Raw genomic sequence first — 112,695 nt, forward strand, 5'->3', positions numbered from 1 at the left:
GCCATAAACTCTAGAAATACCTACCTAACATTGTTCAGGAGGCAGACACACTCTTGCAGTTTAAGTCTAGATTAAAGACCCATCTCTTTAACCTGGCTTACACATAACATACTAATATGCTTTTAATATCCAAATCCATTAAAGGATTTTTAGGCTGCATTAATTATGTAAACCAGGAACACTTCCCATAACACCCAATGTACTTGCAACATCATTAGAAGAATGGCATCTACGCTAATATTTGTCTGTTTCTCTCTTATTCCGAGGTCACCGTAGCCACCAGATCCAGTCTGTATCCAGATCAGAAGGTCACTGCAGTCACCCAGATCCAGTACGTATCCAGACCAGATGGTGGATCAGCACCTAGAAAGGACCTCTACTGCCCTGAAAGACAGCGGAGACCAGGACAACTAGAGCCCCAGATACAGATCCCCTGTAAAGACCTTGTCTCAGACGACCATCAGGACAAGACCACAGGAAACAGATGATTCTTCTGCACAATCTGACTTTGCTGCAGCCTGGAATTGAACTACTGGTTTCGTCTGGTCAGAGGAGAACTGGCCCCCCACATGAGCCTGGTTTCTCCCAAGGTTTCTTTCTCCATTCTGTCACCGATGGAGTTTTGGTTCCTTGCTGCTGTCGCCTCTGGTTTGCTTAGTTGGGGACACTTCATTTACAGCGATATCATTGACTTGATTGCAAATGATTGCACAGACACTATTTAAACTGAGCTGGATGGTGACACAACTGAATTTAATGATGAACTGCCTTTAGCTGTCATTTTGCATTATTGACACACTGTTTTCCTAATTAATGTTGTTCGGTTGCTTTGACGCAATCTTTTTTTTTGTTTAAAGTGCTATATAAATAAAGGAGACTTGAATTGACTTGCATCACATATATTTTGTGTCCACAAAAACATTTACATTTATGTTGCTTACATATTATCGTAGCCCAGTAGTTAGTGCTGAATACAGTGTTATAAGACTTAAGCCATTAATATGTTCATAAGATACTGAATAAAAAAGAAATGTCAGGGCATGTAAACAGTTCTCCAGGGTCCCAAAACCCTCTCAGACCCCAGAGATTTAAATTAATTAGATTCTAAATTAATTTAGATCCAGTGGGCACAACAGTGCAATCCCATTCAATGTATAGATGACAGCAGACATCCGATCTACACTTCCTCTCCTTTACTTAGTAGAATGGTTTACATAGTTACCATGGCTAGCATGGAGCATTATCAATCAATAACACCAGACCCACCTTTTGCCCTCGCTCAAATCTAATGCTGCTTTGCCGGAGCTGTTCTTACCCATTCAAGCGCAGCCAACAGTGCATTTTTGGTCTGGGGTGAAGTCAAAGCCAATGATGTACAAGACAAGAAAACAGCCTTCTCAGACTGTCCAGTGTGTTAAAGGCACAGCAAACCCACTGGTTCGAATGAAGGACAGCGATGAATGCCTAAACATGCAAATAAGGAAAATGAAACCACCTCAGTATAACAGCAAGACTCAGTGCCAACGGTCAAGACCTCTCAAGTCAAGACTGTTTATTTGACTTTTGGGAGTTTAAAAATGTGTTAAGAATTAGTTCAGATGCTCTAGAAATAAATTTTGCCTGACATCACACAAAAAAGATGACTACGAACCTTCATAAGCATTCACAAAAGCAGACAGGAAATCCAATGTTGGGAGCTGTCGAGTGAGATACAATGAAGTAATTTAGTATCGAACATTAATGCTTTAGAGGACAGGAGGTAGAACAAATATAAAAAGAAAATCTCTAGGACAATTTAGATTTCAACAATGGGCCCTACTCAATATCTTCTGAACAAAACTTAACAGAGGAAACATAGGAAATAAAGCTTAAATCAAACACTTTACAAATTAAAGTTTCAAATATCAGTATTTGTGTAATTGACAAAGACAGAAAAATACAGCATTAATAAATAGTTGCATGAGAGAACTTCAAAGTTCAAAGTTGTCTGTATATAAACAATGATCTTCCACTATTCTAATAGTCTTCAGAAGATGAACCTCATAGGCTATGAGTCACAGCTAATAGCGCCTATAAGAAACATTCTCTTCAAACAGACCAGATGAAAGGGGAAGATTATGTGTATAACTTACAATTTCAGAACGAAAATTATATGGACTATATAAAAAAAAAAAAAAAAAAAAAAGGACTAAAAGAACTCCATGAGGACTTTTCAAAACATTTCCATTTGTGTTTTCCAGAAGAAAGACAGAGGTTTGAAATGACAAGAAAGTAAATAAATGACCAACTTTCATTTTTGATCAAGCTATCACTTAAAGCAATTTTTCTCACCCAGGAGAATTCAGTACTTAAGAACTCATTAGTATATTATATGTGTATTAAAATATTCTGAATTAAAATGGTTAATAATAATAATAATAATAATAAAAAACAAGGTTAATATTGAAATTTCTATTTTATCTTTTTAAAAAGTTAAATAATATATAAGTTTAATAATAATAATAATAAAAAAAAGACAAGCATTTCCCAGGGATTCTCGTCAGATTTGGGATAAACCGAAATCTCAAGTCAACAATGTTATACTTTTTTATTTATTTATTGAGAAATATATTTTTTGTTTGTTTGCCATTAAGAACTAGAGTGAGTCAGTCATTGAATAACAAAACAAATATATACATTGCCTCTTAAAAAAAAAAAAAAAATACAAAAAAAATAGAGAGATGGTAAAAGCACATAAAATTTCACACAGCTAAAAAATAAAATAACAAAAAATTTTAAAAAGAAAAACATCCAGTTATTAATATACAAAAATTAACTAAAGTAAAACATGAAATTCTTTTTGAAATCTGTCTATAAATGTGGCTCTGTATAGCTCTCTCACTCTGAGTGACACCACCTCTCGCACACACCAACTGCTTCCTTTCTCAGAAAACACTTATCTGCCCACATTGTGAATAAAGAGCATTTGTACTAAAGGATCTACTACAATCATGTCAGAGCTGGTCAGTTCTGTCAATATCGGCATAATGAGTGCATTCTGACGAGAAGAAGAAGAAAATGCAAGTTCAGGAAACTGAGATGGATATTGGCATTCCTCACTGTTTTTGGGCAGGAAAGAGCAAGTGAGGAATGAGTTAATACAGTGTGGATATCAGTTATCAGGGCCTTTGAAATTCCTCTAACCAGACAAGAAATCTTTAAGGTAGGCTGCTCACAGCCAAGCCACAGACTGATAGCCTGTTAGGTCTGTTCCCTCTAGTGGTCACTTCTGGAGCCCAGAATAATGCAGTGCAGCCTTGAACCCATCCATCAAACTTTTCCTTTAGCCTGTGGATCAACATTATGCTTTACCACAGAGAGAAAAGTTCACTCATTTTAGGTTCCCCACTGTTGTTGGCATAACTCTGACAGGCAGGCGGGGATGGGGGGGGGGGGGGGGGGGGGGGCAACAGACGTCTGGAGACAATGTGACAAAAAAAGCCTATGGGACGGCAATGGTTTAAAAGGTGAGTCTAAAACTGGAGTTTCTGTCACAGTCATAACTGACAGGTTCTTGGCTCTTTCATAAGAGTCCTTCCGATTAATTGCTATAAAATAATTATCATCAAATGTATAAAAAGTGTACCATTGCTGGTTTGGCCATTGTGCAGTCTCAAGTTTGTACTAAAGAAAATATTTAATTCCTAGTGCTCTCATCCTATCAGCAGTCAGGATGTGTAGAGGAAAAAAATTTTTTTGGATTGGGCCATCAGTGCTCTATTCCTGAGAATAATAAGTGTATTGCTCCCAAGGAGGAATATGGAGCACTCAACTAGAGTGGCTCAATCCTCAGAGTGCATATAAACAGGTTCTTCATCTCTCGTTAAGCAATGTGCATATCCACATTGTGTCCCAAAGCATAATATATGAAGTCGGTTGAAGTAGATTTGGGCAGGGTCACAGTGGTGCAAAGGGGGACTTGTTTAATCCATCTCCAGGTCCACAAGATTTTTGCGGGGACGGGGTACGTGCATGGGGTTCCTGGAGAAACAGCAGTGGGCGACAGCAAGACCCAGCAGCACTGAGAGAATACCAGCGATCACAGCAGCAGTCAAACCATATCCCACCGGCATCTTCAAAGATTCCCACACTGTAGAGTAACAAACAGGATCATTACTGTCAATCACAACATTTCATAACAACACCACATATGAGAAAAATAAAAGCTATGGAAGCAGAGTTTGGGAGGAGCAATTGAGGATGTTTTTGTCTTTGCTAACAACAAGTCATTAGTTCCTCACATGCAAAAGCAAAAAAACTGCAGGAACTCTTTAGAAATCTCCATCCCCAGATAGTCCTCCCAAGTTTGTTTATTGGTAGATACTGTGGAAACCTTTATGAAATGTTTTAGTGGCCGATCTTTCTCCTGATCTTGAAGACCTTGACCTTGATCTTGATCTTTCTAGTGATCTTGAAGACCTTGATTATCTGGTTCAGGTGTGTTTAATTACAACTTAGGCTAAAGTCTGCTGAAGGTGGCCCTCCAGAAGCAGGACTGGACACTCTTGGTCTATACACTATTGCCCTGTCCAAATACCACCAAATACACCATTAGATATTACATATAATTTGGTAGCAAAACAAAGTGTTGCATGTTTTATTGGTGTAAAGTATATTCATTTAGTACAACATTTGCCACTTATTTGTATCACTTAATTAGAAGCAGCACAATTACTAAACAGTGTAATCTGTAACAGGGACTACTGAACAGGCATTTAGTATGGAGGAATTATTGAGTCAGATTATAAACTAAAAGTCTTAAACCAAAACTAAAAATCTAAATTTGAAACTTAATGTCCAAGTCGAAAATTAATTTGGTATTTAGGATAGGGCATTTGGTATTTAGGATTGGGCATTTTCTATTTAGGGTTGGGCATGTGGTCATTTAGCCATTTAGGATTTAGGATTGGGCATTTAATCATTTAGCCATTTAGGATTGAGGATTGGGCATTTGAAGAATACTGGAGGCTGGGTTTGAAATGGCTGGGCAGAGGCAACTTATGGACAGCAGAGGGAGCTCCCAGTGTTAAGGAGTGCACTGTAATGAAAGTAATGTAATTGTAATGTAATTCTGTTTCTGTAATGAAACAGAGCGAGTGAGCAGCTTGAGCGAGGACTGTGTGATAACTTCAATTTAACGACAGCTTTGTAACATTTGTGGCCTCAAACACAAAGTCACCAGTGAAAGAAGGGCTATCTGTCTGACGATGAGAAAGCAGCAGACAGTGCAGCAGGTAAGATGCTAACATTAGCTACTAGTTATATAAGCTGATATTGCTAACATGCTTTAGGAGGGTATTATTATATTGGGACATGCTGTTTTGTTTTTTAAACTGTGGTTAACCCCTCTGACATTAGTAGATACACTCCTTTCACATTGCCACTAGATGGTCTTGTATGTATCTGGTTTTTTTTGTTGTTGTTGCTATATAGCCTATATATATTTTATAAAGATTGTAAGAGAAAATAAATTAGGCTTGTTCAAAGTACTGTGAGAGCGATTCAAAAGCATAAGGAGCGTCTACTCTCTTTGATGTCATATGTTGTGTGTGTATGTATATACTCAGACCGGCCCGTCTGGCACCAACAACCATGCCACGCTCAAAATTGCTTAAATCACCTTTCTTTCCCATTCTGACATTCAGTTTGGAGTTCAGGAGATTGTCTTGACCAGGACCACACACCTAAATGCATTGAAGCAACTGCCATGTGATTGGTTGATTAGATAATTGCATTAATGTGAAATTGAACAGGTGTTCCTAATAATCCTTTAGGTGAGTATATATATATATATATATATATATATATATATATATATATATATATATATATATATACATACATACACACACAACATATGACATCAAAGAGAGTAGACACTCCTTATGCATATGAATCGCTCTCGCAGTACTTTAATGTCATAAACCGATCAGTCTTTCAGTGTGCAGCGCCGGTTCAAGTCAAACAAGTGTAATTTATTTTCTCTTATAATCTTTATAAAGTATATATAGGCTATATAGCAAAAAAACAAACAAAAAAAAAAAACAAAAAAAAAAACAACCAAACAAAAAAAAAAACAAACAAGACCATCTAGTGGCAATGTGAAAGGAGTGTATCTACTAATGTCAGAGGGGTTAACCACAGTTTAAAAAACAAAACAGCATGTCCCAATATAATAATACCCTCCTAAAGCATGTTAGCAATATCAGCTTATATAACTAGTAGCTAATGTTAGCATCTTACCTGCTGCACTGTCTGCTGCTTTCTCGTCGTCAGACAGATAGCCCTTCTTTCACTGGTGACTTTGTGTTTGAGGCCACAAATGTTACAAAGCTGTCGTTAAGTTGAAGTTATCACACAGTCCTCGCTCAAGCCGCTCACTCGCTCGGTTTCATTACAGAAACAGAATTACATTACAATTACATTACTTTCATTACAGTGTGCTCCTTAGCACTGGGAGCTCCCTCTGCTGTCCATAAGTTGCCTCTGCCCAGCCATTTCAAACCCAGCCTCCAGTATTTGGGCCACGCCTCCTAATTTGCATACACTCCTCAATCCTCAAATGCTCAATCCTCAATCCCCAAGTGCCCAATCCTAAATCCTAAATGGCTAAATGCCCAAATGCCCAATCCTAAATACCAAATTAATTTTCGACCTGGACTTTACGTTTCAAATTTAGATTTTTGGTTTTGGTTTAAGACTTTTAGTTTTAGACTTTTAGTTTATAATCTGACCCAATAAACCCTACATAATTTAGAAGTTAATTTTAAATTCAAAATATTGAAAATAAAAACAAAGCTCAGCAAACATTTGCACACACTTGTGGTCTTGATGCTCACTTGAACACAAGAAATACATCATAGAAGTGGTCAAGTACAAAAACTGCATAGGTGGGCATTTGGACAGGGCACATATTAGACTTGTGCCGGTATTCGGTAATGCGATATATTGCAGTGATTAATATGCACGATATTGTTATTGTGGGCACTTCTAAATACCGTGAATAAATATACATTACCGATTATTTAGAATTTGGAATGCATTTTAAGAATACTATTCCCATCAGCTGCTTAAAATGCACAACAACGCTGTATGCTGCTTGAAAGAGCGCGTGTGCTCTGATGTGAACAAACGCGCATGAGAAGCACATGGAGAAACACGTCGGAGTCGCGCTGAATGAAAGCACATTCACTCTCTGACAGAAGATGGCGCTAAATGCAGCCCTTACCCTGTCCTGTACACAAAAAAATTATCTTAAATAACCATTCAGATTGGTGTTTTCCCTATGGTGTTTATTACAGAGCCACCTACTGAACTATTTAGACTTAATCGGCTATTTATCTTCAAACATTCATTCTTTTCTTTTTTTTTTATCTGGAATACAAATGCCCTAGATATTCTCTGAAAGTGTTTTGATCCATTATTTTATCATTCACACTTTACATTATGGCTTCATTAGTTAACTTAAACTGCCAATGAATAAATTATTAACATTCATTAATCTTAGGTATTCCAATATTGAATAACACTGTCAAAATTGAAAGTTGCAACTGTGTTATTTAATGAGCTAACATGAACTAAGACTTGTATTTTTTAACAAAGATTAATAACATCTATAGTAAATGTAGCTATTGCTCATTGTTTAGCTGTGCATTTATTGAATGAGCACTATGCGATGTCCAAACTGATTACACTATATTTTATATATTGCACTGATTTTTATGTAAAATCATTTTCTATTTTTAAACTGTCTTATATTCATTTTAAGTCAATTTTTAAATAATTTTCATTTTCAAGTTCTTAAATTGCTTTTTATTTTTGTGATTATTTTTCTTCATGACTTTTTTTTTTATTTCTTTTTGAATTACCATTGTGTTTGAAATGTGCTATATAAATAAACTTGCCTTGCCTTGAATGTTAATGCATCAACTAAGGTTAACTAATGAGGTCTTATTGTAAAGTGATACCTATTGGTTTTTATAGTTCTTTTGCACTTTAATGTGTAAAATATTTAACTTTTCTATATTTTTCTGTATTGCTTTGTTTTAAATGTTTAGTTTTTTTGTTATAAGAAAAAAAGTTATTTAACCTGTTATACTGTATTATGGTATTATGACCACTTTTTTTAAAACAAAATTGCAATATCGTGATAATACTGTAAACCGTGATAAAAGCATTATCAATTAACCGCAACAGGAAAATTTTATACATATACATAATTTGAGATATATATATGTATATATATGTAGATATATATATATATATATATATATATATATATATATATATATATATATATATATATGTATATATATATATATATAGATAGAGAGAGAGAGAGAGAGAGAGAGAGAGAGAGAGAGAGAGAGAGAGACTCTAATAGAGATCAAGGTGGATAAAGTGGGAATGTCTCAATTAGAGCGGATGCAACAGGCCAGTGGGTCTAAAGCAGGGGTCTCCAATCCTGCCACCATCATGCAGACTTAAGTACCAACCCTGCTCTAACACACCTGCCTGTAATTATCAAGCCCTGAACACATGGTTTAGGGGGTTCAGGTGTGTTTAAATGGGGTTGGAGCTGACATTTACAGGACAGTTGCTCTCCAGAAGCAGGCTTGGAAGCCCCTGTTGTAACAAGTTTTTCCAGGCTTGCTATCTTTTTCAAGTGTATTTGGAACTGAAACAATTCCCATCTGTAGACACAACCCGGATTCTTACATTCTAGTTTGATGGATAGAAATGATGAAGTGGAGGTGAGGTCCTTCTCTTTGTTCCAGGCTCCAGTAGCACGGGACAGGAGCCAGGGTGTGGCAGAGCAGTAGTATTCTCCCACATCTCGATCCTGAATCTTGTGCAAGCTGAGGATAAACGTGTTCTGGTCGATGCGCTCCAGACTGGTGTCATTGGAGCCGGTTTTCTTTACCACTCCCCAGCGGTCCATACTGATGAGAGGTTGGACTCCGTTATCTACAGCCCAGGCTGTTTTCTGGAACCAGCGCACTTCAAACATCATCTCACCTGTGAGACAGACAGAGTAAAGCTAATTATTTAAGTCAACATGGAATCAAAATTGACATTTTAAACCTATTCTGTTTCACAAGCTAGTTTTATCCTCTTCTGTTTCACAAGTGTGATCAAAGTGTTGCTCTACACTATATGTAACTATATATCTGGTTTCACTTACAAATATGTCAGATTATAGAAGGAAAATGGGTGGTATTCTACACTGACTTTATTCGTGAGAGCTAACTCCAGGTGAAAGCATAGGTGGAGTCAATACGATTGTTCATAGGTGTCCTGTTGCAATGCTCCAAACAGCCATGCTGTTGCTGCAGCTTTTTCAAGCAAGTGTGTGCTATAACCACAAGGGTATTCAAGTAGTGTATGGAAAGAAAACAAAGCTAAACAGTGTCTTTCAAGTGGTTCAATACCATATACACTCCCTGATGATCCAGAGTGAGGCAGCAGCAGTCAGACAGACTCAAGCAGGCCTCTACACGCCGTCCTCTCTGCTATGTGTGGAATCTCAATGAAGGCCATTGGGTAATCAGAAACTGACAACCATGAGCGCAGCACAAACCCACCACAGTATACCACAGCATTCTGCTACTCATCAAGTAAAAACCAAGCCTAGATATGACAGAATCCCACGTGAACAGCAAACAACTTATGATTATTGATCCTATAATTGATCCTCAAATTTACTCACGAGTTTGAGACATTTTAATTGTTCACATTTGCAGAATTGTTTTAATTATATTTAGAAAATTCTACACTATATATAGATATGATCTGACATAGCTTAAGTTTTTTTTTCCTCATAATTTCAAACAATTAAAATATAACTATTACTTTTTAATATATATGTATATATAAACATTTAAGTATACATACACATACCTTTTAAAAGTCTGGGGTGCTTAAGATTTTATACATGTAAATTAAAAATTAAGTGTCTTAGGCTCATCAATGCTGCATTTATTTGAGCAAAAATAGTTATTGTGAAATATTACTACAATTTCAAATAACAGTTTTCTGTGTTATATATATATATATATATATATATATATATATATATATATATATATATATATATATATATATATATATACACACACACATACATATATATATAACGTTTCTGCCTGCTCTATTATACAGTAATCAATTACCTTACAAATAGATCTTTAAATTAGATTTAAGATCTATTCCAACCATGATGATTACTAATGGGAAATTAAGGAAAGGCTTTGACACTGTGGACCTGATTACATTTACATACATATATCCTTTCATCAGTGGATGAGGAATGACAGGTCCTGACTAGCACACACTTCCGAACGCCACCCATAAAGGATGAGTTTACTGTTCCTCACATTTGCTGGATGGTTGTCTTTTCTACATTTAAGCTGTCTGTAGTGACTAATAACTGAACTGTACTGCCTAATGATGACATCTACAGCTGCAGGACAACATGAACTATGAGAGAGAAATGCATCAAAGCCTAATAAAGGGGTCCACAAACTACCCAAATGTATATTTTAGGGGACCAATTAGAGGACTACGAAATAAAAGCCTTGATATGATAGTCATGATGTTCGATGCTGAACAACCACAGCTATTAATATTATCATCTAATTCATAAAATAAAAATAAAGAATAAAAGATTAAGTAAAAAATCAAAGATGGGCCAGATTTGGTTGATCTTTGTTTCGTAGCATGCTCACACAAAATTACTATTATGGTGGTATTTACCATACATCAAAATACATTTCCCCAGTGAAAAAAGCTATTATTATTATTATTAGTGAAAATATATTTTACAATGTTTGTTTAAAATGGTCTCCCAAAGGAATGCCTAATATACTTTTTGTTTTTAGCTATTTTAAGAGATTTTCTTTCTTTTTTTTTTTCTTTTTTTTTTCCTTCATAGCATCCAAAATGGTTTTTGTAGGACAGTATGTATTGGATGCTGTTAAATTTCACAGGAGTTTGGGAGCTGTTTTCTATGAACCTGAGTTCAAATTGAGCTTAAGGGAGCAACACTACTCTTATTCTCAACCATTTTGAACAACAACTAAGCCAAAATTAGCCACAAAACAAGTAAATGTTCATTCTGCTCTAACCGAGCGCAGAATAAAAGAAGAAACCCTCTCAGAACTCCTGAGCTTTGGGCTCTCACTGTACTCATGGGTACTTTCATCTTCCGGCCTTCCGCTACCTTTCTTTCAGCTGAAGAACATGTTCTTGGCTGCATTACTTCAGTACATTAGTCAGCCTGTGTGCAAGAACAAGCAATGCAGACATTAAGATTTATGAATTTAATTAAAAATTAAACATTGTAATGTGATTTCACAATACAATTCTGTAAAGGAGCAGTTCACCCAAATGTAGGTGAACATCTCATTCCAAACTCATGTTATACTTTTTTTGTAGTTTTTTCTTCAGTGGAACACAAAAGTAATTCTTTGCATGGCTCGTGGGAGATTATTCACCCAAAAGTGAATATTCTGCCATCATTCACTCACTCCCATGTTGTTTCAAAACTGTAAATCTTTATTTATTCTGCGAGACATAAAGGATGATAAACAGTGTTCAATGTTCCATTGACAGGGGAAGTCAATGGGCTTGTTTGCTTCCCAATGCTTTGGAACAACATGAGCGTGAGTAAATGATGACAGACTTTTCATTTACGGGTGAGACTGTCTCTTCTACTTCCTTTTTGTTTCTCAATCAAAACGTATTGTGTGACCTTAGAAGCTTTGGAATACAGTGAATGAGCTGTGTGGAAAATATGACATCAAACAGGATTAGAAAGACATGGGGGTGAGTAAATGATGACTGAATTTTCATTCTTAGGTTAACTATGCTTTTAATAGACTAATCCTCAGAGACCGTATTAGTGTGTAGTATCAGTCTACTGCCGCTTGACTCCCTGAGGATTAGGGTGATAATCTTTTAAAAACCTAACAATAAAACCAGTACAAAAACTGCTCTCGTTTCTCTATAGGGTATATTGAAAAGAGCAGCGGGAACATTGTGCTGATATGTATCTATGAATACAGCATGTGTGTGCTTGCCTGTGGCTACAGACCGATGAGGAAGGAACGTTGTACATGTTTTATTCTGAGTTTTGCCCAACATTCAACCACAGTATTGCAACATTTCTGACTGATACGATCACAGCAGGCTGAGCAGGCAACCCGCAGCTCTGTATCAGGAACAAAAGTAAACATCCAACAACTCCTGTAGGCAGCAAAATTACAGTTTCATTTTGTGACGTGACAATACTCAACCGCCAAGAAATAAGTCTGCCCACACCAAATCATATTTTTACATCCATTCTACAGATTTTCACCAAAAAAATTTTACTTTGTTGACTACTGACTGTTTCGAATGCAATGTTAATGCACTTTTATAAGAGTGCTAAAGGCTCTTTATGAAGACGATTCAATTTCCTACTTCACATAACTGGGCAAACAGTAATTATGAGTAACTATCAAGCAACAGGAATGCAAGGAAAAGACGCTTTGTCACTCCAATGCAGGATGTGACTCAGGGGGTAAAGTTCAGGTGATAATTTCCAACCGCCTCTGATTAGTTTATAATATCAACTGTGAATAACTTTTAAAACACACCTACAAAACATGAAGAACAGCATGTGACTGAAGAAAAAGGGAGGAGGATAAAGAAAGGGGGGTAATTAGGTGCTGGTAATCAAACTGAATGTAGATGCCTTAAGTTATATATGGATATTGATATTGATATTAAAACATGCCATCCAGAGAGCTTACAAGGTCAGGGTGGATTAAGGCAAAAAAAAAAAAAAAAAAGACACTAAAATAACTGGTGAAAAGCTAGTGTTTTACAAAAAACCTTTAAATAATTAAAATACCTAAGAAAGCACTCAGTTACTTCTGAGATTCTGTTCCTTTTATACATCAAAGCTTTAAGACATACAATGAACTGGGGGATATAAGTTCACTGTGGATAAGTTCACACAGTCTGTCAGGAACAGGTCCAATATTTATCTCAAAATACAAATCTGTACAGTAAAATCGAATTCTCATTACTTCAATGTGTCCAAAAATAAAGATACAGTGATACTAAAAAAAAGTATTTGGACATAAACCCCAATTAAAATGAATGAATTTCAGTGGATTAAACACCAAACTAAATCATATTTGATGTAAAACAGACAGGCAAAAGGTTTCACAAGAAGAAGTTTGAGAGGTTTGAAATGATAAATGCCATTTACTTTGATCTTTTTTGTTCATTTTAAACTTTCTAAAAACTCTATATTCTATAAATTGTATTTATACAAAATATATAGACAAAACAGTACTTGCCAGTGTTATGAGAAGTGTCCAGGATGGATATGACACACTTCATGTGAACTTTGTCCCCCGGTAACACATTGTTTGCTTCCGAATGAAGGGATATGTTGAAAACTGGACCTGCGTGACAAATAGACATTTAATGTTTAAAAAAAATAAAAATAAAATAATAATTCTTCTTCCTTTCGTTTTAATTTATACACTAACAGTAAGAAAGAGTGTCTATGTGTGAGAGAGAGAGGGGGGGGGGGGAGACAGAGAGAGAGAGAGAGAGAGAGAGAGAGAGAGAGAGAGGGACTCCCAAAACCTATTGATCTTGCCTTGCTATCTTCGGCCTAAATAGGCAGGTTTCTTTTAACCTGATAACTGTCACTCACGTTTTTGAAGATAGACTTGAATGTGCATGATACAAACCTAAATTTTTATATTTCATGACTGAAAACATTTTGTAACATGATTTTGATGTACCATTTACATGGTAATGCAATGTCTGATTTTAAAATGGGTTTTGAAGGATGAATTTTGAGATTTTATGTTTTCAAGTGATATATAACTTCTGATGATTTCTAAAATGTGATAGAGAAAAAGGCAACGAGGAAGTCTTTTTTTTAAACAAAGGTCAAAGCTCCTTTTGTAATGTAGATTTCTGAGGGTGCACTCTTGTCATAAATTAATCTATTACTTTTCCTACATAATTTTTGACAAAAAATATTGGTAAAATATATATTTGGGAGTCTTAGACCTTTCCAACTATATATAGTTTGTCAAGATTAGATTAGATTTAATTGTAATATAGTATAGTCAACGTAGGTGTCCCGTATACGGAACGGGGTAACATTTAACAGGTTAAGGCAGCATCCTAACAGAAATTGAACCTCAATAGTGACCGATGTGTATAACTCTACACAGTGAACAACTCTATATGCTACAAAATTGAGAATGCTTCTTGAATTGATTACAAAAGTTTGCCGTTAGCATATTACTAAGCTAGTGCATATTATTGCACTAATAATAGTGCAATATTGCACATTTAAATGTAGCACACACAAATGTTGGGTACAATGGTCAATTTAAAATATTCTGATATATGGGACTGCAGGGGTTGTTGAGGACATTAAACATTATCTTGCCAAACTGGTAAAAATCTTCTCACTAGTCCACAACCTTATTGTGTTTATAATCTTGCTTTTGCAAACAATTCTAGCTCAAACTTTCAGAAATGAAAAAAGAGGGAACTACAGAATTAAGAGTGCGTCAGAGGTAGGCTTTAAACATACCTAGAGGCATCATTGTTTTGAGTAGTAAAGCTCAATGTTTTATGAGTCTAGTGTAGTTAGCATGGTAATACCTGTGTGTTCAAAAGCGATCTCAGTCTTGTTGGACACTGCACTGATGGCTTTGATCCAGTCTTGGGTCTGATCCCGTGTCCAGGCCGTGACGTCGCAATAATAAAACCCCCGATCTGTGACCTGGGCCCCATACAAACGGAAGCGGTACTCGAGCTGCCCAGTCTTCTCCAGAACCACGTTGTCAATGCGGCTCGGCTCGCTCCACTCCTCGAGCTGCATGACTGAGTCCTGGCTAAGAGACAACACCTTACGGGACGTGCCTCCCAAGGTCTCCTCAAAGCGGATGAGCACAGAGTAGCCAGGATTCTTCAGGTTCTGTCCAGTCACCTCACAGCTCATCTCAAATGTGGATCCACCAGTCGAGGCTTCTCTCACACGATGGGCTACAACTTTCAAAACTGGTACTAAAGAGATCACATAAATACTCATTAAACTATTGCAAAATACAGTTTGTCACAGAGTTTTACCAACGTAATATAATTTTGAGTGACTTTTAATATATTTTTACATTTATAGATTGCATGAGCTGCAAAAATATAGATTTTTTCTTTTTTACATCACATCAGTCTGTGCTGCAGACCTCATGTTTGGAGGCTCTGTAGTTGACTTTGAAAGAGATCTCTTTGATTTATTTGATAGAGTCCCTCAAACAATTATGAGGCTTCATCTGAACATCTTCTGATCAAATTTGGTAAGATAATTTACCATTTTAAGAAGCAGCTTCAAAACAATTATAGTAAATCAAGTAACTAGATAACACTTGGGGGTGGGGGGGGGTATACTGTTGGTAAAGCGACCAAAAAAAAAAAAAAAAAAAAGAGCAAAATCATCAGGAATCTTTAGACACTCCTCAATTACTGTGCCAAATTTCACATTTCTCTTCCAGAAATGGAAAAAAAAGAATACTAACAGGTTTAAAAAGATGCAATCACTCCTTATTAGGAGCTTGTCCCCATGTCAGTTTTGTCAGTATCAGTTATAGCTTCGAAAAATGGAGAGCGTACAGACCAAGACAGAGTGGCCATTGTGAGCTAAATATGCCTTCACAGAGAAGACGCCATCACAAACACAATTAAAGCCATTTACTCTAACCCCTTCTTGAGAGCTGAAAAATGAGAGACATTGGAGACTTCCAAACATCAAGCTTTGATGCATGCTTTTTAAAAACAGCGCACTTAGTGAAACAACTGTCAGAGTTGCTGGGAGCTCTAAGCTCATGGGGAACAAATGAAATATCAGAAGAGTGAGCATATACTATACAAATATACAAATACTAAAAGCAGTCTGGGGACAGTTAAGTTGTTGCTAAAGGCTCGAAACAAAGTATTCAAAAGTTTAAGAGGGCAAACGATTTTAAATACACAAACTGTGTGGTTGATTTCTGAATGCAACACAAAATACGAGTTGCATTTTTAACATTGCTGCAATGAGCAGACATTAGCATTAGCAGTCTTGTCTTCAATTTTCTCCTTGAGATCAACTACGGTCAAGGTGGAGCAACAGTTTGAAGAGAATCTTTCTAATGATTCTTGCTAATTAACAGTTATTTAAAGTAATTATCTCCTCTTCAAGTATAGTGTTCTATAAGCCTAAAGAGCAGTAATGCAGAACTAGAACATACGTACTCTTAAAAGGACCAAACACTTCAAAATGTGTTGGCAAAGCAGTCAGTTTTGCATGCTTGCTTCTGGCTAAAATCTTCAGCCACATTTTGAAAGTGTTTCATGGCCAGCTTTACCAAATTATATCTATATATAACAAACCTAAAGGGAAGCTTCAGATAAAAAAAAGACACAAAATTTAGCGCTTACTCTTTGGTGTCCATTGAACAGTGACAGGTGCTGACTGGACCTCCTTTGCTTTTTCCCATCCACTTCGCTGAGTGGGCTTCCATGCTGTTACAGCACAGGAATAAGAGCCCATGTCTGCATCTCGAGTCTGAAGCATTCGCAGAGTGAAGACATTAGACTCTCTCCTGGTCACTGCTATGTCCCCACTGTCCAGCCTCTGCTGGTACTCAATGCTTGCCATCAGAACTCCTTGCTCATTCACAGAGGCTATAGTGGTTTTCTTCTGAGACACATCTCCAGGTGTGTTTGTGGAGTAGGACCAGGTCACGCCCAGGCGGCCATCTTGGAGGTGAAGTAGGTCGACCACCTCACAGCGCAGTTCAGTGGGCTCACTGGTGGACTGAGGGTTCAGAGACGCTGTAAGGGTCACCTTGAATTGCAGTTCTGTGAGAGAGGAAGGGAAAATAAAGACAATCAGTCATACATATTGTAACATTTAACATAAGCAACTTACGAAAAACATTTGCCTAAATGTTTTCATGAGTTTTCAAATGTATTTCCCACCCCATTGGTCAACCAAACAGATAGTCCCAACCTCAAGCCCACACAACTGTTCAACATTCAAAATCAATGTTTTCATAACACCACAGAATCACAGCATTTACACTTTTGGGGGAAATCAACTCACAAATGACTTAATTAAAAAAGTTCCTGCACTCTGTGTTGAGATATATTGCGATACAGCATTACAACAGAAAAAAGTCCATCACCTTCTCATTAGATTCATTTCACAGATCTGAGTCTCTGATTCAGTGCCAAATTCAATACAGATTCTATGATTCATTTGATTTATCACTCAAGAGTCATTAATGATGCCCCCGCATTGCATTATTAGGATGCATTAAACTGATCAAAAGTGACATAAAAGTATATAATATATATTTTAAATGAATTGCGTTCTATTTACCAAAACATAATAAAATGTATCATGGTTTCCACAAAAATCTAGCACAACCGTTTTCAACATTGACAAAAAAATAAATAAAAAAATAAAAAATCTCCTTTTTTTCTGAAGGATCTTGTGACACTGACGAATGGCTGCTCAAAATTAAACTTTGCAATCAAAGGAAGAAATTGCATTTTTACATATGTATCAAATATTCGAAGAAAACCATATTCATGTTTTCACTGTCTTTTTACAAGTAAATACAGCCTTTGTGTGCATAAAATAATGATCAAAAACACACACAAAAAACCTTTGAACGGTAGCCAAACTAGTTTTGTACTTTGTCCCTATCTCTCTCTGTCTGTGGGTAGGAAGGGAAGGGCAAGGGTGCACATTTTCTCAGGTTTCAGCTGTCATTGTTCAGGTAAGCTGACACACACAGGTCTGTCTGGCTTTGTGTACTTTGAGAAAAAGACACCTGCTTGAATGGTAAGAAAACAATGTTTTAGCACTCGTTTGTTTGTGTTTTAATCCTAATGACAAAGAACCTGCAGTGATCAAATTAGTCATTGCAGATGCTTAACCAGTTCCTCTACTCCATATCTAAACTGACTCATATCACACTATATAACATGCATGAACTTCCTCTAGCACTGCTGTGTCCTCAAACAGACAAACATTTTACACTGACAACTGTCTTTGGAATATAAAAGGGGGTAAACAGAGAGGTCTTAGCCTTTTGCACATTGCATTTAGTAGCGTTATGTAGCTTAGCATTTAATATCCTGCTACATGGAGATTCCCCAAGCTTAATTCACAGTGAAGTTAGAATATGCAAAACACTGATTAACATTTAATGTTGAGGGACAAGAATTAAAAAAATAAAGCAGCATGTTGCACTTGACATAATTCTATTAACAGCGGCAAAAAAGGTAAGAAAAGAAAAGAAAGAAAGAAAGGCAGCAAGGAGGCACAATATGTTTCACAATTAGCCATCAGAATGAGAGACAGAGGAATGCCTCAAAATGAGGCCTCAAGAGACTTTAAAATCACTTTAAAAGAAGCACATTCTCTTATAACGAAGCCAAATTAACTCTCAAGATGTGTTCTTTCCCCAGTTACACTCCATGCATACAAAACATTATATAAAAGAATAAGACATTTTACGCCACTGTAATGTCTTAACGTTGATAAATAAAATGTGTTAGTTATCCTGTGGTGAGACTGACATCTTAAATGTACATGAAATGTAACATTAGCAAAATTAGGTGATGTTTCAATAATCTTGTTGCGTTTGCTGTCCATAACTATTTTATGTTTTGGAGAACTGGCTCATTGGAATGAATTTGTGCGATCTCATTCATATGTTTTCTAACTATTCACATCAGTAACTCGTATAAAAATGCCACCTTTGAAAATAGTTATGTTTACCTGTAAGACCGGGTTGTATGTTTTTGGTCGCCGTGATTTTGCCAAGTACGACATGTTCCTGGATCAACATTATTATTACAAATATAGATTTAACCCAATCCCTGCCCCTAAACCTAACCCTACCCATAATGTATTACTAAAATCAGTGGGAAATGATAGCTGATTAACAAGATGAACCCTGACTTTAAGCCTAAAACAGATATTTCCTGAAACGTTATATCTGAATTCTGATTGGTTGATTGGAATGTCGTTCCAGGATCAACAAGGATGTTGATCCAGGAACATGTTGTACTTGATGAAATCACGCTCACCGTATGTTTTTAGCAATGAACCATTAATAATTAAAGGAACGCACCACTTTTTTGAAAATAGGCTAATTTTCCAACCCCCCTATAATTCGCCAAGTTAAGCTAAAAGAGCACACCCGGAGATCCGCTGAATGGATTCGAAAACGGTAAAATTCAACTGTTCAACTCAAGGAGAGTTGGAAAATGAGCTTATTTTCAAAAATAATTGAGTGCTCCTTTAATTATCAGTGAGTCCTAACTGATGTGAAGTGACTTACTTTAAAATTACTGTTTGATTCATTGTTCAGTAATTGAACAATCTGCTGGAATGCCTCAAAATTTTGTTAATCAGGACTGGAGACCAGAGAAATTAAAATATATTTCGAAACTTAGGGGAAAAACACTATTTATTAATTACAATCATTATTTCATGGGCTGTGACACCACCACATAACTGAAAGAAAGGTCCATAGCAAAATATGCTTATTAAATTTAAAAGTTTTCTCTATAAAAGCAGATAAAACGTATATCTTTCTTAAGCTTAAAAACACACCTCTTTTGCATGCATTTAACTAATCCACAAGCACAAACAAACATATTTCAACGTTACCTATCAAATTTTATCCGCTCTAGCTTGTATACTAGCTTATACTGCATTGTTGGCTCTTTTGCTTTTCCACATTTGTAAGTAGCTTTGGATAAAAGGTGTCTGTTAAAAGAATGACTGTAAAGGGATCTGTTAGAAACAAAATAGCTTTTCAAAATAGCTTTGAAACATCCTCCAGTGTGACATGCAAAACTATTCAAATAACATTTTCATGACCTCGTGTTGTACTTTCGTAGACTGAAAAATGTGTCACAACACAAGACCATTTGAAATGCTAGAAAACAGTTTGTCAGTTACCTTCCTGCGATCATAGCTACCGTAACTGTCAAATACATACACCAGGAAAATAACTGGGTCAATCATTTATAGACGAACAACAGGTAAGAGGTTATTTCCCACCGCCACTGAATGCACAGACACACAGTTAACTCACTCCTACACTGGACTGAACAAAAGAAAACAGATTCATAAGTGCCATGGTGATATGTGAGATACGGACGAGTCTTTAAATAAAGTATACCTTATTAAAACACTAAGCTTTCCATTTATAAAGGGAGAAATGTAGTGCACTTAGGGCAGCCAGTGACTGTTTGCTTGGTAAACTTCAAACATCTCTCACACATTGCAGCACTGCAGACTGGAGGTCGGAAGGAGGGTCATAGATAACATCAGACCCAACGGCAAACGAAACTCACTTACTTACCAACAAACACACCGCTGTTAAAACTTTGTCCAGAGCTTTCTGTGGTACTTTTGACAGCTGGCATCCAGTAATATTACATAGTTTAAAGGTGAAGGAAGGGCAGGGTAGTTCACTCTGTGAGAGAAAGTATGTTTGGACGTCTGAAAGTGTTTGGGACTTTCTATTACCTGAGGGAATTTCTGATGTTGTGAGTTTTAAAAGATAGAAACCAAACCAAGTGAATGCCAGCAACTGTCATGCAAACTTATCTCTCAATTTTCCATGCATTTTGAGTTGCCAGTAAACTATATCTAACAAAATCTAAGATGGTGTGATCTGCACTCCAGAAGGAATGTGGCCATCCTCGTTATCTTGACAGAAAATGGGAGGACGGGGTGAAATACATCAGAGAAGAAGGACGGGTACAGACCAAAACGTTCACATTTATGGTGTATCGTAAGAACTCAGAAGACTCAGAATGGCAAGTTTGGATGATGGACTGCTTTTAATTATCCTTTTAGTCCTTTTGTAGCTATACATTGTGCATCCTTAGACATTCCAACTATGAACAGAACAGTCATTGCCAATATTTATAATCCCTCAGGGCCTCTTTACTACTTCAAGTCAAGCTGAGATAAAATTAACACACTTACTGAAGTGAGAATCATATGAAAGAACTTGGACAGGCAGGACTGCTTTTAATAAAATACTATAAAAAGCTCACAGCTGCGGACTAAAAATCCCTTAGAGTCTGCTATCATTGTTCGTGATGCTTCATAATAACAGGGCCTTAGAAAGCAGCATTGTCTTGTGTCTGGTGTCTACAGGCAGTAACTTATCTTACAAATCCCCCAGCAGAAATTAAAAAGAGTTAAAGAAATGGGTTATGTAACCTTGACAACCATGCTCACCTCAGGCTCAGATGGCAAACCTAAAGTACATTTAAAGACTTTCGAATGCATATTGCTCACAAAATGCACAGAGTTAAAAAAGAATGGTTTTAATAAGAAATAAAAACATTTAAATGTACCAGGCTGATAATGAGTGATGTTTTATCAGTCAGACAAATTCTGTGTCTACACCGCACGCGAGATTAGCAAATAAAGCAAACAAAATCAACTTTTAGGTAATTTATGTGCAAAGAGTAATTTAAAATAGCGAGAGCTTATAATGTCAAGTTTGATGTTGAAGGTAGAACTGAGTCTACATGTGCAGTTTGATCACTGATTCTTAGTTCTGCAAAACCTTTTGAGGCAGAATAATTCACCTTTTTTATAACTGCCATTATGGCTATTACACGCTTTGCAGCCTTTTCTTTTGATTTGAGGATTAATATTTTTATATTCAACATGGAATGGATTAATGAAATGTAAAAGCTAAAAAAGCAAAGCTTGAACCTCATATTGTTACTGAGCACGGCCATTGGCAAACCATACATAAATGTAATGTTTTGAGTTAAAACATGGGGTATTATAACTTTTGCTTTAAATTCAAGTCTAAAACATCTATTTACTGTTTTTTAAGAGTGAGTTGTGTTTCTTTTGGTTAGGTTTGTTCAATCATCTAAATGTACTTCACTATTGCTAAACAATTTAGAGTTTTGTAAACTTCTTTAAGTTAAATTAAAGTTTACTTAACATTCTATTTAACTCAGTGTCTTAATATACTTGAGGAAGGTTAGTTTAACGTAAAACATTTTAATAAAATTGTTGGCACAACTGCAAATGCTGAAGTTGAAAAAAAAAGTTCTCAAATTATTTTTTCTGTACTACACCATTATTTCTGCTGGAGAACTACATTATTCATAATCCAGAAGAACAATCAACTAATGACAGTTGCCATTGCCATTGAAATGGAAATTGTGCCAAAAGTATTCAGCTGTGTTTGCCTACTCCCATGAAATTTTGCGAGTATGTATCCCTAGAGTCTCAAACTAATAAGCCTTTTGCTAAAGTTTTTTTTTTTTTTTTCACCAGCTTATATGTATTTAAAAGTGGAAGGTTGAAAAGAGGCAAGGTCACTTATTAAAAGGGGACATCACTACTGCGCTCTATATCATCTTACTGGAAATGTCATCACATCTTCTTCACAGTCCAAAGTCATCAAAAATGGAGAATAATCATATCTCATAAGATCTCGCACATTATAACAGAAGGCTACCACTCAGGAGTCCAACATGATACCAGCTATTTTTTAAAGCACAACCTCATAATCTTGTTGCTGGTAATGGAGTCATCAGTGTCCCTATGTTTTGTGAATCAAGAGCCATAATTGCAGTCACAGTCTACAGACTTGCATAATAAGGAATTGAAGAGAGAAAGAGATGTGACTCACCTGTGAGTGTAACAACAACCTTTCCCATATCCTCAGACTTCTCCAGAATCTTACGCCAGTTTCTTCCTTCTTCACCCTGTCTCACCCACTCCTGGGCTGTACACACATACTCCCCTTGGTCTGACGGCTTTGCTTTCTTCAGGACCAATCCATAAAAACCACCTCCACGAAGGTCCAACTGAAGTCCACCATCTGTGTAACGCTGACTGTAGTTGCCTCCTACTTTGATCTTATTATCCGGCCCAAATGTCAAGATTTCCTCCAGCGGGCTGCTCCCTTTCCTGATCGACCAGATAACAGAGAGGAAGGTGTGCTCTGTGAAGCCCTTTGTCGTGTTGCATTGGAGTTCCACTGATTCTCCCTCAGACACCGTTGACTTGGGAATGACTGGAGCCACCTTCAGACTGTCCCCAATCACTAGACATAACAAATGACACTTTAAAGCAGGCAGAAGAGGGGCTGAAAGATTTCATGTGTGTCTTGGCTTAGATCATATTGCTATATTCAACAATGTCCAACCGCTAAGAATAAAAATAAATTAATTAAATAAAAAATAAAATAAAAGATAAGATAAGATAATTTCATTTGTTACCACTAGTTTTACAAAAAGTACACACTTAAACTTTAAAAAGAGAGCCGGAGTCAATACACCATTAATAGGATATGATGAAGGCATTATACTGTATACATCTGATATTAAATCTAATATTTTTTAAAGGGATATATATCATGCTTTTTTAAAGATCATTATTTAATGTATTAGGTGTAACAAAACATGTTGACATGCTTTATTCTTCAAAAAACACATAATTTTTCAAATACTGTACATTATTGTAAGTCCTCAATGCCCCGCCTCTCTCAAAGACATTGTTTTCTACAAAGGCCCTCCTTCTGACAAGCGTGGTCTCCTCTGATTGGCCAACTGACCCAGTGCATTGTGATTGGCTTAACGCCAAAAGCACTCTACAGAAATGTAACGCCCCTTTCCATGATCACAAGACCGTCGATCGTTAATGCGCATCTCGTCAGTAAAGCCGGTTTTCTAATCAGCGATAAATTCCCTCAGGTGCGTGATTTCACATAGAGCAGCTGTTACTACAAGGAGCCATAACTGAGAAGATGCGCAAATCCACTTCATTTTCAGCGTTTATTTGCGCATCTTCTCAGTTAACAAACGGCTCTGTGTAGTAACAGCTGCTCTATGTGAAATCACGCACCTGAGGGAATTTACCGCTGATTAGAAAACCGGCTTTACTGATGAGATGCGCATTAACGATCGGCCGATCGTGATCGGAGCAGCCCTACTTTTAATTAAATAAAAGCAAAATTTGCTTTAAGCTGTCTGCTGTTTGTACTTATTGCTTTCCTTAAGTAGGGGGGGAAATCGGAAAAAAACGGAAAACTAATAAAAATAAATAAAATCGGAGATTTTATTTTTAGGCCATATCGCCCAGCCCTAGTGTGTACCTGAACACTGATTACAGATATAATTTATTGTTCCTTTAATATGTGAATGCAGAACTGCAGACAGATAATAAGTTCCTAAACTCATCACATGAACCACTGAAAGAACATTTCTCTCATCAAACTCTTGTGTGATCATCACTCTCATTTCCTCAAAACTTCTACTAGTGAAGTTTTGCTTCGGTTAACCGTGTGGTTATTAGTACATCACAGCATCAGCGAAAAGAACCACTAAGAGCAATTTGCATTTTACCCTTGACTTTTCCCACACTCTTTGTCTCTCAGTTTCATAGTGAAGAATGCTCTCCTTTGGCTAAAGCTTTAGGTGAATTCCTAATGGTGACTGCTTCCTTAATGGTCCACTATAAGACCTGAAACAATTCCCAGAGAGAAAACAAATCTACAAATAAAAGTAAAAGTTCACCAGGACATGAACATTTTCTCATTTACTGACCAAGAAAATCTACAGATAGAGCTGGATCAGTCAGATGCTATTATTTGTCTCTGTTGAGAGTTCATTTAGTCCATCACCAAAAGTGGAGTGAAGTGATACACTCAAAAAAACAACAACAACAACAACAAAACCTTTAGAGTTCATCCTTTAAGCTCCACAGGCTTTTACTCTAGTCAACAAAACATATAACAAGTCTTTGTATTTTTTTGCCCTTTCACAAAAAAAAAAAAAAAGGCTTTGATAAGAAAACTTTTAAATATCATTTTAATAAAACATTGGTGAATATAAAGTGACAACTGTAGTATTCTGTCATACTGTTATAAAGATCTTACTGATTTAAATTACAAGCTGATTACAATCAATTTCATCTTATTTTTGGTCGTATAAATATCAGCAATTGCATCAAATTGGACACTTTCACTCAGTTTGGACCTCTAAATAAAAATTAGATGTGTCTATATCCTTGAGTATGAGCTCCATTAGTCCTACTATAATAACCATAAAATGACTGAGACATTGTTTTTTTTTTTTTTTTTTTTTTATAATTTAATATGTCTGGCTTTACAGGGTTATGAAGTTGGAGTGGCCTGCTTTTTATTTTGACCAACTCAGTTTAGTTTAGTTTGTATTAGGCATAACAGGCCTCTGCTGTTTTATTTTATTTGTATTAGATAAGTTATCATTTCTTTGGGACTGGGGTTTTTTGCTCCAATTAGTCAACCAGTAAGGGTTTGTAAGTGCCAACACAGATTTCTAGAGTGCAGGGTAACTGATACAATGTCAACATGTATAACTCACCTTAATTATAACCAATAATATGTATGAATTTAAAATTATTTCAAACAAAAAATCTGAACAAACCCTTGTGATACACAATATTCGCCCAGTTTTGGAACGTGCAGTATATTTTAATCAACAATGTCAGAAAAAAAAAGAAAAAGTGCAAAAATTTTACTTTTAGGGGCCCAACAGCGTGTCACTGGGGTAGTTTACCCTTAAAGGATGCATATTAGTACCCTGAAGCAATCATTTTACCTTTAAGGTAGTAATATGTACTCTTCTGGTACAGTGAAAAGGTGCACTCTTTTGTTTTCTAAAGGCGGGCATACACGGTGCGAATTCGGATGGTCGGAAGATCGTATGTCCACGCACACGGCACGAGTGAGTTTACCTGAAAATCGTACGGACGAGATGATATACGACACGATTTTACAATCTGCGAATTCCAGAAGCAATAGCACGAAGTTGATAGACGCGTTAGACTTGAAGCACCGCTGCACGCACAGAAGGATCACTGTATGACATTAAAGTACCGCGAGAGCGATAAGAGAGCACACATATCCAATGCATTCGAATCGCTCTCGCGGTACTTTGATGTCATACAGGTGATCATTCTGTGCGTGCAGCGGTGCTTCTAGTGGAACGCGCCTAATATAGCTGCTCTCCCTCTCAAAATATTGATACAAGCCGTGACTGTTTCCTAGACGTACAGGTTATTTTTCAGCAATAGGAAACCGGGACGTTTGGTTACCCTGTGTGTGTGTTCTTGTATATATGGTTTATAAATATCTGAAATAGGTATTAAAATGTAAACATGGTTTGTGAGGACAATTACTGTGCCCTCGTAAACCAAATGGCTTTAAAAAATACTATACGGTGTTTAATAGAAATTTTAAACATGCATTTTCCGTGATCGATAGAGGTAGTGTATGGGGATATACAGTATAGAATACCGTTACGTTTATGGAGAGTCCCTGTAAACTACACATGCGTGTGTGAGAGAGAACTAAAAAGGCATTGGAATACGTTGCTAGTAACATCATACTGCGCTCGCTGTTCCTGACAGACTTAAGCGAGTATATCCTCCTGGTAAATATTCCACATTCGCCGTGGCGCTGCAGTCTTCATCTTTCTTCTTCGGTTGTTTTCCTAGTTCGTGATTGGTCAACTTCAGATATATCAACAAATCGGCTCGTTCAACCGCACAAATGGCACGAATTCAAACTGATAGCTCACTAACTTTTTAGACATGTTTAAAAATGATCGGGAGGTCGGGAAGTGCTCGTAAGCCACTCTGCTCGGCTCGTAATTCATCGCAAATGATACGAGCCGCGGCCATACGAGAATACGCGATTTCCACACGATTGAAAAAAAAACGCATGAGAACTCGTACGACAGGAAAAATTGCACCGTGTACGCCCGCCTTAAGAGTGAAGTTAAAGACTTAGCAGGCTTGACTCACCTTTGAGCTCCACATCGGCGTAGTAGTTCCCGCTGACGACTGAATCAGTGCTCGGGGTACTGCAGCGATACAGGCCACTGTCGGTCACTCTGACCTTCTTGAATTTGAGTTCAACAGCAGCATCTCCCAGTTTATTATAACTGATGTCACCACTGTTAACCCGGTCCTTCACTGACTTGTCCACGATATTACTGTCAAAGGTGGAGATGATCAAGAGTGTATCCTCTGGAAGGATGAAAGACCACTCAAATTCCTGATCTCGGGGTCCCTGGTAGTCAGACACATCACAGCGAATGGAGACAGCTTGCCCCTCTACATGTACCAGAGGACCAACTGGAACCTTCACCACACGGCCCTCACAGACCAACACTGAGAGAAGAAGAGAAGATATCTCAGGTACACAGTATGTATTAATCAAATACAGGAGCTTGAGTTCTGTAATGGACTACTACTGTAGGAAAAAAATACTGTTATAGTAACAGTATCAGTACATATGACTCATCAATATATTTAGTTTTTTTTTTTTCCTGGAGATAGGCTGAAAACACTAAATGTGTCGTTTCTTTTTTTTTCTTTTTTTTTCTTTTTTTATAGAGGTATGCTAGCACAAGTCAGTGTCAATGCTGCTTCTGTCATTGTGCGTCATTTCCCTCTGTCATTACTATGTGTACGGTGTACATTTTAGAACATCCTCAGACCACAGTCTAAATGAAAAGGCATCATGCCTCAGACTAAAAGGCTTCATTCATTGAACAAAACGGCATCGCGCCTCGGACTGAAAAGCTTCAGGTCTCAGGAAAAACGACGTCAGGTCTCATACAATTAGGCATCAGACAAAACGAACTCCGGTGGAGTATCGCATTGCCCCGCCCAATGTGACGTCACACGTACGCCGTTCAGAGGAAGTGGTGAATAATGGTTGATTGATGGCAAAAGGAGGTAAGCAGTGTCTGATATATATTATAACAGATTTAATCAAATGTTACACTAATTATGAACATGCATTTCGAGAGTCATTTATGCACTTTTGAAAAGTTAGTTAGCCATATTGCAACCAGCGAGCTTTTATTTTGGCAAAGTAGTAAATTTACCATCTGAGGATGACCTAAAATGTACACCGTACTCATAGTAACGACAGATGGAAACCGTGCATAGCAACGACATGGAAGACGACACATAGTAACGACAGAGTGAAACGACGCATAGTCATGACACAAGCAGCATTGACATGAAAGACAACACAGTCAAACAACAAGAACAGATGACAGGAGTAGGTTGAGACGACACATAGCATAGACAGACAACATGTAGACATAATTTTGGCACAAATGGAACCTCATACTATTTATGGAAATGTTAATTGTAAATAACCATATTAGGTCATGGATGAGTTCAAAGCACACACCATCTCAATCTAATAATGAATATTAACATTGTATTGGGTTGGGAATTAAGTGCTCTGAGACAAATCATATCAGTATGTCAGCTGAAGAGAGAAAAAAAAAATCGCTAACACAGAACAAGCCAAAGAATGAGCTGGAACATTACACTGGGGGAAAGAAGATGAAGAGAAGAGCAGAGGGACAGAAACCAAAACTGAGAGAAGGTGACATGTAACAGCTTGCCTCTTCATGAGGGAATGGCTGTTTCATAAGGTGGAAGACCTAATTCAAGGAACAGAATAATAACGTAGTAGAAACCAAAATACTATGGTAAAATAACCCTGCTGTGATAGGGTCATGGAACTGAGTTTAATATCCACAGTGTTAAAACATGACACAATGAAAGTTGGGAAGTGAGAGCAGATAAGAGCTGATTATATAAATGATAAGGAATGGGAACATGTCAGGGAACATGCTGAAGCACATCACACACACACACACACACACACACACACACACAGTCTGGTCAGCTATCCTTGTGGGGACTCTCCATAGGTGTAATGGTTTTTATACTGTACAGACCGTATTTTCTATCGCCCTTCACCAACCCTACCCCTAAACCTAACCCTCACAGGAAACTTTCTGCATTTTTAGATTTTCAAGAAACTTCATTCTGTGTAATTTATTAGCTTGTTTACCCGTGGGGACCTCAATTTAGGTCCCCACCGTGACACGAGTCCCCATGAGTCTGTGTGTATTCAGGTTTAAGTCCCCACCAGAATAGAAAAACAAGTACACACACACACACACACACACACACACACACACAAAACGCAATTAAGTCATGCATTATGACAGAAAATTATCTTTTAAAAGGAAGAAAATGCTTCTGGTCGCTTTTGTTGTTGACATCAAAAGTAATGCCTCCCATCAAACTCTACAGAATGTTTTAGTCAAATGCCAACACAGACATGCTATGGCATTCCCTCATCCTCAAAAAATCAAGCATGCATTTAGGTTTCAAAGGGACCATATGTAGTTTTTTTTTATTTTTTATGTAAACCTCATTGTGATAAAAATACAAATAAATGAATGAATAAATAAAATAAAGAAATAATTGGTGCATTATTAGCTCTTGAGTGAATGCAAAACTACTCATGAACCACTAATATGTACGTTACACATGATTCTTGAAAAACAGGTTTGGGCTATCTGCTTGCAGTAAACACATTTACACCCGAACTAGCCCCTGGATCACTTCACAGCCCTACATTGAGATAAACTCCAGAGGTGAGCATGTACTGAGACCTGAACATTCACACTGTACATCACACACATACAGTAACTGCGCTCTGAAGGTTGGGTTTTACAGCAGGGAGGGAATAAGGCATTGAAACTCAGTCTCATTAACAGAATATTGTTGTAATCACCTCTCGTTTGACATAAGAATTTGAGTGAATCATATGAGGTCGATCTGAAATAGGCTAACGTTACAAGCTGATATGTGACATAAAATAATACAATAAACAAGAATATTACGAGTTTAGAAAAAATACGCAATATTGTAAGTCTAAAGTTTTTCTTGTTGTCTAAATTAATCACACAGTTAATAGCTTAATTTTCACACACGCGTTTTATAAAGCAAATCTCCATGTCACCTTGAAACAGGCGTTTCTTGATCAAGATCTAGTCAACTTACCAAGAGCAATAATCAAAATCGCTGGACGGAGTCCCGTCTCTTTATCCATTTTGTTGAGGCGTGTAATTGTCCCACGGGATCGCCTTTGTCATTCAAACCGGGCAGAGATTGTGAAATCCTCCCGTGAGAGCTGCGAACAAACCTCTCCTGGGAATAAAAGTTGAATTAAGTTTTGCGAGCGTCGCGCTGTTTAGTCCTTTAGCGTTGTCAGTGGTGGTAGATCTGCGCATGCTGATTATAAAACTCAGGGCAGAGGGTTTGACTGGCACAGCCGTGTCCGGAAGTGGATGTGTGTGTGAGTGTGGATATTTCCCTCTATCGGTTAAGGGAGGGGACACGGCCGTGCTGTTCGCCGCAGGTGAAGTACCGCCGCACCCGTTATTCAGCAGCGCTAAGTCGTGTCAGTGCATGGGAAATTACGGGCACTAATTATCTCCCAGAATAACTCAAAACATCCAGAGAGACCCCTAACACCTGCTTCTAATCCTCACATGTTCCCAGAACTGTGCAGAAATAATTTATGGCAAGAAATCTTCCTTTCACCTCAGAAAGTCATTGCATGTCTGCTCTTCTCATCATACAATGCATGCATATACATTTATGCATAAATACAGTGAAACCCAAAGATTGAAACTTTGAATGAATTAAATGTTTTAGGATTTTGATTTTTTTTTTTTAACAGAAAGGTAATTTATGCTGTAAAATGGTTATGGAATATTTTTTTATTCTGCACTATTTCTAGATCACTTAACATCTAGCCTATCATGTGAACGCTTTGCACCAATATCAGATTTTATTGATTCCAGTAAGGCACAGATGCAATTTCTTCTCAAATCACACAGCATGACGTAATCAACATGTTTACATGTGTTAAACAAAACAAATCATACCAAATTCTAAAATTCCTTAAAAGATTTTTAAATTCTTAAGTTAGTCACTTTCCAGAACCTTCACTCTTTCCGTTCCTGTGGTGGAGCAAGCGTTGAAGCTGATCCGCTGAGAACATTACCAGCAATGTTTAAGAAATACTTGAGGGCACACCTCTGTTTGTGTACTTAAGTAAACTAAAAAGATAAAACATAATAAGTATTCTTGTTTATTTATTTATTTGTTTGTTTATTCATTTTTTTTTTACCAGTATGCATTTGATTTCTGCTGTATAGTTTTTATCCAACAACTTGTTCTTGGAACTCAGCATTGCAATGCTGTGAATATTGTATGAAAAACGACAGACTTGTAAGTTGTTTCAGTTAAAATCTACTAAATATACTTAAAATCTACTAGATTATTTAATGTTAATAATAATATAATTTGTAATTAATAAAGTTATATTAAAATAGAAAAAAAAATCCAAAATGTAAGCGTTATAATGAATGAGGCTCTTGGATCCCATTATGTATGTATATAACCACTGTATATACACAGACAGACAAAAATATATGAAAATATTAAAACATTTGTTTATATGAATATGTTAAATGTTTCAAATACTCAGAATATTCTGGAGAGAGGTCAGGTGATGTAATAAGCATGTGTTAAAGTTCAAAGGTCAGTGTGGTTTTGGTAAGCCACTGTAAGTAACACTTGTGGTCAAGTTATTGTGCTACTATTTGTACGTGTTGATGCAAAGCATATGGCTGTTGGCTCAGGACCTCAGTTATACTGCAGTGACCTACTGCAACACACACACACACACACACACACACACACACGCACACACACACACACACACACACACACACACACAGCATGACCATAAAGCCAGAAATAATTCGTTAATCACACTCCTTTTCACAGTTCCTACAGACCTTCATTGAGAACAGCTCCTCCCATGTATTAGCGCTTTTAGAACAATCACGGCACACCCTACAGACATGCCTACATAACAAAAGACCAGCTAGCAGGCTCTGTGCTGGATTCACAGCACAGTACTACCCAGATTAACATATGCCAACAAGAATACTACTGTGACAATGACTAATGGCAATGGACTGTACAGTAAATCAAACTCATGATCTCATCATCACCAGTAGAGTTTGGTCTATCTTACTCATTTAGGAAATTGACCAATACTAATCAACTCCCTGCATTCAGTCAGTTCCTGTTAGTACATAACAGAGTAGACAGAGTTGAGCAGAACAAAGTAGAGCTGTGCTGTTCTGCCTCATCTTGCAGAAACAAATAAATCAAAAAGTGAGCATGGATAAGCTTGCTCAGCAGGCCAGATATGTGATATCTTTGTTGTGACCTAATGTTATCTTACAATGGAGATGTCACACCGATACACACTGATGTTGCTGAGGAAGGAAGAGAGATAAAGTAGAGAAACTTTTGTGATGTCTGTATCAAATACAGGCTAAAATAGCGTGAATCCAACATAGATTGACCAAAACCTCCATCTAGTGGTGATAATCTGCAGTATTTTTGGAGGTGGAAGTTGAGTGTGAGAATCTGTCCAGTGTTGAAGGCGTTTGTTAAACTCAATATTTTAGCAGTTACAGTAAATCTGTACCCTAGCAAGAATTTGTTTCTTTTTTAATAAATGTTTATTTAAGCATAGATATGTTCTTAAGCACCAAATCGGCATATCAGAATGATTTCTAAAAGATTGTGTGACTTTAGTCTACGATGACACAAATTCAGCTCTGACATACAATACTGTGCAAAAGTTAGTATTTTCACCAAAATCATCTTTTGCTGTAGTGTGTCAGTAGGAAATGTCAATTTACATTTCCAAACATTATTTTTGCCATTGATTAAGTAATAAAGACTAAATCCAGAAGAACTGTGGGTCTCCTAGATGCTTCAAAAACCTACATGCAAGGCTACCTGAAAAAAAAAAAAAACAATGCACAAGGGCACCTAGGCCAAAGGTGTTTTTTTTGTTGTTTTTTTTAAAGCATAGTGTGGTCACACCAAATGCTGATTTAATTGAGTTAAGTTAATAGAAGTTAATTAATAAAATCTATTTATGGCATTATTTTTACTGCATCCAAGTGCCTAAAACTTTGCCATAGTACTGTAGCTTTGCAGGTTTCTTGAATCATTTTGGAGACATTGCCATAGTTCTTCTGAATTGAGTCTTGTCTTTGAGTGTGTTCTGTTTCTTCATGTTATTGCAGATAGACTGATGAGGGTGAGATCCGATCTCTGTGTGGAGCACTGGCTGCTGCCAGACTTCTTGTCCAAACAAAAATCTCACTGAATTATTACATGTAATGGCAAAAATAATGTTTGGAAATGTAAACTGATATTTCCTAATAACAGCAAAATATAGACATAATTGACTTAAAACCATTTTTTTTTTTGTTGATGAAAATACTAGTGGCCTAAGACTTTTGCACAGTACTGTTTAGGCTATATACTGTGTGTATACACACACACACAGGTGCATCGAAAAAAAATTGAATATCATGGAAAAGGTCTTCATTTTTTTGTAATTTAGTTGAAAAAAAGCAAATTTCTTATATTTTAGATTCATTACACATAAATTGAAATGTTTGTTATTATTATTATTATTATTATTGTGATGGTTACTACTTACAGCTTAGGAAAATGTTAAATTCAGTATCTCAAAGAAAAAAAAATAGAATATTCCATTTTAACCTTGATTAGTTAGATCGATTTTTAATTACTGGGTACCTTTTGAGCTAGTTTAGAACATGCAACCTCAATTATGGGAAAGAGTACTGACTTGACAGTTGTCCAGAAGACAATCATCAACACCCTCCACAAGGGTAAGCCACAGAAGGTCATTACTGAAAGGACTGACTGTTCACAGAGTGCTCTATCACAATATATTCATAGAAATTTAACTGGAAGAAAAAAGTGTGGTAGGAAAAGGTGCACAAGCAACAGGGATGACCACAGCCCTGTGAATATTGTCAGGGAAAGCTGATTCAAGAACTTGGGAGAGCTTTACAAGGAGTGGACTGACACCGGAGTAAGCGCACCAAGAGTCACCACACTCAGACGTCTTCAGGAAAAGGGCTACAGCTGTCACATTCCTAGAACCAAGCCACTCCTGAACCTGAAAAAACAAACAAACAAAAACAAAAAAACATCAGTAGCATCTCACCTGGGGTAGACTGGAGCAAGACTGTAGAGGCTGTAAGTCCAGTGTGAAGTTTCTGAAGTCAGAGATGATTTGGGGTGCTGTGACATCTGCTGGTGTTACTCCATTGTGCTTTATCAAGTCCAAAGTCAATGCAACCGTCTACCAGGAGATTTTGTAGCACTTTATGCTTCCAACTGCTGACAAGCTTTATGGAGATGCTGATTTCATTTTGCAACAGGACTTTAGCACCTTCCCACAGCACTAAAATCACTTCCAAGTGGTTTGCTGACAATGATTTTACTGTGCTTGATTAGCTAGCCAACTCACCTGCCCTGAACCTCACAGATAATCTATGGGGTATTGTGAAGAGGAAGATAAGTGACATCTGACAAACGATACAGAGGAGCTGAAGGCAGCTATCAAAGCAACCTGGGCTTTAATAACACATCAGCAGTGCCACAGGCTGATTGCCTGCGTGCCATGCCACACTGAAGCAGTAATTCATGAAAGAGGAGCCCCAACAAAGTATTGAGTGCATAATTAAACCTGCTTTGGAGATCTTGAACATTTTTCTATTTCAAATCTTTTTTTGATTGATAATAATATTGATAATATTCACATTTTTTAAGATACTGATTTTTTTTTATTTTCCTAAGCTTTCCTAATCAGATACTAGTACTTAATTATTAGATACTATTACTTATTCATCAGATACTATTACTTATTCATTAGATACTATTACTTATTTATTAGATACTAGTACTTATTCATTAGATACTTATTAATGAGGTACTAGTAATTATTCATTAGATATTACTTATTAATTAAATACTAGTACTTATTTGATACTAGTACTTATTTATTAAATGCTATTATTTATTTATTAGATACTAGTACTTGTTCAATAGATACTAGAACTTATTTCAATAGTGACTAGTAACTATTATTTTGTTAAAAAATTTTTGTAACACTTTCGCCATTGACTTCTAAGGGGATCCGTCATTAAGATATCAATTATTCCGTTTTGACTAGTATATTACCTGTGGTATTGCAGCTGGGCCGCCAATTACTATTAAAATAAATTATAATATTGTTAATAAAATCAATAATATAAATCATAACATAATATCATCATTTCATATAAATATTTAAATAACAAAATAAATATTAAACTGTTACTATGCTTCAATTATTCAAGCTCGCTGATTGATTTAAGAATATAAACTACCAATTTATAAAAAATATTTTGGAAACGGCCTGCAAACAGTTAAATCTGATTTCACTTTCAGATAATAAAATGGAGAGAAGAATAAATTAAATGGTTAAAAACATTTGAGAGAGTCCCTTTTATGCCCTACAGTTGGATGAATTGACCGATATAGCAAACCTTTCCAACCTCATTGCTAATATTTACATAACAGAGAATTACAAGAGGATTTCCTTTTCTGTAAGTCACTGCCGACTCAATCAACTCAATCAACTGCCGAAGTCATATTTGATATTTTTAATGCATTTATTGTTTCAAATGGAATAGATAGGTCTAAATGTGTGGGTCTGAGCACAGACAGAACAAGAGTGATGTTGTGGGATCATAACTTCTGAGTACTCAGTTATTTACCTAACAAATAGTGGGGACAGTTAAAATTTTTGTAGTGGGACACGGAAACATATGTGTTTGGTGGTGTGGGCTGCAAATTGAAAAAGGTTGGGAACTATTGACCTAGTAGTTACTCATCAGATACTAGTACATATAAATAAATAAATAAATAAATAAATAAATAAATAAATAAATAAATAGACACTAGTACTTATTCATTAATTACTAGTACTTATTCAATAGTTACTAGTGCTTACCGTAATTCCTAAAATAAAAACCGGTAGTCAAATAAATGCCAGGCCTCTGATAGTATCTGGGGGTGTGGTCAACACGGACAGATAAAGGCCAGTCTTAAATAAAGGCCGGGGGAAAATTTGTGTGGATAATATCTTAAGTGCCTTTCATATTATGTCCATTCAAGTTCGTCGTAGTGTACAGGTGTCAATAGATGGCAGTAGCAACATTGGATTTACTGTACGGGTCTCATTTAGTGCCATTGATGGACTTTTCAACAACTTTGAAGGACGAACTTGAGGAGCATGGTACCTCATTATTAAACCGTTTCATTTATCAAGTTAAGCTGGGACGATGTTATTTGTAAGCAATTTTGTTCGAATTTTGCTTGAAGCTGAATGTTATTGGATACCAGCAGTTGACTGTGCTGTCAGTACTTCTGTCTTTTGACTTTAATCAAAGTTACGGTATCCAGAGTAGCATTACTTCATATATGTTGTTGTTGTTTTCATACCGTTTTTTTTCATCAAACATCGATTTTTTTACGTCTTAATTAACGTCTGTAACGTTAATCAGATACTGGTGTGCTGCAAACCAGCAATGTGTTTTACATAGCTACCGTTTGCTCTTATTGTGATATACCAGCAATACTGTAGTACCTGTATTTGAAATAAACACTCTGTACATTTACAGGGTTCAAACTGACACAATGGTGGTGTTTGATTACTGTAATTCTGACCCTGTCAGCATTCGACCTCCTGTAGTTTTTTCTCCATGCCTCTAGAGGTCCCCTATGTTCCCTTCTGCCTTAATTATTCCTAGTTTACCCTTGTTAGCATTATCCAGGTCACCTGTGCCTTGTTTCTCTTAGAGTATTTTAGCTGAGTTTTTCCCACAGTGCTAAAAGTAATTTTGTAATTACAAAAGATACTAGTGTCTAATAAATAAGTACTAGTACCTAATCAGTAACTACTAGTATATAGGTACTGGTAAGAATAAGTGCTAGTATCTAATGAATGCTTACTAGTAAAACTCCTCTAAGGAATGGATTCCAGACGTTCCACTGGACCCCAACCCAGGGGAGAGGCCGTGCGGGGAGGGGGGATGATGGGGTTCCAGGTCCATGTGCTGGAGGGGGACCTGGGGACTGAGGCAGAGCCGGTGGGGTGGGAACCCAGGGCAGGACCAGGATCCTGAGCGGACACCGCCACCTCTGGTGCTTTCTGAGCATCCACTGCCGCCTCTGCGACTCGTGAGCGGCACCAGCCGCCTCCTCGGAGGACTCGACAGAGGCACCCGCCGCCTCCTCGGGGGACTCGACAGCAGCACCCGTGGACTCTTGAGCAGGGAACTCATGAGCATGATAATTTCACTTGTTCCCACACTCCTCATACCACTGGGAGGGGTGGAGGCACTGGTCTCCTTATATCAAAATAATTGAAATTTGATCTTCAGCCATCACCTACAGGTAATGGTTCATTTAAATTGCATGCCATTACTGTAACCCACCCTGTTAAAATCCACTATGTGGTCGTTTATCGTCCCCCGGGTCAATTGGAAAACTTCTTGGAGGAGTTGGATGTGCTGTTAAAAAAAACTTTCCTGAAGATGTTACTCCTCTGGTACTGCTTGGTGACTTCAACATCCACCTAGATAAACCACAGGCTGCTGACTTCAAAACTCTGCTTGCCTCATTTGATCTCAAGCGAGTGTCTACTACAGCGACTCACAAATCAGGCAACCAACTGGACCTCATCTACACGCGCTGTTGCTCTGTGGACAACTGTTCAGTTGCTCCACTGCACACCTCAGACCACTTCCTCATTACTGCTAACCTAGCACTTACTCCTGTAGCAGCACACGCTCCAACGCAGGTCACCTTTTGACAGAACCTACGCTCACTCTCTCCATCTCGCCTATCTTCAGTGGTTTCATCCTTGCTTCCTGCACTCTTTCAGTTTTCAGCTCTGGACACGAACAGTGCTACTGACACTCTTTGCACCACTTTAGCCTCTTGCTTGGACAACTTTTGCCCATTGTTGTCTAGACCAGCACGCACCAACCCATCTGCCCCTGGCTGTCTGAGGTTCTCTGTGAACATCGCTCTAAACTCAGGGCTGCAGAAAGGAAATGGCATAAATCAAGAAACTCTACTGACCTCAGTGTGTATCAGTCTCTCCTCTCTTCCTTCTCTGCAAATGTCTTCACTGCTAAGACATCCTACTACCACAACAAAATTAACAGCTGTTGTGATTCTCAGACACTCTTCAAAACTTTCTCTTCTCTTCTAAACCCGCCTCCACCACCTCCTCCATCGACTCTCACAGATGATGACTTTGCAGTTTTCTTCACAAATAAAACAAGATCCATCAGTAACCAATTCTCTACACCACAGACTGAGGATAACTTCACAATGAATGATGCACACTCTGTCTCCTCCTTCTCTCTACTCTCAGAGATGGACGTTTCCAAACTTATCCTGTCCAATCATCCTACTACTTGTCCACTTGATCCGATCCCCACTCACCTCCTTCAAGCGATATCTTCTTCAGTCATACCTTCACTTACTCACATTATTAACTCCTCTCTTCACTCTGGAACATTTCCCTCAGCATTTAAGCAGGCTCGGGTAAGCCCACTGCTTAAGAAACCATCTCTAAATCCAGCACTTCTAGAAAACTACAGTCCGGTGTCCCTTCTGCCATTCATTGCAAAGACACTTGAGTGAGCTGTGTTCAACCAGCTTTCTATGTGCCTTGTACAGAACAACCTCCTGGACAGCAACAAATCTGTCTTCAAAAGTGGCAACTCAACTGAGACTGCCATGCTCTCAGTTACTGAAGCCCTGCGACTGGCAAGGGCAGCTTCAAAAACCTCAGTACTCAACTTACTGGACCTGTCCGCTGCTTTTGACACTGTTAATCACCAGATTCTCCTGTCCACCCTCAGAAAGATGGGCATCTCTGGAACCACACTCCTGTGGTTTAAGTCCTACCTCTCCAATAGATCCTTCAGCGTGTCTTGGAGGGGTGATGTTTCGAAGTCAAAACAACTTTTTACTGGGGTTCCTCAAGGCTCAGTACTTGGACCACTTCTCTTCTCCATCTACATGATGTCATTAGGATCTGTCATTCAGAAGCATGGCTTTTATTTTCACTGCTTTTGCTGATGACACCCAATTCCACTTCTCATTCCGACCAGATGACCCGACGGTAGCTGCTCGCATTTCAGCCTGTCAGCTTGTCTGAGTGGCATTTCTAGCTGGATGAATGACCTTCACCTTCAGCTCAACCTTACGAATAACTCCTGCTGATTCCAACTAAACCATTGTTTCATCACAACTTCTCTATAGAGCTGGGTTCGTCAACCATAACTCCTTCCAGGACAGCAAGAAATCTAGGAGTTGCAATGGATCATCAATTAAGCTTCACCGACCACATTGCTACAACGACCTGGTCCTGCATATTTGCTCTGTACAACATTAGGAAGATTAGACCCTTCCTGTCATAGCAAGCCACCCATTTTCTTGTCCAAGCTCTTGTTCTCTCCAGACTAGATTATTGTAATGCTCTGCTGGCGGGCCTTCCTGCATGTACTATCAAGCCTCTGCAATTGATCCAGAATACAGCAGCGAGGGTTGTCTTCAATGAGCCAAAAAAAGCTCACATTACTCCTTTCCTCATCAGGTTACACTGGCTACCAGTAGGCGCTTGCATCAAATTCAAGTTACTAATGCTTGCCTACAAGACGATCACTGGCACGGCACCAACATACCTAAACTCACTGGTTAAATCTTATGTGCCCTCCGGAAGTTTGCGCTCAGCAAGTGAACGACGCCTTGTGGTGCCAACCCAAAAAAGTTCTAAATCCCTCCCACAGACCATTTCCTGGACTGTGCCCCGCTGGTGGAATGACCTCCCAATCTCAATTCGTGCAGCCGAGTCTTTACTCATTTTCAAGAAACATCTGAAGATTCATCTTTTTTGCCAGCACTTAACCAAACCTTATATTCAATTATGAAGGCTATATCGATTAGCAGAGCATTTTAAACTTAATTCTTATAAAAATAGCCGAGATTGTCACACCACCATGTCTGTCCAGCAGAGGAAAACAGCGAGCACAAGGCCTTCCACAACATCCTCCTGATTTCCTGCTTATAATTAGCTCAATGCTATCAGCTGTGTCTGGCTTATTAGAGTGACGTGCATTCTTAATGGGATATATCGCCCTCCAAAGGGCACTTTGGTGTGAAAACAATCATGTCCAGCATATTGAAGGGTCATTCCAAACTGAAGTGCTCAAAACTGGTCACTTTAAAGGGCCCTACGGAATGAAGGATTTCAAAGGGTACAACTGATGGATAATTTGGTCCTCCCATGATACTTTGCGCAGATTCTTTGCATGATGACAGCACCTTTGTGTGGGCACATGATGATGACGCATAAGGAAACTTCAAGAAACAGTTGTTTGGTCCCCTTCACCCTTCAACCCTTCAAAGCTCTCACTCCGGATTATGGCACAGAGATCAGCCCTTCTGAGTCGAATGCAGGGTGAGTGTGTGTATGTGTGTAACTTTGCTCAGTCTTGAAGTTCTTTTGTCTAAGCAAATTTTGATAAATGCATCTCTTGGGACGTGGGACCCATGCTTGGAATATTTAGAAGGAGTTTTCCCAGATCTTTTTGACCTTGATATTTGGCAAATATTCTTCGTTTTTGGACTTTTTGCCGGCAAGTCACTGAGGATCTGTTCCTTTCTCAGTCCAGCTTTTGATGCTTGATTTGTTGTGCTTTTTCAACAAGTATTTTAAGTAAAGACTCTCCGTTTTCCTCAAATTGCAAATTTCAGTACACAGTGCCCCATAGCGTAGTGGTTAGTGCTCTGATCTTCCAGCTATGCACTCTGGGTTCAAGGCCCTGTTGTGACAAAGATGAGTAGTCTATGGGTGCTTCTCAATATCCCTCCTCATCTCCTTGTTCCTCCATCCTATGACCCGGAAACTGATCGAGCACAGCCTTGAAGGACATCTCAATTGTCTAATTGCACCGCAAGGATCGAGGAGGCTTCATGAGGAGCAATGAGTGAGGATACCAGGTGTATCCTATGTGCAAGTCTTTTATCGACTTAACGTAAAAATTCTTCTCCTCCTTCACATCTGTTGTATTAAGTTTGATTTATATTTTACCTTTTTACTTCAAATACACCATGCATGTCATGAATTTCAAACAGGGCATCTTGCTTTATTAACATTTATTTTGAATGTCTTAATTAACAAACTTTAACAACATAAGAGCAGAACCCTTAAATCACATCTGATGACACTTTGAAGTAATGCTGAAGGAAGCGAGGATAAATCATTTCACTTGATTCAAGTCCTCCATCCTTATGTCTTTTCCTTGCGTCATTCCCTCGCATCCTGAAGAGGTAGAGCTAAGACACGAGGAAAGGAAGCGAGGAAAGGAAATGAGGATGCACAAATAAGAATTGGGAAGCACCCTATATCTGCCAGCAAGTGACAAAATGATGGATGACTGTGACCTTTGACTTAATAATTATTTACATGTGCCCTTTGACATTATAATAATTTCCATATGCGAAACCCGGTGCACGTGAAATTCTTCCGTCACCCTTTGAGCTCTGGGGGATGAAATGTGTTGTTTGTTCAGTGACCAAGTGATGAATGAGATCCCTGAAGAATGTGATTGTAGATTTTATGGACTGTTCCCATATCCGGACTCATCTGTGGACACATCTGTGTGATACGTGACTGTCGTATTAGTTTGGAGTCTTTAATGCTTGCATTATCTCTCTGTACTGGTCTGCTCATCTCTAATGATTGTACATTTAATCATTTACCATCTTTGGGTATCAACAGCTCCTTTGAGTCTCATTCAGTTACTGTTACCTACCCTCTTAAAATACATTTTGTTGTTGAAACATCACTTACCCCTCGACATGTCATCTTTCAACGTAACCTATGCACACTTTCACCCTCCCGCCTATTTGCAATCGTTTCATCTTCACTTCCTTCCCCTAAACTGTTTGCATCTTTGGTTGGTAACAGTACTATTCATACTTTCCGCTCCACTCTTACATCTTGTTTAGACACTGTTTGCCCCTTATCTTCCAGGCCAGCCCATAACACGCCTTCTGCCCCTTGGTTATCTGATGTTCTACGCGAACACCATTCTAAGCTTAGAGCTGCTGAAAGGGTGTGGTGCAAATCCAAAAATACAACTGACCTTTATGTGTATCAGTCACTACTATAATCCTTCTCCGCTAATGTGTCCACTGCTAAAATGACATACTACCATAACAAAATTTACAATTAGTCTAACTCTTGCATGCTTTTTAAAACATTTTCCTCACTTAGTCCTCCTCCTCCCCCTCCTGCTTCATCTCTAATAGCTGACGACTTTGCCACATCAGTGCACAATTTTCAACACCACAATCAGTCAAGCTCATATCACCAGCAAACATACACTCATTTACATCCTTCCCTTCACTCTCTGAGGCAGAAGTCTCAAAACTCATCCTTTCTAATCACCCTACTACTTGCCCGCTTGATCCTATTCCATCTCATCTCCTTCAAGCCATTTCTCCTGCAGTTGTACCTGCACTCACTCACATCATCAACACATCCCTCCACACTGGTAATTTTACTTCATCATTTAGACAGGCTCGTATAGCTCCACTACTTAAGAAACCCACCCTCAACCCATCTCTTTTTAGAGAACTACAGTCCAGTTTCCCTTCTTCCTTTCATTGCAAAAACACTTGAACGAGCTGTGTTCAACCAAGTCTCTACATTTCTCACACACAGCAACCTCCTTGACAGCAACCAATCTGGCTTCAGAAGTGGACATTCAACTGAGACTGCCTCGCTCTCAGTTGTTGAAGCTCTAAGACTGGCAAGAGCGGAATCCAAATCTTCAGTAATTATCCTGCTTGATCTGTCCGCTGATTTTGACACGGTGTGGCTGGGGAGGCGTGGTTCAGGGAGGTCTGCGACGGGAGAGAGAGTGAAGAGATGAGCAGTGGTAAGTGGTACAAGTGACAAAAAACAAGTAACACCTGTTTCTTGTTATAGTGATTGCCGTGGGGAAGCGCTATTTAAGCTGCCCGAGGATCGGCAGAGAGAGAGAGAGACCTGAGGACTCGGGGAAGGACGCAGCAGCAGCATTGAAGCACAAGAGTGAATCCTTAGTGGCGAGTGAACGTGAATGTTTATGCGCATGTGGCAGGACTTTGTTTTCTGGTTCATTTTCCTTTTAAGTAATAAAATCTTTCTCGAGCCTCAGTATGCCAACCCTGGTCTGCTTCCTTCACATGCGAAGAAAACGTGAACCAATGAAAACTATCAACCCTACTGGCAAAAGGCATCTCAGGAACCACACTTTAATGGTTTTAGTCTTACCTATCAGATAGGTTCTTTAAAGTATCTTGGAGAGGTGAGGTGTCCAAGTCACAACATCTAACTACTGGGGTGCATCAGGGCTCAGTTCTTGGACCACTTCTCTTCTCGGTCTTCATGGCATCATTAGGTTCTGTCATTCAGAAACATGGCTTTTCATACCACTGCTATGCTGATGACACTCAACTCTACCTCTCATTCCATCCTGGTGGTCCGACGGTAGCTATTCGCATCTCAGCTTGTCTAACAGACATTTCTTGCTGGATGATGGACCATCAACTTCAACTCAACATTGCAAAGACAGAACTGCTTGAGTCTCCAGCAAACCCATCGTTTCATCACAGTTTCACCATCAAGTTAGGCACATCAACCATAACTCCTTCAAAAACAGCTAGAAGCTGTAACGGAAACAGGTCAATTTAGCTCAAAGAGAATCATTTAAGATTTTAAAGGGAATTTGAACAGAATCACTGTTTCACGGCTGGTCACTGAGACGCCCTGCGATTCACTGAACGAGCCGTTTAACATCAAATCTGCGCTGGATATTATTTTCCAAACTATAGTGAAAACACTATCAATTAGCACAGTAACAAGATCGGCAGTTTAAGACATTAACTTGTAAGCACAAAACACAAGATACTTCTCTTTTCAATATGAATAAGGCTTTATTAGATAAATCTACGACATTTAAATTAATCTAAAACATAAACGCACTCAATAACACATTCACACAAGTTGCAGGAAGATCGAAAGTTAGGGAAAGATGAGTTTAAGAGAATGGAAATATGGAATCCCAAGTTTACAGCAATACGTTAAATTGCATAGACATGAACAACCATCAATCACGTAATTAGCCCTTGCATTGAGTTCCTCAATGAGGTTAAAATTATATTAGATACACCAGTAAAGGTCACAGTCTGGAGGTTACTTGCGTCTCCTGTGAAAAGTTGTCGCTGATTGGCTGGAAGTTCAGTAGTAGTTGAAGTGACGTCTTGGGAAGCCCGTGGTTGTTGGTCGTTGGCTGAAGATGGAGTTGTGTGGCTAGTTGAAGTTGAAACGGGTACCCGAGGTCAGGCGTCGGAGGCTCAACGTTACAAAACTTAACTCAGAACACGAAACTCTCAAACGGAAAAGAAAAGAAATAAAGTTTGACGAGACAAGGTGGTGTTTCTTCTCGTCGTGACTAAGAAGCACGCTGGAACCACGCTTAAAGAACAGTGATAACAAACAGCATGGCTAAAAGCTAAAGCTAGGTAGCAATGCTACAAGCTAAAAGCTAAGAGCAGGCATGACTAGTAGCAGAAGCAAAGCTAACAACTAAAAGCAGGATTTTATGGTGTCCTAAGTATTTAAACTGGCCTGTTGGCCACACCTCAAATGTTGTCTTGACCAATCAGATATTGTCTTGGCTCGGGGTATCATAAATCATATGTTTATCTTACCAAGCATGTGGTCCGAATTTTCCCACTCTTGCAGGGTCTAATTTTGGGCATGATTTCTATAACCAGGTTACGATATATTTGACAAATAAATGATTGTCTGGTCTAATTCAAGCAAGCAGATTCAATCACACACATACCAAACATAATTATGAATCCTTAAGCTATCCCCTAGTTATTAAAAGACATACACAATAAGTGATTATAACATGATAGTCAAATGTGTGGGTTACATATAAATGAATATGTAGTGAAGCGATGGACTGATTCATCTATAAGTCTTTTTGAGTTCATTCTGGTCCATATATATGTACAAAAGACAGTTTCTTTGTCATTCTCTTGACAAAAACTTCTGTGGAGACCAGAGGTTCAAAGCCCTTCCCCCTTAGTAATTTCAGTCTGGTTCTGCTGGGTGGGGGAAGTCAATGGAACTTGTCCAGTACTCTCATGGGTTTTCATGTGATGTCCAGCGTTGGATTTCAATTATGAACAACAAATTTAACAATCTTTTCTGCAAATTAAAATTGTCAATAATTGTTCTAGTGTTGTTAATGTTGAAAGCTGTTTTGTGAAAGAGTTGGTTGGTCATCTTGCTTGGTTCTTGTGGCACTAGAACTGATTTATGACTTCCTGAGGAATTTGGCTCCGTGTTTCAAACACAGCTTTGATAGACTCTTTAATTTGTCTGGTTCGACTCATTTCTGTTACAAAGCCTTGGAGTTATGATTGGTGATCAGCTGACTTTCTCAGACCACATTGATAAAACTGTCCGATCCTGCAGATTTGTTTTATTCAACATCAAGAAGATCAAGCCCTTTCTTTCGGAACATGCTACACAACTCCTTGTTCAAGCTCTTGTTCTGTCCAGGCTGGACTATTGCAATGCCCTCTTGGCAGGTCTTCCAGACAGTTCTATCAAACCTTTACAATTAATCCAGAACGCGGCAGCAAAATGAATTTTTAATGAGCCAAAAAGAATACACATCACACCTCTGTTTATTAATTTGCACTGGCTTCCAATAGCTGCTCGCATAAAATTCAAGGCATTAATTTTTGCCTACAAATCTACCACTGGCTCTGCACCCATTTACTTAAATTTGTTTAGGTGATAAAACCAAACCTCTCCAATCCGGCTTTGTTTGTACCATGATGTTGTTCATCATGCATCAGTGCAGTTATAATGAAAATTTATAGTGACAGAGACTCAAACATGTAAGTTCAGATTTTTATTTTTTTAAATCGTGCAATCTTTTGATACTACAGCTTATTTATATTTCATTATCTGTATACATTAATATTTATTTAAAATAAACGATTTACAATAACTGTTAAACTAAACTTGCTTGTTTGTTAAAGATAAATAATAATAATATGAATCACAACAATTATATAAATCATAAAAAGACTCAGTAATTATAATTTAAAGCCAGAATTTATCTTTTTTTTTTTTTAGCATTAGTGACCTATAATTAAGTAGTGTTCCTGTGGCTCAATTGGTAGAGCATTGCATTAGCAGCACAATGTTGTGGGTTCTATTCCCAAGGAGCACATGTTGGGTAACAAATTTTAGCCTGAATGCACTGTAAGTATATTTGGATAAAAGTGTCTGCTTAATGCAAAAATAAAAATTATAATAAAAAAAATATTTTGGAGCAAGATAAACTGGAGTGACTTTGTGTCAAACATGTGTCACTTCTCTCACATCTGATTGGTCCAACTTCAGTTTGAGATATCTAATCCAGAACATTACCTGCCGTGGAGTGTAAGTTACTATGGCAATGAATGCCGCTGAAAGCCAAGCCTCTTAAGTGGTACTTAAAACCCAGGTTTGGTGCAAATTTACCTGGCTAGCTTGCTGATCTAGCTTCATGGTACTAGGCCCCTGGTTATTTTCACAGACTTCAGTATTTGTTTGATAACAGAATGCTATGTATTCCCAGGTGGAAGTAATCACATTGAAATTTTTATGATGTCTCATACAAACTTTTTACAAATATAAATTGGTGTGATTTACAGCAGAGTGGCCCAGCGGAAGCATGCTGGGCCCATAACACAGAGGTCGATGGATCGACACCATCCTCTGCTAAGACTCTTTTAACTTCTAGACATGCCTCAATTCCCAGAAATGGGGCAAGAACCACAGGTTGGCCATGAAAAGTTTAGCCCTATCATAGTCATTCATCCACAAGACTCTCTGTGTGTATTTTAAAGAGGTCCTGAATAAAATTGATAATTTACAGGGCATGTTAGCTATTGGATAACAGCTTCAGTGGCCTAGTGAATAAGGAACTAACCTAAGCCAGGGATTGTTTGTTATAGTCCAAATTAATTCCAAGTTCAAGTTCATTTTATTTATATAGCACATTTTATTTCAGCCACTGACTGACCAAAGTGCTTTACAGAACCACAAGATGACAGACAGAAATGGCAGAACAGTATCAGACTCATCAACATATATGAAAAAAAATGTCAGTATCAGACTTAGATAAAAGGAAAAACAGCATCAGACTCAATAGAGAAATAGTAAAACTAACCAACCTTAGTTAAAGGCCAAGGAAAATGTGTGTTTTTAAAAGTGACCTAAAAGACATCACAGAAGGGGCTATTCTAACTTCTAGGGGCAAATTGTTCCATAACCGAGGCCCGACCACAGCGAATGCTCGATTTCCCTCTGCATTTGAGTCTGGAATCTGGGACTAATAGCAAGTTCTTGTCGCTTGATCTCAGATTTCTTAATGGAGTATATGGTTGTAGCAATTCAGATAGGTAGCTTAGTGCATGGCTACATAGAGATTTATATACAAATGAAAGGATTTTAAAATCATTTCTGAAATTAATGGGTAACCAATGAAGAGACCTCAGAATTGGGGTGATAAGGTCACTTTTTCGACTATTTGAGAGGAATCTAGCCGCAGCATTTTGCACTAATTGGAGACGAGCAATTAGAGTTTTTCGAAAGTAAAGTGAATTGCAGTAGCCCTTTCACACTGCACGTCGGACCCGGCAAATTGCCGGAACATTGCCGGGTCGCAATGAAAGCAATGACGTCCCAGGATTGATTCCGGCATTGAACCCGGGTCGGGGACCTAGTAACATTTCCGGGTTCAATCTCGGGATGAGCGCTGTGTGAACAAAAGCCAGATCTAATGCCTTATAGTAGTGATGACGCACGTGACTCTTTTACCAGCTGTTTTGAAAAAAGATCAACGTTCGCGTTTGTAATGAAGCAGAGATCAGTTATTTCCTCACTTTCTGCGCTTACGCTGAGATCGTTTGCCAGCTTCAGTGAAAGTATAACATGCCTAACGTTTTTAGGCCTAGGTCGAAGGTGGCAGCCTGAGGATTAACAGTGGGCCCAAAAACGATGATCTCTGTCTTGTTTTCATTTAAAAATAAAACATTTTGGTCCAGCCAAACTCTAACTTCATCTAAAAAACTTAATGATGAAAGGGCATAAGGATAATTTCTCTTGATTGATACATACATGTGTGTGTTGTCTGAGTAACAGTGAAAGGATACACTATGTCTCTTAGAATGTTGCTCATTGGTAACATAGAGAGAGAGAAAAGAGACGGTGCTAAGATAGATCCTTGAGGAAGACCACAGGTTAAATGCGCAACGGAAGAGGAACAATTTCCTAACTTTACTCTGAAAGTTCAATCCAAGAGATAAGACTGGGACCACTGGAGGACGATACCGTTTAGCCCCACACTACACTCTAGTCTGGATATCAGGATAGATTTACTGACAGTATCTGTGACGATGTGTGTTAGGGAAAACACAAGGAGAGGGTAGATCCAATTGCAAGTATGATTTTAATTACAAAAAGGGTAATACAAAATAAACAGTCTTGGGAGGCAAACAAAACAAAACAAAAGAGGAAACTGGATGAAACGGAATGTAAAACTCGGAGGAACGAGAAAGCAGGGGTAAGTCTCGGGAGACAAGAACATATCACACAAAGGGTAAGGACTCCATACAAACAGCAGGGAAGGACAGCTATTTATAAGGAGACTAATGACAATAGATGGCTTGCACCTGTGCGATTAACTGGAGTGCAATTACTGTGAAGACAGGACCAGACTAGAGAAATTATAGTGCCTATGGTGAAGTGCCTAAGGAGAAGTGAGCTCACTAGGGAACACCCAGGAAAACAGAGACTGACAGCGTGACATTACTCCCTCCCCTACGGAGCAGCTGCCAGATGCTCCACCTGAAACCCAGGAAAACCCAACAGATAAGGAAGTAGGAGGGAGGTGGAGCGGCGGCGGAGTAGGGGGAGGGACGGAGGGTCAGAAAACAGAGACAGGAGAAGCAGATAGAATGAAAAGACAAAGACAGGACAACCAGGTAAAATGGAAAAACAAAGACAGGACAACCAGGTAAAAATGGAAAGACAAAAGACAGGAGAACCAGGTAAAATGGAAAGACAGAGACAGGACAGCCAGGTAAAATGGAAAGACAGAGACAGGAGAACCAGATAGAATGGGAAGACAAAGACAGGGCAACCAGGTAAAATGGAAAGACAAAGACAGGAGAAGTGTAACACAAAACAAGGAGTCCAGGAGGGTGGTGGACCAGCAGAGGATCAGGGGGAGGGACGGAGGGCCAGGTCCAAAGAAGGAGACAGACAGAAAAGCAAAAGAAAACAAAAACACAAAAACATGGGTCCATAAAGGACATCACGTGATGCCCCCCCGTGCGGAGCCGAGGACCACCACACCCATGTGGTCAAGGCAGAAACCCCTCCAGGGCGGAGCGGAAGACCACCACGTCCTCGTGGTCGAGGCCGGAGTCCCCCAGGGCGGAGCGGAAGACCCCCACCTCCTCGTGGTCGAGGCCGGAGTCCCCCAGGGCGGAGCAGAAGACCACCACGTCCCCGCGGTCAATGCCAGAGTCCCCCAGGGCTGAGCGGAAGACCACCACGTCCTTGTGGTCGGCCCAACGGGAGGACGAAGATCACCGGTGACTTGACTCAGTCCTTGAGAATCCCTGGTGACTTGACTCAGTCCTCGAAGATCACCGGTGACTAGCCTTGTCTCTGGAAAGTCCATGGTACCTAGTCCTGACTCTGGAAAGTCATCAGTGACTAGCCCCGACTCTGGAGAGTTCGCTGGAACCTGACTCGACTCTGGAGAGTTCACTGGAACCTGACTCGACTCAGGAAGGTCAATATGAACTAGCCCTGACTCTGGAGGGTCAACGGTAACTAACCCTGACTCTGGAAGGTCAACGGTGACTAACCCTGACTCTGGAGGGTCTATGAACACCTGCCTCGACTCTGGAGGGTCAACCGGAAACTGACTCAACTCTGGAAAGTTGACGGGCACCTGACTCGACTCTGGAAGGTCAACAGGAGCCTGACTTGACTCTGGACAGTCAACTGGAATTTGACTCAAATCTGGAAGGTCAACAGGAACTAGCCCTGACTCTGGAGGGTCAACGGTAACTAACCCTGACTCTGGAAGGTCGAAGGTGACTAACCCTGACTCTGGAGGGTCTATGAACATCTGACTCGACTCTGGAGGGTCAACAGGGAACTGACTCAACTCTGGAAAGTCAATGGGCATCTGACTCGACTCGAGAAGGTCCACAGGAATCTAGCTTGATTCTGGACAGTCCACTGGAATTTGACCCGCCTCTGGAAGGTCAACAGGAACTAGCCCTGACTCTGCAGGGTCAACGGTAACTAACCCTGACTCTGGAAGGTCGAAGGTGACTAACCCTGACTCTGGAGGGTCTATGAACATCTGACTCGACTCTGGAGGGTCAACAGGGAACTGACTCAACTCTGGAAAGTCAATGGGCATCTGACTCGACTCGAGAAGGTCCACAGGAATCTGGCTTGATTCTGGACAGTCCACTGGAATTTGACCCGCCTCTGGAAGGTCAACAGGAACTAGCACTGACTCTAGAGGGTCAACGGTAACTAACCCTGACTCTGGAAGGTCGAAGGTGACTAACCCTGACTCTGGAGGGTCCATGAACATCTGACTCGACTCTGGCGGGTCAACCGGGAACTGACTCAACTCTGGAAAGTCAATGGGCATCTGACTCGACTCGAGAAGGTCCACAGGAATCTGACTTGATTCTGGACAGTCCACTGGAATTTGACCCGCCTCTGGAAGGTCAACAGGAACTAGCACTGATTCTGGAGGGTCAACGGTAACTAACCCTGACTCTGGAAGGTCGCCAGTGACTAACCCTAATTCTGGAGGGTCCATGAACACCTGACTCGACTCAGGGGGGTCAACCGGGAACTGACTCAACTCTGGAAAGTCAACGGGCACCTGACTTGACTCGGGAAGGTCAACAGGAATCTGACTTGATTCTGGACAGTCCACTGGATTTGCCTTCCTCTGCAGTGGCTCCGGACTGGCGGCCATCTTGTGCAGTGGTGCTGGCTCCACAGACGTGACGTGACCAGTCTTGGGAATCTCTAGAATTCTTGACAGCCTGGCGAAATAATCCAAAAAGGTCACCGTTGCCTTCTTGGGCATAGGCGCTGAGCTGGCAGCCATATTGCACTGTGGCACTGGACTGGTGGCACCCTTGTGCTGTGGCGCTATGCTAGCCTTGGTCTATCGTCCTAGCACAGGGATGGCAGCCATATGGTGCTGTGGTGCTGGACTGGCGGCCATCTTGGGCGTAGGCGCAGAGCTGGCGGCCATCCTGCACGGTGGCGCTGGACTGGTGGCCACTTTGTGCATTGGCGCTGTGCTGGTGTCCATCTTGCCCCTTGGTGCTGGTTTGGCAGCCATCTTGTGCTGTGGCTCTGAATTGGCGGCCATCTTGTGTGTTGGCGCTGAGCTGTCGGCCATTCTGCACTGTGGCGCTGGACTGGTGGCCACTTTGTGCTTTGGAGCTGAGGTGGCAGCCATCTTGCCTCGTGGTGCTATGTTGGCGGCCATTTTGTGCACTGGCGACTGGCGGTCATCTCATACAGCGGCGCTGACTCAGCCGCTTTGCATCTCCTTTCCCCCCTATGGTCATCATGGAAACATGGCGGCTCCCAACTGAATCCCGTGTAAACGGGAGCCCACAGTGGAGATCGCTGTCGGAACTCCTCTCGACCGCTTGCTCCGGAGCGACCTCCCCTGGTCCCCCGGAACACCACTAGGCGGGAGCTCTCAAAACCATTTCTCTCCCGCTTGCTGGCTGGGGAGGAAATGGTAGTAGACATACTGCTGGATCTTTGGTGATGGAGTCCTTCTGTGATGATGTGTGATAGGGAAAACACAAGGAGAGGGTAGATCCAATTGCAAGTATGATTTTAATAACAAAAAGGGTAATACAAAATAAACAGTCTTGGGAGACAAACAAAACAAAACAAAAGAGGAAACCAGATGAAACGGAATGTAAAACTCGGAGGAACGAGAAGGCAGGGTAAGTCTCGGGAGACGAGAACATATCACACAAAGGGTAAGGACTCCATACAAAAAACAGGGAAGGACAGCTATTTATAAGGAGACTAACAACAATAGATTTCCTGCATCTGTGCGATTAACTGGAGTGCAATTACTGTGAAGATAGGACCAGACTAGAGGAATTATAGTGCCTATGGTGAAGTGCCTAAGGAGAAGTGAGCTCACTAGGGAACACCCAGGAAAACAGAGACTGACAGCGTGACAGTATCAAAAGCTGCTGATAGATCTAAAAGCACAAGAGCCACAGAGTCACCAGTATCAATGTATAAATATATTTAATTTAAAACTCCCAACAAGGCAGATTCAGTATCCTTGAGCAGACTTAAATCCAGATTTAAATTTTTCAGAAATATTATTACACTTTAGAAAAACTGAAGCTGGTCAAGAACAACTTTTTCCAACACCTTCAAAACAAAAGGTAATGCAGAGATAGGACAGAAGTTATTTAGCATGGCAGGATCCAGTGAAGGCTTCCCGGGACACCTTAAGGGCAGCAGGGATGGAGCCAATGATGAGGCACTTATTTATAAATGACACCAATCCTGGCCCTACTGAATCAACAATCAATTTTAGAAACTTAGTAGAAATTATGTCTAGAGAGTAGGACGAAGGTTTCATATTTGCTATAATTTCTTTGAGGTGATTCAGAGTGATTGGCTGAAAAATATCCCAGGTAACAGAATTCAGCAACTGACTAGAGTGTTCAGTATGAGATGGGCTAGCTTCACATCTCAGATTAGATATTTTGTCAATGAAAAATCTCAAGAAGCTTTCACATAGCTCATCAGAAGCATCAGACATTGTATTTACTGGAGGGTTTATCATAGAGAATAGAGTGGTCTAGAGAGGTTTGCCATAATCATTTCAGAGAAGTTCTGGTAAGTTCTGGTTCATTCTGGTAAGTCGACAAACTGGCTTTAAACAGTTGAAGTGAAATTTATAGCTTGTCCTTTTTCCATTTGCACTCAGCCTTTTTGCTAACTTGTCTTAGTCGACGAATATCCACATTGAGCCATGGTTCTCATTTGGGCTTAGGTTTATAAGCAGATTCATTTAAGTTTCATTTAAGGCATTCAGCCAAGCAGAGCTTAATTCAAGTTTATTTATGTAGTGCTTTTTACGAACAACTTTACAGGAAATACAATACAATAGCTTATACAGTAGGTGGCCAGCCTATCTGGGGCTTACCGCCGCGGCACTGTAATTCAGTCGCATGTTAAAATCATTCGCAAAACTACCGCCAGGTGGAGCAAAGGGACGGATTGCGAAATGAATATAATTGTAAAATGAGATAAACGAAGGAAGTAAAACAACAATAACATTACGATATAACATTGTAACATATATGTTGTAAACATATATATTTTTTTTTTTTACAATTTGTTAATTTTTAAAATGTAGGATAGTCTTATACTACAGTCTACTAAACAAAAATTAAAAGACGACCTTAACACAAAGGATCATATACATGCTATTTTTATTAAACAGTAAATAAATATAAGGCCTATATATAAGCTAAATGTTTTAATTTAATTTTCATTTTGGTTCATTCTTGGTTTAAAAAAATCTTCAGGTTCCATATGCGGAGCGAAATGGAAACGGTCCAGCATTTAGCAATAATTATGACTAGATTATTAAATCTACTAGATTATTTAATGATATAATTTGTAATGAATAAATTTATATTAAAATAGAAAATAATACAGCATAGAGGCATTATCATGAGTGAGGCTTTTGGAACCCATAATGTATCTGCGTATCTAACCACTCTATCTACACAGACAGACAAATATTTATTATAAATATTAAAACATTTGTTCTCATGTATATGTACAAACAATTTAAATACTCAGGATATTCTGGAGAGAGGTCAGGTAATGTGGTGAGCGTGGGTTAAAGCTCAAAGGTCAGTGTGGCTTTTGGTAAGCCATTGTAAGTAACACTTGTGGTCAAGTTGTTGTATGTGCTACTATTACTTGTTGATGCAGAGGATATGGCTGTTGGCTCAGGACCTCAGTTATACTGCAGTGACCTACTGCGACACACACACAAAGAAGATGTCACACCGATACACAATGATTTTACAGAGGAAGGAAGAGAAACTTTTGTAATGTCTGTATCAAATGCAGTCTTAAATATGGTGAATCCAACATAGATTGACCAAATGCTATATCTAGTGGTGCTAATCTGCATAGTTTTTGCAGGTGGAAGTTGAGTGTGGTCCTCTATCCAGTGTTGAGGGCGTTTGTCAAACTCAATATTTAAGAAGTTACAGTAAAGCTATACCCTAGCAAGAATTTGTTTCTTTTTGTGTGTGTGTTTGAAAATTATCAAGCCAAGGTTTCAACAAAAAATATTGTGTGTAAATGTACTGTGTTCAGCATTGATTATAATAAGGAATAATACATGATGGGCCTAAATGAATAATAATAATAGATAATAAAAAATGTTCTTAAGGTCCAGATCAGAAGATCAGAATGATTTCTAAAGGATCATGTGACACTGAAGATTGTGATTCTGAAAATTCAGCTCTGACATAAGTATAAAGTAAAATTTTAAATTTAAATTTTAAATCCATATACATATAAAATAAAAAATAAATATCATGTATAGTGAACATACAATTACAAATAAAATGCAATTATAATAAATTGTACATTTACTTGAGGATAAAAATTCTACCTCAGCTAATGTTGTAAACATTACTATGATATTAAAGGTTACAGTTAACAACTTTAAAATTTAATTGCTATCAATTTTTTTTATATATATAATAATCAACACTCAAAAAAGTACACAAAAATGTAAATTGCACTTTTAAATAAATCCTATTTGTTATTGAAATATAATAATTTACACAGTGGCCGTCATAACTTTTTATGACAGATTAATTTAAAAATAAAGATTTGAGACAGCACTAACAGGTTAAGGAAAATATCATGAATAGACTAATATTTAGTGAAAGGTTCTTCTCTAAATGTTCCTCTAGCAAACAAATTTGCTTTGTAAACACTGAATGACTTGCTCGAGGTAAATGTAATGCCAAGTGACCTTTTGTTTAATGCCTAACTACATAAAATACGCAAGTTGCGTATAGGGCCCCCAAAACACCTGGGTCCCCCTTGCTCTCTGTCAAATCATGTAAAGTGCCAATGTTTCATAATATACAGTCAGCATATTGCAAGGATATTGAGCTGTGAAAGACACACTGATTGAAACAAAGACAAGTATAGCATAGGCCACTTTGGCTGCATAAATGGACAAATGCACAGAAAAAAATATTTCACGATTGAACAATAAATAAAACTGGAAGTTTCAAACTAAGTTCAATATTTGATTAACTAGTGGCTCATTGTTGTGCTCTCTGTAGACAATTACAAGCCACCCTTGACAGCTTATCTTCACATTAATCTCATCACATCCTCTCTGTCAAACAGGCATGTTTTAAAAACCTTCCACAAACTGCAACAAAGATAACATAACCAACATGCTTTGATCTCTTGAGAAGAACACAGATCTGTTTTTAATGAATAGATTGGGTGTTAAATTGAGAGAGCACATTTGTGAGTTTCACTTCAGACATCAAAAGCGAGGAAATCAATATGCAATCAGGTCAACACACTTTTACTGTTTAGAATGTTTGTAATGTGTGCACACTTAAAAAGTGTGCTCAACTACCCATGCTATTCTTATTAATTATAATATTATTATTAAGTTGGCTTTAAAAAGCCAATTTACTGAAATCTTATTTAAACTTCTTCTTCTTCTTCTTCTCACAAATTTTTAAATGTATCTCCTTATAGACTTTTAAAGTTACTACCACCAAACTCCGTTCAGACCTTCAGACTGGTCTGACTCGGGTTGTTATATCTTCTCTTACTGATCTGGCTTACCCTTTTCGTAAACTGGACTTCACCTAAAATCTCATAGAAAACTTTTATACAATAAGACTTATGATGTATTTTAGCTGTCTACTGCCATAGCAAAGCTTAAAACTCCCTACTGAGAATACAGCTAAATGGTCACTTATGGTCACAATTTTCATAATTGTGTTTAATGACTATAATTGTACCTTTTAAATGATTTTGCTAAATTACATTTTTGAGGCTATAGAAGAGTAAGTGTAGTAAGTCAGGTGTCATAATTCTAAAGAACTGAGTAACTGTGTGTTTGTGAAATCATTATTTTAATAAAATAAAAATAAAAAATCATAATTATTTTATTATTATTATTTATTTATTTATTTCTGGAGCACATCTCACAACCACAATTCAATAACATCAGGTAAAACCGGAAAAGTGCAAGAACAAGTCTGTTGTGCTTGCATGTACAAAGGTGGGGTCGCAGAGCCCAATCACAAAACATCATGTAGAACTGCACATACTCTACGGAAGTGACCTAGATTCAGTGGAATGATTTCTATTTGCAAAGGAGTTTAAATCAATAGCAAAAAATTTGCAATCATCAAGCATACTATGTAAAAGTATGAGAAAAAGTGTTGAACCCCCCCTTCAAAAAAATAAAATAAAGCAAAAAATAATATAAAGATTATCAATTATCATAAAAATATCAAGAGTTAAAATAAAAACATGATCAGATGCTTCTGAATCTTTTACATACAATTTTCTTATATTTCTTTTTTTTGTGCATCGTTTAGTGAGCTTAAGAGACCCCCCCAAAAAAATTATTTTATTTATTCGTTTTTATCATTTAATTATTACTTAATTATTCCTAATTTTTGTGACCAATAGTTTATATGATCAATTTTATACAATATACAATATTACATTCAGCAATGGTTATTTATTTATTTAGTTTCAAAAGAGAGACAATGTATATTAATCAAAATTTATGAATGTGAATGTACCCATATTAGCTCGACGGCTAGTTTTCATTGGTAGTCCCTTTGTGTCTTGGTTTTAGTCTCAATGTCTTTTGAAGTCTGTTTACTCTTAAAAATAAGGGTGCTTCAAAAGGTTCTTCAAGCGATGTCATAGAAGAACCATTTATGGTTCCACAAAGAACCATCTCTTTCTCACTTTTTTTTTAACGTTCTTTCTCCACAAAGAACCGTTTGTGAAACAGAAAGTTTCTTCCGATGTTAAAGGTTCTTTCTGAAACCATTTAGACAAAAGGTTATTCTGTGCCATAGTGAAGCACCTTTATTTTTAAGAGTGTTGTTCTCTCATGGGGGTCCAACACAAGGAGGACCTCGGGGGTTGGGTAAGGGTGGAAGAGGACGCTGGCTTCTGGAAGGCCTCGGCAATGTGGTTTTCTGCATGTACTGCTCATCAGGCAGAAAATTGTGATAGGGCATTAGAGATGTAAGCCGGTACTCTTCTTCCTCTGCCCAACAAAGAGATAAATATTTGGTATTGAATTACTGAGAATTGACGAGAATTATTCAATATTTCAGAATTTGTGAATATTCCAGTGAAGATTCAATTTTATTATTATCATTTTTTTTCATATAGCATTTTTGCCTCTTCTATTCTCATTTGTGTCATTGTGGAACACACCCACACTGATTGACATCAGTAACACCTACAAATACACAATCTCACCTGTTCTAACTGTGAATACAAAATAGTTCACTGGAAACACACCTTTTGCTTTCCTCTTCTTTCGTCTGCAGTAGCGGCAGACACAGACTAGGCAGATGATGAAGAGTATGAGGAGGACACTTCCTCCCCCTGTAAGGATCACCAGCATCCACCATAAATCTAAGCCTAGAAATTTACAAACAAAGTATATTATAAAAATTTCCATCACCATTATTTATCATTTCAGCAATTGTAAAATGATGCAAAAACACAATTTCACTTTCTACAGTATAACATAAATAGATAATATACTGATATTTGCTACAAACTGATTCCATTTTATATAAACATTCAAAGTTAATAAAAGTAGCTTTGTGATGACAACTCTATGGTATGAAACATGATTTAGTGTAATAAACAATAAACAGCAGTTTTATATAGACCTTTAAATGGGTTATAAACTAAATTTAAGAGTCAAGTTTTTCATAGAAAAATTTTCATGTCATGCATGAGAATTCATATGTCAAATGATTTTGATACACTGGACCTGTGTCAGAGCACACTGGCTTAACCTCTTTTGCTGACTTGTGTCTTCCCATGTGGCTGACTGTGCATGAGAAATTATTTCCAGATTGTAGCTCAGATGAGCTGATGTGTAAAACAGTGTGTGTCACATTAGCCTTCATGCCATTTTTCATCCAGGACACAACAACTTCACTGTAGTTCACTGCACAAGTCAGATTTACTCCTTTTTCTATGCACTCCACCAAAACTGTGGGTTCAGGTAATGGCTCTGAAATGCACACAACAACAGCAAGTCGTATTGTTAAAACACACTTAGTCTTGCATGACTTCAACGGGCAAATATAGAGGAGAGAAGTGACATCTGACCGAAATGCATGTTTGAATAGCAAAAGAACACAAGCTAGTACGTACCCAGTACACAGAGCTGTTGTACAGTTTGCTTTTTTAAGGTTCCATTTGTATTATAGATGATGCCCTTGTACTCCCCAGAACTGTTTTTCTGTACGTTCTCCAGTATCACAGATCCATTTTGGGTAACATTGAACACATTGATCTTAACTTGTGAATGTTTTTTAAAATAAACTTTCCTTTCATTATGTGCCCATCTTAGTTCATCATCTTCAAGTAATTTTGCACCTTCAAATGGAATAATAACTGTATCACCCACAGCTGTGTAGATGCATGAAGATGCAAATTTACCTAAAAAACATTGATATAAAAATGTTTGAGCAAAATGATTACATTAATTTATTAATTAATTAATTTATTACATTAATACAGTGAGAAAAGGCTGCTGTTTGTTGAGTTTCAAACACACTGTCACCTTGACCTTTATATTCTAATGAAATGATTTGATTGAACACAATTGTGGGAAAACGACAATGAAAACGTTTTTTCTCAAAAGAACGGATCTCACATGACAGGAATATGACTGAGCAGTTAAATGTGATTGATTTCTACTTGCAAAAAAATAAATAAATTGTTTATAAACAAATTATCTGTAAAAATCAGAAAAAAGGTGTATGTTTCTGTCACACATTTTTTGAGGACAGATAAAATAAACCAAAATTTGACCAAAAACCATGCAAAATATTTTTTATTTGGTTTACTAATAATGGACTAAGTAGATGACGAAGAGAACATTTGTGACATTTAAGAAAATATATAATTTAACAACAACAACAACCTACCAGGGGAGAACATGAAGATTAAATTGATGAGGAGAGTTAATGTCAGCTTTTGCAGCATTTTTCGCGCAGATTTCTTAGTGAGTTGTTCTGTTTTAAGATGACGGGCTCACAATGGTACAGTTTCCTGTGTGGGCATGTCTGGGAGCGTGTGTGCGTGCGTGTGAGTGTGTGTGTGGGGTGAGTGCCAGTCAGAACACTGCCAGTAATTCAGTGTACTAACTGAGTATTCAGAGTTTTGTGTAGATTCCTGTAAATGTATCAATTTGTTCTTCAGTCATTATTAGATTATTATAAAGGCCGACTTGTTTTTTAAACATTAATTAAATAAAACACTTCATTTAAAAATAATGTCTATGTGTTTTAATCGACATATTATGTATGTTATGTTTTAAGTGGTACTTGTAGTTCTTATTATGAACACAAGATTACATACAAACAAACGTTTAGACACAAACAAATGCTGATAATAAATTTTGTGAATAGGTCATAGCCTTTTAAGAAATGTAACACATTACAATATAGTTATCACTGAGCAGAGACCAAAGAGTCCCCAGCCTTAGTCCCGAGATGCTGGGCTTGACTCAAGCCCTCCCGTGAATGTCTAGAGGATGAATGGATGGACCATAGATAGGCTTTGTTTACATTTTAACACATATTTCATTCCCTGAACTCATCATGTTGTGTTTTCCCTCCATGTGTTCTGTGTCCCATGTTGATTGTCTCATTCCATGCACCTATGTTTACTAATTACCATCATCATCATCATCATCAATCGGCCTCCGATCAAGGTAGGTTGACAGTCGGTCACTAATTTTTTTCCATTTTTTGCGGTTGCTGGCAGCTTCTCGTAGTTCGCTCACTGTTGCTGGTACTTATTCCTTACTGATGAGTTCGCCAATATATTAGTGGTATAACTTTCGCGCTATGCCTCGACGTCATTTGCCATGCCGCTGTTGTGGCGGATACAAGACATACTTGTTGATCAAGTCGCTCTTATGTCTTAGGCAGTGTCCTACAAATCTTAGCTGCCTCTGTTGTACTTGAAGAACGAGTTGGTTGCGGCCGACTATTTCATAAATCTCTTTATTGCTCTTCTTGTCCAGACGCTTTATGCCAAGCATGATTCAGTAGCAGTTGGTGGCAAAACTGTTGAGTTGGTCCCCCTAGTATTTAAATTCCTGTCTTTGTGTCTTTCTTCTGTCTGGTCTACTTCGTGTAGACCGTGTATGTACTGTTTTTCTTTTGCAACAGATAAGCTATCATTGTAAATCTTTTAGTATAAAAAGAATACTATAAAAAATGTATTACACTCTGGGTTTAGTGGCCAGGTTATTTCCATCAAATATTTTTTCCCTCCCAATTAGGTTCCCAATAGCAGTTCAGTGGAACAGGATGTGTAGTCACTGTCTCAGTGCAAGTCTCAGTGCAATGCTGCCATCTGGAGGAGATGTGAAGTGTGTCGAATGCAAAGAAATCTTGTAATCCTTAGGTTTAAAGTACTTATTGTTAACAGATACTATAGCAGATGTACAGGTAAATGTGAAGCATGGGGAAACCAATCTTAATATGGAGCATTCATATCAAATGACCAGTAGGGGGCGCCAAATTCTATCAAAAAGCAAAAAGCATGCAAATAAAGTTTTATGTGGTGTTCATATAATTGACTAAAAGGAAAAAAAATGTCTGTTAACAGACAAGTGGTATTATGAACGATATACCTTAACAAAAACTTGCCAGGGAGGAACATGATAAATAAACTAAAGATAATTAATGAAAGCTGTGTGTGGGGATGAGTGAACATGATTTCACCAAGTTAAACATGTTGCTTAATCAACACCCTTGCTGATACTGGAGCAAAATTCCAACCAACTAATCCGATTTCAGAAATCTGAGAGAAATGTTCAATTAATGTCAAATTATGGCTTACAACAAGGCTTCTTATTATTAACATATCAGTTCCCTGTGGTTTTAGGGATAGGTTATGGGTTATGTTAAGGGATAGAAATGTATTTAGAGGTGATTTTATAATTAGATCAAAATAAAGGTCCTTCTCAAAAAATTTGCATATTGTGATAAAAGTTCATTATTTTCCATAATGTAATGATAAAAATTAAACTTTCATATATTTTAGATTTATTGCACACCAACTGAAATATTTCATGTCTTTTATTGTTTTAATACTGATGATTTTGGCATACAGCTCATGAAAACCCCAAATTCCTGTCTCATTTTTTTTTTTTTTTTTTTTATACAAAAAAAGTAAACCTTCAAATAATTATGTTCAGTTATGCACTCAATACTTGGTCGGGAATCCTTTTGCAGAAATGACTGCTTCAATGCGGCGTGGCATGGAGGCAATCAGCCTGTGGCACTGCTGAGGTGTTATGGAGGCCCAGGATGCTTCGATAGTGGCCTTAAACTCATCCAGAGTGTTGGGTCTTGCGTCTCTCAACATTCTCTTCACAATATCACACAGATTCTCTATGGGGTTCAGGTCAGGAGAGTTGGCAGGCCAATTGAGCACATTAATACCATGGTCAGTAAACCATTAACCAGTGGTTTTGGCACTGTGAGCAGGTGCCAGGTCGTGCTGAAAAACGAAATCTTCATCTCCATAAAGCTTTTCAGCAGATGGAAGCATGAAGTGCTCCAAAATCTCCTGATAGCTAGCTGCATTGACCCTGCCCTTGATAAAACACAGTGGACCAACACCAGCACCTGACATGGCACCCCAGACCATCACTGACTGTGGGTACTTGACACTGGACTTCAGGCATTTTGGCATTTCCTTCTCCCCAGTCTTCCTCCAGACTCTGGCACCTTGATTTCCGAATAACAAGCAAAATTTGCTTTCATCCGAAAAAAGTACTTTGGACCAGTGAGCAACAGTCCAGTGCTGCTCCTCTGTAGCCCATTTCCTGCACATGCCTGTGCACGGTGGCTCTGGATGTTTCTACTCCAAACTCAGTCCACAATCTTCCTCAGGGTCAGGTCACCTCTTCTCGCTGTGCAGTGTTTTTCAGCCTATTTGTTCAGAAATGTCTTTCTGTGTCTTATCCTCTCGCTTGAGGGTGTCAATGGTGGCCTTCTGGACAGCAGTCAGGTCAGCAGTCTTACCCATGATTGCAGTTTTGAGTAATGATCCAGGCTGGGAGTTTTTAAAAGCCTCAGGAATCTTTTGCAGGTGTTTAGAGTTAATTAGTTGATTCAGATGATTAGGTTAATAGCTCGTTTAGAGAACCTTTCCATTATATGCTAATTTTTTGAGATAGGAATTTGGGGTTTTCATGAGCTGTATGCCAAAATCATCGGTATTAAAACAATAAAAGACCTGAAATATTTCAACTGGTGTGCAATGAATCTAAAATATATGAAAGTTTAATTTTTATCATTACATTATGGAAAATAATGAACTTTTATCACAATATGCTATTTTTTGAGAAGGAGCTGTATAACATTTATTGTTTTTGCTAAGGGAAAATATATAAATGGAAAAATAAATATGTTCTCTTCTTTTACAAGGTGTGTGTCTGGGGGTGGGGGGGGGTTGTTATTGTTTGGAAACTTCCTTGTAGATTCCATGCCATGATTTTAAATATTGAATAAAACAATTTTGTAACACTTTACTTTAAAGGGACACTAAGTAGGAATTACTCCCATCTAGTGGTGAAATTGTATTTTGCATTCAAACTAATTTTGCTCTCCAGCGCCTCGCTTTTTCAAATGCGCGTTGCATCTACGGTAGGCGATATGTACCAAAAAGCTTTGACGGGATGTCTTCTAATAGCACTTCGTCGAGTTTTCCTTCAGGTGAACAGGTGTGTTATTTCAAACAAACTGCAACATGACAACTAACAAACGAATGTTACAGTATGAATTACTGACTGCGGAAAACAGGAAATATTGTAATTAGTAGTTATGTCTTCTTTATTCGTTATATTTTCTGAATAATGTGCATTGTTAGATATAAAAAAAATATTATAATATAGACTGTAACACTGACTTACCTGTCGAGAAGAAAACTGGCCACTTCAGCGTCTCTTTTGAAATCTTTATCCAGCATTAGCTCTTTCCACCTAGAAAAAGCTTCCCCGACATTAACTCTTGTTTTCTGTAATCTACGGTCACGTTTCCTTTTACGTTCTATTTTTGACTGTTTTGGCGACGATGTTTTCTTCTCCTGTGGCGCGGCATATGTATGGTCCATAATAAGAATGCAATCCAGACTTTTAAACTTGCCGGTGCAGTTTCAAGTGCCTCTCACTGCTCTGCACCTGCGTTTCTGGCTCTGACCGAAAACGCGTTGTGGAAACGCGTTGGCTTAGTACTTTTTGTCCCTCTCTGCTATTATAGTTTTGCAAGATGGCGGAACTACATGGAAGCCTCCGTCAACCTACCCGTCCCATGTATATAAAGATAATAAATTCTTCATTTACAAGGATTAGTTTAAACATTGGCATAGGTATTTGTACACCATTGAGGGCATATTTATGAATAAAAATATTGATTTTAGATAATAAAATACCTAAAAAGTTACTTATTGTCCCTTTAAGGTGTCCTTGTTACATATGTTACATGCACTTAATATTATAATAACAATTAATTATGCACAATTACATGCAAGTAACCCTAAGATAAACTCAAATCATACAGGACGAGAGAGGACCAGGGGCCCATTTCACAAAGGAGATTAAGTGAAAGCTCTGAGTATGTTAACCCTGAAATGAGGGAAAGTCTAGGTTTTCTGTTTCAGAATGGGAGGTTTGTCAAACCCTTGAAAGCAGGGTAAGTCAAGCCTGTTTCTGAAAACTTATACTCAGAGTCAGTTACCATGGTAACTTACTCTATGAAACTAACCTGGTCATGAGCAGGTTTTCTTCAGTAAACCCAGAGTTTCTTTCGGGCTCCTCCCCCTTTTTAAACACTTCATTAATGCACGCTGGAAAAAATGCTCTTCTTACAAAGTGTTTTCTTTTTTTCTTTTCTTTTATTCCAAGTACAAATGTTAAAAAAAAATAATAAAATAAAGACTGCATTTCTATATAAGAAAACAATATACTGTAAGATACTTAGTCTTGTTTCCTGGGGGGATCTAAATTAAGCACACGTTACTTAAGCAAAATGATATGCCAGTGTGGTAATAAAAATAATCTTAATGCAATGGAAAACAAGATTATTCTGAGTGTCCATTGCTAAGTGCAAATCTACTGTAGCTCCGCCCTCCATCAACACATAAGGTTAAATACGACACATGTGAATAACGCCTTCAATGGTGTAGGCATTAATGTTTTGGGCATGGAAAACTAGCTTGTAACGCGATTGATTGGGTTAGAGTCCAGCTATAAATATGTTAATTCCACTTAGGGTAAATAGCCACTGACATATTTTTCTTACTCTATTGGAAGATCATTTGTAAAATAAGAAAAATGCACTTAAAAGATTATTATTAATATTATTATTTTTTATATATATTTTTGACCATGAGATACCATAAAATGATTAGCTTTTAGTTCATTAATCTAACGTTCTGCCAGTTTTCACCTGTGATATTATAACTAATAAAAATTACATTTGTATCCAGTCTGAAGTATGCAGACGGCTTTTTGGCGGGAGCTGTTGCCATGGTTAATCGTAATATCGGCGCTCCCTTGATAATGGCTTTTTATAGTTGTGGTGCACATGCTTAACTCAGAGTCAGTCAATTTAGAGTTGATTAAACCAACTCATTTCAGCTGTTCTGTATCCGAAAACTCAGAGTTTCCCATCTCAGGGTAAGTCAACTCAGAGTTTAAGTTAAAACTCAGAGTTGGTTGAACCTCCTTAGTGAAACGGCCACGGACTTACTGCTCCTAAATAATCTATTGCTGATAAAAATTGGGATCAGGACAGTGGATTTGAGAGTACGGGTGAAGCTCATGAAGGACAAAAACTTTTGAAGGAAGGTCAGAAGTGTGTTATAACAGAAAAAATAAAGAGGACACAAGAAATTCAAATGAAGTTGAACTAGACAAAAATGAAAAGAAAAATAAATAAATAATGAAAATGCAGATGTAACAGTAACAGCATACCTGATTAAACAGACAGAGAGACCAAATCCAAATCCAAGAAGAAATGGAATAAGAGAAAAGTCATATATAGTCCTCAGAGGAGCAGATTGAGAAACAAGATGCAGATAAAAATGAGGAAGACCAGACACTTGGAGAGAAAAAAAGAGGAGGAAGAGGAAGACGAAGTGATAGACAGACTGAACACCGCTAAAAAAGGAATATATCAGATAACCTGTAGAAGCCACCCATAAACATCAGTGTCCCATCTTCAAATCAGACTGGCCTAAGTAATGTCAGGGTCAAGATATAAAAGATACCCAAAAATGTATGACGAAAATTACATAATGCGGACGGTGCACGGATGCGGATGGTCATATTATACTTTGGCCTTTATCAGTGGCACACAAGATGTAATGACAATATAAAAGTGTCATTGCATTAGAATGTTTTTGGTAACATATACAGATGAAGCAACTAGATACAGCGCTGCTGCGATGTTCAATAAAAATATTGCGGAAAAAGAGAATGTGGAGAAGATCTTGTTTACGTCAAAACTAAAACCAAACCATACACCCAGAGTGCATATTTCATGCATTTTCTAAAAAGGGACGTCTTCTATTACCATTGCACTCACGTCTCACAAGAGAGCCGCATGTTAAGAAAGCCATGTAAAATTAAGGTGGATTAAATTTTTTTTAAAAAACATATCTTGAGACTTTATGGTTGGTTTTCCCCGTCCTTTTGCATCTCATGTTTAAATGAAAAATGTATTGGCTTATTGTGTTATTGGCTTTCATCCCTTTGTATTAAACTATGCATGTACACTTGATGCTGTTGATGCTACTTAATTATAATTGGTTTATAAACATTATTTTTCTCTTTTCCTTCTTTCTATTTTTCTGATATCTTATCTAGAGCCCTGACAATTGTTCAGCTAGTTCTTTAAAGTGTGGAAAGGGCTCACTGTTATTGAAAGGTATTCAAAGTGTCATTGCCTCCGTTGGAGTTGCAACTCAGTTAAGTTTTTGGTCATACATACTTAAAACTACTTATCCTATTTAAATCCATTATTAGTATTATTATTATTATTTATACAGTTGATGCAAATTCCCACCCTGGGGAAAGCGTTCTTCTTCTCAACTATGGACATAGGTGTATGGGTATTTGTATATGTATGGGTGTGTCGTGTGAACCTGTGTATACGTTTATATGTGTGTGTGTGTGTGTGCACCCATGGATAATAATATTATTATGGCACTTTAACTGGTTATATTTTCTTCTCTTTACTAATCTACCTAAATATTTTGTGTAAGTTACCAAGCTATGTGATCATTGATAGGAGTTAGCATCAGGCCACCAGAAGGTGTGGGGAAGCTACTGGTTTGTTTGTACTTCCTTAAGAAGGCTCGTGCCACATTCACTTTGAATTGGCTAGAGTAGTTTTGTTTACATTTGTTAATATGGGGACTGGGCTGACCTTGATAACAGTTATGGGGTGGACTGGGGTAGAAGGGAGGGGTGGGATAGGAAGACCATTCACTCAAATCCTACACATTGACAACTGTACTGCTGCAGATACTGTACTGATCACATACTCCAGATGCAGGATAGTTTAAATAATCACACCAGAGGGTTGAAAGGTCTCACATTTTCTAGCTGGAATGTACGTGGAGTTAATAATCCAGTCAAGAGGGGTAAAATTCTGACCCACCTAAAGTCACTGACCTCAGACATTATGTTCCTACAGGAAACTCACCTGAAGAATGCCTCGCATGGCAGGTTAAAAGCAAATTGGATAGGGGAAGTTTACCACTCAAACTTTTTATCCAAAGCAAGAGGTGCGGCCATTCTACTGAGAAAAGGTGTGCCTTTTTTGCATAAAAAAACAATCACTGATAAAGAGGGCCGCTATATAATAGTGATTGGTGAAATCCATAACACTTCCCTTACTTTAGTAAATATATATGCTCCTAACATAGATAACCCCATATTCTTTCAGAAGGTTTTTTCACTGATACCAGACATCTCACAAACACACTTGATAATAGGGGGTGATTTTAATACTGTCCTCGACACATATCTTGATAGGTCCTCCACGAAGAGACTTCCAAGAAATGCCTCTAGTGAATTTTTAAATATGTTCATTAATAACACAAATATACTGGATATATGGAGAGCGATGAACCCTACAGGCAGGGACTACTCATTTTATTCACCTGTACATAACTCCTACAGTAGGATAGACTACTTCCTGGTGGACGCCAAACTTGTACCGCACACGTTAAATGCTAAATATCACAGTATAGTGATTTCAGATCATAGCCCACTCACCTTTTCGGTGTGTTTAGATCATGTAGACAAGCCACACGCCTCTTGGAAACTGAATTCACATCTACTCACTGAAAATAAATTTTGTGAATACTTAAAAGACCAGATTTCTTTATACTTTGAAATAAACGACAACCCTGATACCTCTCCCTCCATCCTCTGGGAAGCATTCAAGGCTTATATAAGAGGCTGTATCATCTCGTTTGAAGTTTCTAGGCGAAAAGTGAATAAGATTATATTAAAAGAATTAGAAGATCAAATTAAATTACTTGACATAGAAAATGCACATTCCCCCTCTATTTTATTGCACAGGAAAATAGCAACACTTAAGTATGAATATAACAAAATTATCTCTGCAAAACTAAGTAAAGCATTCCTCTATACTAGGCAGAAATATTTTGAATTTGGTGACAAACCACACAAACTACTAGCTAGACAACTTAGAAAAATGGAAAACGATAGAACGATACATAGGATAAAAGCCCACAATAACACAATACTTACTAAGCCTAAAGATATCAATGACAGGTTTCTGGAATTTTATACTGATTTGTACACCTCAAAGACTACTTCAAACTCTGTAACTATTAATGCATTTTTAGATAAATGTGAACTTCCCAGATTGAGCGAGGAAGATTGTGCTTCCTTGAACTCCGACCTCCCAATTGCAGAAGTTCGGAGCGCTATTGCCTCCCTAAAAAGTAATAAGACACCCGGTCCTGATGGACTTCCAGGGGAAATATACAAAACATTCAATGAGAATCTATCCCCATACCTGCTGAAATTATATGAACATGCTCAGATACAGGGTAATTTACCTTCCACCTTAACTGAGGCTGTGATCACATTAATTCATAAAAAAGGGAAGGACTCACAGGAAGTAGGCGCTTATCGTCCTATCTCCCTCCTTAATGTCGATGGGAAATTATTTGCCAAGATATTAGCTAACAGGCTGAATCCTCTATTGGGAAAGCTAGTTCATACGGACCAGACGGGTTTCATACCAAATCGGAGTGCTACTTTTAATCTTAGACGTCTTTTCAATATTATATACACAAAGAGAGGTCCACCCTCTGATCTTGTCATACTTGCACTTGACGCCGAGAAGGCATTTGACCAGATCGAGTGGTGTTATTTATTTGAAGTTCTTAACAGGTTCAATTTCGGAAGTAAGTTCCTGTCACTTATCAAACTCATTTACAAGAATCCTACGGCTCAAATCCTAACAAACCGGACAATGTCCTCCCCGTTTAGTTTACATAGAGGGACAAGGCAGGGGTGTCCACTATCCCCTTTAATTTTTGCGTTGGCTATCGAACCTCTAGCCCAATGTATTAGAATGGAACCCCAGATTCATGGATACTCCACCAAAGACACAAATAATAAGATATCATTATACGCAGATGACATCCTTTTATATATAACGAGGCCTCAAATTACCATCCCTAATCTTCTTGACAAAATCAACCTGTTTGGGACATTTTCGGGTTATCGGATCGGATTAATTGGTCTAAAAGTGTTTTAATGCCGGTCCAAATGAGTGACTTAACACACCTAGATCACTTTCCATTTACAATCTCTCCAGAGAAATTTACCTATTTGGGGATAGAAGTGACAAAGCAGTACTCCTCTCTTTTCCAGGCAAACTTCCCCCCTCTAATAGAGCGATTACAGACTAGAATATCATTTTGGGACACGCTCCCAATTTCTTTAATTGGGAGAATTAATGCTATAAAGATGATCTTTCTCCCGCAATTGTTATACCTATTTCAAAACATCCCAATGTTTCTAAAAAAATCTTTTTTTAAAAACTTAGATTCTTTGATAGTTCCTTTTCTGTGGGGACACAAAGTTCACAGAATAGGTAAAAAACATCTCTGTAGGCCAAAGCCAGAGGGGGGATTGGCACTCCCAGATTTTTTTGCTATATTACTGGGCCTCAGCGATTAAGATGTTTACCTTTTGGTTGGACACTTCAATACCAATGTCTGATTGGCTAATGCTGGAGCGGGAAGACTGTCACCCGTATTCTATGGCCGCAGTCCTACTAGCTCCAGCTGCGGTTAATAAGTCCCTGTATAATAACAATCCCATCATTCATAGCATGATCTGTACCTGGAAACAAATCAAGACCACCTTTAATCTTAAACCAATCTCTCTTCTCTTACCCATCACTAGAAATCCCACATTTGCCCCCTCCAGTCTGGATGGAGCCTTTTCTACATGGTGTGAAAGGGGTGTCCAATGTATTGGTGATCTATACGTGGGAGGCATCTTTGCTTCATTCACGCAATTACAGAAGAAATATGAACTGGGGAAAAATAATTTCTTTCGTTACCTGCAAGTTAGGGACTACGTTCGGAAATACTTAAGAGAATTTGAGACTGAACCACAATCTAAAATAGACGACTGTCTGAAATTGTCTCCTAACGAAAGTAAACTGATATCACGTGTCTATAACAGCCTTTTACTAATAAGCTCCCCATTGACTGAAAACTATAAAAGAAAGTGGGAAGAGGAACTTGGTGAATCTATTTCAGATGATTTATGGAAAGATAGTCTTGAAAACATACATAATTGTTCAGACAATGCAAGACATTGTCTTGTCCAATTTAAAATTATGCATAGGCTTCATTATTCAAAAGAGAAACTACATCACATATACCCAGAAGTGTCACCCATGTGTGATAAGTGCCACTCTTCCGTAGCAACACTTCTCCATAGTTTTGCTCTATGCCCAAGGGTTCAATTGTTCTGGGTTGATATATTCAACATTATGTCTGAGGTCATAAATACTTCAATCGAACCTGAGCCCATGTTTATCATTCTTGGAATATCGGAGACCTTCAGAGAACTGAGCGTGGCACAACAGCGTTTTCTCTCTTATTGCTTAATAATAGCAAAGAGATTAATCCTCATCTTATGGAAGAGCGCAACTGTACCTACCTCTAAGATGTGGTTAGAGGATTTAACTAACACACTTCATTTAGAAAGGATAAGATATACAATGAGAGACAGGCTCAACTTATTCAATAAAACATGGAAACCCCTCATATCATACCTAAAAACTACAAATTCGGTGCAACAGTCCGCATCCTAGCACACGATATGTGACAATGTTAATAGTTTTAGAGTGAAGGTCTCTATGAGGAAGGGTGAAGATAAATGGGAAGGGGTTAGATGGTTGAATAGGGGGTTGGGATATTGTGGGGGATTGTGGTCAGTCTGGTGGGTTTTTTTTTTTTTTTTTTTTTTTTTTGTCTTTATATGTGTGTGTTCTTGTTTTGTTTTTGCCTTTTTAATGTTGTACCATTTTAAGTTGTAAATTACCTTTTGTATTTTATTTTATCTTTTTTTTTTTTGAATTGGTTATAAAAAAAAGAGCTATCAGAATGTACAAGTGAATTGTATGTCAAATTACCTGCTTTAATAAAAAGACGTTTGATAAAAAATAAACATTATTTTAAATATACACTTTTTTCACAGTCATATTTTCTTATGCTTTGAGTAAACGTGCATTAGTAATATTTTGCCCAATGCGCCCTCTTGTGGCCTCAGAAGAAAAGCCAAAAGCTTTTCTTCACCCTAACTAAAATTATACATTTTAAATTCGAATATAATCATATTTAATTGCAAATTCAAATTTAGTTTTTCAGTCATTTTGACAGCCCTACTAAAAGCCCAACAAAAAGTAGAAGAGGGGATGGGGGAGATATGATGAAGATACCTAGTGTAAAAATATTGTGGCATCCCCTTATCATTTTTATTTTATCACTTTAATTCAGAACCAGAGCATAGGGCAGGTGGGAGGGTAGAGATAAGTATGTCACTTTGCTGCATAGAATATGGATTAATTATGTCTTAGTTTATTCAATCTTAACATTAACTATTTTCTTGACTGATTCTTCAGTTTGCCTTAAATTTTTTAAATACAGGACTGTTACACTTACAGTATATGTCTAGATGCCTATATTTAACTTTAACCCTATATACATGTTTCCAGGATCGTTCTTTTGTTTTTCAAAGTAAAGAGAGTTATACAAGTTTGGAACAACACAGGTATAAGCAAATTATGACATCAGGTGAACGACATATTATCAGATTCCCACAAATTATTTCTTTATATATACTTTATATATATATACTTCGACAAAACGAAGTGAAGCGACCATGTCCTGTCACATGCACTGTAAAATTAGTCATCAAATTATATATAAAAAAAAAAAAACACATTCTAGTCACATTCTAATCATTCTAGTGGTTACTAACTACAGAACTATATCCCTATTTGTTATATAGCCTTAAGCCTTTTCAGACATGTGCAGCTTCCCTTTTCAAAGCCTGTTTAACGAGTTTGGTTACACTTTATTTTATGGTGTCCTTAAATTGTAATTGTACATTTAAGTGCTTGTATTGTTAATTAACAACATTTAATGTAAGTTTACGATTTGGGGTCGGATTAGGTTTATTGCATACAATCATGAAATTTACTGTAATTACTAAAGTAACATGTAACAAGGACACTGTAAAATAAATTGTTACCAAAAGCACCCTTACTTGAAACTGTGATAATAGGTCACTGGGGACACAGATATGGCAACCTCTCCAAAGGACGTGGGGAACGTCAAATGTTTATATTAAAGGCCATGTTGCAGGTTACTCACCACTTTTCGGCCTTTAATGTATGAGAATAAACATGTGCTAGTAAATAGCAGCTCTGGCAAACCATTTGATCAGATAAAAGTAGCAGTTACCACTAAGCTTTCAAACAACTACTTTTTTTTCAGTTGTGCTGCACAACTGAGTGGGTGTCAGCTTACAGTTCTGTTGTATTTTGTTCCTCAGCTTTCAGAGCAAAAAAATGTTATACTAGCAGTGTTGAAGTTTTTCAACTCAATATATTTAACATTCCACACATTAATAAGACACGTGTAAACTACAACATCAATAGAAATTATAAGAAATTTTGTTATTCAAAGTCAAGTGAAAATTAACTAATTTTATGGCTAAAATGTTAAAAACAGTTGTGTTCCATTTCTATGTCAGTCTGCTAATCAAATAAGCAAGTTTGTGACTGATCATGTTATACTGGGATAATATGAGTTATTAGGTTTCAGTTTTGACTAAAAGCTTATACAACCCCCTACAAAGAACTTTGACAACCCCACCATATTGAATTGTACATGGATGAAACAAGGCTGTGGAATAGACACAATCTTTAGAAAGTTATATAAAGTTGTATATGTTATATATATATTATTTATTTATTTTTTATGTAGACTGTCTACTTAAAGTCTTTTGCTAAAAGGATGGTATACCCTGACAAGGTCTATTTGTAACAGGGAGTCAGAGGTGTTCGGATCCATTTGCAGAATTTTATTAAGAGAATGGTCATACAGGCAGAAATCATTAACGGCATCAGGTATGTTAGGGATATCCAAAATCATTAACGGTAACAAGCAGAGAATCAGAGTCGGTTATACAATCCAAGATAATACACGAGAAGAACAAACACTAGGAAAACCACTCGGAAATGTCAGACAGGCTAAACAAGACTTCGCAGTGAGTTAGAGTGATCGTGCTGCTTTTATGTGTGTGTAAATGAGGTGCAGGTGTGGCAAGGTAATTGTGATGCAACAGTATGAGAGGTGCTAGTGTCCAAGTGACATCTGGTGGTTGATGGGTGGAATGGTCCTGATATTGTAGAGGGCAGTAGAGGGCACTCCACTAAAGTTCATGGGCACTCCATCTAATGATCGTGACACTATTACAGTAGGTTATCAGACACTTTAACTGTCATTTTGCATTATTGACACACTGTTTTCCTAATGAATGTTGTTTAGTTGCTTTGACGCAATGTATTTTGTTTAAAGTGCTATATAAATAAAGGTGACTTGACTTGACTTGACATTTAAACCCAAATATTGAGATAATTTAGCATTTACCATGTAATCCACAGATACATGGCCAGACCAACAAAAACAGTAATGTTGGTTTTAGGTTTGTGAATTAGTTTTGTACTCTGCTTAAAAAATGTAAACAAATGTGTTTTTATGTTTGTGAACATTTTTGAGGTGTTTATTCTGATCTTCTACCACAAATGAATAGTGTTTGTAAAGCTGCCGCTGAATGTTCATATTTCTAGAAATTCTCCCATAATGCAAATGTATTTGGGCCTGTGCCTGCTATTTATAGGCTTTAGGGCACAGACTTTTATAAGCATCACTATTGAAAGCACTCTTTGTACACCATGCAAATAAATTTGCACTTTGGCTGTGTAATGTTCTTGTTGTTTTTATATTTGTGTAATTCAATGTTTAAACTCACTATGTAACATCATAACTTTTCATATTGTGACGCACGACTGTAGATTGAAAGTGGATTATCAAAAATGTAGGACTATTAAAGTCAGTGGGGACCAGCAACTGTTTTGTTACCCACTTTCTTCAAAATTAAAAAAAAATAAACTCATAAAGGTTTGGAACAATTTGAGGGGGTGAATAATTAATGACAATTTTATTTTTATATTTTTTTTTATTCAGTGAACTATGACTTTATCAGCTGTAATCAATGGGGTGGAGCTAGCATGACTTGATAAAAAGATCATCCTTTAAATATCAATGACAAACTTTTTCATTTGAGGAAGTGGCAACTTACCATAATAACTACATATAACCAAACCATTCATGTTTTAATTACAGTTTCAGGCTCACACAAATGCACAAAAGCCACTTTGGACCGACCGTTTACCTGGAACAGCTGAGAGAAGTAAGAAAGTGAATGAAAAATGAGAACACTCTGGGAAGTATTTCATCTTTTCGTCTGTGTAATATTATCACGATTCAGTAAGTAATGTTGTTTATAATTAAAAATAGTCATTTGCATTGTAATGTAACTATTATTATAGTTGTTAATTGGAGTTATTTTAATTAAGCTGTTCTAATGGGTTGCAAAACAAGTTTTTTGTCAAGTGTTTCATGTCCAGGTTAAGCAAACAACGAATTGGACTCCATCCATACAAACTTTCTTTTCAATTTTTTTTTTCCATTCATTTCCTAACTAATGTTAAAGACAACTTAGGCTTGAGTAACAGCACAGAATTTATTCAGGGCCTGTTAGGAAATCACACTGGAGTTATCATTTCATTGTAAAAATGTTATGTTATTAACTTTTAGATGTTTTAGATTGAACCTTGCACCATGATCTTACCCTTTATAAATGTTATTCAGATGCTGTAACTTCTGTCACCTTTGTTGAGAATGGGAATAATTTGACTTTAAATCCAAATATAAATGGAAAGCCTGAAGACATTTTGTGGACATTCAATGAACACAAGGTGGCCGACTATTATTTGAATGAATTTGAAGCGTATGGACAATTCAAAGGAAGATCGTGGATTGAAATCACTACTGGGCAGCTCACTGTTCATCACATGACAAGCCAGGACAGTGGTATTTATAAGTCTGAAATACAGATCGATGGAAAGAATCAAAAGTCTGAAAATGAAGTTCAAGTTATTGGTAAGTGTCTTAATGTACAATTGTACACTATGTGTAAGTGACTTAATGTACAAATATAATGCCTCATTGCTGGCATATCTGCATAGCCAAGCTGCTCACCATTAATACTTAACTGGTGAAGCTGGATGACCAAGATCATTACCAGCATTTAAAGCAAAAGATGCTCCCATAATCTATTGATACATATTAAAGATAGTTTGTTTTGTGAACACAGCACTCATAAACTTTTATTTATAGTTTGCAGAAAAAAAAAAAGTATTGGTAACTGGCAGTGGATGCGACTTTAATGGAAAATCATTATAATGTAATACAATTATTTAAGTATAAATATGTAATTAAACTGTAAAAATACAATATTAAACTGACCACTTGTGTACAGCAAAAGAATGAGACATTGTCAAAACAATAGGAATTCATGAGAATTTTAAGACAAATATCATTGGAATCTTTTATATTAGTAAGTGTATGTTTCAAACATTTCTGATCTTAACTCAGAGTATTGTTATTAAAAAATATTTCCCACATAGTAAACACAAAACCAGTATCGTCCATGTTTCCTCAGATGCTTTGCATCTTTTTTACAAACTTTCTTTTCAATTATTTTTTCATTCATTTCCTAACTAATGTTAAAGACAACTTAGGCTTGAGTAACAGCACAGAATTTATTCAGGGCCTGTTAGGAAACAAGCTAATGCACTATCGCTTTGGAGTTATCATTTCATTGTAAAAATGTTATGTTATTAACTTTTAGATGTTTTAGATTGAACCTTGCACCATGATCTTACCCTTTATAAATGTTCTTCAGATGCTGTAACTTCTGTCACCTTTGTTGAGAATGGGAATAATTTGACTTTAAATCCAAATATAAATGGAAAGCCTGAAGACATTTTGTGGACATTCAATGAACACAAGGTGGCCGACTATTATTTGAATGAATTTGAAGCGTATGGACAATTCAAAGGAAGATCGTGGATTGAAATCACTACTGGGCAGCTCACTGTTCATCACATGACAAGCCAGGACAGTGGTATTTATAAGTCTGAAATACAGATCAATGGAAAGAATCAAAAGTCTGAAAATGAAGTTCAAGTTATTGGTAAGTGTCTTAATGTACAATTGTACATTATGTGTAAGTGACTTAATGTACAAATATAATGCATCATTGCTGGCATATCTGCATAGCCAAGCTGCTCACCATTAATACTTAACTGGTGAAGCTGGATGACCAAGATCATTACCAGCATTTAAAGCAAAAGATGCTCCCATAATCTATTGATACATATTAAAGATAGTTTGTTTTGTGAACACAGCACTCATAAACTTTTATTTATAGTTTGCAGAAAAAAAAAGTATTGGTAACTGGCAGTGGATGCGACTTTAATGGAAAATCATTATAATGTAATACAATTATTTAAGTATAAATATGTAATTAAACTGTGAAAATACAATATTAAACTGACCACTTGTGTACAGCAAAAGAATGAGACATTGTCAAAACAATAGGAATTCATGAGAATTTTAAGACAAATATCATTGGAATCTTTTATATTAGTAAGTGTATGTTTCAAACATTTCTGATCTTAACTCAGAGTATTGTTATTAAAAAATATTTCCCACATAGTAAACACAAAACCTGTATCGTCCATGTTTCCTCAAGAGGCTTTGCAGGAGCCAGTTGTGACCTGTAAACTGACGACAGAATCAAAAACACTGTTCTGTTCAGCTTCATCTAATTCCAAAATATCCTTTGAATGGACTGGATCAAATTCTACACAACACTCTAAGCAAGAGCTTAATATCAGCAAGGAGGAGAAGCCTGAGGCAGTCTTTACTTGCACTGTGAAAAATGAAGTTAGCCAAAAGAACACTAGCTTCACTCTGAAAGACTGCAACAAAGGTCTACTTCATGCACATAACAATAACTGCAGAAGTACATTGTTCCTGATGAAGTTGGGTTATGATTATTTATTTTTATGTTCTTGTAATTAGATGAATTATATGATCCGCAAAAAGATATGAAAACCATGCTACCAGATATATTTGTCATCATCGGTGCTATTATCTTGGGGATCGCAGCTGTTTTTATTTGTTTAATTTACAAAAAAATAAACAAAGGTAAGACATAGATGCTCATTACCTTAAAAATATAAATATGACATGACTTTCAGCTACCCATTTGTGCAACAATTTTGACTTCATTTTTACTCTTATTAGATTCACTCTTATTAGATACAAGGACATCAGGAGTTAAAAGTGAGTCTTTATTTTTTGCTCTTTGATTTGCATCTTAATAGATGTGCTACAAATATAATGCATTATAAATTATCTTCTCTCTGTGTTTAGCTAATGATGACGTACAAGAAAGCTTGATAGATGGAAAAAAGTATGAATTATCAGAGATAGAAGCCCAAAGTAAGTTTAAAAGTATGTTTATTTTCACTATACCTTTGAGTTTTGAATCTGAGTGTTGATATCTGTGCATTATATATTATGCATTATTTTTATACAGTACTGTGCAAAAGTCTTAGGCCACTGGTATTTGCATACAAAAAAAAAAAAAAGGTTTTAAGTCAGTTATTTCTATCTTTTTCTGTAATGTGTCAGTAGGAAATATCAGTTTACATTTCCAAACATGATTTTTGTCAATAATTGTAATAATCCAGTGAGATTTTTGGTAAAAAAATTATTTTTCAGTGTGGGTGTGTAAATCATGTTCTAGAGGAAAATGTCAAAGTATCATAAATTTTAATCTGCATTGCATTTAAAACAACTTTATAAATGGTTTCTTGACTTGGACCAATAACCAACCTTATAGCAATGATACTAAGAAACCACAATGCAAAGCAATTTCTTTTTCAGAAAATGCCAAAATCTAGTTGTCATTACTTCTGGATTTAGTTTAAAAGTTCAACATGCACAAACTTTGAGCTGATATCACCCAACAAAATTTATTCAAATGATTACTTTTTTTTCCAGCTAACGATTCTGAACAAAGAATCAAAGTTAGCGAAGACGGGGAAAACAAAGAGCAAGAAATTACTGATGCTGAAAATATGAGTAAAGAAATGGAATTAGATGAAACTTCCAAAGCTCTCAGTGACAACCCTGATCCAGGTAAGCATGTTTTAGACAGTCTGACAGGAAGCCACAATCTATTTGCATATCAAGAACTTGTTCAGCTTACATCAATACATGATCCCAGTAGCACACTCTCCCCATTTCCACAATAGCACAAAAAGTTAATTGTACTTGAAAGTGCCCCCCACCCCCCATTTTTATACATTTAGTTTTGATGAAAGACTTAGTTGTCATTTTTAACAGTAGAACAGAGTGAGAAACAGAGTAAAGCATGTTGACATTATGTTGAGAAACTGCAATTCCAATACAGAAAGCAAACAGATGTGTGAAACTGTAGTTATTGTTTTGTAAACTATTTGTGTTATAGACAAAGACCTTCACGACAGTGAAGATGATGAGCATGAAATTGGTGAAGCCCAAGACCTCACTGGACCAGCACAAGCCAATTCTAGCAAGTAACAAGTTAAATGAGAAGCACTGGACAGCAGGGACACCGAAATAGTGATTTAATGATCCACCGCAAGCCATTTGAAAATCTATTAAAAAAAGTGACGATTCAAATCGGTTGAGATGTCATAAAAATCACAATACATTTGGGGTGGGGGTTTAACAGTAATGGACTCGCTTAAGAAATTTTTTGATTGATTTTAATCTAGTCTGTCTATAAGTTGCATATTAAAGTAGTGTTTATAAGCGCCACCTGCTGTCAGAGAGTGAATCTGCATCTCATGCAGAGCTTCTGCAGTCTTGGTTTCATGTTGGTTTTAAAATGTCAAAATATACCAAATAATTTAGATCTAAATAACTGCTCATGCTGAATGTATTTTTTTTGGATTGTCATAAATGCAGTGGATGCCTCTAATTTTTTTTGTTCTTTGTCGTCTTTGTCGATTAGAACTGGGATTTGGTTTTAAAAATTGTAATTTAGTTCTGACATTTCCAAGTCAAAATGGAATGTGCAGGATTTTGTCCAAGCAAAAAAAAAAAAAAAAAAAAAAAAAAAAGACACCAGTTATTTGTCTTGAATAAAAAATAAAAAAAAAGTAATGAGCTGATCATCCATCCCTACCCAAATATTTGCAACACTTCCCAATTAGGTTCATTTGTTAATGGGTCAAGTACCAAACTAGTATTTACAAAATTAACAGAGAACACACACACCTCCACTACGAATACTAACAAGACTGATTAAAGTCAATGAATTTAAAACTAATTTACCATGACAGACAAAAATTACCTCACATTCACGTGACCAGTGCCACAAGAAAGTTTGCTTATGTAGGAGGACAAACAAAACCGCTAAAGACAGACTTGAATGATTTTCTTTATTTTTATAAAAGAAAAGTCAATGTTGGTACTGTACATTAATATGCAGAACAACCTGACGAACATCTAAAAAAGGTCTTTGATAAGGAGTTCAGCAGAAGTGAGAACAATCATTCTTCCTTAGCAAGGACTACAAGTGCAACCCTCAAAAGGTAACATTTCTTGTTAAAGACTTTAAAACAGTTTTGTTAAGTACACTCTTAAGTGATCTAGACCAGTCAACTGAAGTGCAAGAGAATCCTCTACAGTCAGAACTATTGTTTCTCATTCCAAAAATGAAGCAACCTTGGTTCAGTCTTCATCCGTTTCCTCCTCAGACTCCGATTCTGAAACAAGAGTGTGGTTTCTTTAATATGTGAAAACAAATAAACCATCAGGTTTAATTGAGACTGACACTCACCCTCTTCAGCGTTTTTCAGCCACTCCACAAATTTCTTCATCTGCTCCAGGAAGACACTCTTTCCTTTGGCTAGGTGAGCTTCAGTATACCACTTAAGAATAGCTTCTTCACTCACAACATCCACTAAAGAAGGAGTAAAGTGTCAGAAAAGGTTTAGAGGCCATCCTAATTGAAGCTCCACAAGTTAAGCCTTTGAGAAATTCTACCTTTATAGAGCAGCAAAACAATCTTCTGGAAAGATTTCATGAAGTGGATGTTGTCATAACAGTACTCTTGAATTCTGAGCAGCAGAGTCACCTCAGACAGGCCCTGTGTGGTGAAGGCCTTCAGCAGGGGGCTGTGTTGCTGAGAAAGAGAAACACAAGTCAAGTTAATTTGGTCATGATACAAATTAGGAAACTCATTCCTCTGAGACAGCACTTTAAAAGCAGTTCATGTTCTTTTAGCTACAGACTTGTACTTTGACACTGTATACCACAACGTTTATGGTACTGGTTTGAACAGGTGGTGGGAAATAGTGGTTTGGCCCAAATTGGTTCCAGTCCGCTTCCTAAAAAGGGAGTTTCTCAAATCAATATTGGCCAACTTCACTCTGTTATGGTGCCTTTGACCGGCAGGGTCCCTCAAGGTTCTACTTTAGCTCCCCACGTCATTTTCCTCACTCTATGCTACTTTTAGCATTCAGAAGTATGGTATAAAAAGCGCCCACAGTTATGAAATAAAAAACCTAACAGAGCAGACCTTTTGGTCACTTACCTCTTAGATGTTAAAAGCAAGGATGTCAAATTAAAAAGTCTGAATAGGAGAAGAAAAAAAAAAAAAAAAAAAAAACCCAACACCCCACCCACAACCTTTCCACCACATTCTAATTTATGGAGATGCCCCTGTATGCGAAAAACCAAGGTTTTTTTTTTTTTTTTTACTGGAAAGCACTTTAAAGCTTGATAGTCAAGTCAAATCAAGTTGTAGAGTCCAGCTTCAAGTTGCAAACTCTGGTAAAAAATTAAGTCCTTTTGCTAATCTTGAAAGTGCTATACAATTTTAATAAACGTCATCCATGTTTCTCACCACAAGACTGGATTATAACACTCTATTTGGGGGATCAGTCAATCTTCTCTAAACCATCTTCAGACGTTTCAAAATGGGCTGCCAGAGTCCTAATGGGAGCTTGAATGTGTGAACTAGTCCTAGTCTTTAAAATGTAATTAATTAACATGTTTAAATCAATGTAAAGTGCTCATATAGCACATTATTATTAGTCACTTATTTGTTTTGACTAGTTATCCATTTCCCCTTTCACACCGCATGTTGGACCCAGAAAATTGCTGGAACATTGCTAGATTGCCTTCTGTGTGAACGCGGACATGTCCCGGGATTGACATTTGTATTGACTAAAAGCAAATGTTTCTCAGGGACCAAAACCAGGCTCAGGAATGTTAACCTGATAAACCCAATGGAGTCCAAAAGCTATGGTTACTTTAGTCCATGGACCACGCTTACCTTTAGGTGTTTAATTGACTGTTCAGTGACCAGTTCCTCTTTCTTATTCCATTCCACTAAGCTCATGACACTGGTCCACATGATACCAATCATCCTCTGCTCAGAGATGTTGCTCTTCTTTATTTCTTCCCTGCAATATGCAATTATCTAAGAGACAAAACAGATTATTAGACATTGCTGGGCTTGGAAGAAAAAAAAAAAAAAAAAAAAAAAAAAAAAAAACTCTTCACAACTTGGTTCAGGGTCTTCACGGACCTCTTTAAAAGGTATTCCTTGAGACATCTGATCTTGGAGCTCCTTCTGAAGCTCCTTACGAGTTCCTAATGACTGCTGGTTGCGAGCAAAATCAGAAAGCTCCTTAAGCCCAGCATCAGTGAAGTATTTAGCGAAGTGGTCATAGCTTCGCTTGTTCACTGGAAACAGCTCCTGAAACCAGAAACAACCAGTTAAAAGTAGACATTAACCATAACCGTACGATCAGCATTGAACTGGTTCACTCATGCAATCTAGAACACATTAAGACTCACAGTCAACCTGTTGTCCATGCTAACTTTACGCAGACTGGCAGCCACAGAGTTGATGTCCTTCTCACTGATCCACGATTTAAACAGGACCACAGCAAAGGCTGGAGACACACCTATTTAAAAGCAACAAGTTTACTACATTGAGAAAAAAATATCAGGGAATAATAAGAAAACCTAGCATGACCAAATGTTAGATATACCTTCTTTGACCAAGTTGTCATTGAAGAGGCTGCCAAGGATTAAAGATGACAGGTTCCCGTTAGCCAGTAAAATGCCTGTAAGCATGGCAAGCTTGTTACGCTCAGACTCACTGAATCCTTTTAAAAACAGGAGCAACTGTGGAGAATAGGAAAAATAAGTAACTTCTGAATTCTGGTCAAAACTTTGGCATTTAAGAAAAAAAAAAAAACCTTATAGGCCAAGGGCAGATTACCTTTTTAATCTCTTCTTCAAAACCTTTCTCCAGGTACTTGTAACGCCGGATTAACTTGTTAAAAACCTAAAAAATTAAGTTTAATAAATGTTAAATGCTGATCTTCTGATGCCATTACTTATTAAAAAGAGAGCCTGTTCTAGAAGCAGACTGCTAAAACCCTTTATGAGGCATTAGATACCTGAGCATATGCTTTCATGGTCTTAACATCTTCTGGTGCTGTGAAGAGACAGAAGGGAGTCCGAGTCATGTCATCGGATAAGGCACCTCCCGGAGCTAATGGATACAAAGACAAGTGGAAAAGCTCTAGTTAAACTACAATTCACAACTAAAACAAAAGGAGCACCCAAGTACTCTGCACCCTTACCCAGCATTCCACCAGCCACCAGGATATCAAACAGGGTTTCTGCATAGCGACGATAATCGAGCTTGGCCCCAGATGAATCTAAGAACTTGGCAACAGCCTCCAAGTCAGTGCCAGTTTGATTTAATCCTTGTACAATGCTCTCCTGAAACTGTGTAGGGTCAAATCTCTCCTTTTCATCTGTTCAAAAAGAAGGCAGAAGAAAATGAGGTGTAATGCTCAATGAAGTGCCTGGACTACTTGTCAGATCTAGACCTCAACTAGAGGAATCCAATGAACATTCATTAGCACGCTCATTCACATTAGCAGCATAGGATCACACAATTATTATTATTATTATTATTATTCATGCATACAAACATACACTTATCAATCTATACTATGGTAAAATTGTGTTTTTAGAACATCTCAGGCCGGGGTCAGGGCAAGCTAGAACATGTGGCATGTCCAAATGATAACATCTGGCCTTAGTCTCACTTAACCCACAGAAAACAGTGCACGGAATCCAAAAGTCTCGGTGTATATGTATATATACACACACACACACATACACACAAGAGGTGACACGTCAAGCTTTTTTTTTTTTTTGCCACCAGATGGCACAATTCTCACTTAGAGGGTTACATTTCAAGGCGTCGATCACTTCCAAAGTGTGACTCTAAACTAATAGGCCCAAAAGATAAAAAAAAAAAAAAGAAACCAACCTCTCTTCCGTGTCTTAAAACGCTGGCCTGTTAGCGTTGGCTTCTGCTGCTTCTGATTACTCATAAGACACCTGAAAAGATAAAAAAAAAAAAACACAACGTTAACGCAATTGACGTGGACACAAGAATTCAACTCGGATTGAAAAAAAAAAAATAATAATAATAAAAATAAAAAACACCTTTCTTTTGTTATAAAAACCGAGGTCTATGGAGAGTAAAGCAGAATAAAAGTAAAGGGACTGGGACCACTCTCTTTGTTCTTTAACATCTAACGTAACGTACCAAAGTTTAAATATTTTGAAATGACGCATCTATCAGCGCTTTTCAATAACATGGTTGAACAAAACAGGTTACTCGGTATGACAAACAAATTACAACAGAAGACAATTTTCAAGTAATACTTACCGAAATTTATGAATAGAGACAATTGTTTCCTAACCGTTAACGAATAACTGCAAGCACACTTTACCTCACCCAAACTCAGCACGACGTTGATAAAGACTGGACTTCTACAATTTCGAGGGGAGTTCAGTGACGACAAATGCGGGAAAAGGGGTATAAAAGAAACGAAACCGCTCTATTTTATCAGATTTAAAGGAACAATTATTATTGGATATATATATGCATGCTTACAAAATGTAAATAATCTTAATATTTTGAAAAATGTTACATTATGTTCAACTTGGTTTCCCCTCTTTATAGTGGCTAAATATAGATCCCTCGGTTTCCGGCTTTTGCAATGGTGAATCATGTAACTGTTGGCTGATACTTATTAAGACGTCTATAAAAATGGCTAATAGTTGCATACATTCTGGATATTTTCGCCTTTCAGGCTGTACGCTGTAAATTCTTTTTCTTGTATGCTATTTTTTGTCAAGTATCATATTTCATGTTTATATGGCTCATGATCTGAATGATCAGAGGATAATGGTATGGTGATTTTAATTTTTTATGGTGTGATGTTTAAATTAACTCTTCTTGGCCAATTTATATTCATGTACCTATTTAAAGAAAAACAATGTTTATAAAATATTATATAAATAAAGTTTTTGCTGTTTTGTATTTAAACTGCCAGTGAGACATCACTATCATATTTCTATTCTGTCGTACAGGCCATTCGGTTTTCATAAATTTGTCTCGGAAAGTAACAGCATAATGCGTCACATTATGAGTCAACACCTGGCAAAAGCTCTTGTGCTGTTACACAACCTTCCCTGGAACAAAATGTCTTTCACAACACATTGCTGGGTCACATGACAGAGACATATAAAACTTGATTCCGGTAATTGTGCCTGTGGACACTTCACTTGTTTCACTGAAACCTAACTTTAAACATAGATAATGATTCTGTATTCCAAAACCCGTAAACATTAAAAGGGTTAAAAATGTACAGTTAGTTCACTCTTTTGTGATGCTTGTGATTTTATTTTTAGCTTAGGCTATATAAAACACTGGTGATGTTTGTGGTTTCATTGTGTGTGTGTGCTTGAAAATACTTCCAGTGTCTCCTTTAAAATGTGTTATTATAAGACCAAGTTGGTACATGCTATAGGCCTACCCCAACCACAAAAGAAAAGCAAATAGCTTTCTCAGTCAGCATGGTTTCTAGTTTGACAGAAAGATCTGTTCATTTAAAGACAGCCCAGATAGCAAGCAGACGTTGATTCAATGTCGATTTTTGGTTGTAAAGGTCAGTATCGGTTGTCACTAGGGCTGGGTAAAAAAAAAAAAAAAAAATTCGATTAATCGTTTTTTAAAATGTGGTCGATTCAAAATCAATTCTCAAAGGCCATGAATCGATTTTTTCCATATTTATTTCCGCAGACATTGAACGTATTTGAATTTTTTTTTTTTTTATTTTGAGCAAAAAAAGGGGCCAGATCAACTGCAAATAGCTTATAAAATTCTCCAGTCAAACCATCCGTGCTTGGCAATTTATTATTTTTCAAATTATTAATAGCCTTTATCACTTGCTTAACAGAGATATGCATATCACAAAATTCTCTTCCATTTTTGTCAATAGTTTTCACCTCTATAGAGCTAAAAAAAAGCATCAGATATAGGTGGAGAGTAATTAGAAGTATATATTTTCTTATAAAATCCCATTTACACATAATTAAATTATTATTAATATGGTGTTTTCCCAATTAAAGAAGTATTGGGAATTTTGCTCAATATTAATTAAAAGTAAAAAGCAGTAAATAAAGTTAAAATAAATAATATTGAACAAAAATATTAACAATAGTGAACTATATTTTAACAACTATATACACAAGTGTATACATTATTTTGGAACAGTCTCCACTGTTCTTTTGAAATGGTCTCAGTCTGTTGGCAGAACACCGTGCTCATGTACTGGCTATGTCCCATTGCACTGGTTTTGAATTGTCCGCACTTCTTGCAAGTGTTTGCCTCTACAGTTCTCTTGTAGGGTCTTTTGGGCATGATTTGCAGATTGGCAGCTGGTTGTGAACTGGTGCCCTGCAAAACTGTACGCTGTAACAGTGGCATCCCCTGAACCACTGGCATTCCCTGGACCATCAGGATTCCCTGGACCATTGGCATTACCTGGACCAATGACAGTCTTTGAACCATTTCCAGACCCTGGAACACTGGCACACCCTGAAGCATCTGCAAAAATATGTTTTTCTGGTATTAAAATATTTGTAAAAGTTTAATAATTTGTATAGAATGGAACGTGCAATTTGTCTTCATAGAATACATTATAGATTAGGCCATTACTTACAGAGACAGTAGTGCTTGGTATAGAGGAATTAGACACTGTTGCGCTAGGCTGGTCTACAATATGAGAAGGTCTCCTGGCCACACTAAGATTTGGCTTTGCTGCAGCAATGTGAGAGCCAGTAAATCTTGGTTTGGTAAACTAAAGATGTGAAAACACAGAATGTATCATAATAGCAAGCACTACTATTTATATTAATATTACTATTTTAAGTAAATGTGTTTTAAGCCTTGCACTTCTTTCTGAATGGAAGTGTCATCCACAAGAGGTATGATTTATTAGCAGTACTGACTTTTGAAATGCCTACAAAGTATTTGCATTAGGGATGGGCGTTTTCCGCAAATATCACATTCAAATATTTGAGCTCACAAAAAACAAATATTCGAATGTTTATTTATTTAAATTAAGTTTAATGAGACAGGCGTTATTAGGCTATTGTAGAAAGTAGCCTACACTTAACTTTTAAACTTTTAAACTGTCAGCAAATCTTTTTTTGCTTTTTTTTCTGTTGTTTTACATGTTGTTGTTAAGAAATACGGGCATGTAAACATGATCGGGGGAAAGTCCGCTCCTTAGTTTGTTAACAATAAGGCCGGCCGCAGAGAAAACGCGCTCTGATGGCACAGACGTTGGCGGGACTCACAAATAACGGTGTGCTAAGTGAATATGTATAATCTTCCGCTTTCTTGAGGGCCTGAACTTTGAGATTAAGGATGAGGTCTTTGTCCGAGAGGTTCCTGACAATTTCGACTCCATTGACGCTTCGAGAGGCGACGAAGGGCTCGCGGATTGGTTCGTTACTCCCCTCTTCCACAGCGACCTGCCCGCCACTGCCCTCTGCTGCTGATCCCGAGCCGATGCAGCTAGGGGGGCTTCACATTCCAAACATCTCCGCTGGTTGGGATCGTCTGTTTCCTGCTCAGCAATGCTTGATTCGGGGGCGGAAGGGAACTTCATTGATGAGACTTGGGCTTTAAAACAAGGTATTCCCCTCTTAGATTTACAAGACTCCACCCCCCTGTTTGCCCTAGATGGTAGCTCCCTTCCTAGGGTGCAGAGAAAGACTTCACCGTTGACTCTTACTGTTTCAGGAAATCATAGAGAGACTATTTCCTTTTTTATTTTTCATTCCCCTTTTACTCCTGTGGTTTTAGGCCACCCATGGTTAGTTCTCCATAACCTCCAGATTAACTGGGCGGAAGGCACTATTCTTTCTTGGAAATTGTCTTGTCATGTCGATTGTCTGGTACAACGCCCCCTCGAGGTAGACTATATTCATTATCCATCCCTGAGAGGGAGGCGCTCGAGAAATACCTCTCTGACTTGCTCAACGCAGGCACCATCGTTCCTTCCTCATCTCCAGCGGGAGCCGGTTTCTTCTTTGTTAAAAAGAAAGATGGCTCCCTCCGTCCCTACATAGACTATCGGGGTTTAAATTATATCACTGTCAAGAATCGTTATCCATTACCACTGATGTCATCTGCCTTCGAGGTCTTGCAGGGAGCTGAGATTTTCACAAAGCTCAACTTACGTAACGCCTATCACTTAGTGCATATCAAGGAGGGGGATGAATGGAAGACCGCGTTTAACACGCACCTAGGGCACTTTGAAAACCGGGTTCTTCCGTTCGGATTGGTTAATGCTCCAGCGTTTTTTCAAGCCTTAGTCAATGACGTCCTACGGGACATGCACAACGTTTTTGTGTTCGTCTACCTTGATGATATTCTGATCTTTTCGCCATCACTTTTCTGTCTCCCCCTTGTGGTCACATACTCACACTATCACACACACACATCCACTCCTCCGCTCATTATCACTTTCAGCTGTTTCCCCTTTCGTTCCCTTCTCCTCACCTGTCCCTTCTTTTGCTCTTGATTGTCTCTGCTTCTTATTCCCTCTTTCTAGCCCTGTCTTGTTGTCGGATTATTCAATGACCTTCGTGAGACACGTCCGTTTCCTAGCCCTGTCCTGTCTTTTCCGTGGAATGTAAAGTCATTGCTTCTACTGTGAGTTGTTTTGTTATTGGACTGTGTATTATCCAGCTGTGCCTGTTTGCTGAGTACCTGTGCAGCGCCTGCCCTTGGCTGTTCACACTGCTGGCTGTCTTCACTGTTTTGGATTGGCTGTATGCATCTCGGGGTCCCGGCCTTTGCCCTTGTGGATTTATGTTGTTTTTCTTAGACCCAGTCGTCTGTCTGTTTCTGTTTTGGCTCAGATAGAAGCCTGTGATTTTTGTTCTTAATTATTCACCGAAGACATTTGCTTTATTAAAGACTGTTAACTGCACCCGCCCTGGCCTTCCATTGTTCTTACCTCATAACAACTGCATCAAGGAAAATGTTCTGATAAAGTTAAAAAAGTTTTTTTTTCTTACTTCTCTCATGTTTTCATAGAGAAACCTGAGATGTTTGTGCCGAGGGTCTAGGGCAGATGCGAGAAGAGGAGTTTTCACTGCATTCTCCAAGTAAGCTGTGTTTATTCGTTGCTTGAGAGATGCCGAAACAATATTCTTGAATTTGGTCAACTTCTGTGATGCTCCACATCATATTTGAAGTACTGTAGAAGACCACAGTTCTTCATTCAACAGGGCCATTCACATATCGCGTCTTTTGCATGCTCAAGTTCGTTATTTCCAACATAGGCACGCGGTATGTGCACTCATAATGGAAGCGACGCGCTCTTTTTTTTCCAGGCTCATCCACTCCGCATTGAGTTAAAAACATATAAACTTTTCAGAATGCCGCAAGCACACCGCAGGTCATGTGACAAGAACTAAACATTCAGCTTCATCCTTTCCCATAACAACTTTGAAAGCTCAGCCAAGATGAAGGAACAGCTGATCATAGCTGTATATGGATTGCCATTTTGAAGTAAATTTAGTAGCAGAGCTACTGAAAGCGATTTTTTTTGTGCTGCAAATCCATTTATCCTTTGCTGAAATTTCAGCGTCTTCATGGAGAGAGCGCGTTATTGTTAATTAGCAACGGCAGACGCCTCAGGAGCACTTCTGCTTGAGCACTTGGGAAATAAGGAGAAAGCAGGGCACCTAGCGTTTTCCACGCGTTTTAGACGTGATATGTGATCGGCCCCTTATTCATTCATTAATTTTTTTTTGTTGCAAAATTCGAATATCATTTTTATTAATCGAATAATTAGAGCAGAACGAATGTTTTAATGTTCGACTATCCATGCACACCCCAAATTTGCATGATGGAATAATTATTAACATGTGTACAGTTAATAATAGTCAGTATGTATGTTAAATGTTACCTGAGACAGAGAAGGAAAAAGAAAAAAAATTAGCTTTAACACATGAGAAGTATTGAGAGAGATGCAAAGCAAGGGTCTACCTCAGTGACCTTCAACCCAGGCAGAGCTTAGTTAGAGACAAACAAGACAATCCAAGAGTAGAGCCCAGAGATGAAAGAGAGAAAGCACACAGGTTACATTCAACATTTATCCTTGACCATGTGACTTCAATCAAATCTGAGATATTCAAACCGACCAATCAGCAGACAACAGGTGGTCCCATTGTACAAGAGGTGTGAAAATTAGTAGGTCTCAGCCAGCATCTCATAGCATTCTTGCTTTTACTTTTCTAACTATTTAAAAGAGTTCCTAGTTGAGCTGCATTTAAGCAGAGTGGCGCAGCGGAAACGTGCTGGGCCCACAACCCAGAGGTCGATGGATTGAAATCATCCTGTGCTAGCAACTTTTAACTTCTAGACATGCCTGAGATCCCAAAAGAGGGGCAATAACCACAGGCTGTCAATGAAAAGTTTGATCCTATCATAGCAATGATTCATCCAGAAGATTCTGTGTGTATTTTAAAGCATCAACTTGAAAAGGGGATAATCACTGGCTGCACAATCTCTTTATCTCTCTTCTCACTGGCCATGAACATGATTGTCAAGTCGGCCGAGGTGGAATGCAGAGGGCCCAAGTCAAAATCTGGGACCTGTCAGCCCCCCATAAGAGCCTTCATGGACGACTTAACAGTGATGACAACATCTGTTGCAGGGTGCAGGTGGGTCCTCCAGGGGCTTGAACGGCTCATCTCCTGGGCAAGGATGAGCTTCAAGCCTGCTAAGTCCAGGTCTCTGGTCCTAAGGAAGGGTAAAGTGTCCGACTGTTTCCACTTTGCCCTGGGAGAGACCATGATTCCATCAGTGACTGAAAAACCCGTCAAGAGCTTGGGGAAATTCTTTGATAGCTCCCTGAAGGACGCAGCTGCCATAAAACAAACCAAGTGCGACCTGACTACCTGGCTCACAGCGATTGACAGATCTGGCCTCCCCAGAAAATTCAAAACCTGGATCTACCAGCACGGAGTCTTGCCAAGAGTACTCTGGCCCCTGTTAGTCTACCAGGTACCAACATCAACAGTCGAGGTTCTAGAGAAGTCTATAAGCCAGTTCCTCAGAAAATGGCTGGGGCTCCCTCGGTCCTTGAGCAGCACTGCCCTTTATGGCCATTCCACCAAGTTGCATCTTCCTTTGAGTGGACTATCAGAGGAGTTCAAAGTCACCCGCTCCAGAGAGGTATTGATGTACAGGGACTCCAAAGACACAAAAGTCGCAGCAGCAGGAATCCTTGTGAAGACCAGGAGAAAGTGGCAGGCTTCACTAGAAGCCGTCACTAAAGCTGATGCACGACTAAGGCACAAAACGTTGGTGGGCCCCGTGGCAATGGGACGAGCAGGTCTTGGTTGTTTTCCCAAACCACGTTAAGATCTGGCTCGTGGAAAAGAGAGGCGCAGACTGATTCAGGACGAAATATGAGCAGAGGTGGAGGAAGAATGCTACACCAAAATGGCCAGCATGTCCAAACAAGGGGCGTGGACCAGCTGGGAACATGCAGATCCATGCAGAATTACCTGGGCAGAGCTCTGGAAAGCAGAGCCATTTCGGATCAAGTTTCTTGTCCAATCCGTCTATGACGTCCTCCCAAGCCCAGCTAACCTGCACACCTGGGGCCTGACAGACACTCCTGAGTGCAAACTGTGCCAGAAGAGGGGCATACTGGAGCACATTTTGAGCAGCTGCTCAAGAGCGCTAAGTGAAGGGCGGTACCGCTGGCGCCACGACCAGGTGCTGAAGGCTTTGGCGGACTCCATCTGCACAGCAATCCAGCTCAGCAATACCCAGGCAGCCCCCAAACAAACAATCATCTTTATTAGAGCGAGCTAGGCAGAAGGAACAATTCCACCGGCCTAGCTCTACTGCTCGTGATTGGCAGCTTCAGGTTGACCTTGGAACACAGCTTAAGTTCCCAGGCAACATCACAGCCACTTCTCTCCACCCAGACATGGTGCTAACATCTGAGTCTACCAAGCAAGTGGTTATCCTGGAACTAACTGTCCCCTGGGAAGACCGTATTGAAGAGGCCCACAAGCGCAAGAGGGCTAAGTACACAGAGCTCAGCTCGGAGTGCCAGAACAACAGCTGGAAAACTCGCTGCAAGCCAGTTGAGGTCGGGTGCCGAGGCTTCGCTGGCCACTCACTGCTGCGAACCCTCAAACCCCTTGGAGTGAAAGGACTGCAATTGAAAAAAGGCACCGCAGTGGAAGCGTGCTGGGCCCGTAACCCAGAGGTCGATGGATTGAAACCATCCTCTGCCAAGTCTTTTTAACTTCTAGACATGCCAGAGTTCCCAAAAAAGAGGCAACAAACACAGGCTGGTTTTGAAAAGCTGAGGCCACTTTGACCTGTCATATTAGTCGCTCATCTTGAAGACCTTTTGTGTGTAAAGGCCTCTTGAATAAGATTGAGATTTAAAAGGGAAATTTTACATCAACAAAACAGCCCCAGTGGCCTAATGGATAAGGCACTGGCCTCCTAAGCGAGGGATTGTGGGTTCGAGTCCCATCTGGGGTGATTTACAGCAGAGTGGTGCAGCGGAACTGTGCTGGAACCATAACCCAGAGGTCAATTGGTCAAACCATCCTCTGCTAAGACTTCTTAACTTCTAGACATGACAGAGTTCCCAAAAAAGGGGCAATAACCACAGGCTGGTCATGAAAACTTGGTTCTCTCAAATTAGGAGTTCATCTGGAAGACTCTGTGTGTATGTTAAAGGCATCCTGAATGTAATATCTTACAGCAGAGTGGCGCAGCGGAAGCGTGCTGGTCCCATAACTCAGAGGTCAATGGATCGAAACCATCCTCTGCTATGGCCTTTTAACTTCTAATCACTCCTGAGTCCCTAAAAAGGGTCAAAAGCCACAGGCTGGTCTTGAAAAGCTGAGGCCAATTTGACCTCTCATAGTAGTCAGTCATCTAGAAGACTCTTTGGCTGTATTGTAAAGGCCTCCTGTAAAAGATTGAGATTTAAAAGGGCAAGTTAGCACCTGTTTTAAAGCCCCAGTGGCCTAATGGATAAGGCACTGGCCTCCTAAGCCACGGACTGTGGGTTTGAGTCCCATCTGGGTTGAATACAGCAGAGTGGTTTTCTTTTTCAGTCGCTTTTGAGAAGACATGTTGAAATCCTTCGTTTGGTGTCATAATATGATGCCCATATATAGTTGTCAGTCGCCTTTAATGGGCGGGATTTATGGTAATTGAGAATGAGCGTGCACGCGCGTCCCATTTACGACTGATTGGAATTCATTAACACACACACATTTCACTATCACATCTGACGTTTACGAAGTATTTGTGAATCAGGAGAAGAGTTTTCGGGAAGGTCTCTTTACGTGCAAATCACTCACAAATTTACTCTTATATTTACGAATGTTTCATGAACGAGACCCAAAGAGTTAACTTCTTTACTCCCCTGAGGCACTGGCCTCTGAAGCCAGAGATTGTGGTTTCGAATCCAGTCCAGGGTAATTACAGCAGAGTGGTGCAGCGGAAGCGTGCTGGACCCATAACCCAGAGGTCGATGGATCAAAACCATCCTCTGCTAAGGCATTTTAAATCTCAATCTTATTCAGGAGGCCTTTACAATACACACAAAGGGTCTCATTCATGAAACACGAGCAGAACTATTTTTGTGTAAATCGTGTGTAAAGTGGTTCAAGCATAAATTTTAATAAATAATAAATCTTGAATTTCTGCAGCTGAGAAATTTTTCTTTTTCAGTCGCTTTTGAGAAGACATGTTGAAATCCTTCGTTTGGTGTCATAATATGATGCCCATATGTAGTTGTCAGTCGGCTTTTTTATAGGGCTGGATTTATGGTAATTGAGAATGAGCGTGCACGCGCGTCCCATTTACGACTGATTGGAATTCATTACCACACACACATTTCACTATCACATCTGACGTTTACGAAGTATTTGTGAATCAGGAGAAGAGTTTTCGGGAAGGTCTCTTCATGCGCAAATCACTCACAAATTTACTCTTATATTTACGAATGTCTCATGAATGAGACCCAAAGAGTTAACTTCTTTACTCCCCTGAGGCACTGGCCTCTTAAGCCAGAGATTGTGGTTTCGAGTCCGGTCAAGGTTGATTACAGCAGAGTGGCGCCAGCGGAAGCTTGCTGGGCCCATAACCCAGAGGTCTATGGATCGAAACCATCCTCTGCTAAGGCATTTTAAATCTCAATCTTATTCAGGAGGCCTTTACAATACACACAAAGAGTTAACTTCTTTACACTCCTGAGGCACTGGCCTCCTAAGCCAGAGATTGTAATTTCGAGTCCGGTCAAGGTTGATTACAGCAGAGCGGTCCAGCAGAAGCGTGCTGGGCCCATAAGCCAGAGGTTGATGGATCGAATCCATCCTCTGTTAAGGCATTTTAAATCTAAATCTTTTTCAGGAGGCCTTTACTATACACACAAAGAGTCAACTTATACACACCCCTGAGGCACTGGCCTCCTAAGCCAGCGATTGTGGGTTCGAGTCCAGTCAAGGTTGATTAGAGCAGAGTGGCGCAGCGGAAGCGTGCTGGGCCCATAACCCAGAGGTCGATGGATCGAAACCATCCTCTGCTATGACCTTTTAACTTCTAATCACTCCTGAGTCCCTAAAAAGGGTCAAAAGCCACAGGCTGGTCGTGAAAAGCTGAGGGCAATTTGACCGCTCATAGTAGTCAGTCATCTAGAAGACTCTTTGTGTGTATTGTAAAGGCCTCCTGTAAAAGATTGAGATTTAAAAGGGCAAGGTAGCACCTGTTTTAAACCCCCAGTGGCCTAATGGATAAGCCACTGGCCTCCTAAGCCAGGGACTGTGGGTTTGAGTCCCATCTGGGTTGAATACAGCTGCGGAAGCGTGCTGTTCCCAGAGGTCGATGGATCGAAACCATCCTCTGCTAAGTCTTTTTAAATCTCAGGAGTCCTTTACAATACACACAAAGAGTTAACTTGCATACATCATTGAGGCACTGGCCTCCTAAGCCAGAGATTGCCATTTCGAGTCCGGTCAAGGGTTATTACAGCAGAGTGGCGCAGCGGAAGAGTGCTGGGCCCATAACCCAGAGGTCGATGCATCGAAACCATCCTCTGCTAAGGCGTTTTAAATATCAATCATTTTCAGGAGGCCTTTACAATACACACAAAGAGTTAACTTCTATACACCCCTGAGGCACTGGCCTCCTAAGCCAGAGATTGTGGTTTCGAGTCCGTTCAAGGTTGATTACAGCAGAGTGGTGTAGCGGAAGCGTGCTGGGCCCATAACCCAGAGGTCGATGGATCGAAACCTTCCTCTGCTAAGGCATTTTAAATCTCAATCTTATTCAAGAGGCCTTTACAATAAACACAAACAGTTAACCTCTAGAGGCTCCTGGGGCTCTGGCCTCCTAAGCCAGAGATTGTGGTTTCGAGTCCGGTTAAGGTTGGCTACAGCAGAGTGGCACAGCGGAAGCGTGCTGGGCCCATAACCCAGAGGTCGATGGATCGAAACCGTCCTCTGCTATGCCCTTTTAACTTCTAATCACTCCTGAGTCCCTAAAAAGGGTCAAACGCCACAGGCTGGTCGTGAAAAGCTGAGGCCAATTTGACCTCTCATAGTAGTCAGTCATCTAGAAGACTCTTTGTGTGTATTGTAAAGGCCTCCTGTAAAAGATTGAGATTTAAAAGGGCAAGTTAGCACCTGTTTTAAGGCCCCAGTGGCCTAATGGATAAGGCACTGGCCTCCTAAACCAGGGACTGTGGGTTTGAGTCCCATCTGGGTTGAATACAGCAGAGTGGAGCAGCGGAACAGTGCTGTGCCCAGAGGGCGATAGATTGAAACTATCCTCTGCTAAGTCTTTTTAAATCTCAGGAGGCCTTTACAATACACACAAAGAGTTAACTTGCATACATCACTGAGGCACTGGCCTCATAAGCCAGAGATTGTGGTTTCGAGTCCGGTCAAGGTTGATTACAGCAGAGCAGAGATGGGACCAAGTCACACATGTGTAAGTCTCAAGTTTCAAGTAAGTCCCAAGTATTTTTTTGTTGGGCAAGTCAAGTCAAGTCAAGTCACAAGCTATGTCAAGTCAAGTCCAAGTCAAGTCACCTTAATATTGTTATTTTACCTGCAGAATCTGATCTTAATAAAGTTCAAAGACAAGATATAAGTAACTGTCAGTAAATTAAAATAATTTTGATTTGCATTGTAAATACTCACGTCCAGTAAAATACATCATGGTATCAAACAAAATTGTAACTAAAATTATTTATTTTTCACTTCTGCCAACAGTGTTTGAAATGTTTAACATTTTCAACATTGAGTCCATAAAACTAAACATCCAACAGACTCCTCTCTGAACACCTCTCTCTCTCTCTCTCTCTCTCTCTCTCTCTCTGTCTCTCTCTTTCAAACACAGTTTACATACAACATTAAACTGTTACATTTCTCCTCTCTCTCTCTCTCTCTCTCTCTCTCTCACACACACACACACACTATCACTCTCTCTCTCTCAGAGTATAGAATATAAATATGACGTATTTTGAGTTGTTTCATACTTTTTTGTTATGTACAGTACAGAACAAAAGTTTGGACACACCTTCTCATTCAAAGAGTTTTATTTTCATGACTATGAAAATTGTACATTCACACTGAAGGCATCAAAACTATGAATTAACACATGTGGAATTATATATGGAATTATATACATAACAAAAAAGTGTGAAACAACCGAAAATATGTAATATTCTTGGTTCTTCAAAGTAGCCACTTTTTGTTTTGATTACTGCTTTGCACACTCTCGGCATTCTCTTGATGAGCTTCAAGAGCTAGTCACCTGAAATGGTCTTCAAACAGTCTTGAAGGAGTTCCCCGAGAGATGCTTAGCACTTGTTGGCCCTTTTGCCTTCTGTCTGCGGTCCAGCTCACCCCTAAACCATCTCGATTGTGTTCAGATCCGGTGACTGTGGAGGCCAGGTCATCTGGAGCAGCACCCCATCACTCTCCTTCTTGCTCAAATAGCCCTTGATGCCTTCAGTGTGACTCTACAATTTTCATAGTCATGAAAATAAAGAAAACTCTTTGAATGAGAAGGTGTGTCCAAATTTTTGGTCTGTACTGCACATAACAAAAAAGTATGAAACAACTGAAAATACGTCATATTTATATTCTGTACTTTATATATATATATATATATATATATATATATATATATATATATATATATATATATATGTATGTATGTAATATGCACTTCTCATGATTGGGTAATCGCGGCAGCTACATTTGTTTTTCTGATTAATTGTTTTGTTCTGTGAGAAAGACAAGGTAACAAAATATTCGGGGCTTATGCCCCCTTAGCCCAGCCCTAGCGCCGCCCCTGGAATGCGTTTTTTTGACGGCCTGCTAGCGGATCATTAGGGGCCGTTGACATCACGTCTTTTGCACGCGCAAGTTCGTTATTTCCAATGTATGCGCGCTCATTCATAATGGAAGCAACGCGCTCACGACGCGATCGCACCGCATCGAGATAAAAACATCTAAACTTTTCAGAATGCCGCAAGCGCACCGCAGGTCATGTGACAATAACTAACCAATCAGCTTCATCCCGTCCCATCAACGTTGAAAGCTCAGCTAAGATGAAGGAACAGCTGTTCATAGCTGTATATGGATTGCCATTTTGAAATGAATTTGGTAGCAGAGCTACTGCGAGAGATTTTTAGTGCTGCAAATCCATTTATCCTTTGCTGAAACTTCCGCGTCTTCATTGAGAGAGAGCGTGTCATGGATGCTTAGCAACGACAGACGCCCCAGGAGCACTTCTGCCCGAGCGCTTTGGAAAGAAGGAGAAAGCGGCGCGACTAGCGTTTTCCACGCGTTTTTAAGCGCGAACTATTGAAGACAAAAGCGACGACCCTCGGTACCTCTCAGGCTGACATGTTGATGTGATGTGATATCTGATTTAAGTGGGCGTGGTGTGTGTAAGGTAGAGAGGGTATGACTGATGATAGTGTCCTAATCCAGTCACGACGCTATTCTCAGCCTGCGCTCCAGCTGAGTAATCAACTTTATTCAAAAATTTATTTATATATTTTATATTCAAACTGAAAACATGATGTGATTAACACTCAAGTCATTCAAGTCATCGTGTCTCAAGTCAAGTCAAGTCCCGAGTCTTTAACTTCCAAGTCCGAGCCAAGTCTCAAGTCCCCATGTCTGCAGCAGAGTGGCGCCAGCGGAAGCTTGCTGGGCCCATAACCCAGAGGTCTATGGATCGAAACCATCCTCTGCTAAGGCATTTTAAATCTCAATCTTATTCAGGAGGCCTTTACAATACACACAAAGAGTTAACTTCTTTACACTCCTGAGGCACTGGCCTCCTAAGCCAGAGATTGTAGTTTCGAGTCCGGTCAAGGTTGATTACAGCAGAGCGGTCCAGCGGAAGCGTGCTGGGCCCATAACCCAGAGGTTGATGGATCGAATCCATCCTCTGCTAAGGCATTTTAAATCTCAATCTTTTTCAGGAGGCCTTTACAATACACACAAAGGGTCTCATTCATGAAACACGAGCAGAACTATTTTTGTGTAAATCGTGTGAAAAGTGGTTCAGGCGTAAATTTTAATAAATAATAAATAATAAATCTTGAATTTCTGCAGCTGAGAAATTTTTCTTTTTCAGTCGCTTTTGAGAAGACATGTTGAAATCCTTCGTTTGGTGTCATAATATGATGCCCATATGTAGTTGTCAGTCGGCTTTAATGGGCTGGATTTATGGTAATTGAGAATGAGCGTGCACGCGCGTCCCATTGACGACTGATTGCAATTCATTACCACACACACATTTCACTATCACATCTGACGTTTACGAAGTATTTGTGAATCAGGAGAAGAGTTTTCGGGAAGGTCTCTTTATGCGCAAATCACTCACAAATTTACTCTTATATTTACGAATGTTTCATGAATGCGACCCAAAGAGTTAACTTCTTTACTCCGCTGAGGCACTGGCCTCTGAAGCCAGAGATTGTGGTTTCGAGTCCGGTCAAAGTTGATTACAGCAGAGTGGCGCAGCGGAAGCGTGCTGGGCCCATAACCCAGAGGTCGATGGATCGAAACCATCCTCTGCTAAGGCATTTTACATCTCAATCTTATTCAGGAGGCCTTTACAATACACACAAAGAGTTAACTTCTTTACACTCCTGAGGCACTGGCCTCCTAAGCCAGAGATTGTAATTTCGAGTCCGGTCAAGGTTGATTACAGCAGAGCGGTCCAGCGGAAGCGTGCTGGGCCCATAACCCAGAGGTTGATGGATCGAATCCATCCTCTGTTAAGGCATTTTAAATCTCAATCTTTTTCAGGAGGCCTTTACTATACACACAAAGAGTCAACTTATACACACCCCTGAGGCACTGGCCTCCTAAGCCAGCGATTGTGGGTTCGAGTCCAGTCAAGGTTGATTACAGCAGAGTGGCGCAGCGGAAGCGTGCTGGGCCCATAACCCAGAGGTCGAGGAATCGAAACCATCCTCTGCTATGACCTTTTAACTTCTAATCACTCCTGAGTCCCTAAAAAGGGTCAAAAGCCACAGGCTGGTGGTGAAAAGCTGAGGGCAATTTGACCACTCATAGTAGTCAGTCATCTAGAAGACTCTTTGTGTGTATTGTAAAGGCCTCCTGTAAAAGATTGAGATTTAAAAGGGCAAGGTAGCACCTGTTTTAAACTCCCAGTGGCCTAATGGATAAGCCACTGGCCTCCTAAGCCAGGGACTGTGGGTTTGAGTCCCATCTGGGTTGAATACAGCTGCGGAACAGTGCTGTGCCCAGAGGTCGATGGATCGAAACCATCCTCTGCTAAGTCTTTTTAAATCTCAGGAGTCCTTTACAATACACACAAAGAGTTAACTTGCATACATCATTGAGGCACTGGCCTCCTAAGCCAGAGATTGCCATTTCGAGTCCGGTCAAGGGTTATTACAGCAGAGTGGCGCAGCGGAAGCGTGCTGGGCCCATAACCCAGAGGTCGATGCATCAAAACCATCCTCTGCTAAGGCATTTTAAATATCAATCATTTTCAGGAGGCCTTTACAATACACACAAAGAGTTAACTTCTATACACCCCTGAGGCACTGGCCTCCTAAGCCAGAGATTGTGGTTTCGAGTCCGGTCAAGGTTGATTACACCAGAGTGGTGCAGCGGAAGCGTGCTGGGCCCATAACCCAGAGGTCGATGGATCAAAACCATCCTCTGCTAAGGCATTTTAAATCTCAATCTTATTCAGGAGGCCTTTACAATACACACAAAGGGTCTCATTCATGAAACACGAGCAGAACTATTTTTGTGTAAATCGTGTGTAAAGTGGTTCAGGCATAAATTTTAATAAATAATAAATAATAAATCTTGAATTTCTGCAGCTGAGAAATTTTTCTTTTTCAGTCGCTTTTGAGAAGACATGTTGAAATCCTTCGTTTGGTGTCATAATATGATGCCCATATGTAGTTGTCAGTCGGCTTTAATGGGCTGGATTTATGGTAATTGAGAATGAGCGTGCACGCGCGTCCCATTGACGACTGATTGCAATTCATTACCACACACACATTTCACTATCACATCTGACGTTTACGAAGTATTTGTGAATCAGGAGAAGAGTTTTCGGGAAGGTCTCTTTATGCGCAAATCACTCACAAATTTACTCTTATATTTACGAATGTTTCATGAATGCGACCCAAAGAGTTAACTTCTTTACTCCGCTGAGGCACTGGCCTCTGAAGCCAGAGATTGTGGTTTCGAGTCCGGTCAAAGTTGATTACAGCAGAGTGGCGCAGCGGAAGCGTGCTGGGCCCATAACCCAGAGGTCGATGGATCGAAACCATCCTCTGCTAAGGCATTTTACATCTCAATCTTATTCAGGAGGCCTTTACAATACACACAAAGAGTTAACTTCTTTACACTCCTGAGGCACTGGCCTCCTAAGCCAGAGATTGTAATTTCGAGTCCGGTCAAGGTTGATTACAGCAGAGCGGTCCAGCGGAAGCGTGCTGGGCCCATAACCCAGAGGTTGATGGATCGAATCCATCCTCTGTTAAGGCATTTTAAATCTCAATCTTTTTCAGGAGGCCTTTACTATACACACAAAGAGTCAACTTATACACACCCCTGAGGCACTGGCCTCCTAAGCCAGCGATTGTGGGTTCGAGTCCAGTCAAGGTTGATTACAGCAGAGTGGCGCAGCGGAAGCGTGCTGGGCCCATAACCCAGAGGTCGAGGAATCGAAACCATCCTCTGCTATGACCTTTTAACTTCTAATCACTCCTGAGTCCCTAAAAAGGGTCAAAAGCCACAGGCTGGTGGTGAAAAGCTGAGGGCAATTTGACCACTCATAGTAGTCAGTCATCTAGAAGACTCTTTGTGTGTATTGTAAAGGCCTCCTGTAAAAGATTGAGATTTAAAAGGGCAAGGTAGCACCTGTTTTAAACTCCCAGTGGCCTAATGGATAAGCCACTGGCCTCCTAAGCCAGGGACTGTGGGTTTGAGTCCCATCTGGGTTGAATACAGCTGCGGAACAGTGCTGTGCCCAGAGGTCGATGGATCGAAACCATCCTCTGCTAAGTCTTTTTAAATCTCAGGAGTCCTTTACAATACACACAAAGAGTTAACTTGCATACATCATTGAGGCACTGGCCTCCTAAGCCAGAGATTGCCATTTCGAGTCCGGTCAAGGGTTATTACAGCAGAGTGGCGCAGCGGAAGCGTGCTGGGCCCATAACCCAGAGGTCGATGCATCAAAACCATCCTCTGCTAAGGCATTTTAAATATCAATCATTTTCAGGAGGCCTTTACAATACACACAAAGAGTTAACTTCTATACACCCCTGAGGCACTGGCCTCCTAAGCCAGAGATTGTGGTTTCGAGTCCGGTCAAGGTTGATTACACCAGAGTGGTGCAGCGGAAGCGTGCTGGGCCCATAACCCAGAGGTCGATGGATCAAAACCATCCTCTGCTAAGGCATTTTAAATCTCAATCTTATTCAGGAGGCCTTTACAATACACACAAAGGGTCTCATTCATGAAACACGAGCAGAACTATTTTTGTGTAAATCGTGTGTAAAGTGGTTCAGGCATAAATTTTAATAAATAATAAATAATAAATCTTGAATTTCTGCAGCTGAGAAATTTTTCTTTTTCAGTCGCTTTTGAGAAGACATGTTGAAATCCTTCGTTTGGTGTCATAATATGATGCCCATATATAGTTGTCAGTCGGCTTTAATGGGGGGGATTTATGGTAATTGAGAATGAGCGTGCACGCGCTTCCCATTTACGACTTATTGGAATTCATTAACACACACACATTTCACTATCACATCTGACGTTTACGAAGTATTTGTGAATCAGGAGAAGAGTTTTCGGGAAGGTCTCTTTACGTGCAAATCACTCACAAATTTACTCTTATATTTACGAATGTTTCATGAACGAGACCCAAAGAGTTAACTTCTTTACTCCCCTGAGGCACTGGCCTCTGGTCTAGGGTGACTACAGCAGAGTGGTGCAGCGGAAGTCTGCTGGGCCCATAACCCTGAGGTCGATGGATCGAATCCATCCTCTGCTAAGGCATGTTAAACCTCAATCTTTTTCAGGAGGCCTTTACTATACACACAAAGAGTTAACTTCTATAAACCCCTGAGGCACTGGCCTCCTACGCCAGAGATTGTGGTTTCGAGTCCAGTCAAGGTTGATTACAGCAGAGTGGTGCAGCGGAAGCGTGCTGGGCCCATAAACCAGAGGTCGATGGATCGAAACCATCCTCTGCTAAGGCATTTTAAATCTCAATCTTATTCAGGAGGCCTTTACAATACACACAAAGAGTTAACTTCTATACATCCCTGAGGCTCTGGCCTCCTAAGCCAGAGATTGTGGTTTCGAGTCCGGTCAAGGTTGGCTACAGCAGAGTGGCGCAGCGGAAGCGTGCTGGGCTCATAACCCAGAGGTCGATGGATCGAAACCATCCTTTGCTAAGGCATTTTAAATCTCAATCTTATACAGGAGGCCTTTACAATACACACAAAGAGTTCACTTAAATACATCACTGAGGCACTGGCCTCCTAAGCCAGAGATTGTGGTTTCGAGTCCCATCTGGGGTGAATACAGCAGAGTGGAGGAGCGGAAGCGTGCTGGGCCCAGAGGTCGATGGATCGAAATCATCCTCTGCTAAGGCATTTTAAATCTCAATCTTATTCAGGAGGCCTTTGCAATACACACAAAGGGTCTCATTCATGAAACACGAGCGGAACTATTTTTGTGTAAATCGTGTGTAAAGTGGTTCTGGCGTAAAGTTTCGGATTCATTAAAATGTTCGTATTTTCCAAATGTAAGTTGGTACGAAAGAAATCTACACCTGTTCCCAGCCACGCGTAAATAGTGCGTTTAACATCTGAACGTTTTGCTCATTAATACGGCTGCATTTTAATTCACCTTAATCGGGTACATATTTACACAGCATTTTGAAAAAACTATTATATATAGTAATTACATACGGTTTTTCTTTTTACTTTTATTATGAGAACCAGTAATAGGATCTGTAATATGCTGCCAAGCTTCCTTTTTTAGGACCTGATACGCCACTATGTACGCTTGAAAATAAAATGTGGCATTTTGAATGAACTTATGATAATAAAACTTGAATTTCTGCAGCTGAGAAATATTTCTTTTTCAGTCGCTTTTGAGAAGACATGTTGAAATCCTTCGTTTAGTGTCATAATATGATGCCCATATATAGTTGTCAGTCGGATTTAATGGGCGGGATTTATGGTAATTGAGAATGAGCGTGCACGCGCGTCCCATTTACGACTGATTGGAATTAATTAACACACACACACATTTCACTATCACATCTGACGTTTACGAAGTATTTGTGAATCAGGAGAAGAGTTTTCGGGAAGGTCTCTTTACGCGCAAATCACTCACAAATTTACTCTTATATTTACGAATGTTTCATGAATGATACCCAAAGAGTTAACTTCTTTACTGCCCTGAGTCACTGGCCTCTTAAGCCAGAGATTGTGGTTTCGATTCCGGTCAAGGTTGATTACAGCAGAGTGGCGCGTGCCCAAGAGTGCTGGGCCCATAACTCAGAGTTCGATGGATCGAAACCATCCTCTGCTGAGCCTTTTTTAAATCTCAGGAGGCCTTTACAATACACACAAAGAGTTAACTTCTAGACACTCCTGAGGCACTGTCCTCCTAAGCCAGAGATTGTGGTTTCAAATCCGACCGGGGTGATTACAGCAGAATGGCCCAGCGGAAGCGTGCTGGGCCCATAACCCAGAGGTCGATGGATCAAAACCATCCTCTCCTAAGGCATTTTTAATCTCAATCTTATTCAGGAGGCCTTTACAATACACACAAAGAGTTAACTTGCATACATCACTGAGGCACTGTCCTCCTAAGCCAGAGATTGTGGTTTCGAGTCCGGTCAAGGTTGATTACAGCAGAGTGGCACAGCGGAAACGTGCTGGGCCCATAACCCAGAGGTAGATGGTTCGACACCATCCTCTGCTATGACCTTTTAACTTCTAAACACTCCTGAGTCCCTAAAAAGGCTCAAAAGCCACAGGCTGGTCTTGAAAAGCTGAGGCCAATTTGACCTCTCATAATAGTCAGTCATCTAGAAGACTCTTTGTGTCTATTGTAAAGGCCTCCTCAATAAGATTGAGATTTAAAAGGGCAAGTTATTAAATCCCCAGTGGCCTAATGGATAAGGCACTGGCCTCCTAACCCAGGGATTGTGGATTCAAGTCCCATCTGGGGTGATTTACAGCAGAGTGGTGCAGTGGAACGGTGCTGGAACCATAACCCAGAAGTCGATTGGTCAAACCATCCTCTGCTAAGGCTTTTTAACTTCTAGAGTTCCCAAAAAAGGGGCATTAACCACAGGCTGGTCATGAAAACTTGGTTCTCTCAAATTAGGGGTTCATCTAGAAGACTCTGTGTATGTTAAGGCCTCTTGAATAAGACTGAGCAATAAGAATAACAATGATTCATCCAGAAGATTCTGTGTGTATTTTAAAGAGTTCCTCGTTAAGCTGCAATTAAGCAGAGTGGTGCAACGGAAGTGTCCCGGGCCCATAACCCAGAGGTCGATGGATTGAAACCATCCTCTGCTAAGACTTTTTACCTTCTAGACATGCCACAGTTCCCAAAAAAGGGGCAATAACCACAGGCTTGTCATGAAAACTTGGTTCTCTCAAATTACGGGTTCATCTGGAAGACTCTGTGTGTATGTTAAAGGCATCCTGAATGCAATATATTACAGCAGAGTGGCGCAGCGGAAGCGTGCTGGTCCCATAACCCAGAGGTCAATGGATCGGGACCATCCTCTGCTAAGCCTATTTAACTACGAGACATGCCAGAGTTCCCAAAATAGGGGCAACTACCACAGGCTGTCAATGAAAAGTTTAGTCCTATCATAGTAATGATTCATCCAGAAGATTCTGTGTGTTTTTTAAAGAGGTCTTAGTTGAGCTGAAATTAAGCAGAGTAACGCAGCGGAAGTGTGCTGGATAAATAAAATGGATAAAATGGATAATTAAAAGTGCAAGCTAGCTACTGCATAACAGCCCCAGTGCCCTAATGGATAAGGGGTCCATTTCACTAAGGAGGTTCAACCAACTCTGAGTTTTAACTTAAACTCTGAGTTGACTTACCCGGAGATGGGAAACTCTGAGTTTTCGGTTACAGAACAGCTAAAATGAGTTGGTTTAATCAACTCTAAATTGACTAACTCTGAGTTAAGCATGCGCACCACAACTATAAAAATCCATTATCTGGGTCATTCTACAGAAACGTCCACATTTGGTATGGCAAGATCTCTTAAAATTGATTTCTTTTTCTAACATTTAAACTTAGACCACATTATTAGATTACCCTTTGACTTTATGAGTACACATAAATTGCAGCTTAATGATTTTTTATTTTTTGTGTGCATGTATTTAAAGACCGCATACACCATTTTTTGTCACTGGTGTTACCTTACTTCTTTAGCGATATTAAAGGTGTTTATGAAATTTTTTTTTTTTTTTTTTTTTCAGCACATGCAGTCAGAGGTACAGAAAATTAATGATGATCTAACTAATACGGTGATTATGTTTTATTTATTTTAATCAGGTTGGTTAAAAGTGTGACTGAATGATGTTAGTTCAATTGCACAACCATGTATTTGCTATAACAATGAAAATATTTGAAAAAAGGTTTTAAACAAGCAATAATACAATCATTTAAAGCTTAACTCTTAAGTGCAGCAGAATTCAATGAATTTAAAATGATCATTATGCCACATATGACAGATTTTATTTAATGTGAAAGAAAAAAAAAAACAGTAACACCAGTGACACAACAAATCACCAGTGACATACATAACATATACAAATGACTCATTTCATAAGAACTGAAATCAGAGTTAGAAAAATATCATAGACAACATTTTAACTTAACATTTTAACTTCATTTCTTCACCATTTCATATCTTCGTTTCTAACCGATGATCTTGTCTTTCAGTTTCTCTATTTCCCTTTGTTTCCTTTGTGCATCTCTCCTACGTTGTCTCCTCCCTTGTTGTAGTTGTCTGTAAAGCAAAATATTTTCTTGAAAAAAAGTTCTCACTCATTTAACCCTAGCTTGAGTGTGTGTGAGAGAGATAGAGAGAGTGTGTGTGTGAGAGAGTGAGTGAGAGAGAGTGCTCTTGTTTCTGTATCATATCAGGACACAACTCTGTATAATGACATGGGTATGACACAGGTATTACAAGGAGAGGGGGACTTATGAGGACATAACCCTTGTCCCTATTTTTCAAAATGCATATAAATCATACAGAATGAGATTTTTTGAGAAATTAAAAATGCACAAAGTTTCCTGTGAGGGTTAGGGGTAGGGTTGGTGAATGGCGATAGAATATACAGTTTCTACAGTATAAAAACCATTACACCTATGGGATGAACACACTTTACACAAAAACAAACGTGTGTGTGTGTGAGAGAGAGAGAGAGAGTGAGTATGAGTGCATGTGTGAGAGTGTGTGTGTGTGTGTGTGTGTTCAGGATCAGCATCCCTACGCTTTCTGTATAGTCGCTGTTTCTCAGCTGCGCTCAGTTTAGCCATACCCTCAATTTAGAAATACATGACCAAAGGTGGATTAACAATGACAAAGAAAAGTTAGAATCACAATTTTAGTGCTATTTTATGCAAAATAACTAAATGAATAGCTTTGAACAAAGTTTATCTATAAAAGGGAGTCACTGGTGTTACTGATCTTCACTGGTGTTACCCATAAGGAAGGTGACACCAGTGACAGTAACACCAGTGACAATTTTCATGAAAACTGCATTTTACAAAATGGCTGCTGCAAGGTATCAAACCACATGTTGTCAATCATGGTGTACTCACTAAATTAAGTAGTTTAATCCATTTGTATTCTAGTTTTTTACAATGCCCAAACAATAAAAGAGGTCATACCAGTGACTTCAACTAAAAGCTTCATATGAAATCATGAGATAAATGAGAAGATTTCTGATAATTGAAAAGAGACAGTGGACTTACCATGGGCTTCTCTTCATAGATCTCCAGAAAATTGGAAGAAGAAAGTCGAGTGATGTCATCAGCGTGATTGTTATTTCAAAATAAGAGCTTTTTTGTTAAACGGTAACACCAGTGACAGGGGACCACTACTTTCATTATATATTTTATAATATTTATTTAGCATTTTGTTTTTTAATGTAATTTACATCATATATTTTATAGTTATGGACACATGGTTGTATTTTAAATGGAAGAAAACACTGTTTTTGACCTCAAAATAAAGCATTTTCCCTCTGTACATGACTGTGGGGACGAGCACTTCTGTGGTGCTTGGAATTCTTATTAATTAATAAAAATCAAATATTACCACATTGATGGCTCAAGAAAGTGTAATTGTTCAAATAACATATTGTTTCATTTTTAAATATAAAAAAATTGTAAACCTAAAGTGTTTTTCAAGTGTAATATTTCTGTAAAGGCTAGGGACAGAAAAATGGACATTTCCGTAGAATGACCCATCTATAGAGCGTTGATATTAAGATTCACCATGGCAACAGCTCTCGCCAAAAAGCCGTCTGCATACTTCAGACTTGATACAAATGTTATTCTTATTAGTGTTATAATATCACAGGTGAAAACTGGCAGAACGTTAGATTTATGAACTAATAGCTAATCATTTTACGGTATCTCATGGGCAAATATATATATATATATATATATATATATATATATATATATATATATATATATATAATATTAATATGTTAAGTGCATTTTTCTTATTCTACAAATGATCTGCCAATTTTGTAAGAATACGACAGTGGCTATTTACACTAAGTGGAATTAACATACTTTCTTAGCAATATATCCTAAAGTAGGCTAAGTGCAAGTAGCTCTAGATGTCATTTACAGAAAAAATGTACAGTGACAATCGTGATCTATTCTATTTACCATGTAACAGTAGCAGTTCTTTACAACAGGCTAAGTATAAATAATAATTAGAGGCTAGTTATACTTTATACTGGAAGATACATTTGCACCTTAACAGGATACAATAATAACAGATTATAAATGATTATATTTATTACAATTATAAATAGTTGTACCATTATTGAACACTCGTTAGGCACTTTATTTCCACTTTTAGAACATTTTGTTCATTTTTATTGAAAATAAATTCTAATGTGACATGTGATGGGAAAAGTGAGAAAAACGAGCTCGGCAAACTATACTAACTGACTGAGTATAAGTTAGCTCTCTTTCAGAAATGGGCTTGACTTACCCTGCTTTCTCAGGTTTGACAAACCTCCCATTCTGAAACAGAAAACCTAGAGTTTCCCCTCATTTCAGGGTTAACATACTCAGTTTTCACTTAACCTCCTTTGTGAAACGGGCCCCAGGTAAGTTACACTGGTTTGCTGCGTCCTTTGTTTGATTACAACTTTAAATGCAGGTACTGGTTCGGAGCTTGAATAATGTAATGATACATATGAAAAACTACAAAATACATGAACACACATATAGCAGTTAAAATACTTACTGATATCTTACAAAGGTGCCATTTTAGTCTTATCTTGACCATGGTGATCATATGTAGACAGGTTTGCAACCGGTTTTTATCTATCCAACAGTACATTAATAGGCAACTTTAAATTGAATAACATTGAACACATTGTGATGGCTACGGCCACACAGGGTAACATCACCTCAGTTCTAAACATTTGATTACGGTTTTATTTCACCTCCTTAGTTTGTTGCACTTATTATTTACAGTCATCTAAACTATGATATTTAAATAAGGAACACAATACAGTTTTGATTTGGTTTATCTTGCTTTACCTTTACATTGATTCACAGGGAGTGTACTAATCCCATGTTTCTCTGTGTTGAGCTACCTGGACCTGCTGGGGGCGGTCCCTTCCTGGTCGGGCAAAAGGAGAGGTTGAGGAGACTTATATCTGGGAGCCAGCTCATTAGGCCAAACTATGTCTCACCATGTGCCAGGGGGATTTTGTCCTTAGTTAGCTCTCAAGTTCCCAAGTGTTAATTTTGTTTACCCCTTCTATGTTATTTGGTTTTGTCAAGCTGTTAAACAAGCTTTCTTCTGTGTCTTTGGGGCAGGTCAGTTTTTTTGTTTGGTTAACTTTGCGTTATGAGTTGATGTATTTGAGCTCATATACAGTTATTTTTGTTGACCTCTTTTTAGGCCTAGTTGTTAATTTTTCACTGTCTTGGTCCCTGACAAACATATTTAGAAGTATACTGCAACATACACAGTAGTGCAGAAGTAATATTAATGTAAAAACATCCTGTCAAATTATTTTTCAGAATAATACTGTACATATCTTTACTTTTACTCTCAATACCTTATGTATATTAGAGTATGCAAGATAATACTTCTACTAAAAGGATAGTTCAGCGAAAAATGACAATTCATGATAATTTTGTGATCCTTTGCTCACCCTTAAGTTGTTCCAGGTTTGGAATTTTCCATTTTTGTGTAAACTATCCCTCCAGCTAAGATTTTAAACATGACTAGTAGATTTCACCCAACATGGTATTGGTAGTTACTAAAAGTAGTTTACTTACAGTAAGTGAGTAAATTTCTCTTTTCCTTCTTTCCCTAAATCAGACTGGACCCCTGTGCAGGATAAAGCTGAATGTGCCAGCGCTGGACAGGTTTTTAATGTTTTTGGGCTGAGCAGGGAGACCCTGACAGTGCTGCTGGATCTTCTGAGAAGTGTACGCCAACAATGATGGGTGCTTCAATCCAGACCCTGGTGTTTCTCTTCTGTCTGCTAGTGGTATATCATAAAGATGGTCTCCAGAGTGTTTGACCTGCCTCATTCCACTGTCAATGCATTGTCCTCTGAGTCTCTGATTCACCAAGAGATTGACCTCCTGAAGACCCCAGAACACATGGAGGCAGCGCTGGCCTGAAACTGTATACAACTTGCAACACAAAAATAAACTACAGAAATTAGGTTGTTTCATTGACAATATGATATTTAAAAAACGATACTGAAAAAACTGTAATGTACCCATTTTTTCCCCAATGATTTCTCTTGGCTAATGAAGAATGTATTTGTTAAGCATTCTCTCAAGAAGAGAAATCTTGTGCTCCTCCCTCTCCCTATCTCTCTCTCCCTCTCTCTCTCTCTCTCTCAAACATCTCTAGTTTGATGTCCTCCCTGAGCAGCTCCACTCGCTGATTGGAAAGTAGTCCGATAACCTGTGGCCTAAATTAATTCAGAACAGAAGGCTCTCGTTGACATCTTAGAGGAGAAATCAGGGCTGCTGGGGTGATGTTGTTTGGGATGATTATTGGGAATTTCAGCACCACTGTAAAGTCATAACTGATTTTTCCAATGTTGTTAATTACTCAGTGAATGACGCCATGCTGATGGAAAATATAGAAAAAGCTCAAGTAAAATCAAAAAGGTTTGCTTTTCATCTGCATTATTATGTTGCAGCGTCTGTATTTTATACACAAGAGGGCGCCAAAGGCCATTCCTGCTCATATTGATCTAATGATTTGAAGCAGCTCGACTGCTTTATTCACAAATATTACAGTTGAAGCTTCTCTAATTTCATGTTCAGCGCGGAAGAAAAATCACAGAAAACAAATGATCTTAGTCATGTAAATAGTGCAATGACCACATTCAATCAGAGGATTTTTAGGGGCTAAGTTAACAAGGTCTGGGTGTGTCTATGGGATGAACTGTTGTGGGGAGTCTGGCCTCCTCTGTGTTCCCAGACCCTACAATGGTGGGAACTTTAAGAGGGTAGCTCTGAAGTTGGCTGCTATTTTTAAACATTACATCCACAATTGGTCAAGGCCTACTCCACAGAGACCTGCCACTAGCAGTCTCCGGGAAGCCACAAAATTCAACCCTGGACAACTCTCTAGATGTGATGGAAAACATCTGTTCTAAGCTGCACACAGGCTCTCTTTTTCAATTAATTATTATTATTATTTATTTCTTTTACTTTTCTGCTAAATGATGTTTATAGAAACTACAATTAGATAGAAATGATCAAGTTGTTGAAGTCAATTTGGCAAATATATGTGCTCTGCAGGACCCTGAACCAACATCAAGAATGCCTTGTAAACTGCAAGTGCAAATTGAATTCCTGGGTTTTCATTGAATTTGTATTAAGGTGACAAATATATGCACTATTGGTCAGTGGTAAAATAGCAAAACAAATGTAATGAAATTCATGCATGCAATTTTCATTAAGAATTATCAATATCAAATAGATCCAAAATAATTCCCCAAAATGAAAAGATGTGCAGCTAACTTTCCATTTAAATGTAAAATCTGGGTATACAGTATTGTTCAAAATAATAGCAGTACAATGTGACTAACCAGAATAATCAAGGTTTTTAGTATATTTTTTATTGCTACGTGGCAAACAAGTTACCAGTAGGTTCAGTAGATTCTCAGAAAACAAACAAGACCCAGCATTCATGATATGCACGCTCTTAAGGCTGTGCAATTGGGCAATTAGTTGAAAGGGGTGTGTTCAAAAAAATAGCAGTGTCCACCTTTGACTGTACAAACTCAAAACTATTTTGTACAAACATTTTTTTTTTCTGGGATTTAGCAATCCTGTGAATCACTAAACTAATATTTAGTTGTATGACCACAGTTTTTTAAAACTGCTTGACATCTGTGTGGCATGGAGTCAACCAACTTGTGGCACCTCTCAGCTGTTATTCCACTCCATGATTCTTTAACAACATTCCACAATTCATTCACATTTCTTGGTTTTGCTTCAGAAACAGCATTTTTGATATCACCCCACAAGTTCTCAATTGGATTAAGGTCTGGAGATTGGGCTGGCCACTCCTTAACATTAATTTTGTTGGTTTGGAACCAAGACTTTGCCCGTTTACTAGTGTGTTTTGGGTCATTGTCTTGTTGAAACAACCATTTCAAGGGCATTTCCTCTTAAGCATAGGGCAACATGACCTCTTCAAGTATTTTAACATATGCAAACTGATCCATGATCCCTGGTATGCGATAAATAGGCCCAACACCATAGTAGGAGAAACATGCCCATATCATGATGCTTGCACCTCCATGCTTCACTGTCTTCACTGTGTACTGTGGCTTGAATTCAGAGTTTGGGAGTCGTCTCACAAACTGCCTGTGGCCCTTGGACCCAAAAAGAACAATTTTACTCTCATCAGTCCACAAAATGTTCCTCCATTTCTCTTTAGGCCAGTTGATGTGTTCTTTGGCAAATTGTAACCTCTTCTGCACATGCCTTTTTTTTAACAGAGGGACTTTGCGGGGGATTCTTGAAAATAGATTAGCTTCACACAGACGTCTTCTAACTGTCACAGTACTTACAGGTAACT

General features: G+C 38.6%; 4 protein-coding genes and 5 non-coding genes across 9 annotated transcripts; 6 read left to right on the forward strand and 3 right to left on the reverse strand.

Annotated features, from left to right (window-relative positions):
* Positions 1 to 1,514: 1,514 nt before the first annotated feature.
* LOC113053445 (prostaglandin F2 receptor negative regulator-like) lies at positions 1,515 to 30,342 on the reverse strand. Its single transcript, XM_026218463.1, has 8 exons — positions 30,044 to 30,342; positions 26,963 to 27,331; positions 22,803 to 23,219; positions 16,537 to 16,959; positions 14,725 to 15,129; positions 13,389 to 13,496; positions 8,758 to 9,057; positions 1,515 to 4,129 (listed from the first exon to the last, which is right to left on the reverse strand). The coding sequence occupies exons 1-8, from the start codon at positions 30,090 to 30,092 to the stop codon at positions 3,963 to 3,965; spliced, it is 2,238 nt and encodes a 745-aa protein (XP_026074248.1). The 5' UTR covers positions 30,093 to 30,342; the 3' UTR covers positions 1,515 to 3,962.
* On the forward strand, positions 27,284 to 79,444 carry si:dkey-11f4.14 (uncharacterized). The gene is made up of 11 exons (XM_026218464.1): positions 27,284 to 27,358; positions 29,546 to 29,634; positions 74,544 to 74,687; positions 75,072 to 75,362; positions 76,168 to 76,458; positions 77,020 to 77,259; positions 77,352 to 77,477; positions 77,577 to 77,615; positions 77,706 to 77,786; positions 78,339 to 78,476; positions 78,808 to 79,444. Exons 3-11 carry the CDS (start codon positions 74,630 to 74,632, stop codon positions 78,897 to 78,899), a joined length of 1,356 nt encoding a protein of 451 aa, XP_026074249.1. The 5' UTR covers positions 27,284 to 27,358; positions 29,546 to 29,634; positions 74,544 to 74,629; the 3' UTR covers positions 78,900 to 79,444.
* Positions 56,467 to 59,653, reverse strand: LOC113053448 (T-cell surface antigen CD2-like). The gene is made up of 5 exons (XM_026218467.1): positions 59,468 to 59,653; positions 58,689 to 58,976; positions 58,300 to 58,545; positions 57,816 to 57,938; positions 56,467 to 57,555 (listed from the first exon to the last, which is right to left on the reverse strand). Exons 1-5 carry the CDS (start codon positions 59,523 to 59,525, stop codon positions 57,395 to 57,397), a joined length of 876 nt encoding a protein of 291 aa, XP_026074252.1. The 5' UTR covers positions 59,526 to 59,653; the 3' UTR covers positions 56,467 to 57,394.
* Positions 79,445 to 79,748: 304 nt separating the features above from the next.
* LOC113053447 (basic leucine zipper and W2 domain-containing protein 1-B-like) lies at positions 79,749 to 84,246 on the reverse strand. Its single transcript, XM_026218466.1, has 12 exons — positions 84,097 to 84,246; positions 83,692 to 83,762; positions 82,991 to 83,167; positions 82,805 to 82,899; positions 82,624 to 82,689; positions 82,391 to 82,526; positions 82,194 to 82,303; positions 81,922 to 82,092; positions 81,667 to 81,813; positions 80,373 to 80,511; positions 80,167 to 80,289; positions 79,749 to 80,092 (listed from the first exon to the last, which is right to left on the reverse strand). The coding sequence occupies exons 2-12, from the start codon at positions 83,753 to 83,755 to the stop codon at positions 80,058 to 80,060; spliced, it is 1,263 nt and encodes a 420-aa protein (XP_026074251.1). The 5' UTR covers positions 83,756 to 83,762; positions 84,097 to 84,246; the 3' UTR covers positions 79,749 to 80,057.
* A 7,991-nt stretch (positions 84,247 to 92,237) lies between these two features.
* trnar-ccu (transfer RNA arginine (anticodon CCU)) lies at positions 92,238 to 92,310 on the forward strand. Its single transcript has one exon. It is a non-coding gene; the product is annotated as a tRNA-Arg (tRNA).
* A 1,990-nt stretch (positions 92,311 to 94,300) lies between these two features.
* Positions 94,301 to 94,372, forward strand: trnam-cau (transfer RNA methionine (anticodon CAU)). The gene has a single exon. It is a non-coding gene; the product is annotated as a tRNA-Met (tRNA).
* A 4,447-nt stretch (positions 94,373 to 98,819) lies between these two features.
* trnam-cau (transfer RNA methionine (anticodon CAU)) lies at positions 98,820 to 98,891 on the forward strand. The gene has a single exon. It is a non-coding gene; the product is annotated as a tRNA-Met (tRNA).
* A 1,679-nt stretch (positions 98,892 to 100,570) lies between these two features.
* On the forward strand, positions 100,571 to 100,642 carry trnam-cau (transfer RNA methionine (anticodon CAU)). Its single transcript has one exon. It is a non-coding gene; the product is annotated as a tRNA-Met (tRNA).
* A 2,058-nt stretch (positions 100,643 to 102,700) lies between these two features.
* trnam-cau (transfer RNA methionine (anticodon CAU)) lies at positions 102,701 to 102,772 on the forward strand. Its single transcript has one exon. It is a non-coding gene; the product is annotated as a tRNA-Met (tRNA).
* The last annotated feature ends 9,923 nt before the right edge of the window (positions 102,773 to 112,695 follow it).

This window comes from Carassius auratus, chromosome 34, assembly GCF_003368295.1.
Source record: "Carassius auratus strain Wakin chromosome 34, ASM336829v1, whole genome shotgun sequence".
Taxonomy (NCBI): domain Eukaryota; kingdom Metazoa; phylum Chordata; class Actinopteri; order Cypriniformes; family Cyprinidae; genus Carassius; species Carassius auratus.

Bases quoted from the DNA above. Each gene is read 5' to 3' on its own strand.
- LOC113053445 (XM_026218463.1), bottom strand. From the start codon at position 30,092: ATGGATAAAGAGACGGGACTCCGTCCAGCGATTTTGATTATTGCTCTT. The intron at 13,497-14,724 runs GTATTACCATGC...TTTGTCACGCAG, and splicing joins GATCGCTTTTGAACACACAG to GTCCAGTTTTCAACATATCC. The intron at 4,130-8,757 runs GTAAGAATCCGG...GTTACTCTACAG, and splicing joins TCTATCCATCAAACTAGAAT to TGTGGGAATCTTTGAAGATG.
- LOC113053448 (XM_026218467.1), bottom strand. From the start codon at position 59,525: ATGCTGCAAAAGCTGACATTAACTCTCCTCATCAATTTAATCTTCATG. The intron at 58,546-58,688 runs GTACGTACTAGC...TGTGCATTTCAG, and splicing joins ACAACAGCTCTGTGTACTGG to AGCCATTACCTGAACCCACA. The intron at 57,939-58,299 runs GTCCAGTGTATC...GTAAATTTCTAG, and splicing joins GCCAGTGTGCTCTGACACAG to GCTTAGATTTATGGTGGATG.
- si:dkey-11f4.14 (XM_026218464.1), top strand. From the start codon at position 74,630: ATGAGAACACTCTGGGAAGTATTTCATCTTTTCGTCTGTGTAATATTA. The intron at 75,363-76,167 runs GTAAGTGTCTTA...AATGTTCTTCAG, and splicing joins AAATGAAGTTCAAGTTATTG to ATGCTGTAACTTCTGTCACC. The intron at 77,616-77,705 runs GTGAGTCTTTAT...CTCTGTGTTTAG, and splicing joins AAGGACATCAGGAGTTAAAA to CTAATGATGACGTACAAGAA.
- LOC113053447 (XM_026218466.1), bottom strand. From the start codon at position 83,755: ATGAGTAATCAGAAGCAGCAGAAGCCAACGCTAACAGGCCAGCGTTTT. The intron at 80,512-81,666 runs GTAAGCGTGGTC...TCTCTTTCTCAG, and splicing joins AGTCAATTAAACACCTAAAG to CAACACAGCCCCCTGCTGAA. The intron at 80,290-80,372 runs GTAGAATTTCTC...CTCCTTCTTTAG, and splicing joins TGTTTTGCTGCTCTATAAAG to TGGATGTTGTGAGTGAAGAA.